Source organism: Homarus americanus, unplaced genomic scaffold (assembly GCF_018991925.1).
Source record: "Homarus americanus isolate GMGI-L3 unplaced genomic scaffold, GMGI_Hamer_2.0 scaffold17856, whole genome shotgun sequence".
Taxonomy (NCBI): domain Eukaryota; kingdom Metazoa; phylum Arthropoda; class Malacostraca; order Decapoda; family Nephropidae; genus Homarus; species Homarus americanus.
In genome coordinates this window covers 1,272,501-1,400,000 of record NW_024738735.1, presented here as the reverse complement: position 1 = coordinate 1,400,000, position 127,500 = coordinate 1,272,501, and the positions used below count along the sequence as shown (strand labels likewise).

General features: G+C 36.5%; 3 protein-coding genes across 5 annotated transcripts in view; 2 read left to right on the top strand and 1 right to left on the bottom strand.

Moving 5' to 3' along the window:
• The window catches only part of LOC121874337 (forkhead box protein F1-like), an 86,030-nt gene extending 77,028 nt beyond the window's left edge, over positions 1-9,002 (top strand). The window contains exon 3 of the mRNA XM_042378461.1: positions 4,972-9,002. Coding sequence (XP_042234395.1) covers positions 4,972-5,273 — 302 coding nt within the window. The 3' untranslated portion in view covers positions 5,274-9,002. The remainder of the gene's footprint in view (positions 1-4,971) is intronic.
• Positions 9,003-23,604: 14,602 nt separating this feature from the next.
• On the top strand, positions 23,605-98,442 carry LOC121874336 (dedicator of cytokinesis protein 9-like). 3 transcript variants are annotated; one of them, XM_042378458.1, is made up of 38 exons: positions 23,605-23,751; positions 26,454-26,561; positions 28,028-28,144; positions 28,746-28,918; positions 30,179-30,248; positions 31,454-31,581; positions 32,774-32,876; positions 33,620-33,782; positions 35,908-36,065; positions 39,594-39,749; positions 40,394-40,606; positions 42,120-42,283; positions 42,453-42,518; positions 46,026-46,264; positions 47,092-47,681; positions 48,600-48,821; positions 50,566-50,748; positions 52,826-53,017; positions 53,191-53,337; positions 53,623-53,833; positions 56,703-56,878; positions 57,107-57,264; positions 57,836-58,114; positions 59,006-59,191; positions 59,773-59,915; positions 60,871-61,140; positions 63,432-63,592; positions 66,919-67,039; positions 67,298-67,506; positions 70,294-70,435; positions 72,827-72,865; positions 77,075-77,256; positions 80,750-80,830; positions 82,579-82,722; positions 83,350-83,613; positions 84,803-84,922; positions 87,470-87,588; positions 89,317-98,442. In XM_042378458.1, the coding sequence occupies exons 2-38, from the start codon at positions 26,463-26,465 to the stop codon at positions 89,552-89,554; spliced, it is 6,426 nt and encodes a 2,141-aa protein (XP_042234392.1). In that variant the 5' UTR covers positions 23,605-23,751; positions 26,454-26,462; the 3' UTR covers positions 89,555-98,442. The 3 variants fall into 3 exon arrangements, with proteins under 3 accessions (XP_042234392.1, XP_042234394.1, XP_042234393.1); XM_042378460.1 differs by lacking the exon at positions 42,453-42,518; XM_042378459.1 differs by lacking the exon at positions 72,827-72,865.
• Positions 98,443-100,984: 2,542 nt separating this feature from the next.
• LOC121874335 lies at positions 100,985-120,927 on the bottom strand. Its single transcript, XM_042378457.1, has 11 exons — positions 120,780-120,927; positions 117,524-117,688; positions 114,781-114,923; positions 114,229-114,384; positions 113,730-113,886; positions 112,868-112,969; positions 112,441-112,583; positions 110,340-110,489; positions 106,306-106,465; positions 105,862-105,957; positions 100,985-101,933 (listed from the first exon to the last, which is right to left on the bottom strand). The coding sequence occupies exons 2-11, from the start codon at positions 117,606-117,608 to the stop codon at positions 101,761-101,763; spliced, it is 1,365 nt and encodes a 454-aa protein (XP_042234391.1). The 5' UTR covers positions 117,609-117,688; positions 120,780-120,927; the 3' UTR covers positions 100,985-101,760.
• Positions 120,928-127,500: the final 6,573 nt, after the last annotated feature.

Genomic DNA, 127,500 nt, shown 5'->3' with positions numbered 1-127,500 from the left:
CCTCGTTCCGTGGGAGGGGAAAGAGGGAGGAGGAAGAGGAGGAGGAGGCCAGGGCGCGTCTGGTGAGTGTTACATGCCACGACGACCATAACATTGTAGGGGTGAGAGGAGGTGAGGGGTGAGAGTGAGAGGGGAGGAGGAGACGGGTGTGACAGAGGTTGTGGATGAAGGTGGGGTAAGAGTTGGGGATGGAGGAGGGTAGGGGAGGGATAATTGGAGTATGATAATAAGGGGAAATTAGGAAGGGTAATGGAGAGGAGGGGAAGGAGAAAGGATGATATGAGTATTATGAGGGGATGGTACTATGGAAGGGAACGAGTGGGAAGCGTGAGTAGAAAGTGGGAAGGGGAGAACGGTATAACAAAGCTTGTGACTTAATCCAGCAACACTTACACTGATACGACCCAACACTTACACTGACACGGCCCAACACTTACACTGACACGGCCCAACACTTACACTGACACGGCCCAACACTTACACTGACACGGTCTAGCACTCACACTCACACCCATCACTTAACTCGACACAATCCAGTGCCTAAACTAACAAGACACACCACTTAACGCCACTCGCCAGTTGCCACGAACAATTACTGTACACTCACTGACAATAACTGATATTCCCTGATCTCCCTGACACTTCTCTGACACTCCCTAATACTACCCGACATGCCCTGACATTCCCTAACACACCCATACTCATAACACTCACTAACACGAAAGAGCTCTTCCTGGGTCAACACATAATAGACTGTCACTAGGGGGGGGGTTGGGGAGGAGAGGGGGTGGACTCGTCGTAACTCTGTGCACGACTCGATGACGGGATGGAAAGGTCAAACTACTCCTTCATCACCACAGTCGGTCAAAAGATGCTCTCTCTCTCTCTCTCTCTCTCTCTCTCTCTCTCTCTCTCTGTGCACTGGGAATGGTAGAAGAAAGCTGCAAGTGTGATGGTGAACTTGTATAATGATTTTGCTAAATATCTATCTATATATCTAAATGCCTGTCTATCTGTCTGTCTATCGCCCGCTGTGGGTACAAGCTGAATCCCGACAAAGCATAATCTTTAAATAGCAATAGGGTTGTTTTATTTGTTCTACAGTTCGATCCCCCTGGCAGGGTGAAACTATGGGCAAGTTTCTTTACGCCATTTGCCTCTGTCGACCCAGCAGTAATTGGGGACCTGGATGTTAATCGATTTGCGGATCGTGTTGCGGGATAATGGTTAGCCAGTACAGTTGGCGAGTTGTCCGGTCTTCTTGAAATTTTCCTTGACACTGGGTCATGAAGCTCATTAACTAAGGGTGTGGTTGTTTTGTTGACGATATCATCTACACCTTGAACAATTACACGCCTAAAGGGCCAGTCATCACGAACACGAGGGGCAACCATTATTATTATTATTATTATTATTATTATTATTATCATACCGTCCAGCACTCCAAAACACCCCCTAACATTCTCTAATACTCCCCGATACTTAGTGACTCCTAACACAACGTAACACCTCTTAACCCTCACTTACAGTACAGTACCTTGGATAATAATAATAAATAAAACAACACGAGGGCTATTAACCCAAACAAGGCAGTTCCTATTTACACCCAACCAAAACCACTCATTATTTACAGTCGTATAGGTCAAAACACTGCCTTGTCAAGTGTAGTACCCTAACTGGTGTCTATAACTCTAAGCAAATCATAATTATATCAAGTTACAGTTATGCAATAGTTTTTTAATTTTCGCCGCGACGCTCAAGAAGATACGAGTTCACAAAACACCAATTTTTGACCTGTGATGCTCAGGTTTACAATACAGTGTTTTAAGTTCTCAAAGGAGTTCAAAAGAGGGAGGGGGGTATTTGCTTCGAATTTTAGGTAAGACATCACTGACACTGAAGTTATAGGTAGACATATTATCAAGAGTATTGTGTTCCTCTCGGCAGATAATACATCACCAAAATAAAATGTGTAAGAATTCAAGGGCTGACACACGTATACGGTATACAAAAGTGTAGTCCTCCAGGTTGTGAAAAATGTTTATGGGTTGAGTTGGAGAGAGCAATTTGTCGAAGTTGTCCCTACAGTGTCAACAACAGGTGGAGGGGGGGGGGGCGGGGTGAGTATCACGTGACCACCACAATGAGTGCTGGGCGCCGGCCACCAGTCTCGTGGTCAGCACTTACTCTTCTGCCCACCACACAACCATAAGCTATAAGTCTCTCTTTGTTTTGTTCCGTTTGTTCAATAACTGAAGAGCTTTTCATGTGACCGTAAAAACAACGTTTACACGAAAAATACTGTTTTTTACTAGATGTCTCCTGTGTAAAATAACAAAATTTAATATTTTAGTGATAGTTATTCTTATTTCTATTATTACTACTACTGAGACTACTTCTATTTTTATCATTACAACTATTGTCATCACATTATTACTATTACTATTACTGTTACTCTTATTAATGTATTATTATTATTATTATTATTATTATTATTATTATTATTATTATATTATTACTTATATTACTACAACCTTCAATGAGCTTTATATGCCATGTTCATCATACACTTCGCACCTGCATAAGAGCCGAAGAAGCCTTTTTTTTCCTTAATGACAGAAAAAAAATCAAACACAACTTAAAGTATCCCTAATTCTTAAATCTTGGATATCAAAATAAATAAACAATTATCAAAACATGTACAGTAGCTACATTACTATATCTAAATGAGCTTGATTAAGAAAAAAAGGTGATTTCACAATACATACACATCATTGTATCGTGTTGAGTGGAAGTATTCCTGATGAGTGGTGCTGGGCTGTGTGAAGCAACAGGGATAAACCAGACGATTATTTGGGGCATAGGTGTGGAAGAGGAATAATAAGCAGAAGACGTCTATTACAGCAGTAAGATTGACTGAACAAGAGCAAATAAAGAGAGGGAGAACTGGGTGGGTGGTGTGTGTGTGTGTGTGTGTGTGTGTGTGTGTGTGTGTGTGTGTGTGTGTGTCATAGAGAAAAGAAAGAGTCTTGAGAAGGCGGAAGCAGTTTTTGTACAAGTTACCACGTTTCTAAGATGGACAGAAAGACTATGTGGCTGGCGGGCAAAATGGTGTGTTCACTGCTAGTCAGCATCACTTAAATAATTTACCCGATATTAAAAAAAAATAAAAAAATAAAATGTTGCGTGCATATCCAATTGTGTCGAAAATGTATGTCAATTAATAACAAAAAAATATAAAGCCTGAGAGTGACAACAGGTGCTTAACAGATAATATGATAATTGTCCGTTGCATGTTTACCTGCAGCGTCAACAATAGATTATTAGCATTACACAATAAAGATTTGTTAGTTTAGTTTAATTTGATCAGATAGTGTACTGTACCGTGTGTCGTGCAGCTAATGTTGATTGAGTGATTTTCGTAATGTTAATCTGGCTGGGCTCAGTGCTGGCGTGCCTCAGAGGGTCAAGTGGTGGTGGTGGTGGACGCTGCTGTGGGGTGCCATGGTTATTTATCTAATTCTAGGACAGACGAGGTGTGGTTACCGTGGCCCTGAGGACGGTCATCCACACACTCCACCACCCACAGCGGCGTATCATCAAAAGTTTATTTGTGTTGGTTAGCGGCAAAACCACAACTCTCCCTAAAATATGTTTTTTTTTGTCAATCCCTTTTAAGCTGCCTCCCATGTCGAGAAGAAGCGTGTTGTGTTTACTGTTTCTTTTTTCTTTTTATATTATTGCTATCAATTACAATCGCATTTTGAAACTTAGTGGGCAGGTACCTGAATCAAATACTTCCACACGACTTCTTTTCCCGTTGGCCAAATTATTGTTGACAATTGAAGTTCAAACTCCATAGAAGCTCGTGTTGCTAGGGCCAAAGTTCCCTCATTTTTCTAACAATTTTTATGAAGGTTGGCACAAGGAAAACCCCCAAGAAGATTGACAAATTTATGGAATTTTAGTTATCTTATTGATTTTACATTATTAAACGTTTAGATAAGTCGTCTCCTTCATAACTTGACTCCACACACCTCACAGCCCTTAAAGACGGACCCAGACACACCTGGATTATCTAGCATTTCAGAAAGGGAAGTGAATAAAGGGAAACATGCTACATTTACGGGTGTTTCTCGAAGACTCGAGTAATACAGGTTTATGTGTTGTATATTATTCACGTGGATAAATGGTAATATGGTAGCAAAGGAAACATACACATTCAGTGGTAACTTAATTCCTTACGACCCGTTACGAAGAACCATTCCTTTGATAAAGTCCTTCTTGACGAAACGTTAAGAGCAGCGTTATATGTGTGTGTGTGTGTGTGTGTGTGTGTGTGTGTGTGTGTGTGTGTGTGTTTGTTTCATTGTTAATGGCATTTATTACACCCACTCTGTATGTCTATAATAATAATAATAATAATAATTAGTAGGAGTATATTGGAATCTTTCCTGTGATTCTTGAACATATAAACCAAATCTCAGTGAAGGTTTGTACAAAGATGTGACGCAACAGCCACCATCTTGAGGTACAGAAACCTTTCGGAATAAATTATTTTTGTATTTAAATAATATTCCTAATCTGGACCAAAAATAAGATAATCAAGGCGACGCATTGCATTCTGTGGCTTCTTTATACCTTTTAGTGTCCATGACTGTGTACATAATGCTCTGAAGGTCAATGAATTACGTGATAATTTGTGTTTTATGTTGTTAAGGAGGCGCGGAGGTGTTAAGCAAGGTTAAATTGTTATTGTCTTACTTGTGACATTTATATAATATTCTTTATTATTATTTATGGTTTATCAGTCTGCATCTGCCACACGTTTATTATGATACTGTTATTGTTACACTGAAAGAAATCAATGTTATGGTCACTGTATTCCAATGTTTTACTCTCCCCTTCATGATTATTGTACTGGGACTATTATCATTGTAAATTGCTCAATTCTTCTTCTTCTCTCAGCAGGTATGAGAGGCATGACTCAACAACAACAGCCGCAGCAGCATCCCCAACAGCAGCTACAACAGCAACAACATCAACAAGCACAGCAACAGATGACGTCATCGGTGGTGGCACCAACATACGACAAGCGACTCTGGACTCCGCCCTCATCCATGTCGGGGGGCGGAGCTCTTACGCCCACTCAATCTGCTATAGGTAGCAGCCTCTGCCCGTCGCCCACTCACCTTCTCCCTCACCACCAAGCCACACCCACACCTACCCCAGCTCCGCCCAACTATTACGACTCGATCAAGTATTCAATGTAACCGATTGCGACCGAGGGATGTGAAGATGACTTCCTTCATATAATTTATCTTCACGATTTCCTTTTTAATATATATATTTTTTTCTATAAGTTTGTTGACGTGTAAGGAGTCAGTGTAAATAAACCTAACTGCTTATTAACGTTAAGGTTGGTGTGTGTAATTCGGGTTAGCCCAAACTATGAAAGATAATTTCTCTAATATCTTTTACATTTATGATTTTTTTCCATATACAAATTATTTAAAAACAAAACTTTCCGCCGGGAACTTGTGCAATTACTACATTACACAATAGACGTTTCAAATAGATTCCCTTATAGAATTAAAACAAATATATTCTGGCTCCAAAAAATATGCTTATGGCAAATCTTGTATTTTTTTCTTTTTTTAGACAACGATAAAAGATATGTGGACTCGTACTAGCTATGAATTTCAGTATGATAATTGTATTCCTCGACTTTGACCTGTACTGTATTTGTTGTATTCTTGTACTGACCTTCATAGCCTTATATAGTGATCAGTTAATGGAATCCCGAGATCAGATGATGGACTCACAGTATTAGCTGATGGACTCACAGTACCAGTTGATGGACTCGTAGTATCAGCTGACAGAGTTCTGGCCTCAATAAACGCAAAACGACGCAGCTAGTAGCCCAAAGAACAAGCCAAGTGATGTTAAGACTCCCGTTAGTTCCTTCTCTCAGAAATCCATTTTTTTTTATTAGAAATCGGTATCATTGTTGTTATTTTCTGACAGCAGTTGTTCATGGATAACTTGTCATAATACTAGTATAATTCCTCCAGCTATCTATCTCTCTCTCTCTCTCTCTCTCTCTCTCTCTCTCTCTCTCCACTAAATTCAGATCACATTAACATTTTTGTTTATATTTTGAAAGATTATTCAAATCTATTAATGAACTTGAGATTGACGTGACGTGATCAGGATTAGTCTCGTACCTATTATGATATTTCTAGTGAATCTTGAAATATTCCTATAGTGCTTCTTAAAATATCCTTCAGGAATTTTGGAATTTTTTTAGAGGAATTTCTCGTAATCTTGGAACATTCCTAGATAATTCTCGTAAATTTGGGAATATTTCTTAAGGCATTACTTATGAATTCTTGAGTATTTCTAGAGACATTTATCGTAAATCTTGAATTTTGTCAGGTATCTAATTTAATACTTATGGAATATTTGCCATGAGTCTTAGGATACTATTCGTGAATCATAGAAGATTCCTAAGAGATATTATTCGTGAATATTGAAATATTTCTCGAGTTGCTGATCATAAATCTTAGAACTCTCAAGTAAATCATTCAAAGCAAGAAATCCTGTATTATATAACAATTAATCATTCATGCCGTGTGAGTTTGGATGATTCTCAAAGGTTCCTGGTATACAAATACTCAAAGTACTGAAACAGTATATAGTGAAAAGTACAAAAAAATGTATCTTTCAATTGTATTTAGTTCATGTTAGCCTGTTATAGCCTGCATGCATAGTTACTTTCTCTTACAAGAGGTTGATAATTCTCGGAGGAATTCTCAAAGGTAACTTTGCGTACAAATTCCCTAACAACATGAAAACCAAGGTTTAAAGAAAAATTTACGAAAGTTATAGAAAAAATATCCATTGACAAGTACGTGGCGTATTTTGTCTAAATACAGAAAAATACACCATTGAAAAGTCTCAAAGTATTTTGGTATAGAAATGTTTTAGAGAGGAATTATGAGAGCCATAGAGAGCGAGAGAGAGTATCCAGTGAGATGTATACAATGTATCCATTATCTTAAGAGTTTTAAAGTATATAAAAGGTATTGAGTGGAAAGTATAAGAAAGTCTACCTACATTTTAAGTATTAAAATATAGGAAACTACGAAAGAAAACTATGATAGGTAAAATAAATTTATAAAATTAAAAGTATTAAAACTGTTAATCTTCAATTTTAGTTTCAAAATGTAGAAAAAGTATGGATAAATATAGAAAAAGTAATAAGTAAAAATTACAGCAAAATCTATTTACGTGTTTAAACCCAAAGTATAAAAATAAAGTATCCAATGTAAAATAATAACAATACTTATTTACTTTTTTATTCGCAAATACTTTGGAGGAAGTTCATCTCTCTTCCATTTGTTGTTGTTTGTTTGTTTGTTTGTTTGTTTGTTGCTGTTGTTGTTGTTGTTGTTGGGTCACTCAGTAAGATGGAGTGACTGGGATACTTGATCGCGTTAACCTCTAATTTCATGACAGATTTAAACGTCTAAATCTAATTATCTGAAGGATTTATATGTCTAAATCTATATACCTGACAGATGTATGCGTCTGAACCAATCCTATGAAGAACTGATACGTCTAAATCAAATTCTATTGTGCCTTTATGCGTCTAAATCCATTCTTAGGTGGTTTTGTGCTCCTAAATCAACTTGTAACGGATTTATACGTCTAAATCTAATTCACTGACAGATTAATGCATCTAAATCTGATTTCATGAAGGATTTCTGCAAATAGATTTCATTTCTAAAAGTTAAAAGTCTAAATCTTAATCTCTGTGACAGTGTCGGCGGAGCTGGGGTAGGCCTACTTCAGGCATGACTTTTTTATGACTCAAATTCGAGATTTATTTAATTAATATTTTGTAAGAAAAGGTAAAAAAAAAAGTTTTATATTTAAAAAAAAAATCTAAGGTTAGTTCACCCATAGCTAGAGGAAGTGAGTTTTGTGGTTCGAAACTAAAGAAAACACATGACAAAAGTTTCTGTATTTTTCTTTCGTGCATGAACGCCGAAATTCTATGAAAAGAAATGTAGGCCTATATAAAAATATAACATATTTTATTAGAGGAAGCACGGCCGATTTGTTTTTTTATTCTATTTGGTGCAAAGTGTTCAAATCCTGGGACATGGCATGGGGTAACAGACCTTATCAATGTGGTAAATAAGGTTCCTTTTGTCTTGCCAGGTTTTTTTTATATAGAATTTGTAAGAAAGACAGAAGTATAAGGTTACTCGATGGTACAGTCCCAACTCGTTGATGCACGACTGGCTGCAACTAAGTCAAATAAATCATCCAGCAGCAGCTTGCCGCTCATTGGAGTAAGCCAATCAGCGAGCTTGCCGCTATTTGTTATCAACCAATCTACGAGTTTACCGCTCGTTATAATATATAGACCAATCAGCGATCATGCCTCTCTTTGGAATCTACCAAACAATGAGCGTGTCACTCTTCGGAATCAACCAATCAGCGAGCTTACAGCTCTTTACAGTCAACCAATCAGCAGGTTTTGCCGTTAATATGAACCATGCAGCCAGTTAGCTCTCGCCAACGAGGTCGGGTTGTACGACTTGTATAGCTGTTAAGTTATTATTTTTCTGTAATAATTTCTTGTTGGTTCTCAAGTCATCACTCACAGAACAAGAGGTTGTAGCCACTCTGTTATATAGAGTATTTTCTTCTGTGGTCACAAGCGCCATGGTTATACCTTTGTTTTAACATTTTTGGGGCCTAACAAACAAACAGATATACAAATGCAGGCTATTACCTTTTGTTGGCTCGTTATTATCATTGCTATATTATAGTAGCTTAATATTATTGTGCTGCTCTCTCTCTCTCTCTCTCTCTCTCTCTCTCTCTCTCTCTCTCTCTCCTCCCATTATACCAGTAATAACTTGGGTTTGTGAAGGCCTGACAATTTCTCGTTCATGTTAAAACGATGAAGAATAAAACAGTGAATAATCCCAAAAAAAACTCTTATTTCTCTCCCTTCATAAGAAAAAAATATATTTAAGGAAAAAATTAACAAAAATGTTCTTAAAAAACACTGAAAGCTAAAAAAAAAGTAATACCTTCATGAAAATAAAAAGTGTGAAAACTAAAACAAAAAACTATTGAAATTAAAAGAAATATAAAAATCTTAAAGATAGACAGAAACAAAACCCCCAAAATGTCTTAGTTAAACAATAAAACAAAACAAAAAGTATAAAAATAATACAATAATTATCTCGAAGAAGGTGAATAACAAATGGCTGACCAAAATAAGACATGATGAATAAGAGAAGAGAAGCAGGAGCAATAAAGAGGTGGAAAGAAGAACAAGCATAATAAAGAAGTGTTAAACAAAATAGAAACAAGGAAGAGGTGCCATAAGGACAGAAGCAATAAAGTGGTGTTAAGAAAAATAAGAAAAGCAGAGTTGATCAGTACTATCCTGATTAAACAAAAGGCGTAAATAAATGAGACGTGAGAGAAAATGGTGAATTAGGGATAGTGTGAGAATAAAGGAATAAGCAAACAAGATAAAATAAAATGCTAAGGGAGGGAGAGATAACACACCTATGTGTAGTGTGGTGGAAAATAAATTTGAGGATAAGAGCATCTGAGAGAGAGAGAGAGAGAGAGAGAGAGAGAGAGAGAGAGAGAGAGAGAGAGAGAGAGAGAGATGTGGAAGCAATAGGCAGGTCAACCCACGTGTATAGTGTATAAGGTGGAGGTGTGGATGGAGAGAGGTGGATAAACAACGATGGAGTAAAATCCACTTGGAGCGTGCATGGATAAGACGAGCCTGAGATGGATACGATGGAGTGTAGCTGAAATTAGCGATAAATAACATATTCCACGATACCCAATTACTTAATGATTCAATTCAGTAAGGAGAGGATTTATCAATGCTCTCAAGGTTTGTGTTTACATGATACAGAGAGAGACAGACAGACACATAGACTTACAGATTAAACCTACTCAGGCACTCACTCACCCACCCACACACACACACACACACACACCCACACACACACAAATCATTACCCACGGACAAACACACACTGACACATCCACCTACAGACAGACAAACACACCCACATACAGAAACATCCATCCAGAGATAAACACATCTACAAACAAACACACCTATCCACACACAAGCAGACAAACACATCCATCCACCAACAGACGGATAAACCCTCACAAAAAACATACCCACCCACCTACAGAACGACAAACTCCCCCCCCCACACACACACACTTGTTAAACCAATATGATTCATTTGATAGCGACATTTTCGGAGAGACTTCTTCCATTAAAAGCCAACCTAAAGCAAATGAATCTGAGAGCAGGACTCGTACAAACACAGTAGATAATTAAAATGAAGAACAAATAAAAGTGAGCATGAATCAACGTCACTAGAACCAAATCTGCTAAAAAACAACACTAGTCCTTATTGTCCACAAGATTCCAGAGACACAACATCACACTTCAAGGTCACAAGAAGTTGAATGTAATGTGATATATGTTGGCAAAACAAAATGTTAACTTATAGCCCGCCGTAAACCATAGACCTCGCATTCAAAATGGTCACGTTTTACATATAGTGCATCCAAAAATTTCCAATGTTTTAAGATAATTTTTTTCCTTCAGGACACTCTGAGGAACAAAATGGTACCAAAGCAGTAGATTAGTGGAGGGGAGGAGGGGGGGTGGGTGAATGGTTACCCTACCTAGCCCACGGCCTATATTGTCTATATTCATGTTGATCTGTACAACTTCTTAGTTTATATACATGCCTATCCAATTGTAAGCCTGCATGAAAATATTACGGATTCTTAATATTATTATTATTATTACAAAGTTAGGGGAGCAGCCGTCAAGCTTTGTATATTTTACGTAGTTAACCCTAGAGGTCTTTGGTGATTTTACGTAATTAATCACAGTGGATTTTCGTGGGATAATGGTATACTATGTAATGACTGTTGTAACACTACCATGCAGCAACGACACGAACTGAGGGAACAAACAGCACAACGTCTATAGAAAAGCAAAACTTCTTCGATCATGTGTTGGCCACGACTTATCTCACTTAAGATCAAATTTGATTCATCAGTAAAGACCTAGTACTTGGTGTTACAGGCCGCCAACCATAGGAAGTGTATTGTTATTCTCATTTTCTTGTTTACTCTTTTTATCTATGGGAATCATAACGAATCAACGAATATAGTAGCGAAATTAACACTAAAGGGAAATTTCAGTTTAATATTCATGTCACATATTGCCTGCAATGTGTTGGTAATTTAAATTATTTTGCAATTGATCGGTATGTAGGATCTGGCTTTCCGTACAAATACATTACACTGACTCCTTTCTCTAGAGTGTTCATTTATTTTCTGCCATCTTCGTTGGTTTGTCTTTGATTCCTTCACCTGAAAAAGAGAGTAAATTAATTTTCATGTGATACCCTGTACAATTAAATCACGAGGATTCCAACTTGAAGAAGTCCACCTGACTAATTGATCAGTGACAGAGTTGGCCGGCCCACTATACGTACACTTAATCCTTGTTGCTTATCTCTAAAATTTATGAGATTTTCAAGATCAGACAATACCGTACCATTCTGCCCGTTAGTTGGGTAAAATATTTCTAGGAATTAATGAATTATCACAGCATTTTGTTTTTTAAATCTATATCAATTAAAGGTCTTCGATTTTAAACTTTTATCCCAAAAAGATATGATATTATGGTGATTAGTTTTGATGAGAGAGAGAGATGTATCGCTTTACTTACAAACACGCCCGTGGAGCCATAGAACTATACTGATCCAAAATTAAATGCTTCAACTGTACCACCACCACAGTATTATTCCTGCACCGCCCCATCACGATCCCTCTGGCAGCCTCCCCACCCCTATAGTGTCCCCCACCAGGCAGAGATCACCTTGTTGACACACGGTTCACATATTTCCTCCTCTTGCTCCAGGTGACTCCCCCGAAAAACTCTGGAACCAACTGATAGAAAATTTACAGCGCAGATTGCCACCATTTGAAGCGCACCAGATGCTTCCTTTGAGCATTATAATCCTGAAAAAATAATTGCCAACGAGTGATAGTGGGCTTTAGAGTCATGCTGCGTATGGTCCATTTTCAGCTGCCCTACAGCCAGCTTACGCCCGCCCGTCTCGATGGGGATACTCGAGTATTTCTGGAAATAGGTGAGAAGATATTTTTACGAAGGGCTTTAACTGGGCATGAGTTGCAAGGTGTATTAACCCTTGAGGAGCGTCAGGCTAAGGATGAAATTTGCGTGATATGAAAAGGAGACGTTGATCATGTACGGGGTAGAATATACCTTCTCTTCCAATCCCAAATTTTACTTAAAAGATAATTTCCAGCATATATTAATTTGCATAATAATTAATGCTATTATAAACGATGGCGAGTCACTCCAGTTAATAACTAATACCTTTAGTCATAAATTACATAATTAGTGCTAAAGGTTATTCCAAATTCTTGATCATCCACAAGATAAAGCATATTGTAAGTTACCCAAACCAAGCATTTAATAACTTAATGAAATGCAGAACAAAATACAAAACTCTGTAACCTAATATTTTACAGATGGACGTTAAATACTTAAAGTACGGCAGTGAGAAAATCATCGCTAAAACCACAAACTATGGTTGAGACACCATGGGTTGCGAGTTTTTCGAGGGTGCCATAAAAACCGTTCTCGTCCTTGGCACGCCCAGGCGGGGCTGTTGGCCTCCCGTCCGCGGCTCTGGCTATTGTAACGACGAACGTAAACAAACAGACTCGTGGCACGCCCGCCCTCAGGTAGCTCTTCCTTCCTGCCTGGCTCTCAGACTTCTCCCCCTCTCCCTTCCTACTTCATTCATACTTAACATGCCAAATGTTTACTCGCATAATGTGGTATTCTCGTAACATTTTACTGGACCAGCAAATGATTCTGCAACTCTAATAACTCATACATCATTTGCCTTGAGGTCCTGTCTGTTGTTTAATATTCTGGTGATCAAGTACAGTAAGCAGCCGCTTCCTTTACAGACTGGTTACCTCAGGAGTCATTGGCTTAGTTTAAATTTTTTTTACAGCTATGTTAAGTGATGAAAATAAGCAGAAAACTGTAAATGAGATATTAATGAAGAAGATATAACATATTATGGTAGAAATACAGAGATGGTGACTAATGAGTTTGTTAACTCATTAGAAGATGGAAGAAAAAAATGTGGTAGCTAACAAAAGACATGTGTAGGATACTTAATGTCATTTGATAGTAATTATAACGTATAGTTTCTTGGATATTAACATTTATCTATTTTAAATTATGAAGTATCATTCATAACTATTCATCACATTTATAAACGTGCCAATAAAAAACTAATCACTGGCTCAATAAAAACAAAACTATAATCAAATAAAGTTCCGCAGAAATGTTGGCTAAATTTTCGTACCTAAAGACTGGTTTCACACTGAACAGACAAGACAAGACAAAACAAAACTATTCGGACAAATTAAAACGTCAGGTCTTGACTGGCTTTTAGTGCCACATTGAACAAACAGTCAGTTGTCCAGCGACGAAGTAAGTGCAGTGGCACCAGGGTGTTATGTGGAGTCGAGGAAGGAAGAGATGATGTTGATTCATCATCTCAGTAGAAAAAAAAAACACCAGAAGATTTAATTACAGGTCATATTTTAAGAGTTCTGCCAGGATGAGGAGAAATTTAGACTCTTGATTGTTTGCTGCAACTTATAGTGGAGAGAATGATAAAATTTGGCACAAACTGTAGAAGCATAAGAAAGACATCCAGTGACTTTGAGGTGAGTAAACCGCTTTCTCATAGTAATTTAAGTGTGATTGTGAATGATCACCAGCATCTTTTTTTATTTTTTTTTAAGAAATTGAATTATGGTAAAAGAAAAGAAAAAGCAACTCAAGCTAATTATTCAAAGTAACTGAAACATTTGATTTACCATATTAGTTCAAATATATAAGCAAGGTATATCTATATCTGTATTTTAAATATAAAGTAAATTTCGTTCAGCATCACATTCAGCCATGTTGATCGCCCGGATTATGAGTTGTGACTGAACCAGACAAAGGACCAGCAGACATGTCAGCCATTTCTACTCCTGAGTTTGACACGTCTTGTCTTTAACGCTCTCGTTGAATCCATTGTATTTTTGTACATCACACGTGACTGGTAGTGTTGCAACCAGTTTTGTCTTATCTTGTCTGTTCCTTGTGAAACCAACCAAAGAGTGCGACTGAGGACGATTTCCACTTCAATTCAACCCCTGTCAACTCAATTTCTAGTCAGCTCATCCCTTATAAATTCAACTCAATCAATCAGAGTACCGCCCTCATATCTGAGGATTGGCGACCACAGTCCTCCACTCTAAGCGTTATAGGGTTGTTTTTACCAAACCTTCAAGGTTTTGTATCTCCCTGGGGATTCAGTTTGAATTGACCGACAACCCTGAGGACAAACTGTTGGTATCGAATTGTTCTCTTCAATATTAGAAACTGAAATATATGTGTGTTTACCTGAAAAACTGCATTGAGAAAATTAGCATATTACTGCCCAAAAATAACATATTTGAGCTTTCGAATAGTTTATTCTTTTCTATTTTATTTTGTTTTTTGTTATTCTTCTATATGAACTACGAGGCCATCCAACAGCGCCAAATATTGAGTAAAGTTTCAACTTCCCAACAATGTCATCCTCTATCTTGCTATTTCAAGTCCTCATTACGAAGTTAGTTTGAGGAAGAGGGAGTAGCCTGAGCTACTCTCATCAGCCAGTGGCATCGGAGGTAAGCTTAGTTTCCAATGTTGTGGCGTTCTTTCCTGTATTTTGGCATGTTGATTTATAAGGGGAAAGTTTGTTCTGCTTTGAGTGGTTTACTTCAACCTTCTTTATGTTGAGTGGAGCAGTGGTGGGCAAATTACTAATAATTTGTAATCGAGTAAAAGTAGAATTACTTGTCGAAAATAGTAATCGAGTAGCATTAAAATTACTAACTTAAAAAGGAATCAAGTAAAAATAAAAATAAATGATGTCTAAGAAGAAATTAAACGTATAAACTTGCAAGTCCTTATCTCGATTGATTATTCATTGCTTTTCAATATCTATTTTTACTAAAATAACACAAATATGAAGAACTGGTAATCTAATAACACATTCTGAATCCTATTACAGTAGAAAGAAATAATAAGAGGAGCATCAAGTTTAACTTACAACTTAAAGGTACAAGGGAAAATGGAACATATTGTGAGATCACTTACAGAACTGAGAAAACAAAGCAAACAAAATTTCACAGCACTGCTTCTTATACAGTGCTTCTCTGAACCACAAAACTACCATCTTCTAGTCCAAGGTAGTTGTTTGTCTGCCGAGGTGATGGAATGTCATAAGAATACCGAGTATCAAACACAAGGGTAAAAATAAATTTACATGAAAAATCACCAGTGAAGAAAAAAGCAATTCACTATATTATATTATACACAACTAACATCCCCACTCAAAATTGGCTCAAGTTTAATTTCACCAAAAACTGATGTTCAAAGTTTTTGTCATTAATACGCAAACGACTGGGTGTAAAAATTAGTCCTGCACAACTAAACATTCGCTCGCATGCAAAGGTGTGTTTAATTCAAGAAATATTGGCAAAAGTTGTGGCTACTCCTTAATGCTCTCTACAAAGCTGACTGGTTCTTATAAGAAGCGAGCCAGGGAGCCACCTCCTCCCACTTTCTATTTTACCTTCCTCCCAATCATAAATGCGTCTCCATCTGTATCGCCACACCATCTTCAGAGTTATCATCGTTGCCAGTAGTGTTGGTGGAAAATTCCATATTATCCGAGTCTAATATCTGCTCTTGAAGGTAAGTTTTTCCTATAAATGTAAAAAAATATTATATATATATATATATATATATATATATATATATATATATATATATATATATATATATATATATATATATATATATATTTAACAACAATGCTGCTCACAACTCCCCTGCGGCTACTCACAGCATCCGTGCTCACAACTGCTATGGTCACAACAGCAATGCTCACAACTGCCCAGAGGCTGTCCGCAACACCAGCTGCCCTGGAGATGCCCACAGCTGCTACTCAGGATAATGCACTCCACCAAACTCCGCCGGAGACAACACCTATAGAGGAGCAGCAATGCTGTCTCGAACAAGCCCAACACAATCCTACAAATGACGGTCACCAGCCTGAACTCCCTCACTTTCTGCTGGAGATGGAGCATGACGTCCAGCAAGTACTCCCTTGCTTGAGTTCCAACACAAACACCCCGATCATTGGAACCTTTTCCCACTTGGACGTCAACATATCAGTGCAAAGTACAGGTCACGAGGCGGAGGAGCACACCGGTATAGCCTTTGCGAATCCGTACCACTATACAGTAGGTCCGAGAGCATGTCATGACCCTATTCAGTTTAGAGTTAGTGCGGTGGACCTGCCACACCCTCACCACCACCAACAACTGTTACACCCATTGATGCTTAAATTAAATCATTATTAACTAAGACAAAACCTACTCTACACAGTGCCAAATTCATTATATTACCACGATGGTGTACAATAAGAACAAGAAAGTGGTGATCCAGGTCGGTGGTGCCGCCTCTGACCAAAAGAAGGAACCAGTGACTCAGTGACCTCAACCACGACAATGAAGTCAAAAACCAAAACCAGCAACAAAACAAGAAGAAGACCGTTCAGCGGTTACAGAAGACTAGGGCTGTATCTTGGAGAGACTACTGTAAGACCTCCACCAAGAAAGTGCAATAGTCACCCACCAGCCTTTATCCCCATAAAACATAATATTAAGAAAAACAAGAAGATAAAATAGAAGAAGAAAAAGAAGAACAATTAGAGAGTCCAGTTAAGGACACACAACTTCAATTCACTGTATAAATAAAAATGAAACAAAAAGAACAAAAGTATGTGACCCAAAGTATATAATAAAACTTTTAATATGTTTCAAAGCTGTTTTTAATACGTCTGTCCTCCAATTGGTTATGTCTGTTGACAGGTAAGTCATGTGGTGAGTTGACGTTGTATTAGTTCATCACAGTGACTTTAACGAGGACGTGTCAACTCCTGTTAACTCGACTCCCAGTCAACTCACCCCCTCATAAATTCAACTCAATCACTCAGAGTACCGCATCTCTTAATTAAGTGCTGTCTACATTTTCAACCAGGATACTCTCCCTCTCTCACTATCTCTCAAAGGTAGCAAGCATTTTTATAGCTGTCACATCAGTAGTATTTAGTTACGATCGTAATCAGTTTCCTTCCCTATGTAACTACGACAGGTATATGAACAATGGTCAATATTCTTAATGTAATTGCGATAGGCTTATGAGCAATGATCAATATCCTTCTCCGCGTAACTACGACAGGTATATGAGCAATGTAACTACAACAGGTTTAAGACAATTAAGGGAATTAACCTTTAGTGCCCGTAACAATAATATTATGTACTTTACCTAAAACTGAAAAGAGCATTTGTGCTGCAATGAAAGATGTTACATACAGGTATGTAGCCTAAATTACCTTCACCCGAAAAAAAGGTTTGTTTATATCTCAGAAATACATGTCCACTTAATCTTCACAAGTAAAAGAAAAAATCTGCATATTTCCTGAACAGATATACATTATACTCTGTTTTCAGCTGAAAAACAAGTTTGTACATATGTTGCACTGAAATGTATACTGTATATTATCTGCCCCCAAAGGAAAAACAATGCACTTGTGCTGCACTGAAAAAGTAACTTTCTTAAAAGAAAAAAATAATGTGGTGAACAGAAATAAATAAATATACTCTATATTTCATAGGCACCTGATTTTTTTTCAATTGTTTTCTACTAAAATACACGAACCTTACTTCCATATGAAAAACACTACAGTGCCTTCATAAGCAAAATTCTGTGTTAGTTATACTTTTCATTAAAACTAGACATTGTACACTAACCTAACCTAACCTTAAATCTAACATTATTTTTTTCTCTTTCTCCCTATAAACGACTCAATATGTAAGTAAGTGTTGGCAACTTCTAACATTTACTTTAAATTATGTATTGCTAGGGTGGTCTTTGTAAAAATAAAATATGTATACAATATATAATAAAAATATGAACATTAGATACTTTAAGTAAATCCAAATTAGTATCAAAGAAAATGCAATTTAAAAATATAATTTAAATATTTAAACATAAGATCAAGCATAATTGAATATACGAATATGAATAAAAACAAAAGTGCTTTTGAAGAAAGTATAAACTGTAAACTTGTGCAATATATGAAAAAAATTATATATAATATATATATATATATATATATATATATATATATATATATATATATATATATATATATATATATATTTGTAAACAATAAAATAAATTAGCCACTATTTGCAACCATTTTCTGTCACGCAGATTTTGCGCGTATACTTTTTTATAGTTACCCATATTTTACCAAAACGTTCTTTATGATACCGCACCCTCGATAGATGGCGCATCAATCGGAGGCCACGAAGAAAATAAGTTTGAAAGGGAGTTCAATATCCTTCCTCTACAACTCTTGGTCTTTATAATAATGCAAAGCACGGCCTGGTGAATGCTTGGACAGAAGCAGAGGGAGAAGGCCGCTCCCAGGGCTGATGTCCGCGCACAATAGAAAACGACAGGGGTATTAGGGGTTACTGCTGCAACAACTTCAAGGTTTATGGAACGTTTGTAAATGTTAGTAGCCTAAGTTTTCGTAACTTAGAAGACTTGGGATTCTCGGTCACCCTTCTGGGAGGGGTGCTAGTGTGGGGTTCTTTAGCTCTCGTACGCTAGGAAGGCACAGGTCCTTTAATCAAAATGAGCTCCTATGCTATAATCACTTGAACAGCGAGTTGTATCTCTCATAGTTTTTTTAATAATGTTGGACTATTGTATTACTGCATTTGCTACGCGCTTAAAAACCTTCGTTGTTGAATGGCATGAAAAACATAATACTGTAACAACAATGATCACTAATGGAAAGTAATCAAGCTCTATGATTGCACAACAGATCCACTGTACTTTCCATTGTTATAAATGAACATATTCCAAACTATGAAACAGCAACAGTGCTTAATATATACAGTATATATATATATATATATATATATATATATATATATATATATATATATATATATATATATATATATACATATATACATATATATGAGGAGAGAGGCAGAGAAGTCAAAAGCAAAATTCTATCATTCCTAGGGGCAGTGGCGGCTCGTGAAAAATAAAATGGAGGGACTGCAAGCCTCACACAACAGTAGGTGACCTACCTCAGGTATGAGTTGTAGTTGATGTCCACGAATTCCCAGGGCATGGTAGTAGTGTTGGTGGTAGAAGGGATGGCCGAGGTGGTGATGGACCAGTATTAATTGAAAATAAAGTCGGCGTGTCTGCTCTTCGATGTAGCAAAATTGTTTATTACTATTTCATTAAAATCCTTTATTTCTGTTATGATTTCAGTCTTTTCATTTAATGTCAGCTGGGAAAAGTTGATGTTTTGCAAATACTTCACTCGATTTTCCATCGTCAAAGGGTAATTAAAGAAAGCACGATTTAACCACACCGTCCACACGTTGTACGAGACTGAACTGCTTCAAGTGCGGCGGCGGCGGCGCCAATTAATAAGACATGAATCGTACAGCATTGACAGCAACTATGAAAGTAACTTAAATTTTGGTCTGATTTTAATAAAAATTCACTTAGCAACGTATTGAAAATAATTAAATAACATATAAAATGATATATTTGTTGGTAGTGTATTATTCAGCTGTCTCTCTAAAGGAATCATACGCCTGGCAGTGAGTGTCTGGGGGACTGCAGCTCTGCAGCCCTATGCACGAGCCGCCACTGTATATATATATATATATATATATATATATATATATATATATATATATATATATATATATATTCCAGTACAAAATCATCAGTAAGCATAAAATTGAGTCAAGTAATCTAGAAAATCTCTTACTATACTTGACTACTGGTACCAAATAAAAGAATATATAATACTGTACAATACTCTACGGCGGTGTAACAAAATATTTAAGAAAACTATTTGTAGATAAAATCAAATAAAGTACGGCTTTTGGGAAGCAGTATACTGTATGGCGAAAGCAGTACTGTACAGTACATTTTACAAATATTGCACATTACTGTACTGTATTCGGTATACAGTAATGTATAATGTACAGTAAATGGTATACAGAGTACCAGTGATTGGCTTACCTAGGTCAGTAAGTCACTTGAATCGCCCTAATTTATCTCAGTGACGACAAGACTAAATTTGGGATGTGCACTAAGCATTACCCCACGAATTAATAGAATTGTCATAAACCTCAAATAATACGTGCCAAAGAATACACCGTCTCCCATATCATGAGAAAACTGAAGACAAAATTGGGAAGTGAGGTTGGTGTATACAGTAACAGTATACAATATCAAAGGTTGCACCGTACAACTTCCCACAACCACCGGCACGGAGTTGATTATGAAGTGTTGCCATATCAAAAAATAGGCTACTTTATGTGTGAATCTAAATACATTTATAAATTAAGTTAAATGAATTATAATTACCAGTGAATTATCGAAATATCAATATAAAATTACGGTATGTTAGTATAAATCCTACCAAATTACTAAAATACCTAATAATTACCAAAAAATCGATAAATAGTCAAATCAGTGCCGCTTATTGTATAACTCTTCCATGTGTGTGGGCGATGGTGAAACATAATATCAAAGAAAAAAATATCAGTGAACACTCCTTGGGCTGTAACAACAAAAGAGTACAATACCGGTATCTTAAATATGAATATTACACCGCATTAATCATGTTCCATAATCAAGGTGTTTCTGCTTTGCTTCTGTAGTAGAGAAGTTCTAGAAATGCCATTTAGTTTGTGAATTTTCCAGTACATTGCGATCCTGCAATATGCATTTACAATTTTCGACAAACTCTTGCGACAAACTAAGTAAATGATGTGACAAGATTTGAAGTTACTCACGACGTATGTGGTTAATCTTGTGTTTACACTTGGTCCACTGAGTGAAGTAATTATCCTGATGGCAATGTGAGACCACCGAAATCATTCTTGTGGTTCTCACAGCTTTCATGTGAGTAAATAGTTTATTTAATTCTCACATGAAATAAGAGCTATACGACGAAGTGCTGCAGCATGCATGTAGAACAACAGAAATCAAGCTCCTCTGACACACATCCAAGGACATGTGGATATTTCTCGGTAAAAAATCGTTTTTATCCCACTTTGACCAATTGGTATGATATTATTTTCCTAGTACATTTTGGTGTTTTTTAATTGATCTGATCTGATCTAACCTAACCTAACCTGAAACAGATCCTGAATTGGAATGGTAAAAAATAATCCGAAATACCTATTTTGATAAAAAACGAATATTAGCCAATTTCTCAAAATATGAATAATGAATAAGTAATTTGTAAAGTGTTGAAATATAATAAGAACTTCCTCGAGAGATTGAAAGGTTTACTTTGTGTTAAAAAAACGTTGGTTTATTGTACAGGCTAGTATTCAAACCTCGTTTAATTTAGCATGCGCTGTCCGTTATTATACGTTTCCGTCGGTAATGTAATATTAGAAATTTTTCTTAAAATTAGACGTATTTTTCGAATATGATAATAGATTTGGTGTAGAAAAGTTGTGTGAACTATTCTAAAAATACCTAATCTTCAAAAAACAATTCAACTGTACGGGCCTTCACTTAAAAGTAACCAGCCTAAATTTTCCACAATACTACGGTATTCTGCCATTACTCTCACATTCACTAGCAATTCTAGAGAGTGGATCGTTATCAATACTAAATGCATTAAATAAAGAGCTAATAAAAAGTAAGTCAACGACTCACCTCCCTGGATCCGTTGGAAATCTGAAGAAAGACAAGTTTTTGTTCCATTTGTTGTTCATGAATCAATTAATATCTGCACAATAATTAAATACCATTGCAGATATTAGAAGAATGCGCTAAAGGCCACAATCCGAGGTAAACATCAGAGTGAGTCATCCTTCTCTATTAAAGAATCCTTGTTTTCACTTAACTCATTCATATACACATTAAAATCTTAAAATGTCACTCTCTTTCACTTTGTACAAGCACAATCTGATTATCACTTTAAAGTATCGGTATTTTTATCGTAAAACACTTAAATAAATTTCCGGAAAAGTTTGTGAACATTAGCATCACACACTGCAGGACATTGGGTCAACACTGAATTTAGGAAAAAAACGATACAAATTAGATCTCTTTAGAAAATCCTAAATTATCAGATAAAAAAGTCACAAGTATCCTTTTGATAATTCCAACGAAACATCTAATTAAGCATATAGGTAAATTTGCACTTGCACACCCCACTCTGTTAAAAAATAAAAAATATATTTCTCTGTTGTATTTGTGTGTTTTGGCCGGTAGTTTTTTGTCGATTTTTTTTCGTGGGACTTTTCCGAAAAAAATAATGGCTAAACGAATAAAAAAAACACTTATAAAACAAAAACAAAACCTAACCTAACTCTCACCATATGATGGAATGACCTATGTTCTTACCTTGTTAGCCTGGTTCTTGTTCGTCGTTGGAGTCTGAGATTCTTACACAACGTCACATATGTTGGTCTTCGAGATATTTACATTCAGTCTTGCACTTAGGACACTTTACTGAGATTGGAAGAACACCATGCGATCGAAAAAATGCTATACTTTCTTTGTTTTTCCCCAAAAACTCACAATCAGCCTCACATAATTTAAGTGACACCCATCACAGACTTCCGCGGTTGGAAATGAATATGAATTTGGAAATAGGAGAGCCCCAAAATAAAAATCGATTTTGATTGGGCCAAAAATACCGCGAATTAAACCAAAAATCATTTTAATTGGTTGCAAAAAAAAAAAAAACTGCCATACAACAGTTTTCGTGTTTATGCTGTATGACATTGATTGACTTGCCAAACGATTCATAAAAAATGGATCGTGGACTCCATAACCCATGTGGAGTAAGTGTTAAAATCCCACCAGGAACCGTCCACAACAGAATAGTTCTATATTACATTGATCAATTTATGACAGTAGCCAGATTTCGATTCCTCCCCCCCCCCAAAAAAAAAATACCTATGGTTCTTTTGTTGTGACTCGAACTAATTTGACCTTCGTTTCTGGTGCTAACTGAACCTGGCTATCCTAAATTGACCTACATTTATCTGGATGAGATTGAAGCCATCAGCTGATTTGTGTTAACAGAATGTGCTTCCTTTCTAACTCTCTCCACTGTTTAATTTATTATGGACACCGACCGATGGGAAGTCATTAACCAAGTCATACATCTTATTTTCTCACCTATTTATCTTTTATTTCTACTTATTTTATATTATAGCAAAAGGTATATAACCTGTGAGCAACATAAAAAATTAAATATTAGCTCGCTACGCCATCTGTGAAATCAATTATAAGATCACCACCAGTACCCAGCTTAAGCTTTGGACGGTAGGCGACTAGTTCAAGAGACAAGGATGTAAACAACGGGGATGCAAGGCCATACCACCTATTATATTCCTACATAATAGTTTTGACCTGTAAGTTAACTTTACCTGTTGATTTTATTATTCTATAGGTAATTTACAACGAGTCAGTAGGGAGAATGATTTGAAGGATTTTTCAGTATGTGGAAGTAAACTCGCCTAATATAATTGCCCCACCCAGCCCAAGTTTATGGCTGACTTCATGTGAGAAAGTTTATCATAATGTTTATAATAATGCTTCAGTCACAGTTCAAGATTAATTAGAGACACGATGAGTGCTTTGCCATCCATAGCCGGAAAACAGAGAACAGAAAAAACTTGTTCCTCATGCAATGATATATTTCACTGACATATACTGTACACCTTAGAGCACAATCATTATTCTGATAATCTGGGCACTGCATCATAATACTAGCTGCTACTGAGCCTCGCCCAAGTATTGATTGACTGAGAGTTAATGAAAATAGAATTTGGTGAGATATTTTTTTTATTGGTACTGGTGAAGGATACACTTAGCAGTAGAAATAACCTATGGAATTGCAACAAAATTTCTGGAGACGTTATTTGCATGATTCTAAACAAGAAAATAAAAACGATAATGTACAGAACCTAACAGAATTTGACCTAACCAACCTACCCTAACCAAACCTACCTAACTTTACTAACTTCCTAACAAGGTGGCGCCACTGGTATTATTTTAGTTTCGGTCATCAGAGGAATCTTTGGAATTTAGGTTAGGTTAGATATAGTTCCTGGGTTCTGTGACAGGTTTGGTTAGGTTAGGTTAGATCAAAATCATTTAAAGCACATCTAACACCATCGGAAAAACATAGGGATGACCGAAACTAAAATTTTACCACCCTACCCCCCGGAACCCCACATTCCCGACATATTAAGCAGAAAGAACGTATTTTGATATCGGGTAAGGTAATTCACAAATTTATAGTTTAACAACGGAAGAGAACTATCGGCACCATGGTTGTTAACCTGTTGCAATTTTTTTATTCATGGAGTCGTTTAAGTACGTGAGAATGGTTCCAAAAGTTTACCTGTTTTTACAAATCCGCATTACTACAATACATTGTTTCTGTGTGAAAATGGGAGATGTATTGAACATAGAATTACAGGAACTTGCAGTCACATAGAGGTCCAGTGGCAGTCACATGGTGCAGTGGTGATGTGATGTAATGTGTTGAGATGCTTCAATGGTCTGCTGTTCTGCTGACAGCTGGGTGAGGTGGTGTAAGGGTGGCTGCATTTCTACTCTTTCTCCATAACGTTTTGAAAAAAAAAGTAATGAATATTTTCCCAAAAGGATTTTCATTTGCTTTTAACCCTTCCCATCTCTGAACTTTCTGTTTTAACACTTAAGAGAAATCATTAACTTTTAAAATGTTTAGTCAAGAGTCTTCACTGAGTTCTATGTCCAGCATCTCAGCTCTACCGCGCCTTCAAAGGCATCATTCAAGCACTCCCCCTGTACCTCTATGGTATGGCGAGCCCAAAGTTGGTGCATTCTTTGTATCAAAACAAATGGTTTGGTGAAAATACAGTAAAGTACTGAAAAAAGTAAACTGTTATGAGACTAATGGTGTAAGCCTAAAAGATGCTTTCATACATTTTAATTTCTAAGAACCAGCTTTATAAGCTTTATAAAAGAATGGAAAATATTCACCCCAGAATTTTTCTCTGGGTTTAGTAGCAACAAATATCTGAGTGATATATGCTCAAGCTTGGCAGTACTTCAAGGATCATTCCTGATAGAGTATAGTACTGTACTCTACAGTGATGGGTTTTGTTAATTTGCTAAGGTCTTGGTCTATTTGCCATGTCCTAAGTATCGGTAAGTTCAAAATCATTTGTTTCTTGCTCTCGTGCTGGCTTTGCATTTTATGAATTAAAATATGTCTTATTGAAAATCTTGAAGACAACAGACCATTCTTAAGAGTGTGAGCCTAAACTTTACCTTTATTGTTTTCTTAATTATTTAGTGTTAATAAACAATCTTTAGATTGCTTATAGTTAACAATAGTGTACCAATATGGTTACATTACTCTAGTGACAAACTTCTCATAGAATAAAATGTGTTCATTTGGACATACTTTACTGGTACTGTACTGTATCAGGTGTTAGAAGAAGATAAATTTATATTGAAAATAATGAAGTGTTAAGTTAAAGTGACTTTGCAGTGGGGCTCCATCTTGTGCTATGCTTGTATTTGACTTAGAGGCTGCATTACCATGCAATTCTTTTTAATCATGTAAAAGGAACCAGTTTAAGCTAATATAACCGAGCCTAACATAACCAGAATGTTTGTTTAACTGTTTTTCATGAACTGCATGATTCAACATAAAAAACATGTGTATCTTAATGATATTTTATGGGAACTAAATATTGTACTGTAGGTACTCTACTTTATCTGGATGTCTGAATTTCAGTGTTCAGCGTAATGAATAATGATTTCCTCTGTATTTTTCCACATCAACTTTTGGATATTAATCGTCTACCAAAAGTAGTAATAGTTTTAGATAAGAAAAAGTTTTCCAGTGGGATTTGCTTTTTCAACTTTTGTAGGACAAATCTTCCCCTAGTTTTCTCCTTATGACACTAAATATCAATGAAATAATGTTGAAACTTAAATTTTGGCATTGAACTCTATGTCAGTTATGCTATTGATAATTTGTTTTAGACTTATTGTTGAACCTTACTTATAATATAAGGTATATTTATTTTTAAAACTTAATTTTGATTTTCAGGTAGCTACCATGGCAGAGCGTAGATTTACACGTGGCCTGGGCAAGCCAGGTATGGCTGCTCAAGTGAGAGAAAACGTGTCGCAAGCAGTGAAAGCAACAGCTACACAGGTAATTTCCTTGTTCAGTGAAACTGAATTTCATGAATTATATAGTATACGTGGTTGACATTCATTTTGAGGCATCTCATGAAACACAATACCGTAAGTTAGGGTGACTTCATACAAAATTCGTAGACAGTTACAGCAAGCAAAGTTTTCTTGGTATCAAAATGTTGCCTTAACAATGTAGTTTTCATATGTGAGTTTCATTTGCTAGTTTAAAGTGTAATTAATAAATATATATCAATGATCAAAATCCATTTTTACCCAAAATTTCAATTGTAGCAATACTTTTTCCACTCGGAGAGTGTCAGTCCATAGAGTAATATAACTAAGTAGTGAAAAATATTAGAAACTTGTCTATCTTGAAAATTTAGAAACAGTCTGAGGTGTTTAATATACTGTACCCTAAAAGTGTGACTTGAATAGAGGTATTCTATGTGAAAATTGTCTTGACTTGGGATAACTTCAGACAGCTCAAAAATGAATTGGGAGATACAATCCAAATATTATTCATGCATATTTGCAAGATTGCATGATAATTTTTGTTTGCAATAATGGTACTGGGAAAGAAATAATTACAAAATAGTGTGTAATCCATAACTCAGGGTGTAAAACAAGAATACAGTAAAGTGTACATGCTGGGCACTGGTGACGTGTTAAATTTGTTTTGCTGTCTTTCTTAATTTATAATCTTAAGAAAGGAGCCCATAGCAGAACCAAATACATTGTACAGTGATATCCCCATTAGCCAAAATAATTAGTGTAGAACTCTAACAGAGAGGAGAGATTTCCAGGTAACGAGACAACTCTCTCAAAGCCGGAAAAATCCCACATCCCTGAATTTTTTTGGTCCTGGAAAAAGTTTCTCGGAATTTTCTGGACATTGTAAATTATTTCCTCCTCAAAATTTGCTCCCAGACCTGAAAAAAATTAGGAGTTACTGGATTTTTTCTCAAAAATTTCCAGAAAATGCGCTTGATTTTCAACTTCGGAATTTGCTCCAAGACCTGGGGAAAAAATTGGAGATAGTTTCAGGAATTTTCCAGAAAATACACCTGATTTTCAACCTTGGAAATTCATTCACAGACCCAGAATTGAGGGAAATTTTCAGGAAAAATTCCAAGCAAATTTCAATTCCATGTATCAGAGAGTTCTTGCTAATGGGGATTCCAGCTAAAGGAGATATTACAGCATGCATGTATTCGTGTATACCTGTAATACAATTTTCTTGAAAAGTTTTCCCTTCTTTTGACTCTACTTCCCTTCTTGACCTATACTGCAGGCCAGGCTCTTAACAAGTACAGCCATTGAATTAACACTTGTCTGAAGACACCCGAGACCCATTTGAAGTCACCCCATCTCTGGGGTGATGTTCCTTTTTCAGTTTGACACTAGTCAGCCCATCATGATGGTATATTTTGATCATTAAGGATATACAGTATTGAACTAATCTTGTTACCTGTAATGTTTCAGGTCAAGCCAAGACTTGCTGACCCCATAGACTTTGAGGAGTTTGTTTCTAAGAACAAAGTGATGTTGAATAATGACACCCTGAGAGAACTGCTTATGTACCCTCTTGATGATATTTCAGTAAGTATACTGTATTTGTATTTTTTTTAGTTTGACTGGATAACAGAAAAAATAGATGCAAATATAGTCAGGCATAAAAATAAAAATAATGCTAGTTCCTTAAACTACAACCAATTTGGTTAGATTTTAATTTCATTCATTGTTAAGATATATTCTGTTATGATGTAGCACCATATTCTTTTGAAAGAAATGTATTTACTGCAGCCTAATTTTTCTATTTCTTTTTAACTTAAATTATTTTACCTTTTAAGGGATCTTAATAATAACATTGGACCCAGTTTATGTTGATTTCTAGAATATTTTCTGAATTTAGACAAATCTAAAGCAAGCATAATTCTCTCAGAAGTTAGAGCATGTTTCCTGTCTTGGACTGTGTGAGTGAAAAATGTTGTTAAAGTTCAGATGCTGTAATATAATGTTTTGTGTTTGAATATAATATTTTGTAGTTGATGTGTTTTCTACAGTACTGTACTGTATTTGCATTTTTTATATAATGCACAGTAAACAGTGCAGTGTACAGTAGTTAATTATTGTCCTCTTGTTATTGTGAACCACCAGAATTTGAGAACTGTTTAATGAATAACTGAAATGTACTGTACAGCACTGTGTTGTTCCTCGGGTCACAAGAACTTTGCAGTCATTAGCTGCTGTTCATCTTGATGAGGAAGTGATGAATCCTCTTGTGCGGCAGTGCCTTGCAACCTACTCACAAGACCTTACTACCGTGACGCACAAATATCTACCATATTCTGGGTCTTACCTCCACTTACCAAGGTAGGATAAATATGCAGTCAAATGTTTTTCATGATTAAAGTTGTATCGTGTATTATATAAGAATATCATTTAATATCCAACTTTTAACTCTATCCATCTCTTATTTATGATAAATTTTAGAATGTTGGCAGAAGGTAGTTTTGTGGTAACTCTGGATTGCTTGAATATTTGCATCAGTCAAATTTAAGTAGTGGGGGGGGGGGGTGACAAGCATAGCGAGCCTATACAGCTGGGGGGATCCATGTGGGTGCTGTAAGCCACCTGGCTATTTTTTTAAATCTGACCAATTTCAGGGACATATTGAGGCCGTATGATCTGGACATTAGGACATTTTCTATGGTTGGAGATGGAACATTTGGAACATCAGTAGTGGGATTATAAGTTGGATCCACCACTGCTGTCAGGGAGGGATAATAAAGAAAACAATTATATGGTTAAAAATAAGTTTATTACAAATTCATTCTTTTTCTCACTATATATACGTTATATTATTCAGTACTGTATATAGGAAGTCCCTGAGTTACATACTTCTGATTTATGAACATGCGCCGATACGAACAAGTTTCCAAGGTCCCATAAAGTTTAAGCTTCAAATTTACAGTATTTTATTTATCTGGTGACATATGTTTTACTGTACAGGGTACTGTACTTTCATTTACGTATTGTATTTTGTCCTTCTATATCTTCTTTTCTTTTAAATTAAGTGATATTAGATGTACAGTATATAAGGACCTAGGCTATGATATAGATACTATAGTGGAATTTTAAACATTGTTCTGTAAGTACGGTGCGCACATAGGGTATGTAGGTCGACTTATGTACATTTTCGACTTAAAGAACATCCATAGGAATGGAACTCGTGTATAACCAAGGGACTGCGTGTACTACATACATTGAATTAAAATTATAGTTTTCTCTCTTAGTAATAAACATTTTACAAAATTAATACATTTAAAATTTAATCTCTTTCTCTCTAATCATTAAATATTATAGATACCCAATATGAGATATTAATACATTGAATTTAAATTTAATCTCTTTCTCTCTTATCTATTATTCACAATGACTTCTAGGATTGGAGGGCTGACCACAGGGATTAAGGCAAATTCTGGTATGTATGTAAATCTTCTTGCCAAATTTCAACTCTTATCTTCAAAACTGTAGCTGTACATAGCAAACAGACAAACAAGCACACAGACAATATGCTCTATGCAGTATACTGTATATAGATGGATAATTTTTTTTATCACCTCTTTCCAGATTACCCCGTGTGGATGATTTAAAGGAACAAGTTTATGAAGTGGATACTGATATTGAACAAGGAGATCTAGTAAGTCTGTTTATAAGGATATTTTTCCCTGAAATTATAATGCTATGCTATTGCTCAGTTAACCATATTTCTCAAAATCAGGGGATTACTAAGTCATTACTTGACCCATCAGTCCATTTGTCTGTAAGTGCCTCTTCCCTGCTCCATGGCTTCTCAATCAGTGAGGAATTCTTATTGAAACTACAAAAATATGTTCTTAATTCCATGGAGGTGATGTAACTGATATACACTAATGCTTCCAAGACCACCAATATAATATCCAAGGGACACACTACTGCATTGAGACAGTTTCCATAGACTTAATATTGGCATTTTATATGATTTCAAATGAATTTGTGGTACCCCGAGATATGACTAAATTATAATTGGCCACATTAACCAGCTAGTCATATATATATATGCCTTGATATCCTGAGTCCCAGCCATGAGCAAAAATATTAAGGCTATTTGCATTATATATGTCACTAACACACATCTTTAATTTATTGGTGATCATACCGACATTTCCATCCATCGGTCATATGCCAGTACTTCATCCTTACTTCACCATTGTCCTTCCTCTTTTCCCACACCTCCTTCACAATTGCCACCTCACTTGACAGCTTTTCACAGTACTAATGAAAGCATCAGTGAATGTGATAGTTTAGGAATATCGGAAACCTTAGTTTATGTAACCAGTCTTGGCTTATCTAAAACATTGAATTTTTCAGATGATTAACTTGACTCTTTTTCTTGGGCCTCACCACAATGTGCACACCTAACCTCAAAGTAACTCTTCCTTAACCATGTAGATGGTTAATTTGTCATTTAGATGGTCAGGACAACCATTCATTTCTGGTTATATATCATTGTACAGTACATACTGTATGAAGTGAATAGCTTGTGAATGATTGTAAATATATCATATTACCATTACAGTAGTTTTTTCAACACAAATGTATATATTTGTGTGTGTGTGTGTGTGTGTGCGTGCGTGCGTGCGTGCGTGCGCTTACATGTATGAGTACATCTTTGTAAACAGTTGGTGTAGCTAGTGCCCGTGTCATCAGCCTTCCTGGTGTGTACATGTGTCAGGGTCACTGTACAGAATATAGTGACTATGATGCTTGATGAGATTCTGCTCTTAATTATACATTCAGTTTGGGATGTTAGTTATTTCCTATTTGATGTAGCCAAGTTATAATTTTGCATTTTTTATTTTTCAGGCAATTTTGACTAATGGGGAGAATATACTGAAGAAAGGGTACCTCCTCAAAGGTCCAGAGAGTGGCAATGAGAAGATTTTTGGCAATTTCTCCTCAAAGACTTTCAAAAGGAGATTTGCTTGCCTGAGGTTGGTTAAATTTATTGTTGATGTGCATAGATTTATATATAATTTATTTAATAATGAACACAGTCAGTTTTTTTAGCCCTGTCTTGTGCCTTGGAATTTTTTTTTATTTTTTAGTAAGTTAAACATTTAAAGAGTACAGGGGGTCTTAGGGTTACGAACGGGTTCCATTGCTGAGGATGTTCATAAGCCGGAACACATGTGATATGAAAACCGTGCTTACAAAATAATGTTTAAAATCCCACTATATCGTAAGTCGGACGTTCGTAAGTCGGGGACCTCCTGTACAGAGTTTTTAAAGTTGAATTATTATCCTAAACAGCTACCCTGGGAATCACAAACTGTAAAATACATGTTATATATTAAAGTTGTAGAATGGGACTTCAGGCTCATTCTTATCTTTAATTCTACAATAGCAAGATTTCATTTTGTTCAGTAAAATTACTAGACAAAATGATATTGCTAGGACCATCATTTCTACTGAGAATTCTCAACACATTCATTTTTCAATCCTGTACACCTGATGCAGAAACTGCAAGGTGTGCACCTTTCTTTAGTCCAACAGAATATATTGTTGTACAGGTAATTGTAACCACCACCTGAGTGAAAACTTAACCAAAATCATATTACGAAAAAACTTAAAAACAAAGCTCACCTTAAGTTCTTTTGAAAGTTTCTGTGAGCAATGCATACAGTAAACTGTTGTGGCTCTTCAAGCTGCAAGTGACAGTCACATTTGCAGTGATAAACATTGAAAAATGGGTGAGTGAAATCATCCACAGGTTCATTTATTATTTTTTTAAAGTATGTTTTGAATGTCTATGTTAATTAATTCATGCTTTTTTAATTTTATTCTTAAAAAACTTGATCCCCCGTTTTACTCACTCCCCAACACTTAACGAAGGAATCTAACTACTTGTTTAAAATCCCAGATTTACCCCTGGAAGAAAGAAGAGCATTATACAATCGAAATGCCATAAACGAGTAATTTTAATTTCTGAAGTGATATACAGTGTTCTTTTTAAGTCATTAAATAGAGAAATTACTGTAAATACTTTTCTGTACAGAGTACTGTATAACATTTCTTATAAATAATATCAGAAAATATTATAAGAACACTAATTCTTTCCTTGCTTTTGAGAGAAAATATTTACTGCAGTAGAAATTTAATATATTGATGAAATTTTCTATTAAGGCAAGAAGTTGATGGCACTTACCTACTGGAGTTTCACAAAGATGAAAGAAAACATGACCCCAAAGGAACTATTGTAATGGATTTCTGCACTCAGATATCTAAGGTAAGTATAGATGTTTCATATATTGTACATCTATCTTTATATTCATTAGAGTGGTCCACCTATATGTATAGGGGAAAAATTATATTTGGAAAAAACATAATGCTGCCCTTGTTCCTGTGTTCAACAGGGTTATGCACACCATAAATTCGATGCAATTTTATGTGAAATACATAACTCAAAATGCTGAAATTTTCTTTGACCTCTAAATGCTGTCCAGTTGGGTTAAAAAAAAATACTATAAACGTACCTCTAATAATTGGAATGGCTGGTCCTTTGGATGAGACAAAATCTTGCTCTTAATTTTTTCGACTGGCCTGATATTCATAAGTATCATCAGTTCATGTTCTTCATATTACTAAAGGCACAAATAATTTCCCTCAAAAGTATTTGCTGTATTTTGATTACAAAAAAATAACGAAAACACAAAAATATTAATAAAAAAAATACATATCTGTCTAATTTGTTAAAATTTATTGGAAACACTGTCAGATCAACCTAAATATTGTGTTAATTCTCATATAAATTTATCCATAAAAAAAGGGTTTCAATGGGACGGTGACCTTAAATGATAACTTTTGCTCCTATTTCCCTCTTTTAATTGCAAATGAAGGTAAAGTTCTAACTATCATGGTAATGGTTTCTTAAGTTTCCAACTCACAGACCCTGGCTGAACATTACATGAGTTCAGATTCAACCATGAAATTAGGTTTGAGGATCAATCCACCATTTTGACATATTTTCAGAACCCAAGACGGGGGAAATGCTGCTTTGAGTTGCAGATGTCTGAGTGTGGAAAATCTGCCCTATTGTCTGCAGAAAGTGAGGCTGACTTGGAGGACTGGATGGACAAACTTACACGTGTTATTCATGCTGATAAGCCTCAGGATGAGTCCAGAACAGAAAGAGGTATGTGCTAATGATTTGAAGAACCTCGAGCAAGTACAGTATTACATTGGCTAGTATCTGTTGTCATTGGAAACCAAATAATTGTGAAGCATAAAGGTAAATAAATGGGGCAATTTTATTTCTATATATACAGTATATATAGAAATGAGTAAACTCTCCATTAACCAGACTCTCCAGTCCCTGGAACTCTCCAATAGCCTAAGTGGAAATCGGGCCGGAAAAATTCTGTGAAAACTTTTCTCCTTTCTTGGTCTGCAAAATGAGTTTCCAGGGATGAAAATTGGGTGCATTTTCCAGTGGGGGCCTGGGATCAAATTTTCTGGGAGTTCCCAAAGATTCCATGATGTTTATAACTTAATTAGAACTGATTTTATATGCTCCGGTATAAATATTTCTTATGTTTTTTCATAAAAGAAATGATTCCCCATTATTATATTGCAACAAACATTTTTGTTTAGGGCTCTTTTATTGAAACAGTCTTGTAGAGAATTTTGGGGGAATCATTATGATACCAAATTCATCTCTTAACACAATTAGTACAAGTGCTGTGAAGGAAATTTTATACAGTATACGTTTTCGGTAGCCTTAACTATTTTTGCTCATGCCTGCTGTCTAAATATAATGGGAGAGTGTTTGTCCATGTGAGATGAGATACACAGTTTAGACTCTCTAAGAATAGGAAAATTTTCTCCAACTCCCAGAATCATTCCAGGGATGTGCGATAGTGTCTCCGTGCAAGACACTGTATCCTCATTAATTCAATGAAAATGGGGGCTTTGGGTCGTTCGAATTACCGAATTAACCGAGTTCGGAATATTTTGACATTCAAAAAGTTCAAAATTTTTGTGTTCGATCATTTGCTCATTTTCTGTTCAGTTTTTGTACCTTATATGGATCGTTCCGAAGATTGTTCCTTATTATTCCAACCAACAAACATACTCAATTAACATGCCTTGGCTGCCACATAAAGTATTCTATTGATAATCACTGTGCAAACAAATAGTTTTTAAATTTACATAAAATGATAAATAAAGTAAATAATGCAGTAATAAATAAATGTAACACTTACATTGCGAGGTGAGCTGACGAGGCAGGGGGTACGGTGATGTGGCAGGAGGTGAGGTGACATGACGAGGCACTTACACAGCACACACATCAACAGCACTTCTAAACTGTTCTCTTATAACATTTTAAATCCTAATTTCAAATTTAAAATTAATTTAAAATTAATTTTTCACCATTCCTATAATGTTAACAGTAGCATTTTCCTTCAATAACATTACAATAAAATTACCACTAATGTACAACAGTGTACAGTATTTAAATTTAAATTGACACTTATTAATACTACATAGTGTACACTTTCATCACTCATACAGTACACTTTAATATTTAGAAACTTAACATGGAGAGTTGTTCTTGGAATCAAGATAACACTCCATCACCTGTGGTGTGAAGTGTGCACTGGTTAGGTAGACAGAGTTCCTTAAGCCCTTCTCTTCTTGCACTATCCACCAACCCCAAGTCCCTCCAAATTCCACCATCATTCTTCAATTCCAGTTCCCGCACCACCAATCTACGCACCAGCATCAAGATCTCTTCATACTTTACTTCACCCATCGACTCGACTCGAAGCCCTTCTGTTGAACTCAGGAAATTGGATTTTTTATATTCCTGTATATGGTGGGAATGATTGAATTAATTATTTAGTTCCAGTCACTAATAGCCATGGTTTTCAGTGGGATTTCAGGATCAATCCTCCATTTCTTCCTTAGCTATATTTGATAACAGAAAATAAGCTAACATCCTGTCCCTTTTCCCAAAAGAATTTTGCTTTTTTGTGGTAATAGTTGCTATTATTAAAGCTGAGACAAATTTTGAATTGTTACAGATTTTATGGTTTTGTGGTGTAAGGCACCTTTTTGGGATCATGTTTACTAACCCATATTTAAGCAAACTACCTACGTGTACTGGTATTTTTTTTCCTTCTATTTTCAGTGATGGTGTGTGCATATCTTGCATGCAGGCAGATATATAAACCATTGTATAATAACATCACAATTTGGAAGAGGGAATGAGAGGTTCTCATTATTATTATTATATTTATATGTTTTTTTTTTTGCAGGGTCAACACCTCCCTCGAGTAACTACGGAACTTTACGAGGTTTAGAACATAGTCTTAATCCTCAGCTGATTAAATATGCCCATGAGACAGATTTTTCTATTGCACAAGCACGGCGTGAAGAAAGACATCAGTTGTTTACATGTTATTCAAATCTTCCGGTAAGTAGTATTTCAGTTGATGGTTTATACCAGTTGAACATTGATTTTCATGGGGGGGTTAGGTTCTTGAAAATCCCTGCAAATGCTGTAGCCTCAAATGGGGAGAAACCTTAGCTCAATTGGAAAAGTGGTGTTGGGGTTCTGGTATGACAACCTGACAGAGGGAAGGGTAAATGTTCAAGAACAATTATTATAATAAACACTGTACCTGTAATTAAGATTAATAATACAGCTAGACCCCGACTTACGACGGGGTTAGGGACCCAAATCCAGGTCGTAAGTCCGAATGGTCGTAAGTCCGACATAGATAAAAAATAATAATTTATTTATTTATTTATTTTTTTTAAATAAAAAATCTACAATGAAATACAGTACAGTGAAAGTAATAAATAATGAGGAATGGATACAGTGTGACTGAGCACTTACCTTTAATGTAGTCAGCTGAATGCACATGGGGCCCCCATAATTTTCTAATTATACATGAAGACTACATTAACTGGAAACATTTCGGTATAGAAAATGCGTGCGTCATTTGAAGAAGAAAAAAAAAATGGTCACAACTGCGGCGGTCGTAAGTCCCGACGGTCGAAGTCAAAGTAGTCGTAAGTCGGGGTCTAGCTGTAATGATAATCTATAGAGAGTAAAGTGATTTTTTAATTATTTTCGATGATGATAATAATGATTTTAGGTGTTCGGTATGAGAGTGGTAAGTGGATAAATTTGTATTTGAGAAAGAGTGCATAAATTTTTTAAAAAGGGATCTACCATATTATGATACACAAAACTGTATTCTTTTCACCTTTTTCTACAGTTTCACACATTTCTGTCTCTAACAAGATTAGTTTGACAGAACTGGGCTGCAAATCACTATCAGAAAACATTGTGAATGTAAAGAATAAAAATTTATAATAAAGAGTTGCAGCAGCCATATATATATACTATACTCAATGCTCACACTAACCCAGATCCAAGCAACATTATATTTATCTTTTTTTCTTCCTGTAATCACCATTAAATTATTAGTTTTCAATCATCTTTTTATATTATCATGCAGGATTGCATACAGATTGACACAACACTAAACCTTTTTCATAAATAGTGCAAGAGAGGTAATGGGTAAACTCTTTCAATATTAAAGTTATGTATTGCAACATGTTTTTCATATCCTACTACTATTAATTATAATATACCCATATTTATTAATCTTATCTAAATTGTTATTTATTGTTTTCATACCTGGACAGTCCTTCATTTTATGTACAGTATTTCTTATTAACTGAAATTGACCTAATGTTAACTCATCAGCTTCTGCTTGGGTTGTGCTAAGCTAAGATTTGCAGTACAGGTATTAATGAGTATATACACGTATGCAGGATTAAATGGAAAAAGGATTTCCTTTACATTTCACAGGTGCAGCTATAGTGGTTATCTTAATACGTGTAAATCTGTGGAGCTAAAATGAAGTAAAACCTATATTTAGGTCAGGAGTTTAAGTGACCAGTAGTCAGCTTGCCAGTGTCTAAGGCATTGATGTCCCAAGCCTTGTTTATTATTTACTATGAATGTATCTATATTTCTAGTGGTTTTACAAAAGAATTCTAAGTACCGTAGTTATCTAAAGTACAGTGGAGTCTTGATAATTCGCAGGTTAGGTACCGGAAGACATCGAGAATTATGAAATCGCGAATCATAGTTTAATGGATTTAAATGAAAATTATTAGTTTGGGTCGAGTCCAAGAAATACCCATAAACTGTTCCAAAACTATTTTTTTTTTGTACTACAGTGTTTCTTTTTATTCTTAAGTCTTTGACTTTGTAATGTTTCAAGCGCTAGTGAATGCTTTAGGAGACCTGCTGCTTTTGGGGAAATAAAAAAACAATTATTATTTATCATTATTATTATTATATAAACACTAAATATTGTACATAATACATAAAAAAACACGGTAACACGTAGATATTGTGCAAAAAGTAGTTTGGTATTTGTTTTTGTGGAAATTTATTACTATAAGATAATGTTTTATTAACCTGGTACAGCATACCAAATGAACCTAAATAATATGGGAATTGTGGTGAAATTGCATTGTAAAAAATTCAGGTTTATTTGTCCCTTTTATATTCTATTTATTATTTATTTCTCTGATTTATTCTTTAATTCCTTTTTCATACTCTTAATCCTCTTCCTTTCTTTGTTCTTTATACTAGACAGAGAGAGGGGAAAGTGAGTGAGGAATGTGAGAGGAAAGTGGTTAGTCCTCCCTTGTGGCCAACCCTCACACTAAGGGTAGGTAGGGAGAAGAGATGGGAGAAATGAATAAGATGATAATAAACTGTGGAATATGAATATCATGCCATAATGTAGACACTGGGGGAAATATGTGATAGTTGTGTAACAATACAACTATCACATCACTGTATCAATCCATAACATAAAGATATTGATGATGATGTTCTACTCAGTACAGGGGAGGATTGCTTGGGAACTCTGCTTAATGGTTCCTGCATTTATTTAAAGTTTTTATAGACTGAAAATTACACTTCAAAACGACCTACACTCCAAGCTAATCAAATATGAGTGCATGATTCACAATGCATTTACTAATTATTGATAAGCCAACTGCCACTAAGACCTGCCATGTTCGCTGACTCACAAACCAACCTAGACTGATTTTAAAAAGGCCACACTCGTCTTTGTGTTGGGCATGCCACATGTCTCAGTCTATCAGATAAAAGTGCCCATGATGTCATACCTGGTGATTGGCAGGCACTACAGGCAGCTTGGCATGACTTGGTGGGTGAAAAATCATACTCTACATATAATCTTCACTACATATCTTCATCATATTCACTACACATCCACTTCATCTCACATTACACAACCTGGGAGGCCATCCACACCATGTACGTACGTACATACTGTATGTTGGGACTCCGGAACTTTCAAGAATCTTGGGAAGCGTCTAGAACCTTTGGGGACACTTGTGGTTGTCCGAGCAGGTGGCTGTGCTCATCCGTCCATTTTGGATATTGACCGAGATGGACGGAAAAGTGTCTGAGATGGCTCCCTGCCCAAGAATAGCAAGGGTCTGAGTTGGTGATGGTTTACTGTAATGTGTTGATTTATATTTCAATATATTATTGCTGTACTATACTGTATCTGGTTCTTTTGTATTGAATATATTGTAGCAATTTACAAAATATATTAATACTATATACTGTAGTACTTCAGTATAGAATGTGGTAAAGGGAATATTGGCCATTAGTGGAATTACATAAATTTACCTTACATAATTTTTGGTGTGCTTGCATCTACATGATGTATGCTGTATACAGTGCATTGTGTTTTTAAGTATCTTGTTATTAAGATTTTTTTTTTTATTAGACTAACTGATAGGAATGATAGAGGAAATACTGTACAACATACAGGTATAGGGTATATAAATTTGAAATTGTAGAAGATTTTCCTGAGATGTGGCTGCTCTCTCTTTGTTGAAACTAGTTTGATGAGATATTCTTTTTTGTTGACAGCGTTCTGAGAGTGAGAATGGCAGCGTGGAACTCAGGGATGAAAGCCTGATATGGCCTTATGAGGAAAAGTTTGGAACTCGTTTTCGAGTTCTTTTTGAGACCATTAAGTTTAAACTTCAGGCCCCACTGGACTCTGGTGATGGTCCATTGTCTCAGGTGAGTATTATCAGCAGAATTTCAGGTTGGTAAAGTTAAAATGTAGTAACTTCGCACTTGGAGCGATTCTTTTTGTGATGCACAGCTTAAGATGTAAGAAATAGCTCAGGTAATGCAGTACAGTATATGGTGAATGAAAAAAATAATTAGGATACTTTTCTTGTCCATTCAGAAAAGATATACATAACATACAGTTGACTTATCAATACTCCCACCACTTATCTAAACAAGTGTTGAAATATTTTGTGTGCCCAGACTCTGTGTACCTGTCAGCAAGACTCGGACAACATATTTTCATGCTTTCGAATATCATGTAACCTACTTTGAGAGGTAGTTTTATAATAGGAGATATCTTTGGGTTTTGTTCTGAAGGAGAACACCATTATAGAACACACATACTGTACCACTGTTACAGCAGGCAGAAAATGAATGTCAGTGAAGGAAAGGAGAGTTTCTTTACTCCTGATTACAGCTGCTCTACATCACAGTGGAGAAAGGCTTATAGATATGAAAATACAGTACTGTACTGTATTTTCTGTGTGAAAGTTATGTAGAGAAAAAGTTTGAACAGATTGTAAATGTTAATTGCTGTTACAAAATTGATTGATTTGTTTCATGTATTTTTATATATTGCTTATCCGCAGCTGGAACCATATATGACCTATGCCTCTCTCTATGATGTTACACAAGGCTGTAAGATTTCTGAAGACTTCCACTTCGACCTTAATAACCCTATGATTCGGAGTCTGATATCCAAGACAAAGAAAAAATCTGATGATCCGAAAGATAACTCAGGAACATCACTACCACTTTCCCTTGCTGGAGTTCCTGAGGAGTGGATTGCACACCCTAAACAGGTAATACTTATATTAAAGGAAGTCAGTTTTAATTATCAAGTTCACAATTGGATGAAAATTTTTATGTGTATTTCTCTTCAGAAATTGAATTTAGTACTGCACTGTATAAATATAGCCTTTCAAAGCCTAGCATCCATTAAATAAGGTATTTTATTCCCTGTGTATTTAACAAAATTATGGTACAGGTCCACCATCCCTTATCCGAAACCCTTGGGGCCAGATGTGTTTAGGAATTCATAATTTTTTCAGATTTCAGAACTGTAGTACGGTACATATACTGTACGTATATTATGGTAACACCCTAGAGGGGTCTGTGGCAGCACCCCATAAGCAAACGCATTAATATTTCTGCAACAAACCTTATGAATATAAATAAAAAAATACATACAAAGTACTGTATACCGGTAATAGAATTAACAAAACATTAAATATAAACAAAATGCAGTACTGTACAGTATACTGTACAATAAAAAATAAAGAACAATAAAATATTTTAACACTTAATTTGAGGTGTGTAATGTCTACATTCAAATTATTTGCTATCTTGCAAGGATTCGAGCAATGCAAGTTTTATTCTGCAAAGTTTAGTCTGTGACATTTTATATGATAGAAACTTTAAGCCTAAAACTACCTTCACCCCTGGGAAGGAGGAGGTGAGGTGTTGACAGCCAGGCAAGGGGGAGGAAGGGGGGATGAGGTGACGTATTGACCAGCTGGCGGGAAGATTACCCAGTGCGTCGTTATCAGTCATATAGAGGGAGTTTAAGTTTTTCGCTGATAAAATGTCAATGAATTGACTTGACAGAATATATAACTTACATTGCTGGAATTCTTGTAATGATTTAGTACATTTGAGTACAGTACAGGTTTGCCCTTAGGACAATTATTCTTGTTACTTTTTTTCACAATATGTATTTAGGGTGGTGTGTGCATGTAAATGAGTAAAAATAAATGAAGAAAGTTAAGTATATCTACCCAAAAATACAAGTTGAAAAACTTGTAGTTTAATGTACTACACTAAAGGACTAAAATGTTTAGCTCGTGCAAAATATATGATGTCGATATTAAAATTATTCGCTGTCTTGCAATTATTCTAGCAATGCAAGTTATATTTTGCTGAGACACAACTGATGCCTCACACTGCATGGGTCAAGCTTCGGCCACGTCTGGTCATGTTTGGCGTCACTCTGGGTATGTCGTGCACACGAGTGATGCTCCACGAAAAAAAATTATGTTTTCAGAACTTTTCGGGTTTCGGAATTGCGGATAAGGGATTGTGGACCTGTAGTAAATAATGTGTTATAGTAGATGGATAATGATTGTTCCGAATTTTTCGTCAATTATCTGTTAAACTATATTTTCTATTATTCTAAGATCTAAGAGAATAGTGATGAGGGAATGAAGATGTGAGAAATCTGTTGTGCATGGTAGAATAGGTTTAATATGATGTCAGCTGTAAAGAATGCTATAGATTGATTGTTCTTTGCAATAATGTGCTTGTTCCTGACTACAGGCTGTGATGAGTGTGACAAGGCCTCATAGTGATGTCTTCCTTGTAATCCAGATTGAAAAAGTTCTTCAGGGTTCCATCAGTCAGACTGTGGAGCCATATCTCAAGAGTATGGACTCCAAAGGTATCCAGAAACTACAAAAAATGATAAAAACTTGCTGCTACAGGTGTGAGATAATGCAAATGTTACTGTAAACATTGATTTTGAATTAAATTCCCCCCAGAATAAGATCTAATACAATATGTCATAGTGTGATAAGTATTTATTGTTTTCATGCTAGGCATATGGCCAATGCTCTTTTTATAGGCACATACTCTCTTCTTTATTGCCACTAGGCACAGTTGTGGGGGATTGAGCAGTGATGCTGTCTCTCTGTCCATTACAAATTTAGTTTCTACTAGGTAAGAATTCAGTCTCAGTGGATTTACTTAATTTGGTGAAAAAATGTATGACATTTGGGTTTTATGATTTTACAATATCAAGCAACTCCATGTAGCCAGTAAATTTAGGGGGTTCGGTTCCCAGACCTCTTTCATTTTAAGATGGACTTCATGTGAGTAATCCTTGGAATGAAGAAAACTTTAAAAGGGAGGAGTCTGAAGAGTTTTTGCTGGTGAGTGTAGAAATGTATGCTTGAATCTGCTTATCTTGACTTTGATTATAAAATGTCATAAGGACCATCACACCAGAGCCAGTCCTGACCATCGGAAATTAATGACCTACTCAGTCCTTGCTCTCACATTATGGAATATTACCGAAGGTGTTTCTTGTAGTTTAGGCACATATCGCATTTTGATCAAAATCATATTCACATTCAAAATTGTTCTTCACACAAGAGATACATATTTGTACATATATATGGTATTGAGTGTTTGTATACCTACAGTATGCACATTTTAGATGAGTTGATTGGGGGAACAAAGTTGGGGTGAAACGTATACAGTCGACCCTCGTTAATTCGGACTAATAGGGGGGGAAGGGTGTCCGTTTTAGCCGATTGTCCGAATTAACCAATTTAGGGGTTGATATTGCATTATATTTCAAAGTCATTGTTTTCGTCACGATTTTATCCCACTTACACTGTAATACGTACGTAATTTCAGCAAAAATATTACATTTCCGTGAATGTATTATATCAAGCACAGTATGAATAGAATACCATTGTAATATAACAGTATTTTAACCGAAAATTACAAAAAAAACGAATAACATCTCAAGAACATCGGAAGCTTAGGTAAAGTGTTTTGTTTTCGTCATGTATTTTATCCTATTTTACATTGAAATACATCACGTTTCAGCAAAACTACTATTTATTTCCAAGAATATATTCATTCAGGCGCAGTTTAGGTAAAATATACGTGTGATGTAACAGTTTTTTAACTGAAAACGATTCGGAAAACACGTACCCTCTAGCCCTGTTCAAGGAGAGGACTGGGAGAAGCTGTTTGTTGCTGCAGACGATGACAAGGAAAATGATTTGGATGGATTTTAAAGAAAATATTCAGAAATATGGTATCGTAGTATTTATTCAAGTCAATTTGGATAGGATATTAATGTAATACAACAGTTTTTTAACTGAAAACCAATCGAAAAGTGATTACGGTAACATCTTTTGAACGAAAGAAAGCGAAAGTCATTGTTTTCGTCACGATTTTATCCCACTTTCCACTAATACCTACGTCATTTCAGCAAAAATATTACATTTCCGTGAATGCATTATATCAAGCACAGTATGAATAGAATACCATTGTAATATAGCAGTATTTTAACCAAAAACTATTAAAAAAACGAGTAACTTCTCTAGAACATCGGAAGGTTAGGTAAAGTCTTTTGTTTTCGTCATGTATTTTATCCTATTTTACATTAAAATACATCACGTTTCAGCAAAACTACTATTTATTTCCGAGAATATATTCATTCAGGCACAGTTAAGGTAAAATATACATGTGATGTAACAGTTTTTTAACTGAAAACGATTCGAAAAACACGTGTACCGTGTAGCTGATACTCAACAGCTGGTGGTGCGTCATGTGTCATTGTAAACAATAGGAGGTTGAAGTAGATTACCGGGTATTATATTAAGTGTGAAATATCAAAAAGGTTTTTATTACCGGTATTTTTTGTAGATCAATGAGAACTGTGATACCATATATGATATGATAAGTTAGCCTGTGCTAAGAACTTCAACATAGACAACTGAAAACACGTTGTAAGGTAATTTAGCCTATTGTAAGTTGGTGAGCTTCATTTGCTGAAGGAACTGCACAACTTTTCATTACTAATTGGTACATATTTTACGTTTCCATTGTTTACTGGCAGTAAATGGTAAATATTTTTCATGTCTGAAGCTAAAAGTTGCATCCCCCCCCCACACTAGTGGTGGAGATGTTACATTTGACCAAAAAGACGCTGGTGTTTTATCCCAGCAGTGGGTGGACCAGCATTTTAGCTTAAGGTCCGCGTAGGTAATATTCCTACAAATCTTAAAAAAAAAAAAGTTCGTTCAGATTTTGTCCGAATTATCCGAAATCCGGATTAAAGGGGTCCGAATTAACGAGGGTCGACTGTACAACTACATAACAAAAGGATCACATGTGGCATCTGCCAGTGAGCAAAAAGGTGGTCATTAGCAATGCTGTAACAAAAAGAAATATGTCTTCACAAATGCTGTTGGGTGTGCCAGTCATGCCTGGGAGTATGCTGCGAATTCTTTTGGAAACCTGATTGTATGATAAGCCATATTAAAAGTTGTGAAGTGCCGGGAGCAATGTGCTCCCAAGCATTGACTGGTGTGAACCGCCTGTGATGGAGTCTGCATGTTGTGGACTGACTCATGGACTTGTTCCCTCATTGCAGTATGGGAATTACCATTTGCAATGTATTGTTAGATGAAAAAAATCTTATATCATGATTTACTAATATATATACATCGACTCAGTGTGAGTCATAACTTCCTCTGATATCTGAACATTGTTAAATTAACATAGCACATCAGTGTATATTTCCATTAACTGAATGTGTACCGTTGTTACCACACACACACTTCAATTTTTTTTTTCATATGCAGTATCTGAATTTGAAAAACATTTATAGTGGCTTGATAACATTATTTAATGTTCTAGTTACATATTAGAATGTTAGTAACTGCATGTGAGAGCTCATTCAAGACCAGACTTAACCAACACTGCAGGTACAGACACATTATGGAGCCAGTACATGCTCAGTACTTGCCAACAGTGCATAACAAAGACGTGCCTGACTGCCCAAGTGGTGAAGAGGATAAAGTAAAGTATAACTTGTAGCTGCCTAGACCTCAATAACAGAAGCATATATCTCTTTTTTTAGTAAAAGACAAAGAATAAATAATTATGGTAAGGTTAATATCAGTAAATGACTATGTTTCGGACACAGTAGGTACTGTTCACTGAACCTCATTCTTGTAAACAAATATATGGGTAGATGACATGAAGAGTGATGATAGTAATGATGGTACTGATGGTGATTTTGATTTGGGGTAAGGTAGTGATGGTGGTGGGGACTGGCTTTGGGAACGATTTTCCGAAAAAATTTCAATTCTGGCTATCGGAGAATTCCGGATGTGAGGGATTTCGGCTAACGGAGATATTACTGTATTGTACTCGGCAATTTTGTACAGTAAAAATAATTACTATTGACCTCAGAATATCTCTTGACATCAAGTGCACATTGCTTCAAAATGACCATGCTGTGCTCACCCTGTTTCCCCTACTCACAACTTCTTGGAACACCCCCTCCCCCCCGTTTTGATATTCCTGGATCTGCCCCTGTAACTTTCAATATAACTAGTAATTACATAAATCATTCTTTCATTATTGCTATGTGACATAATTAAACTGTACAGTAATTATTTGTTAACATGTCTCACACAGGCTTGGTGAATTCAGAATGCCCTTTGGATGGTGTGCTCGGCCAGTATTTAAAAATTCTGGGAACCTTGACAAAGATTCTGATTTTTCTCCAATTTACCGATGTGAAGAAAAAAGACTAAGTGAGGTGGAGTTCATAAAGATGTTGACTGATTTCCGGAGGCCAGAAAAGATGAATAAATTGGCAATCATACCAGGGAATGTCAGTGTCCAGATCTTACCAATGGAAGTTACTTTACCTAGTAAGTGTCTGGTTGTTTTCTTGTAAAATTATATATATATATATATATATATATATATATATATATATATATATATATATATATATATATATATATATATATATATATATATATATATATATATATATATATATATATATATATATATATATATATATATATATATATATATATATACTTTACCTAATAAGTGTCTGGTTGTTTTCTTGTAAATTATATATATATATATATATATATATATATATATATATATATATATATATATATATATATATATATATATATATATATATATATATATATATATATATATATATATATATATATATATATATATATATATATATATATATATATATATATATATGCTGATAACCACAAGGGAAAGAAGAAAACACGAAGTTCCCAAGCGCGTTCGTGTAATTCACATCTTCAGGGGTGAGTACAGACTAAAAAGGAGTACAAAACAAGGTGTATATATACAGAGGAGGGTGAGACCAGGTCCACAATGGTGAATTACATGAAAACGCTTGGGAACTTCGTGTTTTCTTCTTTCCTTGTGGTTATCAGCATATATATATATATATATATATATATATATATATATATATATATATATATATATATATATATATATATATATATATATATATATATATATATATATATATATATATATATATATATATATATATATATATATATATATATATATATATATATATATATATATATATATATATATATATATATATATATATATATATATATATATATATATATATATATATATATATATATATTATCAGTATTTAACATTATTTCAGATTCCCTGACACCTGCCCTGGAGCCAGTCAAACCGTTCCCAAACCCTCCTACTCATGAACCAACAGTGGAGGTACAGGAATTCCCAAGTAGTCACATTGATGATATTCACCCTTATGTGAGCTATTTCAATCATCTTTATGTGTATCCACATTACCTGAATTATGAGAATCAGAAAAGCTTCAGTCGAGCCAGAAATTTGGTTTGTACTGTTGAACTTCGGGACTCAGATGCTGAAGGTGCCACTCCTCTCCGCCATCTCTATGGCCGTCCAGGGTCAGGAACTCTAACAACTCAGATATCCACAATTGTCTTACATCACAACACATGGCCAGAGTGGGGCGATGAAGTGAAGATCTTATTACCTCACAACCTAACTTCGCAACATCATCTTCTCTTTACCTTTTCACATGTGGCAATTGAAGCAGCCAAAGCAGGGAAGAGAGATGTGCCAGTTGAGACTGTGGTTGGTTATTCATGGTTGCCTCTCACCATGAAAGGTAGAATTGTTACTGAAGAACAGATCCTCCCTGTAGCAGCTCACTTGCCAGCTAAATACCTCTCCATTGAACCTCTTGGACTTGGAAAAGGGGTGAGTTGTAATATACTTTTTGCTGCTTTTTGTTTGGTCATTGTTTACTGAAGTCATCTCTTTCATTACTATTTTAATTAAAAAGTCTCGCTTGATGCCCTCCTCCATGCAATTCTTGTTACAGTATTATCCAAGTTTGTGATATTGGCCATTACACCATCTCCTTTTGATAGCTGTGGGCTGGAATTATGATCACTCATCCCACTGTGTCACTAGCATCGCCCTTATAAAAAGGGTGATTAGAAAAGTTGCACGCTGAGCAGGTCTTATTAGAGCCGAGGTACAGTTGGCATCATAGGAAGTGAGAAATTTGTGGCTGATGGAGACATCTGGTTTCTCCTCGAGATAATAGGTATTATTTTTCATGAATGAATCACCCCAACTGAATGACGACTTTTAATGTTTTTCTATTTATACGTCAAAGTGAGTTAGCACCTATATACAGTACAGTTATGCCTATTTTTTATGTTTATGTAATAATTTAGGATCAGTTTACTTGTCCAGTTGTTAGTATAATGGCAGAGGATGTCAGTGTTTTCTTCTGATGGTCACAGTTTGATCATACTTTTGTGCCCAGTTTCCCGTAAATATATACAGTATAGTGTATATGCTAGAATATATAGTTTGCTGTATTCCATACTAACATGCATTATATAAAATGGAGGTCACATACCTGTAATTAAATAATTTGGCTCAATAGGTATATGATGCATTATAAAGAAAATTATAAATAAAATAGACAGAATTTGCACACATTGACGGTTTTACAGTATATATTTCCTATCATTTGATCTTTCAGAAGTTATCCATCAGAAAACTTCTCTTTTGTCTTCCTTCATTATATTTAATTTTACCAAGTACTTAATCCTTGAGTAACAATGTACTGTATTGAAAGCTGTTTTTTGTTTTTGTTTTTAGTTTGCTGGACCAGAAGTTCGTTGGGTGGATAGCCAGAAGAATGTCTTCCGTGTATCCATGCGCTTAGTCTCCACAGTTTTAAGCGCAGATCAACATCTGCACAACTTTTTTCACTCCAGTGCCTCCCTTCTTCCTTTGATTAGCTCCTCTGGAGGAGCTGGTGCTGCCTCAAGTCCAAGGTCTACCCAACCCATGGATGTGGAAACACTTAAGAATCTTAAGGTATGTGTTTTTTAGAGTTTTTGTTTTATTTAGGAAGTTTACTTATTTCCAACAAGGGAGTGCAGGCCGGGTGGGTGACTGGTGAGTCGGCGACACAGTTACAGCCCAGTGCCTCCTCACATACTTTCACTTCACACAAATACATACCCATGATCTTCAGTTTTCTTATTTTATAGTGTTATATTATTTTTTGTTTATTTACAAGCCACATTAGAGTATAGTAATAATTTTTCTGCAACTTTTCTTGTTTCATTACCTATAACAGTAAATGAAGCGGCTTGGCTGGCAAGTCGGCGACACACCTACAGTCCACTGCCTCCACACACATTCACTTCCCACACATACATATCCATGCTCTTCCTTTTTCTTATTTTATATTTTTATATTATATTTTCTTTGTTAAGCCTTATTAGAGTATTGTAATGATTATTCCACAACTTTATTTTTAATTAGATGTAACAATTGCAACATGCCATCGCACAGGTCACCTCATCCCCATTTTTTTTCGCTTTCCCAGTGAGTCAGGCTATTGCTAAACCGAATTTTGACCTATTGTTCACTATTATATGTTCTTGTAAGCACCTCCAGGTATCTGAACCATCATTGGTTCCAATGAGTTCGAATAAAAGGAATTGCACTGTATCTCTTCAAACTCTTGCATCATAACACTTGTTCATTGTCAGCTTCCATTGGTCAAGCTTGTTTGCTTGCTCACTGCTGTTTTTGCATACGATGTGTGTTGTGCAGTGCTGTACTATACAGTACATTAATGTACCAGGATAAAATCCACAAAGAATACCGTTAACGCAGTGTTGAGATGTAAAAAGTGATTACAGTTACGTATACTGTACTGTATATTCAGTAAGTGTGAAGTACCATATGTACAGTACTGTCCATAGCAGAGTGGACAGTATAATGTCTACTGTAGGCTAGTGTGTAGTGGTGTGTATGTACAGTATACAATGCATGTACAATCCCTTCTTCATGGAGGGAGAGGAAAGTGACAGTTAACAACACTTGCTACTGGAGATGGTACAGGACAAAGGCAAGCCATCCTGGATTATTATATCACCATTTGGTCTACCTGCGTTGCAAACTCAAGAAGACAACAGCTGCTGCTGAGTACATTATAGTGTTTACAGTAGTTTATTTTGTTTATTTACAATATATTGTGCGTGTACAGTGATATATGTGTATATAAATACAGCTCAGTTTCTGTCCAACTGCAGTTAAGTCACTCCATGCGAGATATACAGTTTAGACTCTTGAAAATCTTTCACCAGTACCCAGAAAAATTCCAGGGATGAGGAAATTTATCCACATAACCGAATGTCTCCCAAACCCGGAACCCCTGTGCAACAATTATTCCGGCTAAGGGGGAGATTAATGTATGGCGTTCCATTATTGAGAGATTTTGCTTTAGTTGTACCCGTAAGGCGAAGCAATAAATGTAGAAGTAAGGGAAATATATGTATAAATGCAGATAATGGGAAATAATAAAAAAATATGGGTTAAATAACTGTAGAAGTAGAAGTGCAGTAATGAGAGAAAAATGTATAATTGGAAACTGTGAATGATTGTGCATAATTTGAATAAGTGTTGAGGTATACCACTAATTAAATGTGTACAGTATATGCTTTTCATGTATTGGTTCCATATTCTGTTATTGTTAATTTCCATTAGCTAGAATATATATAGTATTCATATGTAAATACACTTTTGATATTTGCTATTTTCCACACAGGCTCTACATGCTCTAGAAGTTGGCAGTATTATTGCATTCCTTCCAACTCTTCTCAATCAGCTTCTTGGAGTTCTTCTTAATGGTGGCCCAGATGTTGCTACAAATGTTACAAGGGTGATCGTTCATGTCATAGATCAAATGTATGAAGCAGGCCGTGATGACATTTTACACTCCTACATTAAGGTTAGTGCATTTCAAAGAAAGGAACCTGCTCTGTATGTTGAAGAACTTGGTTAGAGGAATATTTCTGTAGAAAAGACATAAGTTGTATGTAATGTGTACTGTACTGTATGTGCACGGGGATGAGTGGGCACTTTACAAATTCTTACAATTATGCTATGTGCCACTGTATCACAAAAGGATTTCATTGAGAACTTAAGATTTAGTCAGGTTTGTCACCATCATCGATTTATTAGAGTGAGATGTCCATGCGATATGTTGTAAACACAGGAAACTTTGATTTTATGGTTTTCATGTTTGTGAATTTGATATGCCATGATGAAGCAATTTAGACCATAATTTCCAGTTAGTAATTTAATTTCACTGGGAAATTTTTCTCTACAGTTATAAAAGATTGTTAAATTGCGGTAAGCTTTGCACTATCTGCTGTACTGTATTAATTATAGTAAATCCTTGATTTATGCGAATTTGATGTATGCTATTTCTGTGTAATGTATCACAACTTTTAGACTAAAATTTTAAAGAATTATAAGGATAATGTGTATAAATCTTGAATATTAAGCTCCCAAAAATGAAGAATAAAGTTTATTGAAAAAAGGTAATAATAACCATACAGAGTTGGCTCAGTGATGAATCAGTACTTCATGATGTCTGTTATATGGCATTGTGTGTGTACTGTACTGGATTATATTTACCTGTGCTGCTGAAATGCTTTCTTCAGAACTGGGTAAGAAACCTTCCAGCCTACTGTATCTGCTTCTAGGACCAAGAAGAAGTAAACTGCCTACACCATGGATGAAAAAAGAAAATCTTAGACAAGTTAAAGGTGTGAACAGTGTGTGAAGCAGGTTCCATGGAACATTGATAGATGACAGATTTTAATGAGTTTAATATTCAGTTTTGTTTATTATCCATATGTTTGTGCATAGTAGTGTATGGGATTGGATAGTATTCACTTGTCATTCAAGGCCCTTAAAAGGGTGTGTTTCTTTTGAAAAGAATTGGAAATGGATATTTTGTGGGATACTGTATTACAGGAAATGTTCATAAAATCAGGAACATAACTTGCTAAGTTTGATTTATGTGAATTTGACATATGAGGGTTACAAGAATGTAACTCTTATATTGTATATATTGAGGGCCTACTACATTATACAGTATTACTGCATATGCATATGCATCTGTGTGTGTATTGGTTTACATTACAACAATTATGTTCAGTACTGTTGATAGATTAATACTTATTCCCAAAAACCATAACTCAAGGAAATTCACTTGCTCCCTAGTATTTTTTAATTAGGGATTTCCTTATAGAAATTTTTGGTGTGCAATAGTATTCATTTTTGGTGTACAATAATAATTGAGTGTTCAGTATTGTAACCCCATGTGTACGGTGTCGCCTCTGAGCTAAATAAGATCATCTAGTGTCAGCCAAATAAGATACTGAAAGTGACATCCCCATAGTGAAGGGGTTAAGGTCTTAAACGTTTTGCTGCAATTCCCGCACTTACCATTTTATTCTGGCCACCGCCAGACGATTTTATTCAGCTTAGGGTAACCTCCCACAGCCAAAGGGTTAAAACCTATCTTGGTTAACCCTTTCGCTGCAATTCCCGCACTTACCATTTTATTCTGGCCACCGCCAGACGATTTATTCAGCTTAGGGTAACCTCCCACAGCCAAAGGGTTAAAACCTATCTTGGTTAACCCTTTCGCTGCAATTCCCGCACTTACCATTTTATTCTGGCCACCGCCAGACGATTTTATTCAGCTTAGGGTAACCTCCCACAGCCAAAGGGTTAAAACCTATCTTGGTTAACCCTTTCACTGCAATTCCCGCACTTACTATTTTATTCTGGCCACTGCCAGACGATTTTAATCAGTTTAGGGTAACTTCCCACAGCCAAAGGGTTAAGGTATTTGTTAACTAAAGTCTACTGAAAAAATGTCACACTCAAGATATTCCTCTAGCTACCTTCTATTAGAAGAGTAAATGATTCATTTTTTAACAAAATTCAACCATAAATTACAATAATTTATTAGTTAATTATATGAATATGTTTTTCTCATCTATTCTTAGTATGTCATGAGTATCTCGTGCCATGGTCGTAAGACAATCCATGAAGAATTGTGCCAGTCTCTCGCAGAACTCCTCCAGCCCTCCAGCATGGATCAACTCATTACTAATAAGATTCTTCGACACAGTCAGTTTTTCTTTGCATTCATTGCTCGTTCTATGGCCCTGCATCTGCTAACTACTGCACGGATCAAGGTTGGTAAACAGATGTAATCAATGTCAATTTACTAGCATGTAATTTGGCAGACATCACCTTTACATTTCATTGTTGTTTCAGCTAACTTATTTTTGCCTGTATATTCGGTACAGTCCTTATCTGCATTTAGAATTTTGTATTTCCATTAACTTTAATTATAAACTCTTTTCAGATGGTTCGCAATGAGAGATTTAGTGAAGAGTATCAGACAGAAGTTCGGTCTGTTGTTGAACTTGTGTCCACTCATATCATTCAACGTTATAAAGAAAGCCCCGTGGAAGCAAGAGCTGCTAACATTGCTCTGGCCCACTTTCTCAAGGTATGTACTAAAGTATATACTGTACTGTATTCTTTATGGAGGTAAAGGAATTATCATTATCTTGATCATGATATTTTTTGCCTTGCCTCTAAAAGCAGTTAGGAGCTGAGCATAGGATAACTCTTTTCTTGTCATCAATCCTATTTAATGCATAGATTTTTCACTACAGCCAGGAGGTCTAATAGAGCTCATTCTTTCCATTAGTTGTTTAAGTTTTTTATTTAAATTCCTAAAATGATAATGCTGGAAATATTGTAATTACTCAGCTGATTTGTTCTTTAACAGCAATGTCTGAGCATGATGGACAGAGGATATGTGTTCGGACTGATTAAGTTGTACTTGGAGCACTTTAGTCCTGGTGATCCAATTGTCCTCCATGTGTACAAGTTTACACTTCTTCGCGTTGTGTGCTCACATGAGCACTTTATACCACTCAACCTTCCCATCTTTAATACTCCTCACAGTGTAGATGCCAAAAAAGCCAAATTACGTCATAGTAAGTTGCTTTTTGTATTAAGTTAAATTAGAGATTTTGTTTTTCACCAAGGATTGTTTTATAAAAGATATAAAACCATTTGTAGCATAGTGAGATTTAGTGTTAGCTCTTTTAGTGTTTGTTAACTATATATGAACTGATGTTTATTTTGATCTGATTCAGTGAGCACTTTCTTGATACTAGGAAAGGACTTATATGAATATGTCCTGGCAGAATCTTAAAGATTCATAGTACAGTAATTTGAAGCCTCTTGTTTTGTTTCATCTATTTTTTTTTAATTATGATCTCAAATATAGGCTTCCCTCGATATATGACAGGGTTGTGTTCCTGAAAACCTGATCGTTAAGTGAGCAATCGCATACTGAACATGTCAAGGGAGTTACATTTCAGGAGTCAGTCATAGTGGTGGTTTTCTCCCAAATAGGCCCAAAAATCATGATATTAAAGCACCTCAACAGCAAAATATCATGATGTTAAAGTGGTGTAACCATATGTAACAAGTGGTCATATGTCATAACAGCAGCTAGTCAAAAAATCACTACCATATTTTTTACCTTATAAGATGAACTGTTTCCCCCAAAAATTTTTCCAAAACTCAATCTGTGTCTTACATGCCAAAGGTTAACCCTTGAGGGATTAGGATGCATAAAATATTTTATAAATAAGATGTGGTAGTGAATGATTTACTGGCACCATCACCTAGCCCCACAGCAACCACCAACACCCTACATTAGCTAGCATGTACATTGAGGACATACTGTACACTTATTTTTACAAATCTTATAACATTAAAACTAGGCATGTAATATTTATGAGATTATATAAATTAATTATAGAAGATGTGGCAGTGAACGATATACTGAGAAGTGTACCGTATGCATCATATGTTTCTTCTCAGAATTGATCGTTTAATACTGTAATATTTAATTTTGCATCCAATATTTGGTTGTCAAAGCACTGGCAGGTCTGTTTTGTACTCATTATGTATATGTTACACAGGTATATATTTTGTATGTAAAATGAATACAGTACACTGTACTATTATACAGCATTTGAAAACTAATGATAAATACAGTATTATAATTAATATTTTGAAGATTGTAAGTTTTTCTATGATATTAAATTTTTCATTGCAATATAAGCATAAATAAATGAATGAGAATAAGTCAGTCAAATGAAACAAAATGAAAAAGAAAAATTATGAAATAAACAAAGGTTATTTTGTGCTACAAGACAACATCTGACACGATGGTTGTTTTGAACTCTTATTTTCTTTTTAATAAGAAATTACAGTAGATTAAAAAATAATTGCTTATAACCGTAACTCTACCAACTGTTTTGTTTTTGCCAATTGCCAATAATTCATATTGTTTTAGCATAATTGCTGTTTGCCATTGTTTCCTTTGATAAATGTTTAAGACAGGCTGTGCAGATTATGTGGAACATTTACTTGTCCCAGGCAAATGACTTTTGAAATCTACTTGTCCTGACAAATTTTTGGAGAAATTTGCTCTTTCGAATACTTGTTATGGAAAAAGTTAATAAGCATCTTAAGACATTCAAATTTATTGTGTGCATCATCTCATAGATCATTTGTGTCCATATAAATGGTGTCAGTGGTAGTAACTCTTGCCATGTGATGTCATAACTCCAGTCACCTCACCTCACACCTGCAGGATGTGTGGAGAGGCAGAGGCAACACCTGTGATCACCTACCCTAACTACCACTCCCCACTGTAATCTGGTTTCAGAGTTGTTAACACTTGTGATGTGAGGTCATAACTCCTCTCACCTCGTATTCCTTTGAAATGTTGATAAGTTGACACCGACTGACTAGAGGTCGGTATGCGGCTAAATGTAGGGGTGAATTACCTGCAACTGTCATCGGTCACTAATTCTGGTGCACCGATGACAAGCGTTCCATTGACAGACCTCATTGGTTAAACATGTACAGTGAGGCTGGGTCATGCAGCACCTGACAAATTCCCAATCCCCATCTATATGTCTTATTCTCAGAATATTATCTTCTCTACTGGGCAAGTACCGGGCACTAGGACATGAAAAATCACTTCCATGACTTCTAGTATGGGTATACATACAGGCTGCTGGACACTGCTTATTTGTATAACCTGGTTTAACAATCTGACAATCTAACGTGAAATGCTTAGATTCCTGGTTAACAGTTACAAAAAAGAAAGAAAGAAAATTACAAATAAAACATCTTAAGAAGTAGATTATTTGGCATCTCTGCCAACAACCAGGCAGTCACAATGCATGAGAGAGATAGACATATTTTTCCTGTCCACATCATTTCAGCATTGATGTCTCCCATCTTACTGCCATTTAAATTTAAAAAAATAAATCACAGATGGTATCTAATATTATATTTTTTTGTTAAATTAATAGGGAAACTGTTAATATAAGGTAAATTAATATATCGAGGGAGGTCTGTATTAAGGCCAGGATTTGTTACTGAAATTGTACAGAATATATATATTAATAACAATGAAAAGAATTACTGAGACACTCAATGCTACATGGATAATAATTGTTTTACCTAAATTTAGTTCTCCATTTATTAATTTATATTGGTTATTTATGTTTGTAACTGATTTTCCCAAGTTTGGTTCATTGTAATTACAGTACTTGGGTTGCTAGCCACGCCTCCAGGACTGTGACCCATACTTCATACATATGTACCCCCAAATCCGTGTGATGTAAGTTTTTTTTGGGTAAGAATGCCAAGAGGGCTACATTGTAAACATTACCAAAGTAAGGACCCATCAATGAAGGAAGAATGTTTCTTATTTAGTAGTGGATGGGTGACTAAGTTTCTCCAGCAAATTTTGATTCTAAAATAATGTTTCAGGTACAGATGAATTCTACCTCAGCACAGACTTCAGCTCACGGCACTTTCTTGTTGGTGCTTTGCTAAGTGAAGTTCGTGCTGCCCTAGGGGAAGTAGCAGAAGTTCAGAGAGTGGCCATTGGTGTACTTCGAGATTTGCTTGCCAAACACGCCTTTGACGATCGTTACTTGCAATCTGTAAGTTATAAGAACATTTATTAATGTATTGTTTTTCCTTGTACATTGTCAGTGTAGTTAGTACCAGTAATAAATTTATTGCATTTTCTTACTTTTCTTTTTACTTATTATTATATCAGTAGGGTAATCCATGCAAATGTGGAAAATGGTGGTAAAACGTTGATGATGATGATGTTGATGTGTCAAATCGCCTTTGACTTGGAAGTGTTTCATAATTTTTATTTTCAGGGTCAGCAAGGGAGAATTGTCTGCTTATATTTTCCAATAGTCTCAGTCCTTTTGGAAAATGTGAAACGACTCAGTTGGCCTGCTGTTCCATCAAACTCTACAGGTTCAGCAATAAGGAGAGTTGACCCTCGAGCTAGTGCAAGAGCCCGAATTGCAAGGTTTGTTTGTTCCTGTTAAATTTAGTGTCAATACTTTGATGAGTGTTCAATTGAGAAGATCACTCCTTCATTTCCATCTAATATTGGAAATAGCAGGCATACAATAACTTGAGAAAATAGCATGTGTTACGTGTTATATATTATGTAATTTATCGTATTTACAGAAGGACTGACTTTGTAAAGTCTTAGGTCAAATGTTGTTACATTATATCTATGTACAGCTCCTCCCCGACTTACGACCTACTCGACTTACGACCACCCTCACTTACGAACCTTCCTCAGTCGTACCCAAATTTTGTCAAATTACATATTTTCGAGTCCCAGCGTCAGTACACAGACAATATTTTCGTTTGTAATTCACTTTAAAATGGCTGGCAAGCTTAAAAGTGAGAGTTTTGTGGTGCTGAGAAGAAAAAGAGACACCCATTTTAGATTTTCTATGTATTATTTAAGCATTTTCGACTTAAGACCATTTCTTCTTACGACCTAGATTTGGGTCCCTAACCCTGTCGTAAGTCGGGGAGGAGCTGTATATTGTAATACTGTAACTAAATGAGTTATTTTATTCCAGATCTGGAGGAGGAAGCATTGATATGAGTACATATAGCACTCCTTCTCGTAAAGGCTCTAGTCGCACTGATGTTTCTGGAATAACTGCCCGAGGGGATTCCTCATACCTGGCAATTATTGCTGGACCAGGGGGATTAATGACTCATCAAACTAATCTAGTCAATGGGAGATCTAGCTCAAGCCTAGAATCAGAGGATCAAGTGCCATCTACAGCAAATTCAGACCTACTTGAGGAGGAATTGGAGGAGGACATTACTGAAGAAGGAAGAAGTCATTCTAGGTGTGTTTGTGATATTTTCTATTATAATTTTCTTTATTTCCATATGCTACGGGAATTGAGAGGTGCCACATAAAGTTTTATCTGGTAAGTCAAAACTCACTCTTAAGGATCCCCAATAAATCCTACAATGCACAGTGTTACAGGTTGTCCTTGCAAATTTGTGTCTCAGGAAAATGGGCTTCAACACTTATTCTACTCTGTATAAGTGATGTAGCTTAGAAATAAAAAAAAAATATAATATAAAACTATAAAATAAGAAACATGATGAACATGGGGGTGTATGTGTGGGAGGTGAACGTACAAAAAAATAGCTCCTTCCACACCCAAAGCATCCTCTGGGTGACATGACACAGTTCAGCCAGGCAGTCACCCTGGTGACTAACAGATGTGTGGCTGCCGCACTGCATTGTGTATATTCCTTGATGTCACATTGAGAGGGAGCGCGACCATGCAGTTGTAGCCTTCACACATATTCACTTCATTTTCTTATTATATTATTTTCTTATTACAATATATTATACTATATTATTTTCTTAATATATTATATTTTTTTATTTTTAAGCCACATTAGTATTGTAATGATTATTCCACAACTTTTATATGTAACAAAGAAAATGTTCCATCTCTACAGATAATATTCTTCATTATTTCTCATTTAGGATATTATTCCTTGTTATCCTTTGTTTAGTGATAATTTTTCTTTACGTTAGGTTTTCAGGAATGCATTCCATCATTAAACGAAGGATACCTGTATAGTTCTGTTTTTCACTGACTTTACAAAATTAAATATAACATGTTTATATAGATATTAAAATAGTGTACAGAGTATAGTACAGTAATTATATTTGAATGTTTCTTGAGAAATATTTGCAGTGAATATTCACTTTTCAGGAACCTCAGTGTGGCATTTGCTGGGGAGAATGGGCCTGTGAGATATGATAAACTGTGCCCAGGAGAAGTCCGTGATCTTCTACTCTGTTTCCTGCACACACTGAAGCATGTCCCAGAACCTCATTTGGTAGCCTGGTGGGCAACACTTGGTAATGAAGCACTAGGCTACTTCTTTACTCTTCTTCAGTAAGTTGCTGCGCTTGAACTTTTCACTGATAAACTGATGTGGTATTTGTATAATGAGAGTATCCTACCCAATGAAAGTGTTTTTAAAAATGGTTTGAAAAAATCTCTTTAACCATTACAGTACAGTACAGTATTCCAGTACTCTTAACCGAACTTAACCCACCAGTTAAAGGGTTTGACTGACTGGTACTATTACCAGTGTGCAATACTGGATGGTAGCTGATTGGTGCTCTTAAATCTTAGTGCTTTTCCCCTGGTTAGCTAATCTCACAGTGAACAATATGATTATGTGATACATAAAATAATATCTTCTACATGATTACCATGGTGCACATGATCACAGATGATAATTGTGCAATGCATCTGGTTTTTTACTGTATGTATATTGAGAAAATGGTGTTTGCAATTACTCCTGTATACACCAACTAGAAAATGTTTCTTGCTTAATGAATTAAACTGTGCTCAAGCATCTGCTGACGGAGGCAATCTTTTATGTTTACCATCTTGAATTAAGGATTAAAAGGTGATCATTCTGTCCAAATTATTTTATGCCATTGCATAATCCTTTAACAATCTTACAGATTATGTTTACACCACTTCAAGTACACTGGCAAGAGACAGATAGTGAGAGAACAAGCACCAAAAAGAGCATCAACTCTTCCAGCAAAATTACAGCCTCCCTACTCTTGCAGTAGAATGTCCACAGCAACTGACAGTTACAGTGGTGAGTAGGAGCAATTTGGGATTGTATTTTATTTTTAAGATTGAAGTACAAATTTTTGTATTTGAAATCAATCATTTATCTGTTTTTTATTCTAGAATTGTCATAGGTAGTCAGATGAAAAATTGCTCATGTAAGCAATATTCCATCATTATAACCTAACTTAACTAGGGTTACCATATGTCCGTATTTTCCAGACATGTCCTCCTTTTTGGTCCTAAAGTCTCCGTCCGAGAGGAATTTTTATATATCTTTAACCATTCAGAATTTTGCTCTTATTATTTTTCCTCAAAGGTTTTTGATGCGAAATTGACCATGATATAAAATTTGGAATAAAATATTCACTGGTTCTTGGGAAAAAGAGTATTGATCATTTGAGATAAAATGTCGATCATTCGTTCTGGAATTGCTTAGCTCACTGCATTGTTCAGTTTTCATCCTGGACAGATACGATTTTTGCAAAGCCTCCACACTTCAGTGGTGACGTCAGCGACCAGCAGCTTGCCCGCCGCTTGCCGCGTAAATTAAGGAATGTACCGCGTAACTAATAATTGGCGCGTCTGGACAGGTGCCGCGTAAATGGCCAAACCCGTATAAAATATCCGCGTAAACCCAGACTATACTGTATATGAATATTTATGGATAGAGTGATGAAGGCAATAAAGGCAAGGATGACTGGGATAGATGTAAAAAATGAGTTGGAAGGTGGAGTGTGATCTGTGGTGTCATTTGCAGTCTTTTTTGTGGAAAAATCATAAACTTTCCCAAGGCTTCTTTGTCTCAAGCATTTCAGGCTCCTGATACTCAAGTTTAGTTCAAGTGAATACTAATACTATACTGTTATGAAAACATATTGCATGAATTTAAATAAATTACAGTTTTTCTATTATAATATAACTTGTCTTAGAATCTTTCAGGATTTGTCATTTCCATAATATGGCCATGTTACTTTCCCCAGTAAGTAGCCATGAAGGAGAAGGCTGGTTGAAGGCCCTACAAGAGGCTAACCTTGCCACAGAAGTTGGCCTCATAGTACTTGATGCTCTGGGTAACTTCACCACTCACTGCAGTGATATCCTCACATCTGATGGAGCTGAAATCATCATGCAGCAAGTGTTTTCTTTACATCTACTGTACCTACAGCTTGGGCAGTCAGAGAGTCTAATGAAGCATGTGTTTGCATCTCTTCGGGCGTTCATAAATAATTTCCCACGGACACTATTCCAAGGTATGATGCTTTTTGTACATAAGGGAGTTTGTTTTGCCACTAAGTATCGAATCCTACTTTGCCATTTTGTGGACAAGTTCTCAAGTTTAATTGATATTTTTTATTGTCTATATAATTTCTTTTATCTGTTGCTTAATGTTGCCCATTAACTGGATAAATCTTGTGTCATTAATTAAATAACAGATCAACGGAAATGTTTGATTCTTTATCATCATCAAAAAAAAGTTATAATAGAATACTTGTTCTAAGCCATTTCTCCTCCTCTGTGGACAACTTTGTTTTATTTTAATTGTTTTTCGTCCAATCTTCCATTTTGTTTGTAATTTGTATGTCTTTGGTTGGCTGACACTGAAAATACTATATCATTTTATGGTCAGAAAAGCTGTTGCATTGCCAGGGATGGAATTACCACAATCAATCAATCATTCAGTTAGAATGATTAAGCTGAGCCTTTCAAAGACAGTAGGCTATAGGCAGTAGCCTCCTTGGGAAGTACTACTTTTTGTGACTTCATAGGGCTTTAGGGATATTGGTACCTGGATCCCTCTCTCCTTCCTATTACAGTTACTAGATTTTACTCTCCTTCTCACTGGGCTAGTCGTCCTTTTTTTCTTTTTACATGCTGACTCACATATATTTATCTTTTCTTTTCTACTGTTGCCTTCATTGCAAAATCCTTAGCACAGCAACATGCATTGGAACACCACCACTGATTGGCTGGGGCTTTCCTCAAGGAATTCCCTTGATAATCTGCAGGGGACTGCAATACAACATCGTAGACACACCAGAGATTTTCTCCCTCTTATTCTCAAAAAGTGCTCTACTGAACTTTTTCTTTCCAAACATGTTTGGCTATCTCTTTGCACTTCAGTCTTCACCTCTTCAGGAAGAAATGCTGACATTCATCCTCCTCCAAAGAAATGTGATAAATTTAACTCTTCAAAATATCTCCCAAGTTTCATCACCTCAACATTAGCTGCTGATTTTTTTCATTTCTTACACATTTATTCTTTCAATCAATAGACTGTAGTGGTGAAACCCATGCAGTATCTTTTGACATTTCCAGTGCATATGGCAAAGTTTTGCATCTATCCTTACTTGCAAATAGCCTATCTATGGCATTTTCTCTATAGTCCCTTCAGTATCTTCTTTTAGTATCTTCTTTTCTGTTTAGTTGCAGAGTGGGCATAGATTTGAACAGTCTCTTCTCTGGCTGTCTATCAATTATGCAGTTCCTCATAGTTCTATTCTTGTACAAACTCTTTTCTTAGTATATTTTAATTATCTTCTTTCAGTGAAAACATCTCTTTTCACTCTTATGCAGATGATTCAACTCTCAAAAGATTCTTTACCCTGACTGTTCTGATTTCACAAGAATTTTAATTTTAATGCCAGGCACCAAACATCTTCATCATTACAGGAAGACCTCGTATGCATAGTTGAGTGAGATGCATTTAACATGGTCACCTTTAATGCTATTTAAGTAAAATATTTGATATTTAGCAATAGGTATATTATTGTACAGTTCTATATAAATTTTGATATTATCCTATTAATTTGTAGTCATCACTGATACTTCAAGTGTGGCTAAGGCAAACTACATTAGAATTTTATCCAAAAGTGCTTCATTGAAGTTTGGATTCAATGTTCAAAGCAGACCTTCATTTCAGATGAATAATTTGACAACCATTTATGTAAGCCATTTGTTTTCCCAGATGAAATACTGTTGTCATCTGTAGGCTCATTTATAGGGATATCTTATCACTTTATCTTGCAGATACTTTTACTGTTAGTGTATTGATGAGCTGCAGTCAGTATTGCCATCACCACACATCTTTCAGCATCTTATGAGGACATCTGGGAGGGCCCCATGCCTTTTCCGTTCAAATTCCTTTTGTAGAACCTCTGCCCATCATAGCCACAAAGTGTTTTTTTTTTTTTGTCCATCAGTTCAAAACACTGTTTCAATTACCTTCAGTTTTTGCCAAGATGATGCCTCCGTGAATATATTAGATGCAGTTGTCTGATCTCTCACTGTGCTGTTTGTTTGTTTGTTAATAAAAAATATGGAGAGATTATTGATAGAAATTTACAAGGCTTTTGTATTTGTTGAAGCATTTTAGCACATGGCTTATTTTGTTTGATTTTGCTGCTTGATCTTAAGCTTTACTTTGCTAGCTGCATTTTTTCCAAAAACACTGCTCTGCTTTTGGATTCTGTTATGTTCAAAGTTTCCAGTTTGTCTTGTATGCTCATTTCTCCAACGCATATCCCTCCTCACTCAATGTCAGGCGATGCTTCGCTGTGTGGGTCTCTCTGCTTCGAGATGCTGAAGTGCTGCAACAGTAAGCTGACCAACCTGCGCCATGAGGCCTGTGCTGTACTTTACCTGCTAATGAGGAGTAACTACGAATTCACTCGACGAACAGGCATCAACCGAGTGCATTTGCAGGTATACAAAGACAATAGGCCTGATAAGAGTTTTTCTTCCATATGAAGTTTTCAAAAGCATCCCTTTACACTAATGGCACTTAAATGAGACCTGGAACAGGAAAAGGGAAGGTAATTGTAAATTAACTGTGAAACAAAACTGGATAGGGTTAAGTACACATATGTTAATTGAAAATAAAATTCAAAAACTTAATACCAGAGCTTTCTTAAAGAGGAAAAACGAATTCTCAATCATTATGTTTTTAATAAACTGAGATGGTATCTAATAAATGGAAACCATGTGAATAGATGAGGAAAAGTCAGAGAGGATTTAGAAATGAAAATAAAAAGTTTGGGGGACCATTTGTACTGAAGAAGAAATTAAATAATACAGTACTGTACTGGTATATCAAAGATGATTTTTACAGTTTGTCAAGTTGCTGGGGCCCAAAGAACAATTATTATGAAGTAAAGATATGTAAGTTTATGTTAGTGGCTGCAGGGGCTAAGATTAAAAGTCATAATTTTGCCTACTGTTAGTGAAATGAAATAGAATAACAGAATAGCTATTAACTGTTCACAGAAAATGTTTGAGCTTTATGTATGGAGTTAAAGCAAGTGGGGTGAAAAAAAAATGAAGACTAATGAGAAATAATGGATGAGGCTTGAAATAAGTTGAATATATGGAAAGGAAAGATATGGGAAGAATGATCAGAATATTATGTAAATGACATGAGTGAAAGAGACGAGGGGAAAATTGTAGTGGAAATTTAGGATAATGGGTTATGAGAGAGAGGGGGATGTATGGAGATGTCCAACTGTTTAGAGACTGAATGGGACACTTGAAGAATAGTTTTATATTGCATACTAGATATTGGTATGAGATGAAGAACAATAGATTATACATGTTATAAGCATAAGAATAAATCTGTTGAAGAGGGGAATGATCTTTTTTTCTCTCTTCTCTAAGGTCACGAGGAATTTGAAACATGACTACTGTATATGTCTTATGGTGGCAGTAGAAAACACTTAGTAATGGGGATTTTGTGGTGGGGATAATTTTCTTTATGCAGTTAACCATATTCATCACCCTCAGTAGGTCACTGTTCTTTCTTGAGGCACGTGTATTGTAATGATATCCTATTAGTAGGTTCTTCTGACAGTTGACCTCCTTCATTCTCACCATTTTTCTTCAGTGTAAGTGGTTTTTGTATAACCCTGTTAGTTGCAACTATTATTTGTGTAATCTTGTACTGTAGTAACTGTAAGTACTTTACAGTATAAATAATAAGTAATAAAAAATTCACTCATTTAACACTCCTGATCCCCATCATACAATTATCTACAGTATTTGTAAATGAGTGTTCTGTAATAATATTATATAAATAAAATATAAAATCACGTGCATGACCATTTATGAAGCTAGTTTGTTGACCAAATTAAAAATATTAATTATTATAGTAAGATACTGTATTCTTGTTCTTCCACCTCTAATGTGTACAGAAAATCAACGTCATTGCCCATTCATCCTCTTACTAGACTACCGTGAGGTACACATGAATTAGAGAAAGAAGAGCTCTGTGGTATGCTTTCAGCATGTGTATGAGTCACATCCTCCTCATTGGTGCAACCACATGACACACTGGCTGCTGCTCTCTCCTCCCTCCCTCTTCCCTACATATTTATACATCATTACCATCAATACCAACAGTATTGTCACTCTTGATAGCTTCAATAGTTAGATCATATCTGTCAGTGGTATCAGTGACAACATCATAAAAATCTTCATCAGATAAGTCATCATTCAAAGAACAAATTTTAGATTGTGTAAGATAGCAGGTTCAAGGACTCCTGTTTTTTTTAAATATCTGTACATGTGTCTGTTCATTATATATTGATATGAGAACACTTAAAATACACAATTACAATAATTGAATACATACATAATAATAATGGTTGCCCCTCGTGTAATGAGGATGGCCGGCCCAAGGGCCACCTAGGCGTGAATTTGTTTAAGGTGTAGAAGTTGTCGCCAACTCAACAACCACACCCTAAGCTAACGAGTTACATGACCCAGTGTCAAAGAATAGTCCGAGAAGACCAGACAACTTGCCAACTGCACTGGCAAACCATTACCCCGGAACACGATCCGCAAATCGATTAACATCCAGGTTCCCAATTACTGCTGGGTAGACAGAGGCAAGAAACTTGCCCATAGTTTCACCCTGCCAAGGGATCAAACCCAGGTCCACTCGCTTGTGAGGCGAGCATGCTGACCATTACACCACATACATACGTGCATTGTAACACATTGTGACACATTGTTACACCTTGTGACAGATTGTAACATTTTGTGATTCATTGTCACAACTTGTAATATTCTGACACCTTGTGACAAATTTTAACTTTTGTGATTCCGTGTCACAACTTGTAATATTCTGACACTTGATGACATTGTGACATCTTATGAGACCTTGTGACATGTGAAACCTTGCAAGGCTTTCTTACGCATTACCAATATGGTAATTCAGCTTCACTGTAATTTACGAAAATAAATTTAAAGATTATTGAGGATATTAACAATGGATATATTTGAATAAGAATTTATTGGTAATACAGTATGCACTGTACTCTGCAGGTTGTGAGGTATCAACTGTCAGCCTATCCTTTTAATTTTTAATTTCTGGCTCAATTGTTATACTGTATTATCTATGTCCAACAATTGATAATTGTAGAATTTCATATTTTGAAAATGCCTCACCTTAACTGCCTTGAATTAATTGTCTGATGTGAATGTGTCTGGGATTGATAATGGGATAAAGACTAAAGACCAGAAGATTATGGAGAAGCAGTGGAAGTCTTGGAGTGTTAAAGAGTGGAGTGATGGGAAGAGGCTTGTTTGCTTGTTTTATGATTAGCCCAGTCCACTTCAGTGAAACAGATGAATAGATTGGGTAACTGGATAATATGAAAGTGTGTGAGACTGATGATGATCAAGAAAGAATTAACTGATTTTGAATCTAGGTAAAAATTAAAGGTTGAATAAAATTGATCGGTGAAAAAGATTACTGGTTCAAAAGGGTGAAAGTAGGGATGGATTTACTGAATTATTTGATTTTCAAATTTAATTTCAGGGTGGAGGAACACATCATAGTTATCCACAGGTATAATGTTGCACCCCTCAATGGGCAACTGTACATGTACAAAGAAATCAAAAGGGACTGTGCTGTACTAATGAGGTGCTTGTGCCATTTACATCTAAAGGTCTAAACTTATACTCTTCATAGCAGTGATGCCTCATATATTTTTCATGTTGTATTTTTTGTTTCATGGAATTTTTCTTTCCAGGTCATCATCTCTGTGTCACAGCTCTTAGGGGAGATCATTGGTTTGAATTATGCCCGGTTCCAGGAGTCAATGGCTCTTATTAATAGTTATGCCTCCAGTGACAAAGCAATGAATAATACAGGTGATGATTTTTTCCTACTGTAAAATAATTCAGACATTAATAAGATTATAATGAAAGTATATTAGATGATGATGATGATTATGATTTAAAAAAAAAAGCCTGATACTCTAAAAGGTTAAGGGTTTTGGTAAAATTTTTCACCTATTATTTAATGTATATATACTCTTTATACAGCAGGTATACCTGTTTTATCAATAAACATAACATTTAGGTTTTAATATGAGCTATTAGAATAATTCTCTTTTAAACAATAATTAGGGTTTGTAAGTGAAGTACGAGACTTGACCAAAAGGATTCGGACAGTATTGGTTGCCACTGCTCAAATGAGAGAACATGAGCGGGATCCTGAGATGCTATGTGATCTCCAGCACTCATTGGCTGCATCTTATGCTGCAACACCAGAGCTGCGCACCACTTGGCTCCAGGCAATGGCCAAGCATCATGTAAAGAATGGAGATCTATCAGAGGTTAGTTAAGTTTTTTGTTTTCATTTAGGTGAAGATTCTTTGACTGGACTTTTATTTGTATTTTACATTCTTCTTGTTAGAATTAGAGCTCACATTTAAAAGAATCCAGCCACTGTGAAGATGAATTATTTATCATTTGCAAAAATCTTCATTATTTAAATTATTTTTGAACTTACAAAATAATTTTCTCTTCTAGTAGCTCCCTTTTAGTGTTGAAACTGAAAACTTAAACCCCACCTTTGAAGAACCAAACTGCATAATATTACTTCTAGTTATGGACATAAATTATGTTTCTGTTACAATTAGATGTGATGTGTTATGATGGCTCAATTTTGCTACATTTGCACTTAGACACCTGATCAGTGAATAAACCAGAGCATATAGAGACGCACTACACACTACAATAATATTTATTAGTTCTGATAAATACGCTACAATATTATTTACTAAGTGCTAACGACAGATCCTGTGGTAAGTACCAACCCTCTTGAGCAATGAGCAGTGACAACAATGGTGCTTGAGAGATGGTGAATGCTGGCAGCACTATTAGTGAGGGTGGATCAGTGGGGCCGATCAGCTGGTAACACTGTAAACAAGAGACTGAGAATATACTGCAGCGCAAGAGCTCATCTGGGATTGGGTGTGGGATTCTTTTTTGGGGGAGGTGAATTAATTATTTTTTGATAATGTTTTATTAACCCAGCACCAGATGAACTTAAATAATATGGGGATTATGGTGCATTGAATACTTTTGTTATAAAGGGATCACAGGCTGCCAAGCCTCTTTTAGAATACCTACTACTGTATAAAGATAAGAACATCTGTGGAATAAATGAACGAAATCGAATACAGTATATCCTTATGGTGATAGTGCTGTTCTCAGAAATTACCAAAAATTTTCTTTTAGCCCCGTGGATAGCTGAATTTTGATTGCGAATCTTGAATAAAGAGTGACTAATAATTTTTTGTGATGAAGTGAATTTGCAAATATGGAGTTCTCAAATATGAGGGACAAGTGTAGTACCTGTACAGGTAAACCTCGATAAAGATGTCTCACGATATTCTGCTTTAACGATGGTCATGAATTAAGACCATCTTGCTATAAACGATCAAAAAAGTTTGCTTTAATGATATCCATCAATATCCATTGGTTGGAATTTTTTTTTATCTCCAGTGCAAACTATGGATTGATATACTCAAATTAATCACTGTCTTTCAAGAATTCCATCAATGCTAATTATATTTTTTTATGTCAAGTCAGTGACATTTTATAAGGAAACAATATTTAACCCTATGCACCACATATCCCTTGCTGCATTTGTCAGCCGAGGTAATATTTACCCGCGTGCCGCCACATGGCCAACCCGATACAGTCCTGCGCTTGATTCTATGTCGATCATCACCCTGCCATTGTATTGCTCCATGATTATCAGTCAGCATCATTGATTGTATATACTTTGTATGTATCATCAGTGGGTTTTTTTTATCTAGTGAGGACAACACTAACAACTAATATTTAGATTGAACTGTGTTATGGTGACCATGAAGTGATATTTTCTGTTGTTAAGTGACTGTAAAGTGCTTCGCCTCTGTTGGTGTGAGCAGTGTTGGCTGCTATCAGTGTTTTTACTTTAACATCGTTCACTCTGTTTTTGTGACAAGTGCATTCGCTCTGTTTTTGTGACTGTGAAGTGAGCAGTGTAACTTTGAAAATGTCTGGGAAGACCAAGGCATCCAAGACAACCGTGTCTCTGAGGTGAAACTTGACATTGTGAAGCGGCATCCCCCATAGGCTTTGTAGGAGTCAGAGTGACATCTCTACTCCAACTACAAGAGTCCCCTTAGCATTGAAGGGGACATGCGATGATGACCAGACTTATTCTTCATGATGTGGTGAGTGTTGTTTAATTGTTTTTTATTGATTTTATAAGTGTAGGAATTTTTTGTTGGTGATACGTGTGTTTGGGGACTGGCTGGGAACGTATCTCATTGAACTCCATGTTATAATGCTCCCTATCTATGATATTTAACCTAGCGAGGGGTTTTCAGAACCTAACCCCATCATTTATCGAGGTTTACCTGTCCTAATGTGTTATCACACCCAAAAGGTTAATACTTTGTGTCATAGTACTCTGTCAATTTTACTGCTAACTAACTGTATGGGCTACTCTCACTCGCTTACTCCGCACACCTGAGTGTTGTTCTTACAATATATGTACTCTACTCCACCTGTATTTTCTCCATTAGTTTTTTGGCTATCTAGATTTTTAATACATTTTTGAGCTAGGTAAAACCATACTGTAGAGTGTAGAGAATTACTTTGAAAAATAAATACAAATGAATATACAGTACGTACTGTAGTTTTCATGTATTTCGCAATTATAATTGGAATAAAATATTTTGTGCCAGCAGGCTCTCCATGGACCTGAATTTGACACGCACAATACAAGCCTCAGAAATGATTGAGTGGTTGTAATTTGATATGACATGTATAAGTGTTAGAAATGACAGCATTTGTAATTTTTGTTTTATGCAGATACAGTACATGTTAAGTATCATGGAAAGTGTTAACCTGCCTCTGTTGATGTGAATCATTTATATCTTCAGACAGACAGACAGATATCTTGATAACTGAAAACAAATTCATCACATAGTCTCATGATTTTCTATGGTTTTAAAAATAGAATGGGTGATACAACATTTGATGTTGACCAATATTTTTCTTTTTATAATGATTTTTTTACATAGTGTGCAGATAAACAGAAATATCTTATTTTTCTTTTACAGGCAGCATTTTGCCAACTCCACATTGCAGCCCTTATGGCTGAGTATTTACGTCACCAAGGAGAATCTCCTGAGGGTTGCCAGACCTTCTCCATTATATCGGACAACATACCGAGGGATGAGTCTAACTTGCGGCTGGATGCAGGTAAGATGTCATAATATAAGAATTGAAAGTTTGCAGTCTTGTGGTCATGAGCTTGACAGTTTTGTTTTGGTTTATACACTATTTATTCTTGTAGTTTTGTTTATTTGATTAAATTTTTACTAATTTGAGAAATAGGGCAAAAGATTCACGATTCATCCAAGCTTGCATTATTATGCTTCATTGTAAATAATATCTTCTTTTTTTTTTTTTTTAGATATGCAGTCTTAGTATTTTGTTATAGAATTTCACAACTTTTTTTATTATTATTTTTGTAGCATTATTTCTCACACCGTTTATCCCCTTTACTTTTTGCAATATGTGCTTTCACTTGTGACATAGCTAAACTTAACTTAGATGCTATCAGACACCCAAGGAATATTGTGTGAAACAAAAATTTTATTTCTCTTACAACTATTAAGTGTTAACTTCATTGAAGACATTGACACTCGTGCACCATGATGCATATAGACATCAATGATAATCTTATCCAATTGGCAGTGACATCCCAATGTATAATTCAGGATAAAAAATTCACGAAAAATCGAGTAATTCTGATTGACGCTTGAGACTTTGCCACGTCATTCTGGGAGGCCTCCTCTCTCATGGTAATCTATCTCTAATTGGTTACTTGGCACTAGTCCATATCACACTGACCATGAGACATCAGTTTTGTCCTGGCAGTGAAGCTATCCACCCCACACACCTGTGCTGTCCATTGTGCAATAATATTACTGTAAAGTGTTTACAAAGCATTCATTTATTTATTTTTTACGATATTTTGTTTACAGTATTCAAATTTGTAACCGTTATATACGTAAAATGTGCCATAATGCCCTTCTGTGAATACGATAAATCTTTAAGTGATGAAAAGTGTTGTGAAATGTTTTATAAGTGTCCATTTAAGTGTTTATAAAGTATTTATTTTTTTATTTTATAACATATCACTTGTTGAAGCTTGTAAGACTCTTGTGTATGAACTGCATAATAAATTCCATTCTATGGATACAATAAATGTCTCAGCTAATTGTAAAAGTGATAAAAAGTGCATTTGAGTGCTAATTGTTATAAATAAGGCGGTGCGCTTGAGTGTAATAGCCTGTATGACTATTTCTTATTTATGATGCTGAGGTTAATGCTGAATTTAATTGAATGGTCAATAAAATTTAGTTGGTGAATTGTGGGTAAGTAGGTAGAATTTTTTATTGTTATCACAGAATTCATGAGTAATTTCCCCTGATGGCCATCTTTCTTAAAACGTAATTCTTTTTTTTTTATCTCTGTTCACTCTGTTTGTGGGATAAGACTTGTAATCATTGTTTCCATAATATTTTTTTGTTTATTACCTGGCAGATATAACAGTTACACCTTATAGAGCTCTGGTTTAGAGACAAGGTGAAACTAATCTTTTCACTAGTTTCTGGTTTTATTTCTGTGGTTTATATGGGTTCTAAACTTTTAGAGCTAGCAAGCTATATAGCTCAAGTACCTTGCTCTGGCCACAGTTGAAATATTGTCCAGTACAAACAGATTTCCAAGAGCAATCCTCCATTTATGACCAAATGCACATGAAGATGAGCTTTGCATTGCTAAAATATTTTTACTTCAATAACTTAGTCTTCATGCTTTTTATATAAAAATCATAAGATTGTGTTTGCAATTGAAAATCAAATAGTACATTTAACCAAATTTGATACATGAATACATCACCAAAGGAATAAAGTGTATATTTGTTCTGTTATGGTATTATTATACAGTGCAGTTTCTTGTAATGAATAGGATATTTTGTGTACCTGACTAGCATCTAAATTCAGTTAAGCTATGTTTTATATTGTAGGGGTATTTAAGGAGTAAATAGAAAAATAATCACTATCACTTCTGCTATACAGTATTGTGCTTTTGTCATGTTTATATTTTGCTTTTGGCATCCTTTATTGTTTTCATACTGTAGAAAAATGCCCAAAAGGGTACAGATGTGCAATTTTCTCTTCTTTTTTTTATAGAATGCTAATAATATTAGTTGCTGTTTGAATTTCTCTAATAAAATTTACAGTTGCACTACAGGTATATTGTCACAAAATCCATTTGTGGTTAAAATTTTCAAGAGCACTTTGGTAATTGCTATGTTGATCTTCAGGTGTGGGTTTTCCTCAATGTTTTAGATTCCCTATTTTCAAGTACTGTAGTTAATGAGTACAGCTTTCAACAGTAATTTAAATTAGATAATTTAATTATGATTTTTTTGAAAACTACAACTCAAAAGTCACTATTGTAAAGAAACATTGGAGAAAGTACCAAAGTCTTTCTGAGAGGTTAAATATTATAAGCCTGATGCTTTTACCTTGGCCATTACTCATCTTCTGCTTGCCGTGTCTTCTGTGGCGTTCCTGTTAGACGTTGCATGCAGCTCGCAGGCTCCACGCTTTCACACCGGTAGGTACTCAGGGAGTGCTCTCGTGAGATTTACACTGTACAGTACAGTGTTCAATGGTGCTTTTGAGTGAAAGTGGTTACTTTAATACAGTGCACAAAACTAACTAATCCAAGTGTGAAGGAATATTAGATTTTTATATTGAATAACCAAGAAACTACAAAAACTTTTGTAGTGTTTATTTTGTTTGTGCTATCTGTTACATACTGTGAAGTTTAATTTTTTCTCTTTATGTGATAATATTCTTACTCTAGTTACATGACAAGGATGTGAGAGAGTTTATCAATAATATTTAGAGCCATTAGTCTTGTACATATTAGAAATTTCATGCTTGAAATGAGCAGTACAGTATGTAATTCCAACATATGCATTAAATTTACAGTAACATGTAGATATTGTTCAGGCTGATACTTTATTTTGATATCGTTGTAATTATAAGGTACATCTGGCTTATTGTTTGTTTTGATTTTGTTTCTACATAATTATTTATGAATATCTTTCAAAATGGTTTACAGTAGTCATCCATGGTATACAGTACTTAAATACAGATTTAAATATTAATGGCAGGATTCAGTTTATAGAAGGTGAATATTAATAATAATAGTAGAACTTCAAAACTTTACCCTAATGGAGGGGTCAAATTAGGTGAACGGCAAAAAATATTGAAAATTTTCTAGAGAAAGAGAAGAGAGAGATTATATTGAACAGAAATAATATACAGGTATCCCGCAAGATACGAATGGGTTAGGTTCCCCAAATAATTAGTTTTGTGAATTTTCATATCTTGAATAGAAAAACATATGGGAGAAATAAGTTTCGGGTCCCAATGAAAAAATTCCCTAATATCATACCCCAAAAACATGAAATTGGTTCATAAACAGGAAAAAAACCTACCTAATAAATGGGAAACAGTACACAACTACTGTAATTTTCTACCTAACACATTAAAAACATTAATAAAATACTATCTAGATGAAAATATGCTGCTAAAATTATTAAGGAAAAGATGAATCAAAGTTTAACACAGCCATTTGCATAGACTCTGGCTGCTTCATGTGTAGCTGCCCTTTAGCATCTCCAAACAATCAGCTAGGCAGCTTCTGCTCACCCACAACACTCCCTCCCCCATCTGTAAGATTGAGTATGCATGTAATTGAGTAAAAACAGTAAAGTTAAGTTTATATATCTGAAACACAGGTTGAAAAGTAATTATAACATAACTCCTGCTAACTCTCACTGGTGCACAAAGAAAATTTATTCCCTTTATCTTTTTGACCTTATGATAATTATTTAATTTTTTATTTATTGCACTTTCTTGAGGGGCTCTGCTTATAGTACTGTCCCTGTCTTTTTTGGACTCATTGTTTTTGGGGATGATCATAGAAATAGTGAGAATGAGGAAACAAAGACGATGCATGTTCCATGAGGCCGAAAGACAGTGATAAACATGCCACCAAGTTTTCTAGGCTCACTGACCAGACAGACTGGGTTAGCCTGCCACTAGCTTCACATCAGAGCATTGAAAACAAGTCTACAAGTGCACTTGCCTGGCTAGCCACTCGGTAACAAATGATTACTAGGCCAACTCCACAAATGAGAATACAAGCTGGTTTACTTGAAATTTTGCTCGTTAAATTAAATAAAATCTCTTTTATTGAATATTCGAAACCTGACACACTGTGCTTGTTAAAGTAAATTCTCATTTCTGATGCATTTGGTTGAGCAGAAATAATGATTTATAAAATATGATACATTAATAGTTTTCTTAAAGGAAAATGTGTTGTACCTGTATAAGATATTGGAGATAAAGTTTTATTTTATATATATAGCAGTTATTATTATCATTCTCATCTCAGAATCATCACACTGTACAAGTGTGAGATTTATTAAACATCTGGCAATGCTAATGAGAACTCGCTTTTCTGCCTTCATTAACATTGACCTATGGCCTGCTAGTGAGGCAGGCAACAGATTCATACCATAGCACCACATATGAATGGATGAAGAAAAGAGGTTTGTGAATGAAGTATATTTCAATTGAGATAAAATCTAATGATTGGAAAGGAACGGTGACAAAAGAGAGAGAGGTGAAGTTCTGAAGCTTTACTCCATATCAATACTTAAACAGAGATTACATTGCTTGGCTTTTAAGGGACAGATTTTTGTTTTTGTTGTTTACAAGTGACAATATGCTCCCAAATTTACATTGTTGAACTTTTGAAGAGGCTGTTCATCAAATTTGAACAGTGGCAACCTTGAGTTTCAGACTAAGTTCCCAATGTTAATAATAGTTGTAAAATTTTATATTTCCTTTCCAGCAAAATGTGGAGAGCTTTGAACTCTTGTCCCTCAATTCCAAATTAATTATTGTTAACATGTAGCATGTTATGTGCCCATATAATGTATTGTACCGGCAAGCATAAACCCAGATATTATGATCCTTTAAATCAGTGACATTAGTTTGTAATGGTTCCAAGGAGGGTCCTGCATTGTGACAACCCAGGCTAACCTTAGGCATTGATGGCTGGCATTATTTAACAATTAGTTGTATCCTGTACAATTTCTGATTTCACTGTTTTGGAATTTGTCTTATATCTGATATGATATGGCTATTGGACACCAACTGTGGGGTTAGGTACCTGGAAAACTCTATGGTTGAAAAATCCGTGGTTGGTAAGACTAAAGGCTTATGGGAAATAGGGGGTTAGGTTCCAAGGCTACGAAAAACACTCGCCAAAGCCTAACTAACTTGCCTGTTCCGTCGCAAAACAATATTTTATTGTATATTTCATTAAATTTGAGTCAAATACGTACATATAAAATAGCATAATATAAATTAAATATAAATATAAATTTAAAAGTACCTGTATAAGAGGTATTTACCTTCATAAAGGATGATGGGGTATGAGGAGGATGACACTAGCCCTTACCATAGCCTCACTTTTTTTAAATCATACAAATCGAGGATTCGTTTACCCCCATAGCGGGCCCCACTGACGCTATTCTTTCGCCATGCACTAGTCTATCGAGTACTTCAATTTTCTTTTCTAGAGGCATTATGTTCCTTGCCATCTTCACTTTTTTCTCATCTTTATCATTAACACTCAATGCATGCTTAGGGGGCATAGTTAATGGCAAAATCAATGTTAATATGTTAGAAAATATGTAATAAATATCCAGTGTATGAAACAGTAAAATATGTCTGCACGGTGCGAGATCACAACTTTGAGAGAGCTTGGCGGGAGGCTGGACGCTGCGTGGATGAATACATTGGAACACTGGGAAAATGATGCTGTACTAAACTGCGGATACTCAAAATTCGATGCTGCAGTTGATGAAATGGTGTACAGAGTAAAAACCATGGATACCCGAAATCTGCGGTTGGTGAAGGACTACTATACAGTATTCAAAAAGAATCTAAAATCTCATGCACAAAATACAAAATTATGATGGTCCACATATTGACTTCTCACATAAGCTTTGCTCAGCTCCATTTTTTTTTATTCTTTATACACTGTGGTTCAAGAAAAGGTTTCTTAAATTTGAGGGTGTATTCATGAGACAAAAATGAGGGTGTATGACTCCATAAATACAGGCATCCCCTGGGTTACAGATCCGTTCTGTTCCTGAAAATCTTTCCGTATCACAAAATTCCGTATCACAAAACCATTTTTCCCATTGACTCCCATTATATAATTTGAGATGCATTCCTATGGAAATTTTTTGTGGTCCAAAAAGTAACACAAGCACATACAGTATATGAATGAAAATAGACACATACAATGATTCGTTCATGATATAGCATGACAATAAATGCACACACTTGAATTTAACTTACCAGAAATGATGTTGAGTGCTGCAGGAGGTGGTGAGGTGAGGTGGTGCAATCAGTTACTGGGAGATACCTCCTTAAAACATCATATTTATAGTCCAACCTAATTCCTTTATGGAATCTTTTATCACCACTGCTTTCACTTGAACATTATGGTCTTTTTCCACTGATATAATATGCAGTATAATGGTACAGAATATCTATAGTACTTCTACATACAGCTGTTGTTGTTGTTGTTCATAAGGAAGATTCAGTATGATGTAGATGAGATTTAATGTGTACATAATATTTTTCAGAAAGTACTTTGTTGTAGTCCTTTTATTTAATACCAATATATAGGGAAAGAGATCATTATTCAGTTAAAATCACTGTCTCACAGGTTTGGTGGACACAGTGTTCACTATGGACTCATTAATCAACCAACTGGAGCTGGCTGGCGGGATGGTCGAACGGGCAGAGCGATATGAATTACTGGGTAACCTGTATCGCATTCTCATTCCAATTTATGAAGCACGACGCAACTACCCAGCACTGGTCCAGTGTTACTCACATCTTTATCAGGTCAGTAATTTACTGTTCAGATAGTATTGCTAATTTAATTATGTCATGACTCATGACCCCCAAGTATGAAGATAAAAGAGTTTTGACAATGTTTTGGTTAAGTTTTAAATTTCTGTAGAGGCACTTTAAAGATATTACAGCGAGGAAAAAAAATATATTATGTGCATAAATTAGTGAGTGGAAAGTACAGGAATAATAATACTGCAGGTGAGATTGAAAAATTAATTAAAATATGAGTACTGTACATTCTATGTACCTATATGCTCATGGATGATTGTGGAGAGGTATACACTGATGGAAACTTAAAGGTTTTCCTATAACTGCAGTCACTGGTTAAACCATCTACACCAGTGTATCAGATAGGTGTTTGGTTTGGATACAGAAAGTTGCTTGATAAGTCATCTACAGTACCAGGATACAATACAGAGAATTCAAATGTAGCGATAATTAAACAGTACTGTTATAACGGGCCGAGTTTTCTCTTTTCAATAATTTACCATCCAACTACTGTTTTCTGTTAGTATTCTATTTACTCATATACTTATTTGTTCTGTGTAGCATTCCTCCAATGAGTACCCTGTTTAATATACTTATTCTCCTTCCATTCTTTACATATATATTTATTCTTATATGTTCTTACTTATATTCTTATATGTTCTTTACCTCTATATACCTTATATTCTCATATATTCTTATATAAGTAACTCTTATGCTTCTCTACTTATGTTTTCCAAGTCAAGGTTCTTTCTTTTCATTTCCTTTCATATAGATTGTATTCTCAGTTTCAATGTTCTTACCTTTCTGAAGTATACTTTGTTTTATGTCTTTCTTATACATGGGTTAGTCTGGGGAACCATGTTATTCTTTGTATAACACTTTTTATACTTACAAGGGGTAGCTGCCACCACCCAGACTTTTCATTATATAACAGAACTCATGGAAGGGTTTTGGGTAGTGTGGTAGATGTATAGGCACGTGAGTAAGTATTATTTTCTGGGAACCAATGTTTAGAAGGAGTAGAGTGGTGATACTCAGATTACTAACTCAATATTTATTAATACAGTGAGTGGAGAAGATGCATCTTAGATTCACTCAGGCTAAACAGAACCGAAATTAACTTATTAAGTCATCAAACACTTCAAGAACTTATTACCTCATTAAACACCTCCAAATATTCATTACTTTATTGGATACTGTTGTAGTATTTCTGTGACAAGTAAGATTTAGAAATGCTTACACACTGTCAATAACCCTGGACCCGCAGGTCTTACTTTAACAAGGAACAAATTACCTTCTCAATTCGTGGTTAGAACATCATACTCTCAGGTTATTCGTTCATGATTACTACAGATGAATACATAACACATTGGACTAACTCCACAATTATAGTAACATACAATACCTCCTGTTAGTTTGCAAGGAACAACCTGGTACCTTGAACTCTCATTCAGTGGTTCAATACTTAACCTGGGATGACTATATTTCTGCTAGTCATCCCTAAGCATGGATATTAATACGGCTCCATACATATAACCAAGACCAGTAGGTAGACCATGATCATATGACCGAGTCAGTGGGCCAGAGTTGTTTACAGCGACCGCCAAGCTGAAGGCTCGCTCGCTAGGTGCACTCAGGGAGGTTGACTCGTTACACACTGCAGCAGTGAGTGGTGAGGGCGCTTCCCGGGGAATCGTGTCCTGGGATTCTAAATGCGCCCTTAGAGACAGTCTTCAAGAACCATGGTGCCCATAGGTAGCTATCGACCCTCAGGAGAGTGGCTAACACATCCGCGTCTGTAGACGTGGAAGAAGAGTCACGAATGCGTGAATATTTAACTTCACTATACAAAACATACGTCTGGCACCGGTTCAGACATAGCTAGAGCTCTACTTTACTTGACTTAATTGGCACTGAAGGTACTATGTTGAAACATGAACACTGATATTCGCAAAAATGACTAAGTTAAACTGAGTTAATATGGCGGCGTGGAACACACGTGAACATACCTGTTGACGTGGAAGAAGAGTCACGAATGCGTGATTCTCCCTCGTGTAGAGGTATATACGTGCCCCCGCTGGGCAGCTTGGGCCTCCATATTTATGCCAGAAAGGTCAATCTTACCAACAACATACCTTCTCTACCATGTTGGATCACCGTATATTTAATTGTGAACTCCGGTGTTCCGGATCAGGGTAATTTCCTATGTCTATTCATATAATCTAATCAGAGGTTGAGCTTGCCAGGAAAAGGTGGAATATACACGTTGATAACAACAATTCTGCAAGCTCAGGCCTGCAGCGAACAAGGAACTATTCACAGGGAGACGTTAGATCTTGGAGATTATACCAGTTGACAGAATAGTTCAGGAAATTAATGACTTTCTTAAATAGATAACTGACACTAATTAAACTATAAACATCAGATTCTCTGATGTCGGGGCGACAAAATGATCTAACTTCAGGTGCGATCAGAAACTCATGGATATTCTTAGGAAACGAAACCGATGGGTATCGTTTGTCCTGGCAGACTCAACACTCACTTACTTGACACGTCTTACCAACAATAAGGACAGTTGAAGCGTTCAACACCACTCACAATGGATCTTGAATGTTTCAACTGTAAACCGACATATCTAAGCTGACTCTAAACCAGGGTGTTCTCTCTCACATTCAAATTCATTTTATAGAGAGGTTGGTTTCAGTAAGTCAGAGAAAATGGGATAACAGGGGACTGAGGCGTCTTGAAGTGATGAGAAAACGGACTCCTCAGATGGAGGACTCAAACTAAAAGCAGAGGTACATGTTTTGTGGGCTATTGAGCGTAATATGAATCATTTGATTTTGGCGTTAACTGACGTGTACGACCGTGGTCGTTACACTGTGAAAGAGGTAATGAAAACACATTATGATAATTATTAGTGTAATAAATTAATCATACTGTATACAGTAAACTTTCGTTTCTATGTGGGGTTGAGTCCTTAAAGGAGACTTTTAATCATGAAATTGTGCAGTAGCAAATTCATTAAGTATTTTTGGGGGAAATAAGGGTTAGGATCCAGGAATAACCAAGACCATCCATCATTATAAATTTTACCCCAATATCCTCTATGTACCATCAGTTGTACAGTTGCCTGCAATTACGTACATGTAGCAACACCGCGGTGATGAATAAGACAAGTTTCCAACAGCAGTTACAGACATGAAAAATCACATATTCGGACCCTAGCCTGGGCACTGCTAATCTGCACAGCCTGCTTTAGCCTTACCCTGTCTTCACCTCACCAAGGTCAATATACTTTTTCTTATGTTTTCTTTACATAACTCTGCTGTAATCATCCCTCATTTCCAAAACACTTCAGCACTCCATCTTTTATTTTGTCAGCCACACCCATCACTGTCTTCTCGTCTGTTTCTTGATGCCTCCATCTTTAAGCAAGCTATAGTATTTACCATATCTACTTTATATCCTTAAATATTAAATTTTTCCTTTTTAGGCTTATTCGCGTGTTGTAGAAGTCAATGCCTCACAAAAACGTTTACTTGGGCGCTACTACAGAGTAGCTTTCTATGGACCAGTGAGTATAATTTTTAAAGTATTTAGTAGTAATTGTATTACATTCCTTCTTGTATTCATACTGCATTCAATTTTATCATTATCTTGACTCTTATTTTATTGATAAACGTTTACAGAGTACACTTTAGACTCAAGCACACATGCTTACCCACAGTGGATATAAAAAATAACTGGCAAAACAGATAGTATTCTACAGTATAGGAGGATTAATCTACCCAAAATTGTTTCATGGTCAGAAATTAGCAAGTTATTAATTATAGAAGAAATTTTATGTTGAGTGTGAAGATACAATGATGCAAAGTACAATAAACTCCCTCTAATCCGGACTCACTTATTTTGGATTCCCATGCAAACCGGACTGTGGTCTAGCACTGGACACATGAATTCCCAACCCAAAAAACAGTTAGTACAGGGGAAGTTCGCATAAGTGGCGGCTGCCACTGTGGTAACATGGGTGGTAACTCAGCAGCTGCCTTGGAGGAGGTAGGTGGTAGAGGAGCTGAGGACCACTGAAGTGAAGTTTCTCAGAAATGAAATGTAAATAGTGTACAGTACAGGGAGCCCCCCAAATTCGTGGGGGTTAGGTTCTCAAAATGGCCGCGAATCGCCAAATCCACAAATAACATTTGCGGACCGGGGGGGGGGTTACATTTTTACTTGTGTACAAATAAATGTATATTCCCTTTATGTGTTTGCCCTTTGGACAATTATTTCTCTCACAAATATTCAGAAACAAGTTTATTAATAATGTGAGTCTACCCTCAATTCCATGGTCTATTACAGTACAGCACTTTATTAATAGAGCACGGGCTGGGAGGGCAGACTGTCACATTTTTAATAAATTTGTTTCTGATTATTTGTGAGAGGATTTTCCAATTATTATTTATTTGTATGTATTCTATGTGTGTGTGTGTCTACACACACACAAATATTTACTATACAGGTAAAGAAAATTACTGTCTCTAGAACGAATGGCTCCCTGTCCCAGCCGCAAAAATGCCGGCAACTTTAAAACTAACCACAGACATTCTTGGGTACATCCAGGGTGTCATCCGTGAATAATAGAGGACCGCGAACTTAGGGGGGCCCCTGTACAGTACAGTACAGTACATAGAGTAAATAAAATTATCATTCAAAACAACCCCTGCTCCACCTTCGGTGATGTACAGTACACACAGTAAAAAACAGTATCACCATGAGGAGGGATCTGCTGATTTTCATAATGATCCATACATCACCTGATGTGTTCATATTCAGTTATACCTTCAACTATATATATGGCAGGATATGTCGTTAGCAACAGATATGTGAGGACACCCTCAGGCAAGAACAGCAGGACTACCACCATAATACAGGACCAACACACATATTCCACTATCCCTCGTCCGTGGTGTCATATTGTTTCTCACATAATCCGTGTGATACTGTTTTTACTGTGTGTACATTGTGAATGTCATACAGTTACCTTCTGCCTCAACCACCTCATGATAAGTCTACGTATAAATAATTACTTAATCATTTTCCACCCTGCAATATGGAGAATATGGACCCCCATCAAACCCAGAGTTTTGGCCAAACTGGACAGGCCTAACCCCCCAATTAGTTCTGATTAGAGGGAGTTTGCTGTAGTATAATTGACACATAGGGGAAATTATTTTTAGTGTATATTGTCATTGAAGTTTCATTGGGTGGGTAATATATATACTTTTTCTTAGCTAGATTGTTTTAATTGAAGGATATTTTTTCTAGATCTTCGAAGAGGAAGCAGGCAAGGAGTATGTGTATAAGGAGCCAAAAGTGACATCTTTAGCAGAGATATCAGAACGTCTATATCATCAGTTCTGTGATAAGTTTGGCAAGGAAGCTGTCAAGATGATTATGGACTCAAATTTTGTAAGTTTTATAGTGCAGGAACAATAAGAAAATTACATATTTAAGTTAATAAACGAAAAATATTAATTCACATAAATAAGGAGAGAATAAAGAAGTGAAACAAGTGATGGACAAAGAGCATGTAGTATGAACAAATTGAGGAAATGAGAAGTGAAATATTGGTAAAAGTAGTGTATAATTCAGAGGTGGATGGTAGGAGGGAGAAAGGAACACTGAGACTGAGAATGGCAGGTGATCTTGTCAAGAAAGAAAATAGAATACAAATTTTATGACTTTCCAAAGGGATTAATCATAAGTACTGTATAGTGTTTATTTATGCAGATATTGTAAGATGAATACTGCAGATTCTTTCAATCTTATCAAAATTTCATTAATTTGTTGTCTGATCATGTGTGATTTTATTCTTGTCATTTTGTTTTTCATATTGTTTGTTAACCCTTTAGAGGGCAGGGGTTTCTCTCGGCCAAAATAAAATAACCAAGTTCAACACTACCCTTCAAAGGGTTAACCAGATTTAAAATTTTTCCCATTATGTAGCTTCCTATGTCATGATTATTATTGAACCCGGTACACTGTAGCAAATAAACTATGTGGTGTCATATTATTGAGGAATGACTTTTTTGTCAGGTTGAGGCAGATGAGCTTGAATCCCGCTATGCATATATTCAAGTCACCCATGTCTCTCCATATTTCTCGGAGGAGGAGCGAGTCAACCGCCAGAATGAGTTTGATCGTAATAACAACATAAACACATTTATGTTTGAAACACCATTTACCCAGGGAGGCAAGGCTCATGGCAAGCTGGAAGAGCAGTGGAAGAGAAGAGTTATCCTAAAAACAGATTATACATTTCCATATGTAAAGAAAAGAATCCAAGTCGTTGACACAGAGGTAAGACTTTTTTACAGTTTTTGTGATCAATATATATAAATATATATATACAGTGGGGTATGCTATAACGAATCTAATTGGTTCTAGAACCTTGTTCGTTATAGCACTCGTTCGTTATAGGATTAATCCGTTCCAGGCCCCCAAATACAACCACTTAACACTGAAAAATGTAATATAAAATTGTAAAAATTGTAAAAAGGTGCATAAATATGCATCTAAACCCCTGAAATAAAGAATATCATTAATATTGGTAATAAAAAAACAATAAATTGGTAAAAAAAAAAAAAAAAAAATTTTTTTAAATAATGTTCGTTGTAGGAGTTTCGTTCGTTATAGCATTCTCAAGTTTATCGGTAAAACCGTTCGTTATAGGAATATTTGTAGAAGGATCCGTTCGTTATACCATACCCCACTGTATATATATATATATATATATATATATATATATATATATATATATATATATATATATATATATATATATATATACTTAGTGACTATCTTCATCTAACAAAATATTTTCTCATGAAGTCACAAACAAATTAACTTATATCCCCATCACCTGGAATAATTGGTGTAGAGTTCTGGGATGAGAGATTTCCAAACGAGATGCCTCTCAAACCCAGAAAAATCCCACATCCCATATATATATATATATGTATGTATGTATATGTATGTATGTATGTATGTATGTGTATGTATGTATGTATGTATGTATGTATGTATGTGTATGTATGTATGTATGTATGTATGTATGTATGTATGTATGTATGTATGTATGTGATGTATGTATGTATGTGATGTATGTATGTATGTGTATGTATGTATGTATGTATGTATGTATGTATGTATGTATGTATGTATGTATGTATGTATGTATGTATATGTATATAGATAGATAGATAGATAGATAGATAGATAGATCGATAGATAGATAGATAGATAGATAGATATATATATATGGGATGTGGGATTTTTCTGGGTTTGAGAGAGGCATCTCGTTACCTGGAAATCTCTCATCCCCGGAGAAGCTCTACACCAATTATTCCAGGTGATGGGGATATCGCTGAATTGTTGTTTGTGACTTCATGAGAAAAATATTTTGTTAGATGAAGATAGTCACTAAATTGTATATCTATGCCATTTAATTAAAAAAAATGTACTTTATTTTATATAATTTCTCAATTAGGTTCTTGAGATGTCTCCCATTGAGGTAGCAATTGATGAAATGGAAAGTCGCGTGAAGGAACTTTTGGAGATTATTAACAAGAAGCCAACTGATGTAAAGAAATTGCAGCTCAGACTTCAGGTACTACTGTATAGTGTTAACACATTTTTTTACATATACCTGTACTGTATTTGTGACATTAGATTTTTCTTTCTGATTTAATGACTTTTTTTTTTTTTTTATACAGTATCCCTATTAAGGAAATAGAGTCCTTATACTTTATTTTTGTATTCTTGCAATCTTGCTTAAACTACTGATTCTTTATATCCTTATATGAATGTGATAGAGGTAATCTAGGGGTAGTAGAACCAGTATGGGGACCATGCCATGCAGATTTGATTTATAGCAAGTAGGGGAACTACAGAAGCAACATTTATGGCCAGGCAGCCACAAGAGAAATACCTCGGGAAAGAGAGAAAATTTTACTGCATATTTGTAGACTTACAAAATGCATTTGACAGGGTACCACTTGAAGTAGTATTAAGCACAATGAGAAAGCTAGGAGTCAAGGTGTACCTTATTTGAGTGGTTATGGCATTGAATGATGGCTTAAAAACCTCTTGTTAGAGTAAATGGTGAGGAATTTGAGGTAAAGGAGTCTGTCTTGACCCCCCTCTATTTATCACAGGACTTTAGGTATGGCCTGCTATGGGAGTTGCTGTATGCTAATGACTTAATGCTTATAACAGATAGTATTGAAGAGGCAGTGGAGATATTTAAGAAGTGGATGGATGGATTAAAGGCAAAGGGCCTGGAAGTGAATGTGGAGAAAACAAAAGTATTTATTCATGGCCTGGGTGAGGGACACGTGGTGGAAAGTGGAAAAATAGTCATATGCAGTAAGACTCCTCTAAGTTAGACTTCTGTAAGTCGGAAACCCCCATAAGTCGGATTAGTTCTGACTTAGGGGGTGTCAGTGGGGTGGCAGTTGGGAGAGGAGTCAGCTCCCACATGTTTGTTGTTGTGACCAGTGCTTCACTGCACACTGTTTTTTTATTGCATTTTGTGCTTCTCTGGTGTATTATTATGTACTCTAAAGCAAGTAAAGGCAAGACAACAACACTGAGGACGACTAGGAGAAAAGAAATGGTGCTCAGAACTCTCCCAATTAAAGAGAAATTGAAGATATGAGACACATTAGATGCTGGAGTCTCCATGAATGTTATCTGTGAGGAGTTTGGGCTGAAGTGGAGTATGTTTTATGACAGTCCAATTTAAGTGTTATACGAGAAGTAAGTGTAACTTAATACAGTATACAGAAAGTGTGAATACAGGTATTGTAAGTGTAAGCAGTCCGTCATAGTCCTTCACCTCATGATTTATTTGCTACAATAAAAGTAAGTGCAAAGTGCAGTGTAAACATACAGTACTGTAAACTGTTAATTTTAATATTTTCTTGGGAAGGGATTCTTCAGCAAAATGATGGTTGACAGCAGCATCTGAGGTGGGGGGGGGGGTTATGCATAAGTCAGATTTCTAGAAAAGTCTTGAGCCCCATATAGTCCAACTTAGGGAGGTTTTATTTTACTGTCTGCAAGAAAGGTGTTGCAGTAGTTCATTAATGTACAATGAGTGTGGAAGGTGGATACACAAGAAGTGCAGTTGAGTAGATAGCAGGCTGTGTGATGTTGCTGAATTTAGGTGTTCTGTATGTGCTGGTAACCATGTGCCCACAGCAAGTCTGGAAAAACTCAATATTGTGTATATGTCCTGGACTGTGTCATGGAGTTGTCATCTGGGTGACATGGTCACTGTTGCTGGGGTGCTGTAGCCTGCTCAGTTACAAGAGTTAAAAGTGGCTGGAAGAAGTTTAGGGAGCTGCTGCATTTATTGACAGCAAGAGGACCTTCCCCTGAGTGATAGGAAGAATGTATGAGGCTGGTATGAAATATGTGATGTTGTATGGCAATGAAACCTGGGCAGTTCAAGTCTATGACATTCATAGACTTGAGTGAGGTGTATGTGTAATGTGACACTGAAAGACAGAAGGCCCTTCTCAGAGCTAAGAGGGTGCCTATGTATTGAAAGCATTGGCAAAATCCTGCATAGAAGCAGGCTGAGATGGTGTGGATATGTGGAGAGAATAGACAAAACCAATTTGGTCAAGAGGTGCATGAGCCTAAATGTGGAAAGGAGGAAAGCCAGGGGTAGGCTAAGAATGATATAGGGGAGAGGTTGTAAGAAATGACATTAGAGTTAAGAACCTGACAAGAGAGACTGCAAGAGACCATGCAACATGAGAGCTACCATTAATTAGCTGTGACTAACCCATGCAAGCATGAAAAAGTCATAAAACATTGATGATGATGATGATGGTTAGGGCATCCAGTAATTGTGATATCCCCAGTATGGGACTGAAAAAAATGAGATGTTATTGTATATGAATATATATATGTATAAGAAATATAAACACTGTAAGTTCATGCATTATGCATAGGTCATGATCACACCACAGTCTCGGTAATAGTATAGGGTATTGGTATTCAGAGTCAGGAATTTGACAATGGTTCTTTTTAAGTGGGTAATATAATGGAACTAAATTTGTAATATTTAAATCACCTTTAAAGCTCATTTATGATATGGAAGTTGACACCTTAATTCTACCATCAAACTCCATTTTGTCAACAGGGAAGTATCAGTGTCCAAGTAAATGCTGGACCACTAGCATATGCTTCTACTTTCTTGGATGAATCCCATTCTGCCTCTTACCCAGTGAACCAGGTCTTACGCCTCAAGGATGTGTACAGGTAAGTTGAATATCATCAAGAAAGTGGATAGTTCATTGTATGTAATGAAAGAAAACATGTGAATATGTAGAAATTTAAAATTAAAATTTTAGTCACACCTTATATCTTAGCTTACTTTGCAAAATTAATTACTTTTTTTTGTAGTGCAGTATTTATTCTTTTTTATTCTCTGGTCCTTGACTTTGTAGTATTTCAAGAACTGGCACTTTTGGGAAACAAAAGACCAGCTATGATTATTGTTATTATTATTATTATCATTATTTTAATAGTTCCAGAATTTTCCGAGGGGCACATTTTCCGGAAAATTACGAGAAATTTTTCCCGGTACCAGGATAATTCCGGAAAATTCTGGGGATGGGTTTTTTCCTGGTTTGAGTGATGATGTAATGGGCAATTTCTGGAACTTCCAAGAACATTTTATGTTACCTGGAAAATTCCAGGGATGAGGGATTTTTTTCCGGCTTTGAGAGTCACCTCGTTACCCAGAAATCTCATTCCCAAAAGTGCTCTGCACCAATTATTCTGGCTAACAGAAATATCACTGTATTTATAAATTGGCAGTTTCAGTAGTGCTGTACTTTGAATATATGAAAATTATTATTCAAGTGGCTCAGCTGAGTGTTATCAACAAAATGTAATAAATGCAACAACCGCAAACTCCTGTCTCCCACCATCAGTTTTTTAATTAATTTTGTCTCAAAAACCTTTTTACATGTCCAATAATCTTTTATGTGGTGTTTTCTGTTCTGAGATGTTATCATTATTATACACAGAAATCGAAACGTTCTTCTCATTCCACATAAGTGTATTTCACAATGTTGCCAACAAATATCACAGAAAGCAATTTGTTTCTGTTACCATCACATTCAACATATCGTTATTTAGAAACTCAAAAAGATAATCAAGTTCATCTGAATATTCAGTGACAGAACAGTTACTATTTATTCCACAACCACTTCTATCAAAGTCGAAAGTTTTGTGCTGGAAGTCACTGGCAATCCATCCCCAATGCTCTCCTCCAGAATGTTATCAATCCTTCTCTTTGCTAATACTTGGCTCAGCTTTATCACTGCTCGATTCATCTTCCTCTTCTTCTATTGGTTGTGTAACATCACTGTCACCCCCTTCTATGTTTGAAACAGAGTTGTCACTTTCTAATGAATCAGAAAGGTCGATATAAAAGTGTGGGTTGGCAATGGCCTCTCTTTTGACTGCCTGCCGGTCAAGAATCAGTTGTCGAAAATCAACCTTCTTCTTCGCTATTGTGATGGTAACTTTATGTTTTTTCATGGCGTAAAATATGGACTCAGCTGATGGAAACATTAGATAGGGTACCATCTTATCACAGACAGCCCTCAAACTAACACGTTTAATTTAACAACATATACATCCCATCCATAATGAAAGGGTTAAATGTCATTCAAAGATCTGAAATGTAGGAAATGGGTGCAGAGTAAACCACCCTCTAGTTCAGAGTTCTAGGGACAACATAATAGTCAAGTAAATTTGTAAGTCAGTCTCTATTTTTCAACTTCAAACATAACGTAAATTGAAGATACACATAGTGTCTTTTTGTTTGATTGAATGCTCTTAATTGAATCATGCACAGTACTGTAAATTGAATTGTTATGATAAGTCCTAATTCAGTTGATGGTTACCCGGTAATGTAATTTATTTTTTCATGTGACATATGTGGGTCTTCATTATTGTATTCATATCTTTCAACAGAGAATTTGTATGTACCTGCAAGGAAGCACTGGATCTGAATAGCCAAGTTATAAATAGTGATCAGTATGAGTACCAGATGGCCTTGGAGAGTAATTTCTCAGAACTCTTGCAGTCTCTCTCGTCCATCCTCAGTGAGCCTCTACTTGCAGCTCAAATTGCCATTGACAGTGTTTTGAAGAGATCATCACAACACTATCTTAGTATGATAAGTTCTCCAGGAGGTGCCAGCAATGCATGAAGTTGTATTGTTCATGTTTTTAACTCAATTTTTATGATAAGATTTTGAACTTAGCTGAAAATTTTTGATACAGATGCCTTTGGTATACAGTATGTGACAGAGACATTTGGAAATGTTTTACAAGATTTAAAAACAAAAAACTTATTGTATTGAATACGATAATTGGTAATGTAGGTTATGATTACATAGATCTTGAAACAGTTGTGTACCTGAACTTCAACATACAGGGTAAAGGCATTATTATGAGGTGATTTACGCAAGGGAATATATAAATGTATTATTCTGCTTTTAAATAGTAGAAAACAATTGCTTTGAACTATGTGAAATAGTGACTTTTTTGTGGCTGAAAGCAATTTTTCAAGATGTCAAAAAATGTGCCATGTATGTAAGTCATTTTATAGAAAAGTTAAGAAAACTTTGGGAATGAGTGCCATTATAATTATTTAGTATTTGTCCAGCAGCTACTGGGCAACTGTCTTGTTTAATTTTTTAGAGGTCTCATGCTTGTTATTATTGAAGAGTCTTCATGTTTAATGAATATTACTAGAGTCTATTGATCAATGTTTGCTCATCAGCAATGCATGGGAAATAGTAAATTGTGGTAGACTTAAGTAAATGTCAGCTTGTGAGTGAGTAAATTCTAATATACAATGGCCATCTCACTGCTTTAGGATGAGGCTTTCAGGCATCTCAGTATAATTAATTATGTGAGTGCTGTATTTTTATAGTGAAAACAGTCAAAACTTTTTTGACTACAGTGATGTAGATTTTAATTCACAGCTGTAATGCATGAAATACTTGACAGAAGATGAAATTTTGTTTTCTTAGTTCTTTTGTAAATAAGCATAATTTGTTTTCATAGATACTTTAAAGGGTGCCCTGTTACAAAAAAAATTATCAGTGTATTCTCATAGATTTCACTTAAAATCTAAATATGGTTCTGTATATGGTTTTCAATATTCAAGATTCAATGATCAAGCAGATATACAGTATCCTTATTACATAACTGCTAAGATATGCCCTTACAGGACTCTATCTAGAATAACTCTCCAACCTTAATAGAATATTATTGATAAATACTTGCATGCAGATGTTATTCATTACATCAAAGTATTCAGTAAATGTAATGAGTTGTAATGTCGTTTATTGTCATTAGATGGTTAAAAATTACTGTATGGTAAATGATGCAAGACAAAATAGCATTTTCAAGCTGTAAATATTTAAATTTTTTTAATGTTTGGCTGTATACAGTAATAATGTAAAACATAATTGTCAAATATTTTTATCTAGGCAGTAAGTCTGTGATGTAAATTACATCTATCATATATATATATGAATTTTTTGGTATTAATATTTGCATATTTTTTTTAATATGAAAAAGTATTGATATGTTATTAAGTGGTACTGTTGTTAAATTTCCATCACATTCAGAGGCTTTCGTCTCTCGGGGCCTTAAAAACCATTAAAGTAAGTGTTCTGTAGAATATACATTTAGCTAAGATGTTAATATTTTAATTTGCATTTCATTGTTAGTGGAAAGGTAAGTTTTCTAGATATGTTTTTTTATTTAAGAGTACTGTACAGGGTATAGGTATGTATGGACTACAGTATGCAGATACTGTATTAATATTTCAACTGGCCTCACAGATTAACCCTGCAGTTTTTTACGTTTAAAGTTGATAAATGAAGTACTGAATCTCCTTGCATTTATTTTGTGGAATCTGACCCTGCTAATCTTAACTGATGGTGTGTGGTTGTAATTTTGGAACTTTTTCTTATTTGCTGTATTTTATGTTAACCTGAATCAATGCTTTAAGTTTACTGTATGTGAATTTTTATAACTTTTTTGTATAATGGTGCTATGAATGTGTGTTCATTGTTATTTATGGTGGTGATGGCTGAAAATTGTGAGGCGTTATTTTATTTTCAGTGTCATATTTGTTAAAATTTTATCTCTATGTAGAGTAGTCACTTGACTCTAAATAAAATTGTCTGTGAGTAGCCAAGTTTTGCTCATGGCTGTCTATACAGAATTTAAGTGTAGAAAAACATTGTTTCCAAGAAAGATGGAATAATTTTTGCTTGAAACAACAAAAGACACATTTGTCTTTGTAATGCTCTCTTTTTCATAATGCTTCTGTAGAGGGTAAAGTAAAAGCCTTTCAGTCGAAGTATTTGCTTATCTATTAATGTCATTGTTGCTCACTGTATTTAGCAAACAAAATACTGTATATTTTTTATTTAGTCTTGTATTGGGGAATAAATACTCTATTGACAATTGAAGGTACAATTATATTTGAAAATAATACAGTATATTAGAATCACTTTATTAATTTTTAAGATCTCATCTCATGATCCCCCCCCCCTCCTGTTAAGAGTTTCTTTTTAGAATTTTTGGGCAAAGTTTTACAAAGTTAAGTTGCTCATTTATGTATGGTCTGTAAACTCAAAAGACATATATTTGATAATTTTATTTTACTAGTCTTGCTATCAACTAGCTTAAGTAGATGTTGAATCAGGGGAATTAGGTATTTCTATCCTGAAACCTTAAAACAAATAATATTTGTTTGTGTTTTTTCTTTAAGTGTTTACATTCTGAAAATTACTATTAGAAACTGGTGAAATAATCAGAACTACTTAGTAGGAGATAGTAAATTATCCATAAAATGCTCAAGCTTATACTCTATATCACTATGGAACCATATGCATTTATTTTTCAGTAACACAGGCTAGTGTATTGCACAAGACATCAAAATATCTCAAGATTCACTTCTCCTTGATAGATTAATTTGGGATACCATTGATGAAGAGGCTCAATTTTATGATCATCTTATTTGAGCATGGACATGTAATTTTAGGTATATATATATACAGTATATATATATATATATATATATATATATATATATTTTTTTTGTCCTGCTTTCTTTCTATTTAACAATGAGTTGCATCTCTTCTCCTCTGTATAAGGTATCTGTATTTTTCATTTGTTTTCTGTTCCATTTCCCACAGAAGCAGAGATGTGAACTTTAAAGTCCTTATAGATATCCACAATTGGATATGGTGAAATTTGTCAGAATCTCAGAAACATTTACCTTAACATTTATTATGACTCATCTCTTTTCTTGATGATCTGAACATTCTTAAACTTGTTGTTATAATCCTGCAGACTAGCACAGTTTTCATAAATACTTGTTGAAACTACATGGGTTATAGATGGAGGATTAATCCTGTAAACTCAATGTATAACCAAGTTAGTACTGTACTGGGAAACTTGTTATTCCTACTTCCATTTGGAGTACTGAATTGGATCTGGAGTAGTTGGTCAGGTTTGGGTGCTCAAAACAATATCCTCAATCTTTCAGTGTTTTAGGGTACCATTTTAGCAAATGGATATCTTTGGAACCTCAGTATCTTCATACTGATATTGTAATTATTTGATTTATTAATACTCTACTTAGATCCTGGTCACAAGTTCTGACCTTGGACTACATTCTATAGTTTTGCTGACCATGTAAAGTTGCTCAATCCTGTACTGTTAGAAAATTTGATATTAGAATCAATCCTCTATTTTGGATAGTCCCAAGCCTAGTTCATCACAAGCCAGCATTCTTAACAAATTACAATACTATGCCTATTTGTGATGTTCTTTTTTCCATTTTTGTATAGTTCTAGATTATTATGTCATAGTAGCCAGGAAAATTAGGGGACATGCTCTCAGTACAGTATTGGGTTATTAATTTTTTTAGTGTAAAATGAGAGGATCAGCCGGTCATTAGTAGTAAAAGCAAAGAATACAAATAATCTTATTACTGTACTTTCTTGTAGCTCCTTGTTGGGGTTGAATTGTATGCCTTACATGTGATATTTTTACAGGATGTCCTTGCCTCTGCTGCAGCAGAATATTAATCTGCTGAATTACCATTGTCTCTGCTTTATACTTACTGTATTCTTACAATCCATTAGGAAGTTTTAGTCCATGTAGGTATTTGTTTACCATAACAATCAAAGCTTTTTGTTTATAATTGCAATTAAGGTATATATTGTCGAGCATCTTTTTTCTTGTAGAAGTGATAACATTTTATCTTGAACAGGTAGGAGTCACATATTGTTGGCAATATGTCAAATTAATACAAAAAAAAATTATAGTTGAGTAGCAAAACAGAATATCCATGCATCATCTATAACATTGTATGTTTTCTCCTATATATTTTTAGATTTTATCCGATGGGTGCGTCGTCACTTGAGCATTTTAGCCCGAATGAACCAAACGAGCACACAACGCACGAATGAACCGAAAGAGCAATTCGAGTGCAAGCTCTCTGTATTCTGTGTGTTTGACGGTGCTTGTCTTTTTCCTACCGTTTTCCTCAGTTGAACCATGGATCTCACAGTGGCATCAGGTGCATTCTTCAGTATTTACTCCTTCGCCAAAAGGAAGAAGAAATCTAGTAGAGTGTGGTTAAGGCGACTATTTTCTGGACGGAAAAATATGTCCCTGTTGAGTGAAATGGATCATGGCCATTTGAAAAACTTTACTTAAGTGACACCAGAGGACTTTGAAACATTAAGTAACCTTGTAGGACCAAGAATTATAAAGAAGGATACAACATTCTGAAGAGCCATACCGGTCCAAGATCGTTTGGCTGTAACTCCACAACTTTCTTGCCACAGGGGACTCCTATACCAGCCTGCAGTATTTATTCAAGATATCCAGGCAACGCATAAGTGTGATAATCGCAGAAACATGCAGCGCTTTGTTTGAAGCCCTGAAGGATTACATAAAGGTAATACAAAAATATTAATGTTTTAATAATATTTACCTTATTAGCATACTAATATGTTGGTACATGTAAATACTACCCATGTTTGTAAAGTTGTGGGCTGCCCTATTAATGTGTGTAGGAAATAAAGTAATATACTATAATTATCTAATGGAAACATGTCTTTATTCAATGTTGTAAGTTACGAATACAAAGCAACCCTTATTAACTCATTCAAGCAAATACAAAAGTGATTGTGACTTGGACTCTGCCTGGGATTGAAACTGAATTTCGGGAGGAGGAGTGGGTGCAGGAGAAGAGTGGACTGATTGTGTTTCAGGAGTAGGTGTGGAATGATATGAACCTGGTGTAGGAATGTTGGAGGCTGTGGATGGACATGCAGAAAAAGGTCAAATTGTCCCATATCAACATTGAATAGTGTGTTATTGATGTGGTGTTGGACTGTGGCTCTCATTCTCTTACTATAGTTTCATAATTTGTTGGCCACGTGTAGCCCATAGACACCGCACTCATCTTGTTGCAAAGAAGCACTTGCAGCGGCACCTTTTAAGATGTTAAGAGCTTCCCCTATTTGTGGGTCCTCTTCTGACTCGGCCTTCTTTCGTTTATGCTGTTTCTTTGCCTGAGTAGCTGGTGGTGACTTGATTATCTGGGTGGTAACATCATTGTCATGCAGCAGTGTCTCTACATTGGTGTCATCATCTGGTGTGTCTTCTCTTCTCTCCGGGAACATTCCATAATTTGTGCAATGCTCACTCAGCAATCATGCTTCCTAACTTTATTGTAGTCGAGCCATGTTGGGGATTCCACAGCTCAGGATGCTTCTCATATTCATTCACTGAGGTTAAACATTTCTCCCTGTCCCACTCCATAACACACCACATAGCTGGAACAGCGCGAACACCCATCCTGACTGTGCACCAACGAGCAACTGAATCCTTTTGAGCATGCACCATCTACCCACAAGCGACGGAAAACGTTTGGCACACTCGATTCGGTTCGGAGACACGTCGTTACTAGCCAAATTCTACTCTGCATGTTCTGCTCATTTGGTTTGTTTGGGCTAAAATGCTCAAGTGAAGATGCAACCTTTGAGCTTAGTGTTACCACCTCTCTTTCCTTTTCTCTCATCACAACAAACATGTGTTATATATAGGCAGATCTGCTGTGAGGATGAAAAAAGATTAGTGCCATGAGAAACTTCATCCTTCACATAAGCAGATCTATTCCTGAGTGAAACAATCTTCATCCCTTACAGGTATTTAGAGTGAGGTCTACTCTTTATGGTGTAGAGAGCTTCCTCTGAAGCGTTTCTTCTTTCTGCTTTTGGCCCATTCATTTGCAGACCACCTACTACTTTTACTATATTTTCAATGAAAAATATATCCAAATTGATGAACGGAGATAGAATTGGATTCGTTTATATAAAACAGCTCATAAAACTCTCTCTATACAGTACTCCAGAACTATTGTGATTAATATTATATAATGTAACAAATTCTTTTTTTAAAGTCCTTAAACAAAATATTGATGCTGTATTTTGTGTACTGTATTCTGTTGTGATTGGGCTGTTAATGTGTTACACCTACTATTGGCATGGCCCTATATTAGACTTTTTTATGTGCTTACTAGAATATATACTGTATTTGATAAAGAAAGCATTTTCACAATATTTCACCTTATGTTTTCACAAACACACACTGACATAGAAAGGGAGAAATATAAATTTTATTGATTCAACATGTCTCAAACAGAAATGACAGCTTTTGCATATTACTGTACTCTATAAGTGTATATATTACAGTAGACCCCCGATATAACACAAGACTGTGACCAAGAATTGTTGCATAACATAAAATTGCATTATATTTCAGTGGGGAAATATAGGTTACGGGACCACAGTCACGAAACATACAACAAGTGTTTTCTCATTTCAACACTAATTTCATTATTTCAAATCTCCTTTTAATAATTATTAATTTACCCGAGTCTGAACAACTGCTTCCTGGACTACAGTTTTTCTTTCTCACAGTGACTGGTGGAGTAAGTAGAACTCAGGGTGTCGTGAATTGTGTGTAATCTGCTTAGATGCTTCATTTGGTATAAAACCATTAAAAACATATTAAATGAAACATTAAAAATACTTATCTAAGAAAATGAAATAATAAAAATATATTTAATGGTTTTACACTAAAGGTCAGAGCTGACCAGTGGCAAAGATGATACGTAACATAAAAAATTCCTTTTAGACCTCATTTTTCTCACTTCAACACTAATTTCATCAGTTCAAAACATTTTTAATATATTATAACTCACCTTGAGACTGAACAACACTTCCTGGGCTACATTTGTTCAGAAACAAGGTGACTAATAGAGCAATAGAACATGGGGTGTCAGGAATTATACAATATCTGCATAGATGTTGCTGGCCGGTGCTAGCAGACAACGTACCTGCCTCTGCTGCCATTTATTGAGGATTGCGAAAACTTTGTTTTCATTTATTGATCGATTGTCTTCGTTTCATATTAAAACTTTAAAAACATATTTAATAAAAGAAATTAAAAACAGTTAAGGCTTCTCTAAGCAATGAAACTTTAAAAACAACTACAGTACTGTACAATACAATACTGTATAATGATCAGTGCAGGAAACTGTCAGTGTCAACTTCTTCGGAGTAAATGTTGTAAACTGTTGTAATGACCTGTCAGAGAATATTATGAGAGCAAGGATTGTGAACTGTTGTAGTAACCTGCCAGAAAGGTTGTCTAGAAAATTTTCCCAATTTTTTTATACCCTGAATTGCCTCTATTAATGACAGAATATGGAATTTGAGCACAGAAAATTAAAACATTGAACAAGCAATAGGAATGTTGTCTTGAACAGGAAAAGAGACAACGGAAGTTTTAGTTTATATTTAAAAATTCATGTGTTAAGGCATTTTGATATGGGAGAACAGCTTTGGGTATCACTAGAGCACTACACCCAATGTTTAACATACTGTGCAGTAAACCCTTGCTATTCACAGGGGTTAGGTTCCAGGGAATGGCACAAATTGACAAAACTGCGAATAGTAACTTAATCTGCCTTAGCACACTACTGTATACCTATATAGTACAGTGTATGAGAAACTTAAGTTACCAATACAGTACTGCTCTTCTTTGTACGTGAAAGTTTGGAGCCTGATGAAGTGTACTGTACAGTAGACTGAAATCTGGTTACTGAAGCATAAGGAGATAATCAGGATCACTGTTGGAAGAGGGTGATGCAGTGGTGGTTGGTGGAGAGGTGTGTGGTGGGTAGGTAGGTAGTGGAGTGGCGGCAGCAGCTGAATGAGTAGGTGAGGGAGACGAATCAGCTGGGCGAGCGGCTCGTTCTTTCTTGAAAAACATCATGATTGGCAGCTATTTCCTTTTGGCTTTGAGGTCTCTTAAACGTTTCACTCCACTAGCACTGACACTAGGCAGTCTTTTAGGGGCTATTTCAGATGAAAACATTAAAGCTTTCAGTGTAACACAAGAGATGCTGTGTCGCAGGTAATGGTTTAGCACAAACAAAGTGAGAGGAGACGCTGTGGGTGCATGAGGGTGACTCATTGCGCTGTGGTCAGGCTCGTAAGGTAGCCACTATCTGCTTGCCTCGAATAGTCGAAATTGCAAACTCATAAATAGCGTGTTTAACTGTAATTTGTGATTTTTTCTTCAATTTTCTTCCAAAAACCTCTTTCAAAGTAAACCTCAAAATTTTTGGATGTTTCACATCATTTGTGACATTCTCATGTATTAATTATTTTATTATATTTATATGTTTTTCTTTAAAGCCAGTCTCAAAAATCTTTGTTCAAAGGGAATCTGTGCATTTATCATATTTTGTCATTCAACTCTTTATTTACTTTTTTCATGACTGAGCTCTGGGCTTACAATACGCAAACTGAAAATGACAGTTCAATAACGAAAAATAGGAGTGGTTTAGGGTGCTGTGTTATATTGAAATCATTGTATATTGAATCAAATTATATTAGGGGTCTACTATATATTGAATATTAGGAATAAAAGTAGGGATACATAGAAATAAGAGAAAACATTAAAATAAAATAAGTTTGTTCCATTTTTGTTTTATCATTTCCCGTTTTACTTGTAAATTCCCTTAAAGGTACACATCCAGCTTAAAGATGACCAAGTTGGCATTACACTGTGTGTTTTTATAATGTTTGCTAGCACAGAATACCTCAGTGACCCCTGCCCACCAAGTGGTCTCACTGTATGTATTGTTTACGTTGTGGCTCCATCTCCACACTTGATTTTTGGTGTACTTTAACGTTATCTACCCAATGTAATGTCTCCTTGACGTAAGCCATACCATTAATTTGGTTCTTAAATTGGATATCGTAAGTCGGTTCAGTAATGGTGAGTGAAAGAGCAGTGGACATCAGTGTCTAGGGTTTACTCTTGTCAAGTGTGAGGAACACTCATTGCAATGCTGAGAAGTTTTGTTTGGTAATGCCGAGAAGTTTGTTTAGGTGCTGTATGTTTTATGCACACACCTATAAGAAAGTTCAGTTAACTGACTGGTCTGTGACTCGGCCAGTATCACTGTAAGCACAGTGTCTGGTCAACTTGGGCTGTGAGGGGAGTATACTGCCCCCTTGCTTAACACGGGGGTTGTGTTCCCAGAAAATACCGTGTAGAGTAAATCCATCTACAGCAAGGGCTCCCAAACTTTTCCAAGGTCATTCCCCACTTTTGCCAGCAGCTAAATCTGCGGTGGCACCATATCCAGATCTGTTCACTATACTGTATATAAGTCTACATGTGTGCCAAATTTGGTGCTTTTATCACAAAATGCACAATTGGTTAAAATAGTGAGGTTATGCCGCCCGACTATTTCAACCTGACCACATTCATCTGAATTTTCCTGTGTTAGCCCAGCTCAATCCAAATTAAAGTCATTCTTAGCCCCATGTTAAGCGATACTGGGTAGTAAAAAAAAAAACATGTTCGAGTGAATCCGTGTTGAACAAACCCTTTTTAAGCCAGGGTCTGTGTACCCACTACAACTGACATGACTTTTGTTGTTTTTTTGTACAAAGACGTTAATGCTTTGGTTCTGCAGGTCAGATGGGTATGAAAACTTAGAATAATCTGAACTAATCTTTCAGTATTACAGTATACTCTTTCTATATAACGGAATCCTATATAACGAACTCTTGATTTAGCGGAAAACATTTTTTCCGTTATTTTTCGCTCAAACTAGTTCACTAAATCTAGACACCTCAGACACATGATATAGTAAAACCTACTCCAGTCTACAGCAAATATACTAATGTGAAAAAACGATAAATAATGATATAAAAGGTACCATATAAGATGCACCCCCACTTTAACAGGGAGTAATTAAGAAAAAACTTTTGTGTGTATTTTCCTCCTGTAGTCATTGTTTTCTTAATGTATACAGTACCAGGAAATGCGAGGAATAAATAAAAATAATGACAACAAAAAATACTGTATAGTATTACCAAATCAGTAAATGAAAGCCAAAGGGAAGTTTAACACAGTTGCCATTTGCATACACTCCCTGTTTCACCATTGTAACGAAGACCAGTTGCGACACCAATTCCCTAGCAACGCTCCCCGCCTCTACTACACCAATAGTCGCCAACTTTTGGAGGCTCTGGGCACTTTTCCTTTATCAAAGAATTTCCTGAATGTACTGTTTAACAAATATGAAATGGTATCATTACCCCCTCCATGTTTGGTGAAGGGATTTCATGACTGAAGGTCATCATGGATCCAGTTAGATAGGTATATCTTTCCAGGGGATCTACTGTTCTATATGGTGGTGAAGCCAGACCTAAAATTGCCCTAGGGGTGAAGGGATTACCAATAAACAGCCAACCCATCCTCTCATATTAGATCAAAACTATATTATAGATGCAAAATAGTCTTCAGCATCTCCCTGTGATCTTAAAGACCTATGTATATAACCTTTATAACCTTGAGATTTGTGTAAGCTTGGGTATCTGCAGGTAAATGATAAACATCTGTTTTCTCATTCATTACATGTATATATGAATTTACATTGATTTATTTTTTATTATTTACAATGTCACAGTACTACAGGGTATTACATTTAATTTTTAATACAGTACGGTATTACAGTACTAAAATTTGCAGTCTGTCAGCAGGCTTTACTTGTAATAACTGGATACCTACCCTGTAGCTAAAACTCTCACTTTTAAGCTTGCCAGCCATTTTAAAGGGAATTACAAAAGAAAATTTTGTCAGTACACAGCGCAATTATCAACTTCGGGACTCGAAAATATGTACTGTAATTGGAAAAAATTTTGGTACGAGGTCGTAAGTGGGGTGGTACTGTATATATATATATATATATATATATATATATATATATATATATATATATATATATATATATATATATATATATATATATATATATATATATATATATATATATGTATGTATGTATGTATGTATGTATGTATGTATGTATGTATGTATGTATGTATGTATGTATTATGCTGATATCCACAAGAAAACACCAAGTGGGTTTGTACTAAATTGACAATACTGTACAAGGATTTGATTTCCCCAAAATTTCAATATTATGATAAAAAAATTGTCTCATGTTTTGATATACTGTATATGCAAAAGTTTGTTAAAAAAAATAACTACTGCACTGTAGTAACAATGATAAGCTAAAGTAATGCAGTTATTTTTTCAATGAAAATGCTTATATATTTCATAGACCTTATTGTTATTCTCTAACACTCATCACATGGGTGGAATATTACTGAAATTTATGTAAACTAGTGTGGCTTACATGGCATGACCAACACTTCCATCACTTGCTAGTCATTTTGAAGCCATTTTAAAGAGTAAAATATGCCTAAATAAAAGCACAGGTTTCACGAACTAATGTCAAGAGTCAATCACAAGTCATGTCGGACCACAGGATGTTGGTTTAAACTTTAAAGGGATTCAACCTGTGAAATATGTCTTTACACAAAAGGCTTATTAGTGCTGCTGTTGTTTACTGGGTATCGATAATGTTCTTTCTTCTTTGTATGAAAGGCTTACTGGTTTTGCTCTTGGTTTCTGGATAATATTGTACTGCTCTCTTCTTGTAAGACTCAATGATTTTATTATTCATCAGACAGGAGTCCTCTACATGAAGGACCAAATAGCATTTCTGTTATTTATGATAAAATAGTATCCCTTAGCATTGAGAGGTGAATGGCAATGATTGTTTTTTTTCATATTATATTACTTAATTAACAATTAAGTGTTGCCTGCAGAATGTAAAACCCTATAGAATAGATTCTGTTGTTAAAAAAATAATATCTTCAAAATATAGGGTCTAATGGTATTGCTGCTTATCAATGAAAAATACCATCCAAGTGGCTTATTCCTTTATCTGTTGCTGCTGGTCATTAAGAGGCGTATGTTGATTGATGCTTACTGAGCGTTTCTTCTTGTAGGTGGAGATTGCTATAGCTATAGCAACGACGGCAAGAATGGCAAACAACACACCCACAATTATACCCACTGGCTGTGATATTTCCTCTGTAGCCGAGTCTGTTGATGAAGGAAGGCTCTGATTTATTAAAGACATTTAAAAATGGCATGTGTATTTAGTAATAATACTGTAGAAATAAAACACTACACTACATTTTTACAATAAATCTACTTCTGTTGCATCTTGCTAAGAGTAACAACAGATGGAGGTTAATCTTATGCAAGTTTTGATTGAATACACTGGTTAGTATGTAATGTTTAATACTTTTTGTGTATTACCTTTAAAAATTATTATTCATATTTATAAAATATTTAAATACATTTATTATGTGTGTACAGCATCATTATTAGTACTATTACTGATACCATGAAGGCCCTCATATTTGTCTTATTAGTAAGAAACAGTGCTGCCATGTATGCACCTCCAGTAGTACTATGGTATACTGTACTGACCTTTTATAAAGCTGTTTCTTATAGTATGTGCACACTGGCATACAAAGAACATACATACACAAGCACCACACACATACATATCCCACCACATTATTGCACATATATTCATACCGCATCATGCTACACCAGACCAAACGACCACACTATTAATAATTGAAATTCAGTCAAAGTGACCAATGACAGCTGACAAAGCCATAAGAGGCTTGTTTCCAGTAGAGTCCTTATGCCAGCAGCAGCTGGTGTTCTTAGGACCAGGTGGTCACTCATCCAAGTACTAACCAGACCCAACTCCACATATACATTGCTGTTGTTGTTGTTATAATGTGTGTAGCTTTTCTCCACAGGGTGGTGTAATGTATTTACTAGTGTGGCAGCATAATTCTTCCTCTCGCTTTCAATTACCGCCGCTGGCTAGCCCTCGTGGTAAACAGGGAAGATGCCTTGTGTAAGTCTTCCTCTGCCAGTACACAGACTTTTCACCATCAAGACTCTCGCTGTGCCACTTCGTGGCAAAACATGGTAACTGAGTGCTTCGTGTCCCCAGGCTAGACCAGCAGGGGATCTCGGAGCAGCAGTGAGCCTAAGAGGTACTGTGCATAAGCCCAGTGGCAAGTGGACACGGCCTGACATCTACCAACCACTGCCCCGCTACCTTGCGGATTGACCTTGGTAGGTATAAAGCTATGTGAGTAAACCCCAAATGAAAAATCTGTGGTGGGGCCCCACATCAGGCAGACATGCTCACAGAGCTTCAGTAAGACCCCCAACGGCAGAAGAGGTGACCAACACTGCAGGAACCCAACAACTACACCAGAATATAAATTCTGTGCAAGATGAAGAAGCTAATAAGGTGAAACCCAACAAACTGGGCTATCAGCAGTCCATTGCAACTCTCCCTCTCCCCAGTTATTGCAACTATGCAGTGCAAGATGAAGAAGCTACTAAGGTGAAACTCAACAAACTGGGCTATCGGCAGCCCATTGCAACTCTCCCTCTCCCCAGTTATTGCAGCTACTTGAATCCACTGGATCAGGAAAGGGGAGAGCCAACATGTGTGGTTGCAGCTTGCATTACTGCCTGACCACTTAACTCACGCACGACCATCATTCAGCTCATCATACTTTTCATCATCAGAACCCCTAAACCCACTAAGTCCAATGACAACAGACGAGTGGCGACGGGAACGGACAGAGATGACTGCTATGAGTCCTTAGTCACAACTCTGCACATGGGTGGTATAGATAAGATGTTTGTTTACACACTGGGATATAGGCAGCATTGCAATCCAGTCTTGTCTGTGCAACTGAGCAGCTCTATCCAGGAGCCATTCTGCTCACCCCACGTGGAGAGGGGGCTAGAAAAGGCGCCTTAAACATAGCCTGCCTAAAAAAAACTAAAAAAAAAACCTGACTGGGCAATCGTACCCAGTAAGGTCATTCTAATGCGGTCGAAAACATAATCACAGATCAAAGAAAAAATGTACAACTTCTTATGGTCGCTCCATGGAATGTAAGGACCTTTCTGGTTACTGACACAGATGAGCATCCTGAATGAAGAACCACCCTTGTGGCATAAGAACTCAATAGGTACAACATTGACATAGCAGCTATTAGTGAGTCCTGGCTCCCAGACGAGAGCCAGCTATACCTTCTTCTGGAAGGGTAAGCCTGCAGCAGAGAGAAACCACATTTATAGAGTTGACTTTGCCATTTGCTAATCCATCCTACATAGGTTAACTAAAATGCCTGTTGGGGTCAACGAGCACCTCGCGATGCTCTGAGACTCGCTTAAATACTCACGTCTTGCCATCTTCATCAGTACATATGCCCTAACGCTGGATGCAGAGGATGATATCAAGGTGGCCGTTTATGCTGACTTTGACAGAGTGCTAACCTCTGTGCCCAGAGAAGATAAGGTTGTGCTCCTTGGTGGCTTCAATACCAATGTTGACAGATATGCTGACGCATGGCAGGGAACCATAGGGAGAAATGGAGTGGGCAAGTGTAATCCCAACAGCTTATTCCTCACCAAAACTTTGTTTAGCAGGTCGATAAGTTCAAGGGTTCTTGGCAACATCCATGATCCAAACATTGACATCTCATTGACTACATCATTATAAGAGACAGAGATCGCTGAGATGTCCTCATCATCCGAGCCATGCGTTACTCAGGCTACTGTGATACAGATCAACAGCTCTTCAGAGCCAAACTTTACCTTCACGTCGCCCCACAAAGGCGAAGGCAACAAACTTTCACAAGAGGTTTCAACACCAATTGACTGGAGGATCAAGCGGTAGAACATGCTTTCGGAGAGCAGCTTGACGATGGACTGAAAAAACAACAAACAACCTAAATCCGAGTGCCAAATGGGTTATCCTCAATGGTGTCATCACAAAAACCGGCAGCGAGACCCTTGGCCAGATTGAAAGAAAATGCCAATATTGGTTTGATGAAAATAACCATGAAATCAATGTATTAGTCAGTGGTAAAAGATCTGCCTTCACTGACTGGAAGAACAACCCTCTGTCTCGGACCAAAGCTGATATCATCCGCATCCCCCCCTCCAATAAAAAAAAAAAAAAGATGGCCCAGTACAAATTCGCTATCCAAAGGACGAATGGTGGAAAAATAAAGCATGTGAAATGAAAAAAAAAGCGGATCAAAACAAGATGCGTGAAATTTTCAATTCCACTAAAGCAATCTATGGCCCAAGTAATGGCGCGGCCCCCTCCTCTCTCATTCGGCGGTAACTCCCTAATTAAAGATGAAGAAGGTATTCGTTAGTGCTGGAAAGAGCACTACCATTCCCTGCTCATCCAAAACACTGATGTGGATGTACTGATTACACAGCAGTTCCCTCAGCACCCAGAGCTGACCCACCTTGACTATTCTCAATCCCATGATGAGGTAGCTACTGCAATCAAGCAGATAAAAAATAACAGACACAAGGCCTGATGGAATCCCAACCAAGGTGTATAAAACCAGAGGACCTCTGCTTATCAGCCGCCTCCATCCTTAAAGAAACCTCCATCATCAATATCTAGGAGAACAAGGGAGACCTGTCAGACTGTGGCAACTACTGCAGGATCTCACTGCTGCTCCACACCATAACGCCTGGAAGAGCACCACATGAGACGGTGTCACTACTTTCGGGTTAGCCTGACTGCAAATCAAGGCAGAAAAGCGCCAGCACCGGAAAGACACTGCCGCCGCCCCTCCTGGACTTCTTGTAGCCCTCCACACGTACAACATCTGTGGACGGCCCTGCCGATCCCTTATCGGCCTCTCAAGTCACCTCAGAGCTCACCGACGAAGGTGACTTCTTAAAAAATTCATATAATTGTACCATAGCTGGATGATCGTAATACTCGATTCCGAGTAACAGCAAAGTACTGTATTAGTAGTAGTAACGTTATTGCTACTCTTCAACATAATAAGGTCTTTGAGTGCGTAAAAAGGTTAGTAATTACACTATCACACCAGCACTTTGGAATTACGAGTGATAAATCTTGCTGCTCACACCACTTATGACTTACCAGTAATAGAATTTTGTGAAACAAGTGGGTTGTCTGAGGCTACATCTGTAACAGGGACACTTGGAGTGACTTCTTGTACTTCAGTAGTGGAAATATCTATCGAGAAAAAACATCAATGTTGCTTAGGAATAAATATTGTTCAGGGTATTTGAGAAAAAAAAACTACTTGAAAATATAACGATACTTTTATATACTAAATTTTCTAAGAAGTTAATGTTAACTTCATTGAAACAGGATTTTTATAATCTACACAGACCCTAAAATAAAACTTGTAGGATAAAATAATGTCCTCTGACTGATTGGTGCTCCATTTATATTAATCATGTGTTTACTGTGTAGTCATTAAGAATGGAACTGTACAGTTATTGTGAACACACTTGATTTGAAAAAAAAATTACATATTTGTTAATTTTAATGTGCTAAAGAATAAAAGTCAGTACTAACCATCACATGCGATGTTTACTAAAGCGAGGTAGTAGGCCTGTTCAGCTATTTTCTGGTTCAAATCAGCAACAATGAATACCACACCGCTGTTAGTTCCCCCAGAACTGGCTGGCATGTTTATTCCTGTCACATTTGCTCTCATGTTTATGTCCACTGTTATCTGAGGAAAATTAAATGCAGGTATCACTTAAAAGAATATAGTTTTTTTTCTAGAATCTGAAAGGCTGAGGAAAAGGCAAAAATATGGTTATAAGTTAGGATTGATCCCACAACTAATCAACTCCCATTTTATAGATGCACTGAGTCTACTTTTACTGATTTTTTTACTTTTATCCCCTTCACCACTGATCGGCTCGTTAGCTGCTTGGGCGGTCGGTGACGTTTCTGTTATGCACTGATAGCGAATACTGGGCATGTACTGGCTCCAGAATGTATCTGTACGTGCGCCAGTGTTGATCAGGTCTAGTGGTGAAAGAGCTCACACTCAGTTCCTTCACAACACTGGTAGCTTGTTCCAAGAGTTTACAATTCTCACTCCGAAAAATTGTACCCTCAATTTTCTGGACTTGTGGCTTTCTTCAACCTGAGCTGTGACTCCCAGTGTGGCGGGTGTCCGCCAGCTCCGGGTATGGTCACTCGACTGAGTAGTGCCATCTGAGATGTTTATTAACTTCAATTAAGTTACTTCTTGTCTGCATAATCTAAGATAGGCAGTTGCAGGCACTCTAATATCTCTGTACAACTGAGGTGTCATAATGCATGCACCAGTCTGGTGGCCGTCCTTTGGACATTTGTAATCAATTGACAGTCCCTAGCATATCTTGAGGACCAGACGGGGTGATAGTACTCCAAATGGAGAAGCACCTCATTCTTGAAGATAATTACGAAGGACGGACCGTCTAGACAGCTGAGCGACCTTCTTATAAGTAGACCTACTAGTTTCGTTGCATGATTCACGTTCTTCTCACAATGGCCCGAGAACTTCAGTTCATTGTCAACTTACACACCCAGGTCCTTTTTCGCATTCGGTCTATGTTAATGCTGTTTCTTCGTCCCGTTGGGACATGTTGGTACGACCTAGGTGCATCCTCTTACACTTCATGACATTGAATCTTAACAGCCATTTCTCCGACCACTCTTGAAGCTGACAGAGATCTTTCTTTAGCTCTTTATAGTCCGTTTGGTTCTTAATTTCCCTGAATTACTTAACATCATCTGCAAACATTTGTATGGCAGAGTGTATTGCTTCTGGCAAGACATTTAAGAAATAAACCAACAATAACGGACCCAGTAAACTGTCCTGTTGTACCCCGCTTGTCATGGGTAGACATGATGATTTCGTGCTATTAATCACCACACACTGCTTGCGGTCATGAAGAAAGTCTCCGATCCACGCTAGAACACTTCCCCGAATCCTGTACCCTTCCAGTTTAATTCTCAGTTTCATGGGGTACGCTGTTGAAAGCCTTGGCAGAATCCAGATATATATTGTCAATATTGTCATCCTGTTCCAGAATTTGAATCCAAACATTCAACACCTTGAGTAATTGTGTCAAACACGTCCCAGCATAAAACCATGTTGGCAGTCCTTTGCAAGGTTGTTTCGTAGTAGAAGTTCGAAAATGGCATCTCTTATAATGCACTCTAGTACTTTACACACTATGCTAGTCAGGATCGCTGGTCTATAATTATTCGTAGAGTGACAATCACCCTGCTTGAATATAGGACTCACATAAGCCATTTTCCAGTCACTGGGGACCTTTTGCTCATCCAGGCATCTACAGAACAGGATCTTAATGGGCTCAGCAAGCTCATTGCACAACTCTCTTAGCACTCTGGGATGTACCATGTCAGGGACAAGGCCTTCAACCTACAGTTGCTGGGTCTAATTCATTTAATAGATATGCCATGAATCAGATTCAGATTCAGATTTGCCCCCGAGGGGGCTAGTTTATTGGGCACTCCCTTACATCCTGTGCAAGGTGAAGCGCAGAAGCGTTTACAGCGCCCAACAGGGAAGTATGAAAAGTTCATACTTGCCTTTATGACTCGTACATTAAGGGCGTAAAAGCCTGAAGGGTCATAGGTTCTGTCAAGTTACATAAAGTGAGAGAATGATGAGTGTGTGGGGGGAAAGTTCCCGGTACATTTTATCTGTTTATGGCAAAGTGTGGCAGGTCCCTAATAATGTCAAATGACTAGGAGGAGGGATATCTGGTCTGGGAGGGAAGAGGTGTTGGTAATGCCATGAATCGTGGAAAGGAAAGGTGGGAGCTAGAGGGGGGTGCAATGTCGGTATCTCAGCCTCCCGCCAACTGTGAGTTGTGCTGTTATTTTTCAACTTGTAATTTCGGGTGGATAAACTTAATTTTCTTAATTTTTTACTCTGTTCCATGGACACTGTACCCTCAATAATTTGGATCACTATAATTCAGATTTGGGCTTAATTCTTATGTTTTATTTTCATTTTTAATAAACAATTTGAATTCGGAATGAATCTGAAATAACTGTGCGGTTCCGAAAAGTCGATTAGTAACTCAGGAATCAATTATTGAAATAGATAAAGATGAATGAATTATAGGAATAATATATGAGGACAACTCACCTCCTCTCGCTCAACAGCCCGCGATTCCCTTATAACACCATGCACTTTCACCATAATTCCCATATTATTTCGGTTCATTTGGTGCCGGGTTAATAAAATATTGTCTAATAATAATTAATTTTCCCCGAAAAATCCCACACTCAATCCCAGATGAGCTATTGCCCAGTATATATTACCAGTCTCTTGTTTACAAAGAGATATTGGATGATTGGTCTCGCTCTCCCTAACAATGTTGCCGGCACTCGCCATCTCTCAAGTATTGAATTTTTTGGGAATTCAAGTGACCCAGAGCCCATTTTTTGTCAAATTAACAAGGGTATAGTGTACAGTACTCACAACCATTCATAGAGCACATGCAAAAAATAATAATCAGCATATGGTCAAAAACAAAAATATTATATGTTTACTCTGAATTACGTGCGTGGGAGCAGCCTGGGACCGGGGAGCACGTTCCATCATGGCTCGTGCTAGTGACAAATGGCAATGCACTATTTTTTATTATTATTATTATTTGTATTTATTTTTCACATTTACTGGTATGGTATACTACACAGTGGTTATCAGCATATATATATATATATATATATATATATATATATATATATATATATATATATATATATATATATATATATATATATATATAATCTGGTGAGGTCGTTGATTATATGTTCAAAAGTCCGAGTGTTATATGGACTAAAATTGATATATATATATATATATATATATATATATATATATATATATATATATATATATATATATATATATATATAAAGAATAGCTTCTTCACGCAAACCAACCTCTGGGCGATGTGACACATTCAATTTGTTTAGGAACTTTAGCCTCATAGCCTGGCAATAACGGGGACAGGCAGAACCTCCAGTGTGGGTCGCATGTGTTACCTTATACTGCCCGACATCCTATTCCAATATTGCACCATGATAATTATCTCCGAATATTGCGAGTTACTGCACATCACATTTTCATAGCAGTGACAATTCAGGAAAAACATATGGGTTGCAACCATCGTAAAACTGATCTTTAGCCATCACATAGTGGTAATTGGTGTTAATTTCTTATATCGTAAGACTTATCGAGCGCATATTGATCCATTGTATAATGGTCACTGCCTGTACATAAACAAATGTCTGGTACTAAATAAAAGAAAATTGAGGAGCACAACGGAGTAACGAAAACCACTGTTGTTCAGGAACATTACAATGACAAAGACAATAACAAGGAAGGGGAAGGAGAGAAGACTGAAAGAGGAAAATGATAACAATAAAAGAAAAAACAATAGGCAAAATTGTAGGAAGGAACGAAGATGTTGAAGAGTAGCAGGCAGAGGAGTTGAAGGAGAGTGAGTAGATAAACAAAATAAACCATATCTGCTAGTACTACAGTAGTGTAAGAGTTATGTTCTTACCTTATTATTTTTCAGAGAGATATGGATCATGTTCCAGGTATTGGGATGAAGAAAGTCTTGACTCTTAGAACCTTCATGCTGAATGGTCCGACATGATTCCCCATCAGATGAACACTGCATCAGCTCCATCATCATTTGTTTTACATTAACCTGCAAACAGTTACACTCTTATTTCTTTTAATTTTAAGTTATAATTTGTTTTACGGGGCATAGCCCACCCGGGCACAGGTCATCGACCCACAACGCGGCCTAGGGGGCGAAAAAATAAAAGTAAAAAGAAATTAAAAATAAAAATAGAAGAGAAAGAGACTATTAATCTACACCACGAAGATGCAGTAAAACCAGCTTTTTGAAGTGAGACAGATTGTAAGAGTATGGAAACAGAAGAAGGCAGAGCATTCCACAGTCTGGCTGTGTGAGGAAAGAAGGATGTACTATAACGGGTTATTCTAGTGTGACTGACATCCGCACAGAAACGGTGGGCACCGCGGACAAGACGAGTGTTACAAGCCCACGGCCTTGCCAGCGGTATACAGGATGCCAAATTACGACATATTCAAGGCTTCACAACTCATTGGTATGTCCAGTTTTTTTCCAAGAAAGTTTAAAATATGACACCACATATTCCAGTAGTGTATGAAATTTTAGCAGGTAATGGACAGCTTATTAGGTGTTCTGGTAGTTGGGCTGTGCTTTGTTACTTGTTATAAACTTTATTGTCTAATGTTAGTATATGAGGAAATCAGAATGCCCAGAATAAACCTGTGATGTTTGGTAGTGTCACACAGGATAACACGCTTCCCACGTGTGTCCAGGCCAGGACTTGAACCCATGGCAAAGTAGTGAGAGATATGCATGTTACTGCTATATCACCGAGGCTATCATTTTAGCTACACTGTATTTACTGACTCTCACTGTGTTCTCATCCAAATTACTGGCTCCTCATTAAACACCAAATGTAAGAATATCCATCCAGTTAATTATAAGTTACACTGTTTAAATTCTAAACAAAATTTTCATCTCATTATTCAGTGGCGGCTCGTGCATAGGGCTGCAGAGCTGCAGTCCCCCCAGACACTCACTGCCAGGCGTATGATTCCTTTAGAGAGACAGCTGAATAATACACTACCAACAAATATATCATTTTATATGTTATTTAATTATTTTCAATACGTTGCTAAGTGAATTTTCATTAAAATCAGACCAAAATTTAAGTTACTTTCATAGTTGCTGTCAATGCTGTACGATTCATGTCTGTTATTAATTGGCGCCGCCGCCGCACTTGAAGCAGCTCAGTCTCGTACAACGTGTGGACGGTGTGGTTAAATCGTGCTTTCTTTAATTACCCTTTGACGATGGAAAATCGAGTGAAGTATTTGCAAAACATCAACTTTTCCCAGCTGACATTAAATGAAAAGACTGAAATCATAACAGAAATAAAGGATTTTAATGAAATAGTAATAAACAATTTTGCTACATCGAAGAGCAGACGCGCCGACTTTATTTTCAATTAATACTGGTCCATCACCACCTCGGCCATCCCTTCTACCACCAACACTACTACCATGCCCTGGGAATTCGTGGACATCAACTACAACTCATACCTGAGGTAGGTCAAATTTGTGTATCCTACTGTTGTGTGAGGCTTGCAGTCCCTCCATTTTATTTTTCACGAGCCGCCACTGCATTATATCTCTCTTCAACCAAATTTACCTCTGGTTTTTCATCTATTATTTATATTATTCATTTTCTTATTTTTCTCTTCGTACTCACTAGACATGACATTTTCTTCCTTTCTATAATGTATTTTCCTATAATATTCCAGTCCTTCATTTCCTCTACCCTCTTTTATTCCTATGTTTTCCACTTTTTTTAATTTTCACCATTTGCAGTGATTTTGTCATAATCTCTTTCTTTCTCTTCTCCTTATAATGCTTCTTTCACATGACCCTTCTTTCTATTCCTTTTCCCAATATTAAGGGCATTTTCTATTTTTCTCAATGTATCTTACGCTGTTCCTTTAGCTTTTCTACTCTCTCTATCCTTCCTGTTTCCAGTAGCTCTTTGTACTGCACCTATTTATCCCTTCTACCTCAGTTACCTTGAACAGGGTGTCGTCAATGAGGATCCTCAAGTACACCATGGAGTGGCTGGGCCAAATAGACAATGTAAGTTCGTCGTTTAGGGTGAAGTTGGGCGTGGAATGCTCGTGCTCAACATGATATACAGGGCAATTCTTGTGGGCTGTAAGGAGGAGGCAGGAGTTAATAGTTGCCAATAATGCTTTATTGATCTTTTACTGTATGATAATAAGAAGTTACTGGATATCCTCGCTGTTACATTTGGTTAACAGGGTTTTATTCATATTTTGTAAAATTTTGTAAGGTTACTCTTGCACAATTAGTTTAGTTTTGCTGATTTCTAAAAAAAATAATAATAATAACTAGACATAATATCTTGTTGAACAGCTCAATATAATGAGAAAAGACAGGAGCAACACGAATAAAATGTGCAAATGAGAAACTTACGTGGTTCGGGGATGGGTACTTTAACCGTGGTGATTGGGACGTTTGTAGTGGAAACTGGGTTTTGCTCTGGGTTAACAGTCTGGAGCTCAGGCGTAAAAGTATCTGAGGGGAATCAAAGGATCTAATAAAGAGATAATACTCGGCTAATATTCACTCTGTTTTGGCATATAATTGAGGGAGTCTTAGATCATTCTTGCAAAACAAAAGAACAAATCTTCAGCTGGGGGGGGGGGGTCATGGAAGTATTGTCAGTATCCTAACTTTATAGACACGACTCATGCTGAACACAGTGAGAAACAATGAGATAGTCACTGGTGATCTGTGTTGTAGTGGTCAGCATGATTGCCAATGAGTGGTCCCAAATTCAATGACTGTGCAGGGTTAATCTATGGGCAAGTTTCTTTATACCATTTGCCTCTGTCTACCCAGCGGTAATAATAATAATAATAATAATAATAATAATAATAATAATAATAATAATAATATTATTATTATTATTATTATTATTATTAGTATTATTATTATTATTTATTCAGTAAAGTTCTCATACAGGTTTACAATTGGATAAGCATGTTTATAAACTATACAGTTAAGCATGAATAAAGACAAAGTAGGTATACTGTGCACATAGGCAGTGGGCATATCCAGTTTCCTCTGTGCCAAGACAGTGCAAGTAAACGACAATAGTAAATAATAAGGCAAATTGACCAAGGATAGCCGACAAAGCTGTCAGGTGGTTGCATAGAAACAGATATCTCTGAATATTATTGAGAAAACCTTAGTCTATAACATCCTACAGTACATGTATACTATAATAAGCGGTAAAGCCAGTGTTTAGAAACTCAATAAGAAGACAACTAACCATTGCACTTGATATTGACGTCAACTGAGTAACTGAGGCGTGTCTTTGCCGTTGGATCTGGGGCCATGATTGATACCTTGCTGGTGTAGGGTCCGTCAGAGCTGTCTGGCATGGTCATCACCATCACATCTACTTGGCTGTTGATATCGACTTTCAGCTAATGGAAAAATTGCATTTTGTAAGGAAAATGTGAGTTTATTTATCTAGACAATTTACATCAGAAATGAAAAAGCTTTTTTCAGATAATTTATAAGTAACAAAAACCTACAATAAGATGTTTTATTTTAAAGTCATTATGGAGTATATCAACGCTAGACAGAAAAGGAGGTATCAGTGTTACTATTTAATCAAAATTCACAGCAACTCAAATGAATTTAGGTACTTTAACTTCATAAAAAAATGGTCAGTAAACCAAGTGAATCAAATTAAATCAGTAAATTAAAAATCTCTTCAACATAATTTACTCTACATGCGAACAACCTTAGGAAAACATCTTCACCTGATCAGCAGCTAAAGAGACAGTGACAAAGTTCCACTGATTGGGAGTGAGGAGGTCCTTGCCTTTAGTGGCTTTTTCATCAAGGGAGAAACAGATATCTTCTTGACCTTCACTACTACACCTGTTCAGTTTTACCGTGGTGCCATGCACTGTGGCCTGCAAAAATATAAGTGTTATTGTATATAGATAATGTTGAACAGAATGACTGAAAAAATAATATACTCAACTCTTCACCAACTAATGCCAGGGAACCAAGGATCCAGTGTAAAGACTTGGTGTGCAAATTACATGGGACACATAGGTACTGTTTGGGGTTTGTAATATACTGTATGGGTTTTCAAGATCAATCATCCATATCTATCACTCCAGAGGTTATTTATATCACTTTTCTCTAGTTGTATTATTTTCCTGTTGTTATCATTATCTTTTCGCCCATATTCTAACTTCCCGCAGTCTTTCACTCACTCTGATTCATTAGATCAATTTCTAATCAAGTTATCAAATTTTCAGTTAATGAGCCTTTTCGAGTGCCAAACCTATATTCTGAGTTACCTTATAGAGTGTGTTCTGGGCCATAATCCTCATGTGCATCAAGGACGTGCTGGGTCGTAGGGCAAAAACCAGGTTGTCCTTCAGGGTTACATATGTCGCAGGATGAGTTGAGTCCACCCGTGTAAAAGAACATGTGGAGAAGGCTGAAAAAATTATAAGTTTAAGGATAAGTTATTGTGTCTAGAGTCTGAGTAACAATGATGTACTGCAGATCAAATAAAGAAAAAAAAGATAGATTAAGGCTGCATTGTATTTGATTTTCTTATTTATTACTCAACTTGGATAATCTTGGAGCAGATGGCTAACACCAGAACACGTAGTTCGATTACTTTCATTTTTCCCACAGGTGTTCTTTGAATGATAGTAAGTAATAAAAATGATACGACAAAACAAAGAACCTAATAGAACCTGACCAAACCAACCAAGGAAATATACCTAACCTAACTTTCTAGCCGGGGGCGAACCCCCCCTGCCACATTAAACAAAAAGTACACTCGCTGTCAAAATAAAACATTCACCCTTCCTACTACCATACCTATGAGCTCACGGCCTTTCTACATGGCAGGTCACAAGAGGGTTAGGGAGATATTGATGGGGGGAGAGCTAGAGGTGGCAGACCCAGGTATGGGAGGAGAGTTTAAGTCAAGGGCCAAATATGTAGTGAGAGTGTATGTGGTCTTACAATTATTTCTAATACCTGAGGAATGTGTTATGGTTGGTGGATTAAGCTTGACATTGGCGGCCTTAATGACCCTGGCAGTTTAAAGGCCTAAAACCCAACCAAACATTCAACCAGGAGGGCAGGTGTCCGGGAAAGTATCATATGGACATAACTTTCCCTTAGTTATCTGTGCCATTACTTGAGATTCTGGGGAGTAATACGAGTGAACTTTTGGCAGGTAATGTGTCATTAGGGATGATAAGGTGTCTGGCTTCCATGACGAAAAGCCCCAGATATGACAACATAGAGGAGAGGGTATAGCTTGCTCACCATCAATAACACCAAAAGAGGCTGTTACTTGATCACATCCACCTCACACCACAACCATTCTTGAAAAAATTTGCTATTAATTGAAAACAAAAGTAGGAATGAATTGTTGGATGGAATGTGACTTGTCCACCCTGTAATATATTTATTAGAGTTGGAAAAATCAATGCGGGGTGATGAGGTGGTAGTGACAATGGTGTCTGGCCACTGTTCCACACCCGCAGCTTGGCGAGTGGCGGGCAAATTATCAGTTTGTACGTGGCGGCTATAATGTGTCAGAAATTGCAAGGGAGGATGGAGTCACTGAGACATTGGTTAACCTGCTGGGAGGAGTCTGGGAACTTGGGAAACCAGCTGCCGTGAGTATTTTTGATGGTTTGCTGACATTTGATATATTAAAATGACTAATTCCTGGTGTGTAATATAAACGAAACACATCTGAACTCTTAATTCATATAAATTATATAATTTTAGGCACGGGAGACCACGACTGACATGCGAGGAGGAAAGTGGACGAGCTGTTGAGATTCTGTATGACCTGTGTTGGTAAACATTAAAAATAAATGTGATTTCCATCCTTCAATATTTCTCCTCGTCAACGTTATTATAAATATCTAATTACCGTTATTTAAAACCTGAACAGCAAACTGAAAAAAACGGTAAATAAGGAAATGGATGGAACATTATAAAAATCATAAAATAAGGGTACTCATCTAATACTCTTACAAGCATGTAAACCTCAGATAACAGTGATAAAATATTACATCCATCCTTCCTTTCCTTCTTCCATGATTTTCCCTGTTTTCTTCATCCCCCCCCCCCTCTCTGATGAGGAACTTGCTTTGCATACCACCCTCCAACCCCCCTCCCTCCCCAACAAAGGGCCCTTCCCCAAGTTGACCATTCCTCCTCTCCACCCCACGTAACTTGCTGTGCAGAAAGGACCCGGCCAGGCGCAGGGGAAAGGTGGTGGGGTGGATGATTACTTTTGACCGCGACTGTACTTACTTTGATATCTGGTACCAATAAAAGCAACTTTCTTGAAGCGGCATAGTTTGTAATTTTCCATTTTTTGTGAACATGAGAGTATGTTCGGACTGAGCGTGAACAAAGAGCAGACGCCAACATGTGCTGACACGGCAGATTTTTTTGCGGAATATTTATGGTAAATATTTAAGTTCTTCGCATACAAAGCATGCAGAGACATCATTTTGTGTCATATGATCAGTTTTTCACCATCCCTCCCTCATCCTTCATACCCTGCCCACTCCAAGTGATTTATGATCGCAGATAGAGAACTAAAAAAATAGAAAAATAAATACTTATAATTAAAATAAAAAGTTGTCATCGCTTTTATTACTTACTATCATTTAAGGAACATATGTGGATAAAATGAACGAAAATTAACAGCTCCTGGTGTTAGCCATCTGCTGCAGTACAGGCGTATTACCCTCAACTTTCCTAGTTCATACTGTACTGTTCTAGTGTTAACTTAAATTTTTATATATTACTCTAGTGCCTAATCCCTACCCACTTCACTCACCTTTTCTCAAGCATTTCCCTCATCACATCTACAACTACGTATCCTACCTAATCTCCAGCCACTACCCCTATCCCATCTCCAAATACTTCTCTTTTCTTATACCTAACCACTTCACCAACTACATCCAAAACCACCTCCCTTACCACATTCCTAATCACATCCTTAACAATATTTCCAAAAATGTCTTATCTCTGTCATCTTCCGCTACTCACGAAGTGAATCATGATATCTTCCCTTGATCTGGGAGAGAGCCAGGGCACCCTGCAGGGCCAGCAGGACAACAACGCCTCTCAACATGTCCTCAGGACGCTGACACTGCTGTATGGTGTTGGTGGATGTGGTACTAGTGTTTCCTTTGGGCCAGGCAGTCTGGCTACCTGGAGGGAGAGAAAGAATAAGAAATTCAATGGAAATAAAATACAGTACAATGGGACGTTTTTGTCGCTGTGCTTTAAGACTGGAGTCAACGCTGAAAGAATCACTTATAAAAAAATCCTTGACTATAAGAGGATAAATTAAAGTAAAGGTTAAGGTTGGTAAATATATTCACATCTCTTGTGAAGCATAATGACTAATGGACGAAAAATTAAGGAACGTTCCTTGTGGAGAAAAAATGATTAGAATACATTTACTGGACTTGTTAGTGGATGATATTCAGAACATTTGCCATGGTAAAAATTTATTGACACTCAAAACAATTATTTTGGGGTAAATATTGAAGTACGAAAGTTTTCTTTAAATAAAACTTAATTTGGTAAGTTTTCAGTGATGATTATGGGAAATATAACATGATAATTTGTAGAAAAAAATTGATTTTCTGAGTGGTTGTGATCTGCATGACCAACTATTAAATGATCCGGAGTGTCTGTGGAGCCAGGAACCCTGTTAAGTGTATAATACAACTACTATCGTTAACTAATTCTAAATGAACAAATACGATAATACAAAACAAAACCAAAGAAATAAACTCTCAAACAAGACACAGTGCTTAAGAAATAATCCTTGTTTCAGTTTTCTGTTAGTGTTAAGCTAATGAAAAAACTGAACTCCTCTGTATAATGCAAGTGATTCTGACAAATAAAAGGTGTTGTTTTGGTGTAAAAGTTAAATGTAACTTGGTCTAAAGGAAAATGTTAAAATTTTAATTCTACATTTCTTGTTTATTAACAACTTATCTTTCTTTAAAATTAACCCTTAAATCTTTTTTCAGACTATTTACAAATCGATTACTAATATAAATATGAAGCGTCTTTCAATCTTATCCAGATTACCAAATTGTGACCATATTGGCATTTTATATTTACTTTTACGTACTACATATTGTATGTTTTTATCATTTCATTATTTATCGATTTTCACTTAAATTGTAAGATTAATCTCGTAAAAAGGGAATATTTGCCTCTGGATTTGGGGAATTTTAGGTTACACCGCCTGGCAACACTGACAAGGAGCCATGGGGCCCTGAAATGAGTGTAAATCCCAGATCGTTCAGTTATGCAACTAGCTTGTTAAGCCCCTTAGAATCCGAACCTATGCAGATGCATGGATGAGCAAAATGTCCCCAGCGACAGGACCAGAACAGTTATAAGGCGGTGAGTTTGACCAGCATAGTTCTGGATGTACATTATCCACAGGAAGGATATGACACAACTAATACATACCGGTAATACCGAGCCGCGTGCCGGATGCTTTAAAGGGGGGGAGCGTTCCAAGGTTATCAACATTGGTAATCCATTCATGTGTCGGTTTCTTCACCTATGAATCACCTCCGCGCTTTGTGTCCGGGTGCGGCTAGCGTGAGAGATTGCTGACGACGGTGTTTATTCCTTGAGCTCGGATATGTATCTTTTATTCCCCCCAGCAAAATGGTATCGCCTTCTGACGTGGCTTATTAATGAAAAGAGCACGAAACTAGGGTGAGAGAAAAGAGAAACAATAAAAGAAATAAAAACAAATAGATCTCCATCATATAGAGATTGGATGAGATAGATCTAGACTTACATCTCTGGCGACCCTAATGACAAATACTAACCGAAATATACTGTGTCAAGCTGTGAACTCGCTCAATCAATTAGCTGTGGATATTTTGTGAAGATCGGTTCGTAATGATGAAGATTAGAATGTCAGACAGACAAATAAACCCAACAAACTGAGCTGACCAACAGCCATATATTTCACCAAGTCATAAAACCCAATCACTGTTCTATACATGTACAGTACATTCTGGTCAACATGTAAGACGACTAGACCAACACTGGACAGCCTCCACTTGTGAGCCCAGCATTTAATGAGACGACTGGACAGAACACCGGACAGATCCGGAAATAAGCCTTCAGATATCATGATGAACTTTAATAAAATGTGATGCAACCGAAGCAGTCTTTGCAGGGGCGGATCTAGCAATATCAAAAGGGGGGAGTCTCCACGAAGTTATGGGTGAGGGAACATGGCGAGCATAGCGAGCCCATCCAGCTGTTTTTTTAGGGGGGGGGGCGCTGTAAGCCCCCCCCCCCTCCCGTATTATTTAATTTGACCAATATCATGGGCATTTTGAGGCCATGTGTACTTGATATTAGGATATATTCTGAGGTCAATAGTAATTACTTTTCACTATACAAAAACGCCTGAGTACAATACTGCATTAAAGAAAAAGTACTGGAATTTTCTGATGAAAAGGGGGATCCGAACTCCCAGGAACCCCCCTGGATTCGCTCCTGCTTTGATCTTCGATTCTAGTGGATGAAATAAAAAGTTTTAACACGGCTGTCGGGAAATAAAAACATCCTCATTAACTCCCAGGCAACTGTGGCTCACTCTGACTCATACCAGCAGCAGACTCATCACTGTGACGAGGGTAAAGGAGCGAATGACGGTAACATGAATAACATCAGTGTGCACTTTAGAGGTAGTTTGTGTCACAAGGAGCGAGATATTTAGTGATGATGATTGTTTGCTCTCTCTCTCTCTCTCTCTCTCTCTCTCTCTCTCGTAAACCGTGAAATCCCAGGATCCTGGGATAAGAACTGCAAGTATTGTCCCGCGAAATGTCGAAAGTACCCAAAAATGACAAACCCTTGTACGTACGTACACACACACACACACGCACGCACGCACGCACGCACCATCAAGCTGACAGGAAGTGTGGAAGGAAGCTATCGCTCGGATTGCTCGGAGAGAGAGAGAGAGAGAGAGCAAACACTCATCATCACTGTATAGCTCGCTCCTTGTGGTACAAACTCCCTGTAGTAATGTACACACTACTGTAATTCATGTTACCGACAGTTGACAATATCATGTACCTTTAAGCTACTGTACTGGATTACATTTAACACAAATTCACTGTTGACTTGACGTGTGTATTAATGATTCTTCTTTCGAAAAGTGTCAGGTTTTACGAAGCTTAAGTAGCGTTTTGTCATACCTTAAATCTATAAAAAGAATAATTGTCCAAAATATGTCCCACTCTACCTGTATTCTGACGTATAACGATGATCTACGAATGTGAGAAGGAAGATTATCCAGTACCAACACACACACCAAACGCCTAAGGAGCACTGACGGAGAGCACCAGCTGCAAGCGCCCAGTATAAACACAGCGTGTCCGGATTCGGAACATCAATGACGTCTTGAGGGAGCGGGACTCTGATTATGACGTCATTCATGCCTTAACCCTTTAAGAACTGATGCGTCACTTATATTTTGAATAATTGCCTTTCATTATTGATAGAATATACACATATACCAATTTCATTAAGATTGGTATAATAATAAAAAAGCTTTGACCGTTCAAAGGGGAAGATAACCCTCAACTGTACAGTTAATGTGACGTCATTTGTGTGACGTCACATGCATGACGTGGGTGGCGTTCCACGAGACTAGTCTCCTGGATTTTCCATTTCCGAAGTATTTTTACTAAGAAATGAAGAGGCCGTTGGTAGACGGGTTTGGTTGTGTGGCAAATGGAACATAAGAATGGAGGAAACTGCAGGGGGCCTATTGGCCTATACTGGGCTCATATATCAGTCCAACCTGAACTCAAAGTTTACACAGCTACATAACAAAGCAAACAAACTTGGAATTATGTAAAAAATCTTATTTACATATGGATATATTCTCATTCAGTTAACGAGCCGATCAGTGGCGAAGAGGATAAAAGTAAGAGTAGAATTTGAAATCTATGAATTCTAAAACTTGTGAGATTAAAAGCTCAAGAAAAAATATGTAATCGTTTAGAGGACAAAATGACAAGTAAAAGTGTCTGCAATGTGGTGAGTCTTGGAAGGGAAAATTAAAGTAAAGAATAAATTAAGTCAACGTTTTAAAGCGGAAAATTCATTAAATTTTATACCATAGAGAAACAAGATAGAGTTAGCATTAGATTCCATATTAACGATTTTGAGAAGTCTTGCCTACAAACGTCTGAGGGAAAAAGAGATAAGTTGAGGTAATTTCATAAAAAAAAGAGAATTAACAAAACTTATGATAAATATTAAAGGAGTTAAGATAAAGTTTAGTTACATTTTATAGCAAAACTTGATAGAATAAAATGTTACGATAAAGGAATGCTGAAGCACCTAATTTGTAAAGGCAAGAGAAAAGTAAAGGTAAGAAGAGAAGCAAGAGTTTAGGGAGAGGGAGAGGAAGTGTAGCGAGGACAGGGCGATGCATCAGAGGCGTGACTCAGTGGGTCAAGAGTCAAAGGTCAAAGGAGAGATGAGAGAGGGAGATGACATTGGGAAGTGGGCGCGAGAGAAAAAGATGGAGAGGAAGTTGGGATGAGAAAGATGGTTAGGTAGGTAGAGTAAGAGAGGAAGGATAGATAGTTAAGATGGATTCACCGTTAGTAAGAAAAGAGAGAGGCTAAAGATGTGGGAGATGGCAAGGTGGAGAGTGGGAGGGAGGCGAGTCACTGATACTTGAAGGTCGGATGGTGTACAGTAGTTGCCAAATGTATGATGACGCCGTGGCCTGCACCAAAGTCCTTCGCCTGTACCACTCTTACTGAATGGGAAAGCTGTGACGTGCATGGTGGACTTGGTGGTTATTACAGTGGTGGTGAAGGTGGGTTTGGTGATATAGGTAGGCACGGTGGTGGTGATGTCGGTGGGCGTGGTGGTAGAAGTGATGTAGGTGGGCGTGGTGGTAGAAGTGTGGGAGTAGTGTTCGTGGTGTTGATGTACGCGGGTGTGGTTGTGTAGTGGGCAAGGTGCCGTAGATGGGTGTGATGATGCCGTAGATGGGTGTGGTGATGGTGTAGGTGGACGTACTCGTATAGTGGCGTAGGTAGGCGTGGTGGTGGCGTAGATGGTGTGTGTGTGTGTGTGTGTGTGTATGTGTACACAGGGTGGTGCAACGCGTCTAGGGTGGCAACATTATGTTAGTGTTAAGGTGCAAGCACTGCTTGCTTCCTCTCGTTTTCAGCTACTGCCGCTGGTTAGCCCTCGTGGTGAACAGGGAAGCAACCCTGTGTAAGCCTTCCCGTGCCAGTACACAGCCTCTTCACCATCAAGACTCCTGAAGTGCTTCCTCGTGGGAACACACGATAACTGGATGCCTCGCGGCCCCAACAGGGAATCTCGGAGCAGCAGTGGACCCCAGAGGGATGGCGCATTGGCTCACTGGCATGTGGACACGCCCTGGCGCCTACCAACCACTGCCCCGCTGCCTTGCGGGTTAACCTTGGTAGGTATAAGGCTAAGAGAGTAAACCCTGAACGAAAAATCTGCGGTGGAGTCCCGCATCAGGCAGACATGCTTACAGAGCTCCAACAAGACCCCAACGGTGGTGTAGGAGGAAGAGGTGACCATCATGGGAACCCAACTACTACACCAGCAGATGTAAGCAATGCAAGATGGACAGGAAACTATAGCGAAACCCGACTAACTGAGCTGTTAACAGTCCATTGCAACTCCCTCTCTCCCCAGTTGTTGCAACTACCTGCACCACTCCATCAGGAAAAGGAAGAGCCAAGATGTGTGGTTGCAGCCTGCGCTCCTGCCTCACCACATAAATCAACTCACTCGCAGCCATCATCCAGGTCATCATACTTCTCATCATCTTCAAATTCCTATCCCCCCAAAAGTCTTATGGAGATGGACGAGTGGCGACGGGGGGGGGGGACAGGGAGAGATGACTGCCGGAAGTCTGTAGTCACAACTCTGCACATGGCCGGCATAGATAAGATGGTCGTTTATGAACTGGGATCTTGGCAGCAGTGCAATCCGAAGTCTTTGTCTGTACAAATATTATATTGTACACTTCATGTACAGTCAATGTGAACAGGTGTGACGATTCACACTAGCGACAGGACTGTTTAAAATACGCTTCACCACAAAATGTTTCTAGTAGTAGTAATATACTAAGAATCGGATACTGTGTTCACGCAAACAGTTACACATAAGACAACATAAGCCAGGTTATATTATAATAAAATAAAAGAAAATGATAGAAACGGTTAGATATTATAGATTGGCAGATACAGTATAGATACAGATTCAGGCACAGGCATAGGCATAGTATGTAGTAGAAGCATAATAACAGAAATACATCTTGGGAATACAATTTGAGACAGCCTGGAGGGTGAGGTCACGGCTAAAATGAGACATGATGCACCTGCTAACGAGGTTTCACAACAAGTGTCAGGATGTGTTATGATATCAGATGTGTCGAGGTAAGGTGAGGTGAGGCAGCTGGCCGGATGTGACCTCCAGAATGGGTTTTTATTTTCCAAATACTTTTCAGGGTGTGCTTAGACGCAACGAACTAATCCTTAATGAACTATCAGAAATATAAATTGTTAAAAAAAAATAATGTTCGGTCTAGTTGAATTTTTGTCGATCAGTTTTTGGTGAATTTGGTCACGGAGTATTGCTGGCGTGCTGCAATACGAAAAGATGATGACACCGTTTTCACTAATTGGCCTGACTTTACCTGAGAGCGCCTACACGATAACGTCCTTGTATTATGCAGCATTATGGTGAAATAGAGTAACACTTTACTCAATCACCATAAATTGATGAATTATGACAGGAAGTATTGTAAAGTCAATTGCTGGTCTGCCAATTTTAGGGATGACCAGGGAAACAGTGTCTCCCTTTCTGAACTCTTGTACCTTGATTCTCTGAAGCAAGTAAAATACATTTTCCATACGTGCTGTCTGTGGCTGTTTCTTTCTGATCTAGGTATGGCGTGTCCCTGGCGGTGAGGGCGCTTGTAACTTTGTGCTGACACAGCTTGTAGCCATCTCCTACGGTGACGGGGCTTAACACGCTGGTGATGGTGGAGCTGACGAGATCATGTATCGCCTGCTGCTGTGTTCCATTCTTCGTGTCCAATTTCATGGAATACACGATTCAGGGTAACCACTCAGATCAAATGTAACTCGTTATCAGTATTAAGTTCACTTTTCAACGCTGTCAGTTTTTTTCCACAGTTATATTACCTCATCCCATCTAACCTTAAGATTGCGAATGTCTTGTCTGCCTGTTGACAAAAGAGACATCACCACTGCATCTTTTGAACATGGCTCATATCATTTAATTCACTAATTTTCTGCAATTGTCCGAGTGAAAAATTTTGGCCGACCCCAAGGTAGACAAAAAAAAATCTTTTCCTCCAACATCTTAAGACACAGTTTATGCATTTTTCTATGTCAAATGGAACGAAAAGCGGAACAAGTAAAAACCGTCTTACGTATATGAAATCACTATGAGGACCATGTCACATGTCAAAAAGGTTAACTTGGACACGATCCACGCAGAAAATCATTATCCATATTCCACAATAAGGCATAGTGTTGGGCAGTTGACGTACAGGGCTTTATGTTAGTGGTAAAAGTAGTTAATTACGTATAAAAATGTCTAGAATTAGGGATATGTTCTTAATCTGACTTTCTTTTTCATTAACATTCACTACACCTATGCATATTTTGTCAGAAACTCTTATACCAGTGGGACTCACAGTGGTTGACAGCTGTCAACGTTGGCAATCTTGAGGGAGGGGGTAGCTAAACAGGAATGGGGGATATGCAAGGTAAGCGTTTGTCAAATTTAATGTTTGTGGACGATGCCAAGTTATTCAGGAAATTAAGAACCAAACAGACTGTAAAGAGCCACAGAAAGATCTCTGTCAGCTTCAGGAATGGTCGAAGAAATGACTAATAAGATTCAATGTCACGAAGTGTAAGAGGAAGCACCTAGGTTGTACCTACAGTAAGGAGGCGTATCACATGTTCCAACGGGATGAAGAAACTGCATTAAACAGGGACCGAATGTGAAAAGGACCTGTGTGTGTGTGTATGTTGACAATGAACTTTAGTTCTCTGGCCATTGTGAGGAGAAGGTGAATCAAGCAACGAAACTAGTAGGTCTTATAAGAAGGTCGTTCAGCTATCAAGACGGACCGTCTAGAATTTGAATGGTGGATCACATGCACGATCACAGTTCTTAAGAAAACACAGAAAAATCTCTTCAGTTACACAACTCATGCCTCAGTCACATCACCTATGCCCCATAAACCACCCATGGCCTGCATAAAATTTGTTTAAAGGCCAACAAGCTTAAAAGGCCCAAACTGGCAAACCTTGGCTCGAGTACCAAGAAATGTTGGTGAAGTTTGAAGAAAGTTCACTGATTTACGGACACCTGTCAAGAAAAATGCAACCCAAGGACTTTGCACTTCTTGCCTAATTTCCACAAACTAAACAAAACTATTACTGTATATTTCACACAATGATTACAATTAAATTCAAAATAGAAAATATATGTACAATTTGCAATGAAAACTTCATAAGCATTACTACACGATTCAAGAAACTACCTGTAGTAGCATAGCTTATAATAGCTTGTAATTGTTCATCACTTGTTTAGAGAGTCCAAAGAGTGTCGGCATCTCCTCTCACGTCACAAAGCTTGATCGTTTAAATGTATATATTGTAATACTATTGAGTATCCGGCCCCAGGTGAGTACTTAGGGTGCAGGTGGCGTGGCGAGTCATCCCTCATAGTGTGTCTCTGTTCTCACCCACCACCACTCTTCTCCCACGCTCTCCAGATAACTCGTACAAAAGCCAGATTCACAACAAGAACTAGTACCGGCTTATCTGCGGCTTAAGCATGGTCTCTACACGCTATTTTACAGTTTGGTATATACATCACCTCCCCACACTCAAATATGCCACTAAATCATCTTTTAACAAGAAACCTCTCACCTCCGACGTACAGGGACTTAAACATTCATAGTCGTGACGGTGGAAAATGGTCTTTATTCTCCGAGAGATGTGGATTATTATGGTTTATCAGGGAACTCCCATGATGAATCCGCTTTGTGGTCGGAAAATAAGTACCGAGTAAGTTAAGAGGGTGACAATATAATTATAGGGTTGATAGTGTCTGAAAATAAGGTGGAAAATAGATCACTCTCTTTTAGCCTGGTCAGTATAAGGGTGTAAGCCTCTCGCATGTGCTGTGGTGGCGGAGCTTCACCTTGTACAGCCGTGTCCTCTTGTTCAGTGAGGCGCTAGTGAAGGTACAGTTGCCTCAAAGAGTTCCTTTACCCTCTGTGGTGACGTTTACGTAAATGTGACACAGTCGCATTACTAGACTAAATTTCTGAATGAATCCGTAGCAGTTTTATAACAATGGAGCTGATTGGTGGAAAAGTTTCCTAGACGTAATTTCACCTCAACCTAATCTAACCTATCCTAGCCAACCTAACATAACGTAACTGAACCTGTCCCTGACTGTCACAGTTTGCCCTCCCTAATAGAGGTAACCATCTCCCAAAATTGCCGTGGTGATATCTCAGTCGGGGAAGATTTTTTGGTTCTTGATCGGACCACCCGGGGGTCTGAGGTTAATAATAATATCAAGGTGCACTTGGGACTCTTGTAAAATGTGTGTAAGTGTTTAGGTTTCTGTTTCCGTTTAGGAGCTATGGCTGGAACAGACAGACTGATACGTCCTTATTTTCATGTAGAGATACCGTAGTTGTGGGTTCCATCGTTCACAAATTCTTGAAGTACTAATTGTCTTTTTATCATACAGCATGTTAAGTCACTTAACTTTTACTTGGCTTTATAATTGTTTGCACAAGGCATAGCTAAATTATCAACAAAGTCAAATGGAAGTTTAAATCTTTGTATACGTCAGGGTCCATATGGAGAGTTTCAAGGCTCTAAAGTTCAGACCAT

What these genes read in the sequence shown, in the direction of transcription:
- LOC121874336 (XM_042378458.1), top strand. Translation starts at nt 26,463, where the DNA reads ATGGCAGAGCGTAGATTTACACGTGGCCTGGGCAAGCCAGGTATGGCT. An exon ending in TTTTACACTCCTACATTAAG is followed by an intron (nt 50,749 to 52,825) that starts GTTAGTGCATTT and finishes ATCTATTCTTAG; the next exon opens with TATGTCATGAGTATCTCGTG. An exon ending in AATTGCAGCTCAGACTTCAG is followed by an intron (nt 84,923 to 87,469) that starts GTACTACTGTAT and finishes TTTTGTCAACAG; the next exon opens with GGAAGTATCAGTGTCCAAGT.
- LOC121874335 (XM_042378457.1), bottom strand. Translation starts at nt 117,608, where the DNA reads ATGTTGAGAGGCGTTGTTGTCCTGCTGGCCCTGCAGGGTGCCCTGGCT. An exon ending in AAGATATCATGATTCACTTC is followed by an intron (nt 114,924 to 117,523) that starts GTGAGTAGCGGA and finishes TAATTTTTTCAG; the next exon opens with CCTTCTCCACATGTTCTTTT. An exon ending in CCCAGAACACACTCTATAAG is followed by an intron (nt 114,385 to 114,780) that starts GTAACTCAGAAT and finishes ATATTTTTGCAG; the next exon opens with GCCACAGTGCATGGCACCAC.